The 144179-nt window shown below is 34.7% G+C and overlaps 1 long non-coding RNA gene across 1 annotated transcript; it reads right to left on the bottom strand.

Annotated features, from left to right (window-relative positions):
- Window positions 1-8453: 8453 nt before the first annotated feature.
- On the bottom strand, window positions 8454-78270 carry LOC149558621 (uncharacterized). Its single transcript, XR_016364721.1, has 4 exons — window positions 78158-78270; window positions 71608-71652; window positions 48752-48866; window positions 8454-8606 (listed from the first exon to the last, which is right to left on the bottom strand). It is a non-coding gene; the product is annotated as an uncharacterized LOC149558621 (long non-coding RNA).
- Between the last annotated feature and the right edge of the window lie 65909 nt (window positions 78271-144179).

The raw sequence follows: 144179 nt of genomic DNA on the forward strand, positions 1-144179 counted from the left end.
AACCTATTTGATGTCTTTGCTTATCATTTATTTCAAACTGACCAAATAGTATCACATTTCCTCCAAAAGGTCCCCTGGGTAGACAAATTATAAATTATAAATTTTATGTTCCATATCATATCGACATTATTCAAACTGCAACAATATGTCCAACATGATGATTATTGCACAAATTTTGTTTTGCATAAGTAAAGATGTTCTATGACTACTCTTTCATGCTTCCACTTCCTTCCAGAAACTAGGAATAACAACCTCAGTCATAAGTTCAACCCAACTTGCTCTGCTACCAAACCTCCATGTGCTCCTACATAAATTGCCTTTACTCCTTTCTAAGCTTCTTGTTGCATAGACCTTACCAGTCCAAACTGTGAACATATGCATCATAGTAGGTATGCTTTCACTTTTACATCCTCATCACACATATTCCCTAAGCTTAAAGTTACATTAACATTTGCAACTATAATTGCATAATTGGTAAATAGAAAATGAAAAAGTATTGCTTCTCTGAGAACCACTTGCATCTTCTACATCCTTTAATAACTGTGTGTATCTGCAAAATAATCATCTTAAGCATGTGTGCGTGTGTGTGTGTATATATATATATATATATATATGAATTATCTCAAACTAACCAAATACTATCCAATAATAGCAATGGTCCTAATGAAAATACCACCTGCTAGACAAGTTATAAAAGATATACCCAATGTCATGTCTGCTAACTGCATAATCAGAGCGAGTGAGTGCATTATTACATAAATTTTGTAATACTGCCCTAAGATGGTCGTTTACTACTTTTAGCATGTGTACCTGAATTGTAGCTGTCCTATTATGATCCTACATAAGATTGTTTTTATTATTACTCTATGAGCTTCTCTAGATCCAGACCTTAGTATCATATATCTCGATCTGACCAAATAGTATCAAATAATACCTAAGTTGTCGATTCAGATGCAGATTCGAAAGCTGATTTGGGAAGTGCGTGTAGGATGTGGTAAATTTTATCAAAACACAAGATATTTCAAAATTCATATCAATATGTGCTTGATCAACATTAGAGTTTAGACAATAAGTTATAACCAATTGGTCATGTTAAAGATTCAAACAAAATAAAAAGTAGTTCACGATTGAAGATTCAATCAACTAATATGCATTAGAGTCTAAACCATAAGGATTTGCAAGAAATCCACACTATCATCATTATCACCATCTCTGAGTGTAGTAAGATCATGAAATGTTACATCCAAATATGCACACTCAGGGGCTACATCCCAAAGCTCTGTTGTTCTTTCCTTCAAATGATCATTCTCACGTGACAAAAAACACAATTTGGTGTGGAAAAAGACCAAGTCCATAGCTTTCTTTGAGCCCAACCAGTTGCGCTTCATTGAATAGATAAAGGAGTATGTACTCCAATTCCTTTCAATAGTAGAAGAACTAGCAACCTAGATAGTGGTCACAAAACATACAAATGAAAAGCAAATTAATTTTAAAGAATGTGTGAAACACTAAAATTCTAGAATGCAAGTGTTAAACATAAAACAAAAAAAATTAAGAGCTTGACCAAACATGTACCACCATGTGATAGCTCCCATTCTATTTTGATCCTTTACTGCAAATGGAGAATGCTTAGATCCCAAAGCAAACAACCAGAATTCTAGCCTCACTTTTTCATGCATTTCTTCCACTGGGAAGAGTCTTGTAAGAGCTTTGTGGCACCCCTCAAAAACCTTCTTGTCTGAAAATGTGCAACTCTACCCAACATATGAAGTATCTCCTCACTATAGTATGTAGGAGATAAGGAATATGCAAGGAGGTGCAATGGTGTAGTAACTTTCTCCCAATGATGGTGGATGATTGCCTCCACTTGATTGGATAAGGCTTCGCTTTGTGTGGGGTCACTCCCATGTGCTTGTATAGAATGTTTTACCTTCTCAACCATGGTGTCCATGCCATCATACACATCCCCCAAGCAAGGTGTATCCATATCAAAAAAGTGGAGCATAGTCATGATGGGCTTGGTCAAATCCAATACACATGCCACACAAGCCCAACGATGGCAGATGACTGCTTCTACTTGATTGCATAAGGCTTCACTTTGTGTGGGGTCACTCTCATGTGCTTGTATAGAATGTTTTAGCTTCTCAACCATGGTGTCCATGCCATCATACACATCCCCTAAGCAAGGTGTATTTGTATCAAAAAGTGAGGCATAGTCATGATGGGCTTTGTGAAATTAAATACATATGCCACACGAGTCCACCAACTATCATCCAAGACCAAAGCCCTGACCATTTGGGCACCTTTTGAGTTTGAGGCCTTCCATATGCCCCATTGATTAGATATGACCATTTGGCTCAATGCATCTTGCACCTTGAGGAATCGTCTCATAACAATTTATGAGATGCAAAATAGGTCTAAGTAACCTAAGCAAGTTAACAATATGTCAATTGACAATAAAATTATAAATCTTAACTAAATTACAAATCCATGAAATTTACCTTCAACAACTCTAATTTGGAGTATTTTCTAAAAGTTGGATTGTGGGATGTTGTGGTTCGTCACAAACATTTGTATCTCCTCCCTGTTGTGCTATATTTTCTTCACCCAATCTATTTGAGTGTCAATCTTTTGCACGACCAAGTTAAGGGAGTGTATGGTGCATGGGATCCAAAAAATATGGTCATACCAACTCTCAACCAAAGCACCTACACACCTACAATTTTTGGCATTTTCTGTGACCACCTGTTGATGGTAATTCTAGAAATGAATTGGGAATCCTTCACTTCCCCCTCACAATCAACAACCTTAGAAACCATTGCTACTTTAGGGGATACTGCAATCATATTAATTAGTGGCCAATATTTTTTATCCTTCCAACCATCTGACACAGTAGTTAGACCCAAAGTTTTCCAAGAATTTTTTATTGGTTGAAGGTCTTTCTCTACATGTGTCTTCTCTTGTTGGAATAGAGTTGTATGCACCTTTTCATTCCTTGACTTTTGTAATCAGCTGGTGCTTCTTTGATTGCTGCCACCATTTCCTTCCAATGTGGTTATCTCACCAAGTTGAAAGGAAGCCCATTTGCATAGAGGGAACATGTGATAGCTTCATCAACAAGGTCTCTTGACTCGATTTTAAATGCGGTGTGCAATGAGCCTCTTTTACGGGTTAAAATTTCCACTTCTTCCTCATTCTCTCCTGGTAAAGGTACTTGCAAGAATGGATGTTGGGAGGATACAATTGGTTTAGTGAGTGCATGCATCTCCCTCTTTGACATGGGAGTTGATAGTAGCCTTTTTTGATTTTTTGACCAATGCATCAGCAACTTTTTGTTCTCGTACAAATGAAACTATTTCTGTAGTAGTCATCCCAATACCATTTTTGCCTTTGCACATTCCAAATCCTCTTCCAATAGTGCCCATAAAATGACGCATCACTTGGGAATGTGAGCAATTGAAAGATTTCCCTTTGTTACTTTCACAATAATTGCACTTCTAATAGTATGAGCTACCTCCTAAAATCTGTGATATTCTTGTTGTATTTCTCCACAAAGGAGATCCTATTTCAATTTTGAAATTATCAATCTCTTTCTCTCTTTGCCCATATTGAACTTTGATGACCACTACAGCCATTCTTGCACAATAAAATCTAGTTCTTTTGCAACCTATAATAAGAAAAAGAAAACATGAATTGGGAAAACAACTATGAACATCACACATACAAGTGCAAAAAAGTGAAAAAAAAACACTAAAATAGATACTGATGCTTCTTTATTTCTTTTTAAAAAAATTTGAAGAAAAGCTTTAAAAATTTCATCAAAAGTCTCAAGAATTGGATCAAACACTTACCTTAAATGCTTAAAACTCCTTTGAGGAAGCTATATCTCGCCCTCCGATCGATCCTCTTCAAAAAAGCTCAACTTTCCTTCACGATGCAAAATAAAGACCAAATGAGAAGTAGTTGCAAACAAAGATACAAAATGACTTGTGAATGCTTCAACATTCACCTTTAGGATCGTTTTATGGTTTCCTTACAAACAAGACCTAAAAAAATAAATTAGAGCACATGCAAATTAAAAAAGTAATGTTGTTTGACATTTTTTTTAATTTCTGGGCACTAGGCCTTGTAGGTGCCTCCAGATGCCCTATGGAGGCTTTTGGGACGCATCCTGAGGCTGCCACCCGCATTTGCTTCCATTTCCAACGCTCAGGCTGACAAATCGGTAACTTAAAACAATACCAATATTCTCTATAAAACATTTCCCTTATAGATATATTATAATGAGAGACATTCCCTTATAACATCAACTTGTTTGGAACTGCATCCTTATGTAAAGAGTGAATTATTGCACATATTTTGTAATGCTCTGATAAGATGGGAATTGACTACATTTTTGTGCATCTAGTTGACTGCAGCTGCTCGTTTCTTTTCAACCAGCTTTGCTATTAAATCATCATGTGTTCACGGTCCAAGAATATGAGTTATGCATCTTCCTAGCAACACTCACTCTCAAGCCCTACTTATCAAAGAAGAATCCCTTAGGTTAAAACAGCATTGACCTTCACAACTATATTTCCAAACTTGACAAGTGTAATGAACAAATTTAACTCTCTATACCATTGAAAATACAAGCTTGCTTCATATGCAAGTTGTTTCCCTCGATCCCTATTTTTTGTAACTAACCTAAAGCTTCATGAAAACTACCACTTATTTCCAGTAACTGTCATTTCTTTATATAAAAGTTGCACTTATCCTATTTCTCATGGATTTGTTTAATTGGCACAGAGCTTATGCCAAATAAAATATACTTGATTCACACAATTGGATTCGATAGGGTGACAGAATTAACTATTTTCCATGTGCATTTTAAGATAGTACAAGACCTATACATGGTTTCTAGGTAAATTTACTGATTAGACCAAGATTCTTTAGAAAAAAATTCCTTTGTTTTTGATTCCAGAAGGATATAATCCTGTGCTTATTTTGAAGGGAATATTATTCTTTCAAAACCAGTGATTGTTCCTATTGCCATGCAAGCAATCCATTTATAAAAATTATCTCTATTTCTACCTTTGCATGATTGAAAGACCTCTCTTTAACACGTAGTGAAGGGTTTTAGAGAACCAGAATGTCTTGCCATTTGCACCTCATCCATATTACTAATTGTTTGGTTAACTAAATATTCTTCTCCTTGAGTGGAAATTATGCAAGGAGAGCCATTACCAAAGCTTATGTGTAAGTAGTAAAATATGTGTTGTATATGTGTGTTTTAGAATTATGAATTACTGCCTTCTTCAAGTGTATGAACTGATGCTCTTCAGGTGATGTAATGATAGTTTTGCTGCTCCATGAATGTGTTCTAAAGAAAAAGTGAAGCCTTTTAAGTAAGATGTTTTCGGAACAATGGCATCTTCTTGCTTGTGTTTGGATGATAGAGCTGCACCTTCTCCTGCCTTTCTTACAATTTGATTCCCCCTATCTCATTTGATGCCTTATGTATACCTATTACTTTCATCTTGGAAATGGAAAGACGTGTCTCCTTCTGCAGTTATGTCTCTTTGAGGAGTGGTGCCTGTTCGATGCATTAGTATTTCCTCTAATTAAACAGGTTGCTGCTTGTAACTAATGCTCATTATATGTAACTGCTCCTTGGTGAACAATTGGTCCTAATAGGATTGCTGCATTATTATAAAATCATTGTCTCAATTCTGAGCACTACTGAGTTTATCCAGATCGCTCTTACTCTTATCATCGATTTTTGATTATTATTCATGTGCTGTAATAAATCGATTATTTGCAGAGTTTTCCACCTCTTTTCTTAGTCATATTAGTCCGCTGAATATTGCATATTGTACTTTCCTCTCTGATTATGTACTTTTTCTGTGAGATTCTTCTAGTATAGCATATTAGTTTCCAAAAAATCATGTGAAGTCTTACAAGACGGTTTTCTGATGAATGATAGTTATATAGATATCCCTCATGTTGGGGATATTATAATAACTGGCCAGGTGGTATGCAATTGGGATCATTCATCCCTATTCATCCATCAGTCTCTACAAAACAAAAACATTAAAGCAAACAATTAATATATAGAAAAAGAAATTTGAATCCTACAAATTTAAATATGATGTCTTTGGTTATCATTTATCTCCAACTGACCATAAATATCCAATCATATCAATATTTCCTCCAAAAGCTTCCCTAAGTAGATAAATGATAAACTGTATGTCCCATATCATATCAACATTTTTTCAACTGCATCGACATGGACAATGACCTGATTTTTTCACAAGTTTTGTAGTGCTCAAGTAGGATGATCAGTGACTACTTCTTCATGCTTGTAATTGGTCCAAAAAAACTAGGAATAACAACCTCAATCATAACTTCAGCCCAACCTCCTCTGATACCAAACTGCTACATGAATCTACATAAATTGCCAATGGTGGTACATTACTGGTACCTTTTTATTCTACTATAAGGCTTTAAGAACACTTAGTTTGCAATGTATATAAAAATAATCTCTATTCCTACCTTTGAATTATTGAAAGACTTATCTTTAATATAATAATATGTAATGAGGGGTTGTATGGAACCAACATGTCTATTTTCCATTTGCACCTTATCCATATAACTAATTGTTTGTTTAACTGTTCTTCTTCTTGTGTGGTGATTATGCAAGGACCACCATTACCAAGCTTAAGTGTAAGTATTAACATATGTGTTGTAGATGTGTGTTTTAGAATTATGAACTCCTGCCTTCTTCAAGTGTATGAATTGATGCTTTTCAGGTGATGTAATGATAGTTTCACTGCTCCATGAATGTTTTCTGCAGAAAATGTGAAGCCTTATAAATAAGATGTTTTCAGAACAGTGACATCTCCTTGCTTGTAAGCATTAACATATTTTAAAATGATAAATTCCTGCCTTCTTCAAGCATATGCACCGACACTATTCAAGTGATGTAATGACAATTTCATCACTCCATGATTGTATTCAGCAGAAAACATGAAACGTTATAATTAAGGTGTTTTCTAAGCAATGGCATCTCCTTGCTTGTGTTGGATGATAGAACTGCCTGTTTTGCTATCTTTCTTATGATTTGATTTCTCCTCTCTCATTTGATGCCTCAGGTATACCTTGAACCCTCATTTTTGAAATGGAAACACAATTCTCCTTCTACAGTTATGTCTCTTTGCAGAGTGGTGGCTGTTCATTGTATTAGTATTTCCTAAACTAAATAGGTTGTTGCTTGTAACTGATGTTTGTCATATGTAACTGTGCCTTGACAAACAATTGATCTTAATAGGATCACTGCATTCTTGTCAGATTGTTGTTTTAATTCTAAGCACTGCTGAGTTTATACATATTGTTGTCACTCTTATTTGGTTTCTAATTATTATTCATGTTTTGTAATAAATCTATTATCTCGAGAGTTTTCCGCTTTTTTCCTTAGTCATATTAGTCTATTTAATATTGTATATTATACCGACCTCTCTGATAAAGTTCTTTTGCTGTGAAATTTCTTTTGTTATAGCATATTATGTTTGAAAAAATCATGAAGTCTTTCAAGACAGTTTTCTGATGAACGATAGTTATCTAAAAATCCCTCATGTTAGGCACATGACACAAATTGGCCAGGTCGTATCCAATTATAGCAATATTTCCAATAAAAAAATTCTCGAGTAGATATATTATAAATAATATGTTCCATATTATATCAATGTCTTTGCAACTACATCATTATGGCAATTGTATAGGTTATTGCACAAATTGTTGAATGGTCATGTAAGACAATCATCGATTACTCTTTCATGTTTGTATTTCCTTATACAAACTAGGAATAGCACACTAGGTCATACATATACCTTCAACCCAACCTGCTCTACTCCCAAACCATCACATGGTCCTGCAACAATTACCCTTGCTCCTTGTTTGGATGGTTGTCAAGATCTAAACCTTGCCATTCTGAGCAATCAAGGTATGCATAACCATAGAAATTCTTTCACTCGAGTCCTAATTGCACAAAATCCCCAAGCTTAAAGCTGCATTGATCTTTCAAACTATAGTTTCAGATTCGAGAAGTATAATAAGTAAAGGTATTGCTTGTGAGAACCAATTGCATCTGTTTCATTCTTTTCAAACCTAACAAAATTCGATAACCATTTTTTCACAATTTATGTGCATGTTTTTACCTGAAAGTACTCAATATAATGGGCTATTGTTTTACAATGCACCTGTTACTAAAATTTTGCAAATGTGAAAATTTAAGTACAAAGACAAAGAAAGTACATGAATGCCATTCATTTCACATAAGAATGTCCTTGTATTATTCATCAAAAGATACATACAAATGATATTTACAATGGATAGGATGAAATGAAATACTGAAAGTAAATTTCTCTCACACAAATGGCTGTGAGAGTAACCTTCAAATCTACTGATACCTATCTCTATTCTACAAAAGGGTGTAAACATGAAAGAAAGAGCATAGCATGAGAGGGTCATTGGGCACCAATCATTGCTTGTAATGACTAGTCGTATTGCATTGCTCCAATGCTGCTTGCTTGCTGCCCTGAACTGCATTTCCTCCAAATCTCTGAGTCCTACATCCAAAGAAAAGATGTGTTAGATCCAATGGATCTAAGCAATGACGGAAACACCTTACCTCATGTGCAAACAAACTATGCTATCGTCACATCATGCACTTGCATAAAACAGAGAAAGGGAATCATGATGCATAAAACAGAGAAAGGGAATCATGATCACATCAAATTTTATTGCTAACATGTTTGTTTCCTATGCAGAATCTTATCTTTTATAGGTACACGGATATAACCATAGGCTCCCACAAGGGTTATTGAGCCTGGCGTACCTATAAAAGATAAGGTTGAAGAAGCTCATCGAAAGATTACAACAAAGAAATAATGATTGATATTGTTGAAAGTGCATACAAAGAAAAAATTTGACAACAATATGAATGAGCACCAAATAAGCAGGTAGACACAAATGAATCAGCAAGACTATATGAGGGAGAAAACTATAAACAAATAGGGTAACTGCAACAAATAAAATTTATACTAAATGAGTTGTAAAATGCACTGACAGGGGAAAACAAGGGCCAATTTCTCGCAATGTGCAAAGTAGTAATAAGAGAGAATACCATGATATGAATCCTATCAAACGAATAGCACTAACAAACATTAAATTAGCATTAGAGAGTGATACTAAAAGCAAGAAGAAAGCAGATTTCTTGACACTCAGATATTGAAGGTTTAACATAGGATATCAAAAAGTTGTGGTATTGAATCAGAACAAAGAAGGAAAAAGAAGGTAATGTTCACAACTATATTGTATGGTTGCTGGCAGAAATGATAGGTTTTCAAATCGAGGCATTTGTTGAAGTAAACAAACACTATCCATAGATGGCCATTGCTAATAATATTAAAGAAACTGTATGCCCTGTTCTAGACACAACCTTTGATGTGAATTGATAGGCAAGCATTCCAACAATACCTTATGAGCTTCCCGAGCAGAAAATTGAAGAAATGATGCATCTTTAAGGTTTCAAATATTTTATTTTCTAGCTGGGATCAAAAAAATCAAATGTGGTGTGTTGTATTTATTACAAAGTTATCAGCAAAAAGTTACCAAATATAAACCACAATGAGGAGTGATAAAAAATAATAATGTGAACGAACATTTTTCTGTTTGAATTAAGTTAAAAGGTGTATTGAAAGGATGATGTGCTGAGAATACGTAGAAATCAAGCCACATTTTGCTCCAGAAAAAGACGAAGTCATGGCAACATGGGGTTTACCAAATCAGCAAACTGGACTCAAGAAATGGCACATTGAGATAACAGTTGTAAAGACCCATGTTTTCCATCAAAGATAGTGGCCAAAGAAAGACTCAATCATAGCTAGCAGAGATTCATGGCAGAAAATGCTGCAGATTTTTACTCATGTCATCCATCAAATGTAGAATGAAAAATTAAAACACCTAGAAATCAAGAAAAATGATGTGTAGCAGACTCTCTCCTCTAACTTCCATGGTGGCCAAACAACAAGTCGTGAGCCATCCACAAGGTAAAATAACAGAAAATGTGCTCCATAACCCAACAAAACTCCAAATCCACTAATTAAAAATAAAGACATCTTTCAGAAGACCTAGCAGCGGCAAAAAAAAAATGGCTTCCTGAGTGCCAAGGAAAAGGCATTCAAAACTTATAGCAAAAGAAGAAGTAGATTCAAGTCATGTTCTTTTCCATTCAAACTCCAAGTTTCTCCAACAAAATGATGGCACGTTCAAGATTCATGAATAATCTAAGTTGCCGATTCGGGTTCGGGGACGGGTTCGGGTTCGGTTCGTGGGTTCGGGGAATTTTTTTTCCCCATTTGGGTTCGTGGGTGGGTTCGTGAGTATATATATATATAAAATAAAAACTCACATAGTTGTAAAATTAAAACTAAGTCATTCCATAGTATGAATATATCAATGTTACTTGATTATTGATCAATGCCAAATGTCAAAGATAAACATTAAATACTCACTCATTAATCTATGCTAATGTTGTAAATAAAATCATACATTGAATTACTAAAATGCAAAATGGAATTTCAAAACATAGACTACTTCATCAGATTGATAGATAATAAATTATGACTTAATAAAGTTTGAAACTGTGAAACATAGTGATAAATCATAAATGACTCAATGAGTCAATGGAAAATGTTTAAACATAGTTTATCAAAGATGCAAATGCCCTTCAAGGGTCAAATGAGTCATCAAAATATGAGGGATCAATGGCTTCATCCTCATCTATATCATTGACATTTTCCACATCATTGGAATCCAAACTGGTTCCACTAGCCTCAGATGCAGCCACATCCTCCTCCTCATCCTCCTCAACATCTAGCAAGGCAATTCTAGATATATCTTGGATAGTCATATCCAAGTTAAAAGTCTCAGGTAGTACATCCCACAACTTCTTTGGTCCCTTCTTATATCCTAGATCCTTGCGTGATAGGAGGCACTAGTTGTTGTGAATAAATACCAAGTCCTCTGCTTTCTTCAAACCCAACTGGTTACGCTTCACTAAGTGGATAAAGGAGTATGTACTCCAATTCTACTCAGTAGCAGAAGAGCTCACAACCTAGAGAGACAATCAACAAATTTTTAAAAATTAGCTAAGTAATTTTACAGTACAATAAAAATTTAAGAGTGCTAATTCGACAAGCTAAGTGGCCATAAGAAAAGGAAAAAAAACTTAAATATATACTTGTGACAAGATCTTAATGGCAAGAGGTTGGAGGTACATGTAACTTTCCCCATGTAAGTACCACCATCCAATGGCATCCAATCTACTTTGGTCATTGATTGCATCAGGCTCTGATTTTTGCTTGAGACAAAATCAACAAACTCTCTCCTAACATTTGATGCCACATTAGGATCACTAAAGAGCCTGTTAAGTTCCCTCTTATACCTAGTAGCAACTTCAGGATCTCTATATGGTGCCACTCTACTAGGAATAGCAAGTATCTCACTGCTATAATATCTAGGAGAAAGTGCATATGCCAAGAGGTGTAAATATGTAGTCATCTTGTTCCAACGATGTAGAACAATTTTCTCCACTTTAGTGTACAAGGTATCAGGATCCTGCTCTCTCCTCTGAATGACCTGGGATGTCAAATGATGTACATGTAAGTTATCTTGATGTAGTGTTAATAACTTAATTAAAATCAAAAATCAAAATCTCTCAATAAACAAGGATAAAGTATTGTATAAAAATTTGAACTTACTGATTTCATTCTTTCTAGCATGGAGTCCATGGCATCATATATGTTCCCCAAACAAGGCTCATCCATGTGGGCATACCGAAGCATAGACATGATGGGCTCGGTGAGTTCTAATGCATATTCCACCGTATTCCAAAAATTATCTCTAAAGATCAAATCCTTTACAGTTTTGGCCTTTTCTGTATCAGCTTGCTTCCATCCACCCCATTTGTTGCTAATAAACATTTGACCCAATGCCTCTTTCACCCTCACAAGTCGTCTAAGGACGATTGTGTGTGAAGCAAACCTTATTTCAGCAACCTATTACCATGTTAATTCAAATTGTAAGTTAATATGATAAGTTAATAACACAAAAATTTAAGAATATGCATTAAATTTTGTAAAGTATGACACAAAAATTAAAATGATAAATGAAGCTAAATAAAGTTTAAAATTTACCTTCAATAATTTGAAGCGGGAGAAAGTTCTGAAAATTTCTTGTGACATATGTTGGTTTGTCACAAACATTTGGATCTGCTCACCCTCCTCATACACATTTTTCATCCATTCAATTTAGCTGCTCATTGTTTTCATCACCAAGTTCAAGGTGTGGATAGTGCATGGTGTCCAAAAGATATGCTCATATCGTGCTTCTACCAAAGCACCTACAACCTTACAAACTTTAGCATTGTCCGTTATTACTTGGACAACATTGTCAACTCCCATGGACTCTATGGATTCAATGAGAAGTTGGGCAATAAAATTTGCATCCTTTACTTGCCCTTCATAATCAACTGCCTTCAAAAACATTGCCCCCTTGGGGCAAACAACAATCACATTTATTAATGGACGGTTTTTGCAATCTTTCCTTCCATCAGAGACAATGCTCACCCCCATTTGGATCCAAGAATCTCTTATTGGTTTGAGGAGGTTTTCTACATTCTTTCTCTCCTTATGCAATATGGTGGTTCTCAACTTTTCATATCGAGGGGATTGGTAACCATGAGGTGCATCATTTGTTGCTTTCACCATCTCTCTCCAATAAGGGGATCTCACTAGATTGAATGAAACACCATTTGTAATGAGGCAATGCCCAACCATTATGTTAGTAATTTCTCTCTTGTCATTTTCAAATGCCATATCTAATGGGCCTCTCTTGTGAGATGTGGGTGTTTCTATTTCATCTTCATCCATAGATGGGGTAGGTAGGAAGGGATGTGGTTTACTAATTGTTGGAGAGGGTGGTGTTCGGTGGGCCTCTCTTGCGGGATGCGGGTGTTTCTATTTCATCTTCATCCATAGATGGGGTGGGTAGGAAGGGATGTGGTTTACTAATTGTTTGAGAGGGTGGTATTTTCTTTGACTTATCTTCTTTTGCCTTTGACACTAACCTATTAGCCTCTTCTTGTTCTTTTAACATGCTTGCTATTTGAGGAGCCGACAACCCTTTTTAACCTCCCTCTGGGGGCCCCTCACACATGGAAATCCCTTGACCTAGTGGACCTATCAAATAATGTTTAACCCAGAAATAGGAGCTTCTATATTGGTTTTGGCAAAAATTGCATTTCCATATATACCCTCCCCCACCAGCACATTGCTCAATTCTTGTTGTATACTTCCACAAAGGAGAGCCTTTATCAATTTTAAATCTTTGGGATCCCACCCCATCCATTGAACCCTGACTACTCATTCTTGGATTCTTCCAATCTATAAAAAAAAATTTAAAAAAATATTTCAAAACTTATGCAAAACTTGATAAAAATTTAGAACAATAAATATAAAAAATTTAAAAAACTAAAAACAAACTATGAAAGAAGCAAAATGAAGGATCAAATGCATACCTGGAACACTCAGCACTGATTATTTGAAGGATTTGAGACTCCACAAACAATCTCTACAACCTTCTCTTCAAACTTGCAAAATGGCCACACCAAAATGAGAGAGCAAAATGACAAAGCAAATGACAGATTAGATGAATGAAATGCATCTAATAGGCCCTACTTTAGGGTTTGGCAAAAAAAAAATGAAAAAAACATAATTTTAATGCTTTTTTTGGCCACTTTTTGGCCCCACCTGCTGCGGGTCCACCCGGATTCACCTGGGTCCGTGATGGGTCCAACCCTTCTCGGACTCGTCGCGGACCCGAGCTCAAATCCGGACCTGGACTCGAGCTCCAGGGTGTGAATCCGGCAACATAGTGAATAATCGAACAGATTGAAGCTAAATTGCAAGTTTAATAACCGTGAAAAGACCAAGCAAAAAATTTAGAAAACCCTTTCCATGAGTTTTCTTCTTTCTCCTTTCCTTCCAAAAAGATAGAATATGCAAATGGAAAAGTTTAGGTCATAAAAGGGGTAGACTCCAAATTAATTGATGCCTCTTCATAATGCCGATCATGGGAGGATTTTATTTATTTATTTAAATAATGAATCATGTAAATCAACCAAAACTATATTCATTATTGAAGTTGGAGGGTCTTCATTTTACTAAAGTAAATATTGCATTATTCTAAAAAATGTAATTTAACATTATTTGAGTGATGTTGTTATAAATCACCTTAAAATGTTAAAGTCTTAAATGCAATATTGAGTCAATAGAAGAGGTGGCGAGTTTTATGCCAAATGGAGGTATCTTGGATTAAGTTTTGGTGACAAGGGGTAATGACATTTATTAAGTGTCAAAGTTGTTCAAAAAAGGAGATTAGCGGGAGATCTTTATTGCTGATTTTGAGTTTGATGACTTGTTCATAAAGTTTGAATTGGTTTGAAGGCATAAGGAGATTTTATAGGGTTTTTTGAGAAAGGCTGGTAGTAAACTCAAATTAGGAGCTTATTATTATTATTGAAGGGTTTCTATGAGCTTCCAAGGAATTTTTAGTGTATTTTAAGCCAAGTATTGAGTTCCCTATGGGTTAGAAAGAGTTTTTCAAAATAGATATCCTCATTTCATGGCTTCTAGACCCCATTTTTAGAGCTTCTTTCTAGCATTCGACCACTAGAGGTGGAGTTGCATTTGTACTTAAAGAGCTTTCTACAACTCATTTTGGGAGTTTTGAGTTATGTAGAAATGGGCTCTTGGTGATTTTTCTCTATCCTTTGGCCATTTTTCTACATTTCTTTTGTAACTCAGTTAATGATATATGTACAGATCACCTTGGACACCATTTTTTATGAGTTTTATCACCTTCTTGCTAGTTACAGAGTTGTGTATTAGTGTGATTGGATCAAGCTATTAAGTGAAATTCTTCTTTTCCTTCAGTTTTGTCTCACTGTTATGCCTATTCTATAAAAAGTGCAATGTGTGGGTTGTAGATTATGTTACATGTATGTCATAGGTTCATTATTGTGAAAGTTATCTTTTTCTTTACTGGGCAAGTATGCATTTATACTTCTTTGCAAAACATTGATGTACATGCATGCAAGCTATGTGAATCTATTACTGATCTTTTGGGTTTCAAGTGTTAGAGTTTATCTGAACATCATCAGTTCAAACTTTAGGTGCAATCACCATAGGCTTAGTTTTTCTTTTTCATACCTTTCTATCTCTTTCCCTCATAAGTTTTCAAGTTTTAAGTGATTCAACAAGAGGTCTCACTTCATTGCATGTCCCACGTAGAAGTGATTCCCATGTTATACTAGGATTACTGAACTCATTCAGTTCAGTATCAGGTGCAAATTCTGGTACTTAACAACACCATCTAGATCTTCTATCCCTACAGCTTCAATCCAAACTCAACAAAACAATTATCTTGAAAAGAATATATAAAGAAAAAGAAAATTTTCCATCCACTAACAAAAGTATTCCCGTAAAAATCTCCCTTGACTGTCTTTAGAGCTGCATCATTATGACTAGTGAATTGTTCTACAAATTACATGATGCTTTGTAATGTCCCAATTTTTAGTAGGTTCCTACTGTTGTCCAAGTCAATTCATCATAGTGACCCTCGTGAGTTGACAGGGTGTTTTGGGGGTCTCAGTTGATAACTTACAATTTTTGATAAGTTTATTTTTAGTAGTTTCTATTTTTGGCAATGCAGTGGGTGGCTTGGTAGTTGGTCATCACTTGCAGTTAATCAGGTTAATAATTGCATGAGCTCTTATTTATTTATTAATCATTGAGTTGCATTATTATAATAATGTTTATATTATTATAATAATGACTTTAAGAGATATTTCTAAAAAACTATGTTGGAAAGTTTCTAGTATTGAGTTCTTTTTGGGAAACTTTCATGATTACTGAAGTGGAGTTTTATGGAAACTTTTGGCAATGAAAGCTTATATATGAGAGCTCATTTCATTGGAAAAAGCAAGTTTGATTATATATTTGATTTTGTGCTTTTGTGGCTTTACTTGAGTTCTTAATGGTGAGCCCTTGCTGAAGTATAATGGTCTCTGGGTTTTTGAAGATTGTTTGGAGTCACTGCTGATGTATAGTGGTTTCATTGGATAAATCTCCTAACTGTGATTTTTTGTGATTGGAAGATTGGCTTCATAATTCTAAGAATTCTGAGTGTTGTGTAAGTTATTGCTGATTTATAATAATTTGCTACTTTACTCCTACTATATTGCCTGTGACTTGGAGAATGTTTTTGGTGATGGTAGTTGGGAATTCGTGCAGTGAATTATCTATGAATTAATTGCCAACCTACGAATTGTATGGAGGTCACACTTTAAGAATTGCATACTGACGTAAAGCAATCTGGAAGCAACAATTCATTTATTTAGGCGCCATTGATAATTGTTTCCAGTCAATTTAAACTTGGAGGCTGATTAGCTTATGTTATTGGTGACTATTGTATTTACTACTGGGGTCTGTGCTTGAGATTGCCAACAACTCTATGCCAAAGCTGTGAGTTTGCTAGACTTTGTAATTGGGCCGTACAGAATTGAACGTAGACCTGGCTCCCTGAATTATTTCACGACCTGCCTATGCAATCTGCATTTGGCTTTGTGACTGGATGTCACTCCTTTAATGGCCATGACTTGCAGCGAGAGCAATCTGAATTAATTTCAGATCAATTTGTTTGTTTTTGGCTGGCATTAGGAATATGCAATGGTGATGCTGTGTTTGGCCCGTTTATAGCATATATCTGAGATTCTCCTCTTAACCAACAAATGCAAGGGATTGTGCTACGGAAGAAAATCATGTTTTCATCATTGTTTAATACTTGGAATTTGATTCATGATGTTTCATCAAATTCTGTGTTTCATTAATTAAATTATAAGTAATTTTGGAGTTGAATTGTTATATTTTGTGTCTGCTATATACTCTTGATATCTACTGAAAATTAAATTAAACAAAGAAATACGGAATATTGTTCATTGCTATTGATAATTCTGTCAGAGCATACTTAGAGTCTTTACATGTTTTAATAAGATGACGATTGACTACTTTTTTGTGCTTGAACTTGAGATTTGATTGCTCATACAGACATAGAATAATACTCTTGGTCATAGATTTGTTCATCCAACCCTGCTATGATAACACATGACCATGTCATTATGAATCTTTTAATATATTTAAAGAAACAAGAGTTGCCTCTCAAGGCATTCCGACACTGATTGCACAAACCACATATAGGAGGCAAAGAGTGCCTATTTCAGTTTTGTAAAGCATTAAATACTTAATACAAATAGTTTTGATAGCCTTCACAAGTTCTTTGTTGATTGTTGTACTGGCTGAACTTTATTTAAAAGCATGTGCAACAACAAAAAGCAATAAAAGTTTTTAATATTTAATGGATGTTTTAAAACCACTCATGAGAAGAAAACTGAAAGATATGAAACATATTGCAACAATTTGTAGAGCTTATAAAAAACATTATCCTAATAAGGAACGTGGCTAAGAGCTTGCAACTTTTCATTAAAAAAGAGAATTTGAAGATAATAAGGGATCTAACTATCTACACAAGATTTTCATTTTTCTCTGGTATTAGCAATGGACCATAAGAATGGAACCACTAAACGTTGAGTGAGTTTTAACAAGCTAGCTACATTATAAGCATATGAATTCCAGGCATCCATGAATATATATAATGGCTCATTTATAATAGGATCAAAAGAAAAGGACATAGTTGGCTAACTTGTTAAGAAGGTAAACTCTGTAAATCTTTATCATAGAAATACCTTTTATGGACTAAAAAATTGTGTACGATATATGTTTGAATGGAAATGATTTTAATATTGAATATCTACTTAAAGCCCATTCCAAAAATATAAGTACCAAGGGGCTCCAGTACACATCACCTTATATGCTCTTTTCAGTTTGTGGATGTTGTTTCTTAGTTATGCACAATAATTAAGGTAGACTTATTCTAACACCATTGGAATCATAGTTCAAAATACCTGCAGTATATCAAAAAAAAATGCGAGATATCACAAGATGCCTAGGAAAAGGATAATAACAACTATTATATTGGCATTAATATTATCAAAAAAATGCAGTGTTAAAATCGAATAAAAATTGCGAGATATCACTAAAATTGACAGTTAAAATCGTGGACCATGTCAATGCAAAATGCCAAAAAAAGTTGTAGGTTTCAATGGAGGAAAAAGTCATGTTTTAGGTTTGTTTTTAATGTTTTAACGTATTGGTCTTGTCTTGCGATTTCATAGCTTTCTTCTTGCCTCAAACTGGGCGATTGTCGTGGACTAGTAGCTCCATCTTCTTGCCGTGGACGGTGATGACTGAGTGATGGCTGATCACCAGAAACCATAGATTAGGAGAGATCCGTTGCTTCCAAGTTTTCTTCTATAGTTCTAAACGATTGCACAGGCATAGTCTCGAGACTCTTGACTCTCATATCCTGTTATTCAACTTATTTGTTCCCAGTTTTTTTACGCTCACTACTGTGCATTCAAGTGTGAACAATCTGGATTCCAAATTGGACATCATTTGCATTTGAAGTTTGAAGTTTGATAACTAATTGTAATACTGTATTTATTATTATTTTATTTAAATTTAAAAATTAATAACTATAAATACTAAATACTAAATACTAAAAATAGTAATAGTGTATAATATTTTATGAAGTTCATGAAATTAAAAATTTCTATATTGTATTTATTTAATACATAAACAAATGTCAATATACTATTTCAAAAATTTATTTAATCATTAAATTCTATAATTATATATTCATATTGTTTTAAAATTGTTGCAAATTATATTTGATATAAAACTTATTTAATTTGTTCATTCTTATACTTGCAGAGTGCAACTCCAAACTTGTGTTAGTGATATACCTATAGAAACAGGATGACTGGTGGTGGTAGAGTTAAAGATCCTTTATGGAAACATGGGTTCTCGGGGGGTAATCAGTGGACACATCGAACATATCCATTGCCACATGAAAATGACTTGAGGGATAAACTAATTGAAATACCATCTTGCGAAGATTCCATGCAATGATATTACACCGTGTGAAGAATGTTTGGAAGAGGTTACAAGAGAGGCTTTGACAAGCCTACAAAAATATGCACAAGTAAGGCAGAAAAAAGAGGACATTTGAGGCCATGGCAGCCCCATTTGGGACTTTTAGTTCTACAGGATCAGAAACAGGTGGAAAGGGTTTTTCTATTGGGCCTCAAATACGAGAATCGGGAAGTATGAGTGGATCTCTAGCATACTTTTGGGTTCTACGTAACACTCTTGGTGCTCAACTCAACTTGCTAGGCACATCATGGAACAAAGAGATGCATGAGAAGACAAAGGTGACTATTACAAGACCTTGGATCCACAATGATATTCCCTTCAATGCATTATGTAGTCCGTATTGGGATCAAGTGGTAACTTCCATTTCTTTGTCTGGTAAGGGGTTCAAGCCCCCAACTCCCTGTGAGGTGAGTGGGCCATTGTTATAGGAAAAGGTATGAAATATTCATCAGCTTGTGGAAGAGCAAAGAAAAGTTTGGGAATAGAAAGGTTGCACTATTATATCCGATGGATGGACAAATGCTAGGAACAAGATGCTTATCAACTTTATAGTTGCTTCAGGGGGGCAATTGGTATTTCTAAAATTAGTTGATGCCTCTAATGAAGGAAAAAATGGAAAAAATTAGTGTAACATGTTGGATGAGGTGGTAATAGAAGTGGGAGTGGCTAATGTTATCTAGATTGTGACTGATAATGTAGCTATGTATGTGGCTACCGGTAGACTTCTCGTGGAGAGACATCCCACATTATTTTGGATTCCTTGTCCTGTCCCCATTGTCTTGACTTGCTTCTTAAGGATCTAGGGAAACTGAGCTGGGTGGAGAAGCTGGTTGAAGATGGAAGGAATATTGCTAAGTACATCTACAATCATACATGGGTCTTGAGTCTTATGAGAGAGCACACTAGTGGTAAGGATCTTGCACGGGGAGGGGTCACATGCTTTGCTACTAATTTTTTGAACTTGCAAAGCATATATGAGACATTGCTAGACCTTAGGCGAAATGGTCAGAGAGTCCTTATGTCAGGAAGCCTGAAGCAGAGAAGATTGCGAGAATTGTGTTTGATGCTAGCTTTGAAAAGTTGATGGAAGAGACCCTCAAAGTAAGTTTTCAAATATTCATTGATGATTTAGTATTAAATTGTGAAATATTTTCCTTAGCTGAATTTTGTATGTTTTATTATGTCCAGGTATCAAAAACCATTGGTGAAGGTTCTATGAATTGTGGATGGGGATAAAAATCCCATGGGGTTTCTATGAGGCCATGGATAGGGAAAAAGAGGCCATTTAGCACTTGTATAGGTCAAATGAGACCAAACATAGACCCATATGGAACATCATTGATCGTAGGTGGAACCGACAACTCCACCAACACATTCTTGCAGCTACCTACTTCTTGAACCCCAAGTACTATTTCTCCAACACTTTTAAAGTGGATACAGAGGTTCAAATTGGCTTGGATACATGTATTCAAAGATTGGTTGTTGATAAGGACCTCTGAGACCTCATACTTGATGAATTACAGAGCTACAAGAGGGAAGAGGGCCCATTGTTTTCTTCTCCTAATTGCAAACGTCAGAGATACACCTTGCAACCAGGTAAAAAAGAACACGTGTTTAGTTTTATCATACCATTTATTTCACTCGTGAAGTTTATTGAAAGTTTTACCATATCATAAATGGTTTTTTTAATCTGTGGTGGGAAGACTATGGTGCCAATATGCACAATCTTCAACAGCTTGCCATTTGAATTTTATCATAGCCTTGTAGTGCTTCTGGTTGTGAGAGAAATTGGAGTACTTTTCAAAAAATACATACAAAGAAACATAATAGGTTGACTCAAAACCGCCTGAATGACTTGGTTTATGTGAAGTACAACCTTTTCTTGCACGAGAAGAAGGTGAAAGGGAAAGCTTCATATGAAGCACTAGACTTGGATGACATTGATCCATAATTAGCTAATTGGATTGCTCCTCCTGATGGTGAGGATGTGGATGTTGGTGAACCTTTATTGATAGATAAGCAGCTAGCTGAATTTGAGAGAGAAGCAGATGAGTGGGATACAAATGTGGCAGCACGTGAGGAGGAAAATGAGCTTGATCATCCATCAGAGACTTCTGTCGAGTGTGAAGCACCTATTAGGGTACCTATTGAGGATGTTGCCACAACAAGTACTTCAACACCACCCACCCAGCAACAATGATCTCTCTTGAGTTTTACTCATAGATACAATTTATAATTTATAATTTCAGCTTTCATTCATACTAAAACTTGAACTTAATATATGTATTCAAAAGTAGTAGTTTCATAAAGTTAGACTTAAGATGTTGTACTTTTTTTTTGGTATACGATTCTAGTAGTATGTTAATCTAGTAAGCTCCTCTTGCTATGAATTATTGTTTAACTTAAATCTTTGAATGATATATGTTGGATATCTCAATTTTCAAATTATTATATATTCTACAAATTCGGTGTATGTATGCATTTTAAAGAATATTTTAAGAAATTTTATGTTTTCAAATGCTCGATAAAAGTGCCAATTTATTGCCAAATTTTTCACTGAGTTTTTGCCGATTCTAAGTTTTTAAAATTTTTTGCCCTAGCCGAGATATTTCCGATACCAAGTTTTTAAACTATGATTGGAATCATTTGACCTTGCTATTCCATCCAAGTGTCTACAAAAGAATTTTAGTAAAGAAACCAATGCATAAATAGAAAAAGAAAGGTGAAGCCTGCAAATGTAAATTTGATGTCTTTGGTTATCATTTATCTCAAACTGACCCACATAGTATCTAATCATATCAATATTTCCTGTAAACAATTTCCTAGATAGATAAATTATAAATAGTATAATCAATATCATATCAACATTTTTTGAGTTGCATCAGCATGGCTAACGTGTTGATTACTACACAAATTTTGTAGTGCTCAAGTAAGATGAGCAGTGATCAAATGCTTGTAGTTGATCCCAAAAACTAGGAATAACAACATTAGGTATAACTTAACTTCAGTCCAACCTACTCTGCTATGAAACCGCCATGTGATCCTTCATAAATTGTCTTCACTTCTTTTTGAGCTTTTGAGTACCTAGACCTTACCAATCCAAACTGTGGGCATATGCATACTAGTAACAATTCTTTCACTTTCACATCATAGACAAATACCCTAGCTTAAAGTTGCATTGATGTTTAAAACGCAATGGTATTGCTCGTCTGAGAGCACCTCCATCTTCTACATCCTTTTATACCTAAGTTGCATGGATACCTCCCCCCCCTCCACACCTAAAAAAGTTTGAATCGGTTCGAAGTTCAGGTTCAATATGAACTTGGTTTGACTAGGGTGTTGTTTTGGCACTGTGGGTTTTTAGGGTTTGAATTGGGATCGAATCAGGGTGAACCAACTTCAAAATTTCAAACCCAGCTCAAACTTGTAGCGAACTGGGCCTTGCGAGTGGCTAGCAAAGTATTTTTTGGGCAATTTTTTTTTTTTTTTTGGTGTCCACAACCCTAAAAATAGTTATGAATTGTCATTTTATATTTTCAAATAGGATATTTTGTCTTAAAGAAGAGAACATAAGTTTTGGAGCAAGCATTCAGTTGTGCAAGGAGTTTGAAGATTGATTTGCTGGTGTTCTTCAAGTGTTTGTGCATCATTTATACACATTTGCAAGCTTGCAATGGCTAGAAAAGGTAAGATTTTATTCCATTTGCTATTGTTTTTGTTCTAATTTTTTCATTTTTCCATTTCTCTTTCAATTTTCATATTTTCTTTTCCATTTTTCCAAAAATTTTCATGTTCTTGCATATAAATTATAAACATGTAAAACATGTATCTAATTTATTTTCATAGGGAAAGGAATGACATCTACCTCTTTATCAATAGGCAATACCGAACAAAGAATGGAACCCAACTCTGATTCTCCTCTATGGAAGTATGTAGACATTATAAAACCCCTTACAAGAGTTGGTGCATTAGTGTATAAAGAAATAGTTCTTATTATCGTGTGGTAGGTCATTTATGTGGTTACAATGGAAGAGGAGTCAAGAAATGCCTTGGCAAAAAAGGTGCTCCTATACCAAATGAAATTGTGTTAAGATATATTGAAGAGCATGAGGCAGTAGAAGACGGAGAAGGATGTAGGGCAACAAAACTCAGTAGCAATAAAAGTAAAAGTAAAAGAGCAAAGGAAATGTAGCCCCCCTAGATGTTATAGTACAAGACCACCTCTTCTTTGGTACCATAGTGGACACTAACACTGAATCTGTCCCCTTTGTACACAAAAGAAATGGGCCACTAGAAACTGTTTTACAAAATAAGAGCCAAAAAATTGTTGACATTAAGGTGGGAAGATGCCTGTATGAAGTTGGGTTGTCCTTTAATATTGTCCAATCTCCATTTTGGAAGGACATGTTGAGCGGTGCCAATGAAGCTCCAAGTGAGTATTATGGCCCTGGGTATAAGAAAGTGCACACCACCTTGTTGGATGAAGAGGTCCAATGGATTGAAGATCAATTGAAGCCCATAAGGGACTCATGGGTTGAGACAGGGGTGAAAATTGTTTCAGATGGGTAGAAGGATTTCAAGAACTGCTCCTTGACCAATGTCCTTGTAGTGTCCCCTAAAGGGGCAATGTTTTTGAAAGTGGTGGATTGTGAGGGCAAAGTAAAAGATGGGCCATTTATTGTTGATATCCTAATTGAGGCCATTGAACAAGTGGGTGCAAGAAATGTTGTCCAAGTCATAATAGACAATGCAAAGAATTGTAGAGCAGTTGGTTTGTTGGTTGAATCATGATATCAACATATCTTTTGGAGAACTTGTGTGGTCCATTCACTCAATCTTATGCTACAAAATATTGGGAACTAAATTGAGTGGATCAAAATAGTGTATGAAGAGGCTAAAGACATCAAAATTTTTGTCACAAACCACCACATGAGTCAATCTATTTTCAGAAACCACTCAAAATTGGAGCTATTGAAGGTAAATGAACTTGAACTCAAGTTAGTAATTTAATTTTTATAGTTGACAATTTCTAATTTTTCATATTTTACTTGTGCAATGTATATACTTTTCTAAAATATGCATCTAAAAGTTTTTTTGGCTGTAATTTATGTCAGAGGTTGCTGAGACATGTTTTGCACCACATATAATCATCTTAAAACAACTTGTGCAAGTGAAAGATGCACTTCAATGTATGGTAATCGGCCACAATTAGGGTGTATGGAAGCAAAAGAACACTGAAAGTGCAAACGAAATAAAGGATAGGCTATTGGCCAAGTCATGCTAAGAAGTTGTGGAATATCTCCTTAAGATCACTGAGTCTATTATGAACATGCTTAGGAATACTGACATGGATACGCCTTGCCTTGGAAATATCTATGATGGTATAGAATCAATGCTTTATAAGATCAAGCAAGTTATAAATGAGAAGGAGCAAGATCCACAAGAGACTTTTCTCAAACAGGTGCGAAAAACAAAATGACCACTCCATTACATTTTCTTGCCTGTGCCTTGACCTCCAAATACTATAGCTCACAATATTGTAGTCTACCAGGAAGGTTGCCAACATGATCATAGGATTAGAAGTTCCTGTACTTTGTACCATTGCATTCACCTTGATAATCATGGTCTTGCATCTTTTGATATCCTCTGACTCTCTTTGATGAATTGTTCATTGTCATTTGAAAACTTGATGTGATTCAACTTTTCTCGCTCAAGTTGTCATGAGTTCTCCTAAGTAGATCAGCACAAACGGAAGTATCTGACACTTTGAAAACCTTCTTGATGATGTCAGGATGTACACTGGGAACAACTTTCTATCAGTACCTTTAACTTTTCTTTTAAAGTAAAGTGCTTGGTGCATGGAAATGTTTGCAAATGGAGATTGTTGATTTCCAAAATGTGACTTAGGGTCTTCAAGACGTTATTGTATGAAAAATGATTACATGTAAGTGCAACATGTAACAAGGGATAGAAGAATGAGATGGAATGCAAAGGTAGATGGTGAACAAGCTTTTACATGTAAGTGCAAATGGAAGATGGGGTGGAAACCATGGAAAGATGTGGAAACAAGTAATTTCTCATGAAGTCACGAATGCACATGGAGGGATGGAAATAAAAAATGGGATTACATGCATATGTGGATGGTGAATGAGATGGAAAACATGTAATCACATTTGTTGGATGAGATGCGAAGTGTTGCGATATGGAAGATGGAAATGGAATGTGGAGTTAAGTGAAACATGCTCAAGTTCTTGGGAAATAACCTGCAATTTCTGCCAAAATGGAGAAAAAATCGAAATGCAAACAAGCAAAACACAAAAACAAGCACAAAACAAACACATGCTTTTGGCAAAAGACTCAAACATGTCAATATACAATTTCGAATTTGGAGTTTGGGAAAATTTTAAAAATGTGAAAATGAGAGTTTTCATCATTTTTAAGGAAAAATGCACTTTCCATGGCAAAGATCAACAAGTGGCAATCATCAAGCAATTACATAGATAAAATCAACAAGATAAGCATGAGTTAAAAGAAAGAAAGAAAGAGTCCACTTACATGTTCAAAAATGAAGGTTAAAGAGCCAAAATAGCAAGTTTTATTGACTTGAACACCAATTCTCCTTCAAATTTGGATTTTCAAACAATTTTTTGATTTTTTCCACACTTGCATGAAATGGACATTCAATGGTCGAATTTGACATGAGAAGGCAAAAAACATGGTCTTCAAAGACAAGAGCACATATTAGAAGTAAAAAATGGCCCCTCTTGATCAATTGTATGGGCTGAAATGCCATTTTTTGAGTTTTTCGAACAAAAACATGATTTTTTAATGCAAAAATCTAGGCCATTTTTGCAAAAACGTGGCCAAACAATGCATGTTTTTGAGTCATTTTTGACTTGTGAATGCAAAAACAACTTCCCCAAATAGATATACATGGATCCAAATGCAAAAAGTGACTCCAAAATGCAAAAAAGTGAATAAAAACCCCAATTTTCTGGGTGTTTTTAGCAAAAACGTGATTCATAAAAGGTATGAAATAAATTCATTTTTGGTTTCTAAATGCAAAAATGTGAGCCAAGATGTATTGCAAATGATTGAAGATGCAAAAACTCTTCTTTTCCTTCCAAAAACGTGATCTAAATCACTCAAACTAGATTTATTTGAAGATTTTTCCAAAAATGTGCCTTTGGAAGGAGTTTGAAAAATTGTTTTTTAGCAAGATAAATCCATTTTCAATGTTAGAAAATCCATGGCTAAGAAAAAATGACCCTATTGGAGAAGATCTCATGCAAAACCATCAAGTAAATCTCTCACAACGATCAAAATCGGGTTTTTGGTGGGCAAGAGCATGTTCTACTTCAAAAATGGACTTTTGGAAGGTCAATGCATATTTTAAAACATGTCTTTCTCCAAAATCGTACCTTTTTGGGTCACATTTTAAAATATGCATCTCTTCAAAATCGCACTTTTTGGGTGCTCTTACATATTTTAAAACATGCTCATGGGCAAAAATGGACCTTTTGGGGGAGGAAGCATATTTTAAAATGCATCTCATCATTTAAATATTTAAACATGAAAACTTCACTTTTGATGCAATAGCATAAAAAATGTCCACTTTTGATGCAATAGCATAAAAAATGTCCACTTTTGATGGGCTTTTAATGTAATGACATCAAAAAGGTTCACCAAAGTAAACTTTATATGTAGTGACATGTAAAATGTCCACTTTTGATGGATTTTACATGTTATTGCATATAAAATGTCCATTTATGAATACTTTTAAGTCATTTAATTCACTTAAAATTATAAAAATGTTAAAAATGGGTCAAAAACAATATTTATTTATCATATTTTGAAATATAACATATAAACATTATTTTAAAGTAACATTTAAATAAACATTTGATTTTTAAAATCAAAAGTTAAACTGAAATTATATAGTTATATAGTTACTTTAAGTGAAAAATTAAAAAGTAACTTAACTTAAAATTATAACATAAAGTGTACTATAGTCACTTAAGGTTAAAAATTTGAAGTTAAAGTAATTTAAAAACATAACCAAAAGTGAATATAAGTTATTTTTTCAAAAAGTGAAAGTCAAATTGAAAATATAATATCATATTTTTTATTCGTGTTGTTGCACCCAAAAGGTCCACTTTTGAAACACAAAAATGAACATATCTTTTGACTAACACCTCTGATTGACCTCTACATTAGACCAAATCGAAGGGAAAAATGAAAGTCATGACATGAGCAAAACCAAAGCACTAAAAAAAAACACAAATACAAAAACAAAGAATAGACAATGAAGGTTTCAAAAGTCAAGCAAAGGCTCGACAAAAGGAAAAATAAAAAATACTTGATAAAGACCTTCAGTAAAACAATTTGATATATGAAATGAAATTGATCAATTGACAGCATTAAACAATTGAATAAAAAATTTAAGCTTAGATAAATGCGAAACTAGCTTGAAAAAGTTTCATGTTGTTATCAACATTTTGTGGTGACAAAATGTAGGATAGTAGCTGGCTTTGTCTGAGGAATGTTACTCATTGTTTTTGGAAACAAAGAGTGATATAGAATCTAGTTCTCTAAGTGACTTTATCCACTCCATTGGGCAATAGAGTTAGGCAACAAGAGAAAACAAAAACTAAACTATGACTCAAAAACCAAAACTATGTACAAGGGGTACTTATCTGATATCACTGGAAGTAATGTTTTAGATGCTATCCACTATAGGGTAGTGGCATTGGTGTTCCATCATGATATGCAAGCCATAAATTGTTTTCACCCGCAATTTGATAAATTGTGAAAGGACCTCGCCAAAGATAATCAAATTTGCATTGCATTCCTTTTCGTTCTCGCCTCTTGTCCTAGAGTAGGACAAGATCACCAATTTGAAATTCTCAATACTTGGCCTTCTTATCAAAAAGAACCTTGACTTTTTGTTGATGAGCAGCAAGTGTGTCAACCACTTCTTTTCTTCGTTCCTCCAACTGTTGAAGAAACATAATCCTCTTATCCAATGCATCTGAATAAGTTTCATCTTCAATAGCACGTACCAATTTGAGAGCAGGAAGCTCTAAAGTTATTGGAATCTCCACAATAGGAAAGGTGACAATCCAATTTCCCATTTCGAAGTGATTCAATCTACCCACAAAGCCTTGTGCCAATTTTGTTGATTTGAATCAATCAACTTCTTCATGATGTTCACCAAATTTTCATTGCTTGATTCAGCTTGACCATTACCTTAAGGGTAATAATCAGATGCATGTGCCAAAGTAACTGAATGATTGAAACAAAATTCAATAACCTCCTTGGAAGAGAAAGCAGCTGCATTATTTGCGACAATCTTATTTGGAACACCAAAACATGAAATGATGTTCTGCTTCAGAAAGTCAGAAATAATCTTTGATGTGGATCCTTTTATCAGAATTGCTTCAACCCATTTGGTGAAGTAATCCATTGCTGCTAATATATGAGTATGACCCTTGCTTGAAGATGGATTAATAGTACCAATGAAATCAATTCCCCATTGTTGAAATGGTTCATCAATTACAACTAGCTTTAATTGAAGGGCAACAAGTTTCTACTTACCAACAAATTTCTAGCATAACTCGCATTTCTTTACCCAATGATAAGCATCCTAAAAAAGTGTGGGCCAATATTATTGTGATCTTAAAATCTTGTGAGTAGTGACTATTCAGGCTAAAATTTTGCACCCTGTTAAACTAAACAAGTTTAACAATCTTGCCTAACATGGGATTCATTTATGCATGTGGGAAATGCGTAACTAGAAAATAAAACCTCCGGATTCTAGGCCGGTTCCTATTGGATAATCACTGATAACTCCTCCTATTGGATAATCACTGATAACTCCAAAAAAAAACTAAGATGAAATTGTGGGGAAAAGGGATAAAAGTTACTTAATGAACTTAAAAACTTGAACTCTAAACTAGAGAACCAGGCGATGCACCAAAATGATATGAAAACTCAAATACTAGTAATTAGGAGGGCTTACTAGCATATCTGAATGAATACAAATCACTTCCTTTTTGTATAGGCTTGCATAAATATTTTGTAATAAAGTCTTAAAATGAACCAGCATAAGGAGGAAAACAAATTCCTCTCTTATGAGCTTCACCTTCTAAAACATGAACTACAACCTGCAAACAAACATACTTTTCTACAGCTAGGTGTTTGGGTGAGACAAAGCAACATGGAAAATGATGACTCACTAGTTGTCTTTATCAAATCACCATGAACATACTCATAATTACAGAAAGAAGGGAAGGCTCCAAAATTGATTCAGATAACATAAACTCAGCCACTGTCACTTGTATTTAATCTTTCCAAAAACGGGTTACAAATTTCTGCATAAAAATATTAAGGACAAAAAAATTGTCACATAAGCCTTCTTTGCCTAATCCCCCCCCCCCCAAAATGAATTAAAAAAACTCCCTAAATACAATCCCAACACTTGGTTCGAATTCAAGAAACTAGACTACAAAAAGGGAGTCAAAACTTATCAAGAAGCTGACTCACTTCCTAACAACTGCACTAAGTCATAATGAGACCCATGACTCATGTCAAAATTCCTCAAAATGCTCTAACTGGCCATAAAGACCTCCAAAATGCTTGGTCAAAGTCTAAATTTGACCCAAATTGAAATCCCTACAATTCCTCCTCATGGCTCGAAATATTTGAAGTACAAGTCTTCAGCGAATCTTTCTCCTCTTTCTCCTCCTTTAAACACATGTCACCATAGGTCACACTTATCCACCTATCCTCAATGCTAAAGATAGTAAACATAAGGAACAATGTTTATAAAGGTTTGCAATTTAAATAAAAATATAAAATAGCTTATAAAGTCACTATTATATATTTCTATTTTTATATGAGTTGCAAAAAAAAAGAATTAAGTGTTTAGAAACACTTCTAACCCATGGCATATACAAATAGTGAAAAGAAAATGGGGAAAAAGAAAAAACAACTTAAGTCTCCTACGAATTTCAAAATTCATTCAATGCAGGAAAGGCATTAGAGATATTAGAGGTACTAGCAACCCTAAAAGTTGCTCATTTGTGCTTCACATCGCATGGAGAAAATGAGAGAGGTAGTCGACTAAGGTTTGATGGAGAAGATTTCATTGTTTTGCCAGTACCAGCTTGCTGTAGCATTCAAATCACATTGTTCTGCCATCAACTATGACGTGACTCGGTGCTAGAAGCATGTTTTAGTTGTTCTCATCATTTTGTAGCTGGAAATCATCATTTTGGAGTCGCCATTATGTATTCTGCATTTTTCTAAAAATTTCTCCTGTTGAGCATGTTTTCTTTCATGCAGCCATCATGAGAAAACACGTTATTCGCAAGTAACATTTGGATTTGCAAGGTTTTGAGTTTCTTGAATGAAGAAACAACTTCTCTTCTATAGTCACTTTTGCTGAAGATTAAATATTTACCTTGTTTTGCCATGACTGGAAAACATTGAACATATTGATGCTTATGTTGCCATTTTTGAACTAGTGCTGGAAGCACGATTTTGAATTCACACATTAGTATTATTGTAGAAACAAAAAGGATTTGTGAGCATTTACTTCTTTCTTTGTTGCTTGGGCACATTTTTCTTGAATGAAAAACATATTTTCTTCTATTGCCATTATGATAAAGAAATCTTGGAAAATAACAGATCAGTTTATACATGGAAGTCATGTATGTCTCTTTGTATTTGATCTCTTTGATTTATGTTGTTGGAGGTAACATATATTGACCTCCTCTTGATTTCTACTTGTCTTGATTAGTAGATCTGATATAATATCTCATTTTCCAATAAACCTGACTTGGGTCTTTTCAGTAATTCTTCACTCTGTTATTTATTCATAATGGCTATTATAGCTGTTCATTATTGATGTTTATCATTACTTTGAATGATGAAAAACTTGACATTTTTTGAAACTCGTGTTGAAGGTTTTTTTGGAAGGTTCTGCTGAGAATTTACTATTCAAATCAGATGCAAATCTGTTGACTGTTGACTGCACTTATCATATTTATCGATCATCATAGTAATCTTGTAGATTCAACTATGGGAACTTTAAGAGAAACATCATGAAAATTTGAATTGTCGACTTGTATATTAAATGTCTTAATGTTGTGATATAACTGAGATCTTTTCCCTTTCCAGATCCAATCATGCTGCAACCATTTAAGAGATTCCCTTTTAGATTGTTTTGGTTCTTTTCCATCTAATGTGGCTTTGGAACATTCAGCAGTAACATAACAATATTTATGTGCATATTTTTGTGTTTACTTCTGGGCCTCATTTCCATAAACAAGCGTATTCTAGTTCTGCTGTTAGCTTTTCTTCAGATTGTCTTTGATTTAATTCTTCAAAACATTTCCATCTTTTACATTTGATTTCACTTGGTTTGCTGGTGTCGCTTACTATTGCTGTTGCATCACCTTCCATTCTAGATAGTTGCTCATACCTTTTAAATATTTCCATGTATCTGATTGATCTGTTGTACTGTTAACAACTTTCAATTTGTTCTTATCTTTGCTTGCTGTTGCATCAGGGTTCTCATTTGAGAGTATTTGAAAATTTATTGTTGAAACTGTAAAACTTGATGATGAATCAGTACAAGATTGGCTTTATTATACATAGACTCATAGTTGTTTGTTGATAGTAGCATAGATAACTTATTTGGTTTGTTATCATGAATGTTATAAAAATTGATCTTCCTTGATGCTGAATTTGGACAAAGCATCGAAGGTTTTCCCTACAAAACTTTTTCTTGGGTTCCTCTATTCAATCCTGCTTGTTCCTTGTCACAGTGCTCTGTTTTCCAGCAACTCACTCTTTTCAATTTTTTGATATTTGAAATGGTCTTTATGAGGTTCGAGCACGAGCTCGTGACACTCACAAACTACCTCTCTGTGATTTGCATCTGAACACTTAAAATGCACTTGCTATTTTTTATACGTATTCAAAAATAAGAGGAATATGATATGTGAGAGTATGTAGTTATAGATAACTAGTCTTTGCTTAGATCATAAAGATCTAACTCCATCTCTTTTTCTTGCAAAGGAATGAAGAACTAGGAGCTTACCAGATCAAAAGCTAAACCATGGGTGACAATGCAACGACAGAGAACATCTAACCAATCAAAGTGTAAAAGGCAATGACTGGTTATCTTTGACTTTCTCCCATATGTTTTATTTTTCTTGTTCTTAGTATGTATGAAAGATAGCAATTGTGTTCACGATTTGTGTGAGATACTTTGCTTTCAACATTTCATTATTGTGTAAAATATCAATTGTATATTCAAGAAATGAATGATACAAGGACACTTATATTCTTTCAAATATCAAATGAAAAGTGTTTTCAGAAAATAAAATTTGAATTCTCAGAATTGAATTTTAACATGTGTTAAAATTAAGTAACAGTGACAAGTGCCGAGAAATTTCCATCACAAACCTGATTATGAAAAGAATCCAAAAGTCGGATCTGCTGACTTTTATCAATACACCTTAAAAATGTTCCATCCAATACTCACTTATAGAGACAAATTTTCCAAAGAACAAAACTAGAAGCTTTTAACTTGAGAGTCCTTCTCTTTTTGTATGTCAAGTGTGGAGGACATTCACCATAACTTAAATAATAAGCCATGTTGGAAAACCAATTATTCGTTGTGCTAATGAACAATACAGTAGGAAGTGAAGAAGAATTCTCATCTTCTACTTGCAATGGTTGATTTTCAGCCATAAGCTGACAAAGTCCCTTACCACAAACTAACTTGGTAGGGCATTTCTCCATATCATACTCCTGAATCTTGGCAATTTGGTTCCCCCTTTTTATACCAAAATCCTGCTGAGTTGGGATAGTCTTGACTATAGTATCCGGAATAGAGCAATGATTTACTGCCTTGACAATAGCATAAGCATGTTTCTCCATTTGATTGTATTTCAATTCATGAGCCTTCAGAGGACAACTCATAAATGAAATAGGCAATTCAACACCTTCATTATTTTTTTGCATCAGAATAGCAGAAAGAGTATACTCTGAAGCATAACTATACATAATGAAGCTTTTAGTATAATCAGGACATACCAACACAGGAGCATGTGCTATAGGGTCCTTGATTTCTGCAAATGGTTTCCTTCCATCCTGGTTCCAATGAAAAGTAGTCTTGCCTTTCATCATCTCAACAATATGATGAGTTTGTTTGGCAAAATCCGGTACAAATCTTCTGAGAAAATTCACCTTTCTGAAGAAAGAATGAACTGTTGCCTTACTTGATGGCAAAGATAGGCTTTTAGGATCAATCTTAATACCTTCCTTTGACACAATGTGTCCTAGGAGTTCTCCCTCCAAACCAAAAACTAACTTCTTGGTATTCAAAGACACACCATGTTGTCTACACCTTTCTAAAACTTTTTGTAGATGAAAGAAATGATCTTGACATTTCTTGGAATACATAGTCAAGTCATCTAAGTACATGACAATACTATCATTGATCAAACCATCAAAAGCAAGATCCATCGCCCATTGAAAAGTCACTCTAGCATTGATAAAACCAAAAGCATCCGTCTATATGAAAAAGTTCCCCATGGGGTAGTAAATGTCATCTTATACTGATCATCTTCATGGACCTCAATTTGATTATATCCAAAAAAGTCGTCTAACATAGACAACATCTCAGAACCAGTAACAGCTTGCAACAGTTGATCCATGACAAACAATCGATAATTATACTTAAGAGATGCTTGATTGAGATTATGAAAATCCACATGTATGAAAATTTCCCCATTATTCTTTCTGACAAGAACAATATTGGCTATCCAAGATGAATGATGAATAGGAAAAATGATACCTGCTTCAAGCATCTTCTGAATTTTAGCCAGAATAGTACTTTTAGGATTATATTGCCTCTACTTTTGGTAGAAAGGAGTTGCATCAAACTTCAGAGAAATATCATGTTTTACTTCTTTAGGATGGAAAGATTTAAGATCTTCATAAGAATAAGCTAGGACATCTTTGTATTCACAAAGAAGAGTTACAAACTTTTCCTTCTCCTCCTCTATGCACTAGTTACCAATGTTCACTAGCTTTTGGTCTTCATCTATTCCAATCTTGTGTTTCTCGTACTATTCCATAGTCCTAGTTCTTGTCTTTTTCTATTCTTTTATATATCTATCATGTTTATCAAACAAATTTTCCAAAGAAACCAATCCTTTCGAAATCTTATTCCCTTTAAGTTGAATGACTTCATGACCAATATCTAGATCTACTTCAAAGAGAACTTCATTTGGATCATATTCACCTCCTTCAAAGTAAATTTCATTAAAACCTTCTTTTGTTTCAAGAAAGGTGATGATTTGAGTATCATCGTTGAACACTTGCCAATGTTAACAATTTTTTGGAATACTTGGTCGATAGACCAACTGTATTTCATATATGTTGTCTTCAAAATACTGATGTGGAAGTAGAAGAGTGGTTGAAATAGCAAGTGCATTAGCTCTATCATTTAATTCTCTAGGGATTACTAAAATATTAAAGCATCAACTAACTTGATGTAATCCCAAGCTAAATTACTTGACACAATACCAATTTAGCATCTCCTTTAACATGTAAGTTTTGGATTCCTCTAGCTTGTGCCATGTTCAATCCCAATATCAAGGCTTCATATTCAGCTGTGCTATTGGTGTTAGGAAACTACAACTTGTACAAAAAAGGGAAGAATTCACCATCAGGAGAAATACAAACAACACCAACACTGGATCCCATAGAAGCATAACTACCATCAAATTCCATAACCGAAACAGTAGTAGAGCTATTTGTACTTGCATTGGAATTATTCAAAATAATTTTTCCATCAAGAGAATCAGTAGAGTCACCTTCAGAATGCATCTCTTCATCCTTAAAAAAATCCATAGGATCATCTTTAAGAATAGCTTTTTCACTTGGAATGACATCTTCATCTATGGCATCGACAAATCTCTCAGTGTCTGATAATAGTGAAGAACTTTCAGAATCCTTCCAATCTTTAGAAAATTCAGACACTTCACCAACATGTAGATAATAATTTTCCATCCCTACCGATTCAAAAATAATTTGAGCATGTGGATCATTGGACTTGACTACCACATACTTTGTTTCTCTTTCAGGATACAATTTCTGCATAACACCTTTAAGAGGTATTCTAGCTTTAGTCATATCAATGTTGAGTTCTCCTCCTACATCCTTGCAAAAATTATGACTAAGTAGCATACCATAGGAGGTTGGTACATCAACAACTAAGACTGTCATCTTGATCTTTTTGTCTGGAAAAAATGCAAAGGAAAACTGAGCATCTTTGATTTGCCCTTTTAGAGGCACTTGTTTGTTCTCCATAAAATAGAAGCTACCAAAAGACTTGGTTAAGGTCAAACCTAAGGCATCTGCAACCTTGGCAGGCATGACATTATCAGAGGTGAATCTATAATGCAGCTACTTAACTTAAAAGCATTGATCAAAAGAGAAAGATAAAAAAGCTCAATCTTCCTTGGAATTGAGGATGGAATGGTTATTAAGTTATTTGGCATATTCTTGACTTCAGAAGCAACCAAATGGGTTTGGGTAGGCTGGGATTCTTTGACAAATTTCGCAAGTCTATTGACCTAATCTAGATAAGCTTGTAGGTATTCTACCTCAGACATTTGAATTTTGGTTTTCTTAGCATGATCTATGATATCAAAAGCTAAAAGGAATTTTCCAAGGAAGAATTAAAAATTTCAGCTTGAGATTTAGGCATACTGGGCTTTAAAACATTAGATGCACAAATAGTTTGATCAATACTTAATTTTTAGCCAGATCACTAGGTAGACTAGCAGTGGTGTTCCCCTCTTTGCAATGGTGACGAGCATTTGAGGAGCGTCCAATTTCCTTTTAGCTTCCTCTTATTGTTGAGCCAACTTAGTTTATGACCGTATCATCACCTCATAAGCTTGTGCAAAATCAATTTCATGATCTTCATCATTGTATTATACATATTCGATAGTAGAATCACTAGCTGCTTGAGGATCTTCATGATATAGAGAAGCATTATCCTCAGAAGGATATTCATCTTGATTATCATTTAGTGGATCAGCTTCGAAGTAAGCAGTAGTGATATTACTTGGTGGTACTTTGAGCGCAAGCCTCTCAAGAGGGGGAAGCTTATTTTGATTCTTAGCTGCATAATTGTTTGTAGCATTAGGATAAGGTTGCCTTGGAATATCTTTATATGGTGCTGCATATGAACCTTGAGATATCTACTTCTTAAGAGCAAGAAGTTCATTTGTCAGCTTCTGAACCAATGAATTAGATGTACCTAATTGAGAGTATTCCAGGAAGGAATTGTTCTTGAATCGGCTAGCATCTTTGCGAATCTTTCCTACAAGTATCAAATTATCTTCAATCTCAGTTGCCAAAGATTGTGCGAGAGCCAATGTTACAAGGGCAACCCTTCTCAATAAAAAGCTAACTTCAGGAAGTTGAGTGTTGATGAAGAATTTAAATTTGTGGCAGTGGGCTGAGAATGAGTAAGAATTCTATTAGCTAATTTATTGGACTTAGCAATAAACTCTTGCATTCCATCATTTTCCTCCTTCTTCATTTGCGTGAGCTATGCTAGGAGAGCATACTCATCTTCTATAAGCTTTTATCTTTCAAGGAATTAGGGTCTAGATTATAGAACCAATCAGCTGTTATACCTTGTAAAGTCTCAATAAGGAGCCTTACAAATATACCTTCATGTTCAACACCAAAGACTCCCACAACAATGTAGAAGGCTTCAATGTGTTCATCGGCGTGTTGCTTACCGTCTCTGTAGAATTTTAGAAAATTCTTATGAGAACCTTGAGGTAATGCATGCAATGGTGCTACAAGATTTAATGGACCAAAACCTACTCCCCACGAACCATATTGATAACTGGAGGTTAGTAGTAGCTAGGTGTAATTGTGCAATAGACACAAGGGGTTTGAGAAAAAATTGGGAATCTTCACTCGACATAGGAGATTTCTTTTTAGGAGGATAACTTGTAGTATGGGAGAGAGAGGGAATGCTAGTAAGTAAATCAAAATGAGCCCGTTGTGCCCAAAATGATCCAATAGAACTTGAAGAACTATCACCCTTCTTTCTTTGGGAATACACATGCTCAAAACTTGCCAGTGTGATAACCAAAATGCCAAACAGAATAAGGAACTAAACTTCAAATGAAGGCAAGAGGCTTTCAAATGCATACGTAATCTCCAACAAAGTTGCTAAAAAATTGTTAGGCAGATATTTTGCAACCGACAGTTTTGGGTAAAAATTCAGTCGCAAAATAGGATGACCAACCATAGTGTGTGAGATAGAGTCTCTCCTACCTTGATGGGAAGGCTCCCCCTTCTCACCGTTCCTTGGATCAACTCAAGGTAAGCAAGAAGCTGAGAGATTTTGTAAAAAGGGCATTACCAGTATCCTTTGTTCTTAACTTTCAAGAAAGGATCCACTTACTCGTGGAGTGAGTAATGAGCAGGGTGAATCTCTAACTACACTTCTATCAAGAGATGGAAATAGTGATACTGATAAACCTTCATTAACTCAAAGGCTAGCTGAAAAATGTACTAGTTTGGCTCTAAGTCCAGTCCTACTTCCATATAAAAAGCTTTACAATTAGGGCACAAAGACTCCTAAAAGTAAGAATGCTTAACTATTTTGCAAATTAAGAAAGAAGTATAAGCTACAGAAAAAGCTTCTAACTATATATTTTCACAACTGCTCCCAGTCAAAGCTTCAACTCTAATTGCTTCTTAAATCACTATGCTCTTTTATTGAACACACAATAATAACATGAATCAAGAAAATAGACACAAATTGTAGTCAAAGCTTCTAGTTTTCTCTATCACAATTGCTTCCAGTCAAAGCTTCGAATCCAATTGCTTCTTTTATTCACTTCTCTCCCATTTTTGTACAACAAAATCAAAGTTATGCTTGCACAAATGTGGCAAAGCTTTCTTGCATACAACAAAAAATGATTTTTACAATGAGGGGGTACTTCTTTATATAGGCACAAGGGTTAACAGAAAGGTGGAGCAAAAAGTGAGAGCAACTCAACCAACTTTGACCTAGTCTAACTAAGAGAGAAAATATAGGGTTACATGCAACTGCACATGCAACTCTCATTACATCCTTTACATACAAATGTAACTTGCATTACATGTAATTACATTTTTATGTAATGTATCCTCTCCAACTACAAACATAAAACAAGAAGAAGAAGAAGAAGAAAGATGACAACAAATTGAAACAATCCTAAAGATTGTCTTGAAAGACCTTGTACTTGGCGATGCATTCCTGGATGATCACAGGATCGAAAGTTCCTGTACTTTGTACCATCGCATTCACCTTGATAATCATGGTCTTGCATCTTTTAATAATCTTTGACTTTCTTTGATGAATTGTTTGTTGTCATTTGAAAACTTGATGTGATCCAACTTTTCTTGCTCAAGTTGTTGTGAATTCTCCTTCGTAGATCAGCACAAACTGGAGTCTCTAACACTTTAAAAACCTTCTTGAAGATGTTGGGATGTACACTCGAAACAACTTTCCATCTGCACCTTTAACTTTTCTTTTTTTAAAGTAAAGTTCTTGGTGCATGGGAATGTATCTAAATGGAGATAATGTTGATGTGAGTTTTGTATCACTTACATAACATATTAGCAACTGAACATTTGATACGAAGTATCAAACATACAAATCCTCTCTTGAAAAGTTATTACTCATGAAGACATTAGCAATAGCTCCAGTGTTCCTTACACTGTTGGATACTCACTCAATTTTATCGATGTGATTTGCTGATAATCATGTAGGTAGCCTTACGCTATTCATTGAAGGATGACTTGGACTTTGGTGGAATGAAGGTGATGGTGATTTGGTTTGTGAAATGTGCGGAGGCAGATAACGTTGATTGTGTGATGAGGTAGGGTGTGTCTGCCGATGATGATGTAAATGGAAAGCAGTGGTGGTGGAAGGTGAATGGATGAGTTCTATCACTTAACTTCTATAAGCTTTGAATACCCAACTACTCACTATTCTACTCCTATTCCTATGAATGGAAGGTTAGAAAATGGATGGGGATCGAACCTAATGAGAGCTGACCAGCGGCCTCACTTTCATAGGTGCAATGATTTAAAAGAATAATAAACTAGTTTACCACACAAAACTTCCCAACCAGCCGCTAGGATGCTAGTGGTCTAGTATTGATCCCTATCAAACATTTACAAATGCTACCATACAACTATCCATCTACTTTACTCTCACTTAAAAATGAAACCAACTTTAACAACTTGAAAATAAATCTAACTAAGTGGGAGTAGAAAACATGCAATAATACCCAATGTTTTTAATCAACATGCAAATCGTAGCAATGAAAAAGAGAGCAATTTTAACTTATTATCTTTGTAACAATTTTTCCAACCACTTTACAAATGAGAGCAAATGGCCTTTTATAGGGGCCAGAAATACAATGGATGGTGGAGATCAAAACAAGATCGACGATCCAGATTGGATCCTCAAAACCCTAATTAGGGTTGCCACCTCGTCGGCCAATGAGAAGATGCCACCTCATCAATGGACCAATGAAAAAGGTGCAAAAAGTGGCAACCAATGAGAAGGCACCAAAATGGTGGCCAATCAAAAATAGACACTTGTCCTATTCTAAAAGAAAGGCAAATTGCCACTTCAGCTTACATCAAATGATCTTCTAATATAAATCTTCCCTTTTCTTTCATCTTCTTAGCTAAGGCAATGAGCTTAGCTAGCCTTTCTTTAACTTCTTCCATAGGAGGACAAGGTGTGTGCTTCGCCCTGAGTTCCATTGACTTCACCATTGCACTTGCTGCTTGTAGTATCCTTTCGTAACCCTTCTCATATTCTTTCTCAAATCCAATAAAAGCATTGAGAGAGAAAAGGGTGCCCAAATGCTTTTTCTTGATAACAACCTTCCCCAACTCATCCAACCTCGATCCAAAATCTGTTTCATTGACATCCTCTTCTTTGATATCCTCAAAATCAAGTGCCACCTCAACATTGCTCATCATGGTTGAAATGGAAGTGTCGACACTTGGGTTGTGATGTGCAACTACCTTTTGCATATCCTTTTATGGTACCGCCACTGGTATTGGTTATTCGCCTCATTTTTTGAGAAGAAGGGAGTTTTAGGCATCATATCCTCTTTGTCTTTCTTAGTGTTTGCCCGCTTTGGATTCTTACTTGTACTAACATCCTCCATGCTTGTCGCCCTATTATGGGATGGTAGAGTGGTGGACCAGAAGGCGAGTAGAACCAAGGGAAGCAATCCTTAGATAAGAGCGAAAGAAGGATGTCAGCTTAAGGACCCATTGCAACTCTAAATGATTTGAATTACCTCTACCTATAGCCAAGGGGGATTGTCCTTCCTTTAGTCTGTCCTTCATCCATATCATGTCCACTGTAGCGATATTGGTGTCATTTATTCTCTTCATTTTTGAGAAGAAGGGAGTTTTGGGCATCATATCCTCTTTGTCTTTCTTAGGGTTTGCCCGCTTGGGATTCTTACTTGCACTACCATCCTCCATTGTCACCTATTATGGGATGGTACAGTGGTGGACCAGAAGGCAAGAAGAACCAAGAGGAGCAATCCTTAGACTAGAACGAAAGATGGATGTCAGCTTATGGACCCCTTGCAACTCTAGATGATGAAAATTCACCTTAACCAATAATCTTACAGCGACTTTTCGGAGCCTAGGACAAGACCTCAAGAACTCCAAATCCCCTTGCAAATCAAAAATTTATCATGCAATTCACCTCCAAATAAAATTTTTCAACCTAGGACAAAAATCGCAGCCACTTGCAAAAATCAAAATTTTATCTCCCACAAATTTTGCCTCCGACAAATTTTGGCCTCCACAAATTTCAGCTCTCACAAAATTCGGCTCCCACAAAGTTCAGATCCCACAAACTTCGCCTTCCACAAATTTCGCCAAGCAAGAAGAGTGCAGATCTGCTCTTGCAAAATCACCAACACCTTGAGAAGGAGAAGTGAGAAGTGAGGAAGAAATGGGAGAGAGGCCTCCTCTTATACCCAACTTTCTTCTTGGACCCTGGGAGAAAGAAAAATAAATAATTAATGCAAAATTATGGCCCACAATTAAATACTTAACCAAAATTAATTTTGCCATGATGAAAATTGCCTTTCTAAATTGCCAATTAGTTCTAAATTGCAAAAAGAAATTAAATAATGCCTTGAGGGTGTTAAATATTTCCATTTAATGGGGGTTTAGTAATTAATACGTCGTTAAATTTGGATTTTGGCTAACCAAAAGCCATTTTTTCAATATTAAATTACCAATTTCATTAAAGGCAAAAAGTTTTCAAGGCAACTTTAATCTATTAAAACCAATTTTTTTGCAATTTCTCTCCAAATCGATTTAGCTAAGAAATTTTAGCTTTTTAACACAAATAAAATTATTTCTCTAGAGCCTAAAATCGATTTTGCAATTTTATTTCACCATCACAAAAATTAATTTTCTTCACCAAAAAAAAAGAAAATCAAGATTTTCCAAAAGACCAAATTTAAGAAAAAAATTTATTTTTTGAAAATTATCCAATTTTATACAATTATATCCAAATTTTCAAAAGAAAATGTCTAAGTACAAAATTTACAATTTTATCCGGCCAAGTTAGCTCTTTTAAAATTTGTTCGGCCTAAGGATGAAATTGGTGGCTCTAGAAAATCAAGTTGAAACCAGGTGAAAATAAATCTAACCCTCTCCCCATTGACCCTAAAGGTGTCCAAGACGTGAAATTTTCAAAGTTGAAACCTCTGGACAGAAAATTGCTATGGCAATAAAAAAAAAAGGGGTCCCTAAAATTTTGGGGCGACGGTGTGAAAACCTCACAACAGATTGTTGATTTCCAAAATGTGACTTAGGGTCTTCAAGATGTTATTGTATGAAAAATGATTACATGTAAGTGCAACATGTAACAAGGGATGGAAGAATGAGATAGAATGCAAAGGCAGATGGTGAATGAGCTTTTATATGTAAGTGTGAAAGGAGGATGGGGTGGAAAGCATGGAAAGATGTGGAAACAAGTAATTACTCATGAAGTCGTGAATGCATATGGAGGGATGAAAATGAAAAATGGGATTACATGCAATGTGTGGATGGTGAATGAAATGGAAAACACATAATCACATTTATAAGATGAGATGTGAAGTGTTACGATATGGAAGATGGAAATGGAATGTGGAGTTAAGCGAAACATGCTAAAGTTCTTGGGAAATAACCTGCAATTTCTTCCAAAATGGAGAAAAAATTGAAATGCAAACAAGCAAAACACAAAAACAAGCACAAAACAAACACATGCTTTTGGAAAAAGACTCAAACATGTCAATATGAAAAACACTTCAACATGCAATTTTGAATTTAGAGTTTGAGGATATTCCAAAAGTGTGAAAATGAGAGTTTTCATCATTTTTAAAGGCAAAATGCACTTTCCATGGCAAAGATTTCAACAAGTGGCAATCATCAAGCAAATACATGCATAAAATCAACAAGATAAGCATGAATTAAAAGCAAGAAAGAAAGAGTCCACTTACATGTCCAAAAATGAAGGTTAAAGAGCCAAAATAGCAAGTTTTATTGACTTGAACACCAATTCTCCTTCAAATCTGGATTTTCAAACAAATTTTTGATTTTTCTGCACTTGCATGAAATGGACATTCAATGGTCGAATTTGACATGAGAAGGCGAAAAACATGGTCTTCAAAGGCAAGAGCATGCATTGGAACTCAAAAATGACCCTTCTTGATCCAATTGTATGCGCTGAAATGCCATTTTTTGAGTTTTTTGAACAAAACATGACTTTTTTATGCGACAATCTGGGCCTTTTTGCAAAAACGTGGCCAAAAAATGCATTTTTTTGAGTCATTTTTGACTTGTAAATGTAAAAATGACTTCCCCAAATGGATATACATGGATCCAAATGCAAAAAGTGACTCCGAAATGCAAAAAAGTGGATAAAACCTCCAATTTTCTAAGCGTTTTTAGCAAAAATGTGATTCATAAAAGGCATGAAATAAATTCATTTTTGGCTTCTAAGTGCAAAAATGTGAGCCAAGATGTATTGCAAATGATTGAAGATGCAAAAACGTGATTTAAATCACTCAAAATGGATTTATTTGAAGATTTTTCCAAAAACATGCCCTTGGAAGGAGTTTGGAAAATTGTTTTTTAGCAAGATAAATTCATTTTCAATGTTAAAAAATCCATGGCTAAGCAAAAATGACCCTATTGGAGAAGATCTCATACAAAACCATCAGGTAAATCTCTCATAATGATCAAAATTGGGTTTTTGGAGGGCAAGAGTATGTTCTTCTTCAAAAATGGACTTTTGGAGGGTCAATGCATATATTAAAATATGTATTTCTCCAAAATTGTACCTTTTCGGGTCACTTGCACATTTTAAAATATGCATCTTCAAAATTGCACTTTTTGGGTGCTCTTACATATTTTAAAATATGCTCATAGGCAAAAACAGACCTTTTGGGGGAGGAAGCATATTTTAAAATGCAACTCATCTTTTAGATGTTTAAGCATTAAAACTTAACTTTTGATGCAATAGCATTAAAACTTAACTTTTGATGCAATAGCATCAAAAAGGTCCAGTTATGATGGACTTTTGATGTAATGACATCAAAAAGATTCACTAACATAAACTTTATATGTAGTGACATGTAAAATGTCCACTTTTGATGGATTTTACATGTTATTGCATATAAAATGTCCACTTATGAAGACTTTAAGTTATTTAATTGACTTAAAATTATAAAAATGTTACAAAATGGGTCAAAAATAATATTTATTTATCATATTTTGAAATATAACATATAAACATTATTTTAAAGTAACATTTAAATAAACATTTGATTTTTAAAATAAAAAATTAAACTGAAACTATATAGTTATATAGTTACTTTAGGTGAAAAATGAAAAAGTAACTCAACTTAAAATTATAACATAAAGTGCACTATAGTCACTTTAAGTTATAAATTTAAAGTTAAAGTAACTTAAAAACATAACAAAAAGTGAATATAAGTTATATTTTTCAAAAAGTGAAAGTCAAATTGAAAATATAACATCATATTTTTAATTCTTATTGTTGCACCCAAAAGGTCCACTTTTCAAGCACTAAAATGGACATATCTTTTGACTGACAACTCCTATTGACCTCTAGGTTAGACAAAATCGAAGGAAAAAGTGAAAGGCATAACATGAGCAAAAACAAATGACTAAAAACAAACACAAATTCAAAAGAAAAGAACAGATGATGAAAGCTTCAAAAATCAAGCAAAGGCTCGACAAAAAGAAAAACAAAAAAGACTTGAAGAAGGCCTTCAGTAAAACAATTTGATATATGAATTGAAATTGATCGATCAATCAACATTAAACAATTGAATATCAAATTTAAGCTTCGAGACGTGGATCGTCAGGAGCTTTCTCAAATTTTGGCCTCTAGAGAGTGTTCTTCTTTGCTTGGTCCAGATGTTTTGGCTTGGGGCAGTACCTTGTCTGGTAAATATCATGTCTCTGTTGGGTATCAGGAGATAACTAGACAATTATTTGGGGATGCTGAGGTCCCTTGGTGGAAGCAAGTTTGGAATAAAGTTTCTTGGTCCAAGTGCAATTTTCTCATGTGGCTAGTGGCTCACAACCGTTGTCTTACCTAGGATAATCTTTGTAAACATGGATTTCAGGGCCCCTCTTATTGTGTTTTGTGTGGTAATGGAGAGGAGTCTGTCTCCCATCTATTCTTCCATTGCTCCTATTCTACTCAGATATGGCACCTTTGGTGGAGTGCTTGGGGTTGCTCTTGTCGGCATGCTTCCTCTTTGCCTGAGTTCTGGGCCTGCTTGGGTAGTGCTCCCTCCAAGTCTTCTTCTCTCCATGCTGCTTGGATTGCTGGCCCATCTTTTATGCTTTGGCATATCTGGTTGGAGAGGAATCATCGCATATTCCAAGATGTTCGGCTTGGTGTTTTGCATCTTTGGTGGAAAATTTCACATTCCCTTCAGGAAACTATTCTTGTGAAGTGTGAGCTTGATGGGGGTATGGATCCGGTTGATCTTGCTATCTGTAATCGCCTCAATTTTCATCTTCGGGATGGGGCTGCAGCTCATAGGTTTCCTTCTATGTCTAGGCAGCTTCACCATCAGAGGAAGGGTTGGGTTAACCTGGATGGGCACTGGACTCCTCCTCCCTGTGGAGTTCTGAAAATTAACACTGATGGTTCTACTCGTGGGAATCTTGGTCCTGCTGGTATTGGCGGAGTGGCTCATTGTAGTGCTGGGGATGTTAAATTTTTCTTCTTAATTCATAAGGGTGATTATACTAACAATCTCATGGAAGCTCAGGCTATTTTATATGCTGTGGAACAGTGTTGCTTGCGGGGATGGAGTAAGATTAAATGTGAGTCTGATTCCCAGGTGGTGGTGAACATGCTTTCTTCGCAAGAGCTTGAGGATGTTAGTTGGCAGCTGGCCACTGTTGTTAAGTAGATAATTTTCTTCTCTTCCTCTTTTCAGTTCATTAGATTCACGTATATTCCTCGTGAATGGAATAGAACTGCTGATTGTTTAGCCAAATGGGCTTCTAGTCATGATCCAGGTTGGAATATTAGGGATAGGAGGCAGCTGTCCTTTGAGATGGTGCAAGAATTTGATGATCTTGTTGCTCAGGATTGAGCTCCTTGTTGAGCTCTCCTTGTTGTATTCCTTTCTATCTTAATAAATTTTTACCCCTCTTTTTGCAAATTTAAGCTTCGAGAAATGCGAAACTAGTTTGAAAAAATTTCGTGCTATTATCAACATTGTGTGGTGACAAAATGTAGGACAACAGATTGTAGCACTGAATATTCAGAGGAATCATCCATGTATTATACTAATCTTTGAACATTTTGTCTATTATTAGCAACTAAGATCACACCATTCGCAAATACTAAAAGTGTATGAAACATGCATCAGATAAAATTTTAATACATAGAATCCATCATTAAGACTTAGTGTGCTGAATTTATTAAAATTTTAACTATTGGTTAACAAGTTTGATATAATCGAAGATCTGAAAATAAACAGAATTGTGATATAATTGAGAATCAGTCCTTGAGGACTTGGATGTGGAAGTGATATGAATAATCCAATTTGGTATGATGGAAATATTTTCGATATAGTTTGGAAGAATTGCAATTCTAGTCAATCTTCCATGTATATTATTGGCGATGTATCTGATATCTCTTCTTCCTGCTTAGGCAATGTCTTGGAATGATGTCATTTTGATAATGTGCTTATGTAATCTTGTTACTTGCCAATGGCAGATTATTGGTACCTTTCTATACTGCTATAATGCTTTAAGAGTGCTTGGTTTGCAATGTATATAAAAATGACTTCAATTAACGTCTTTGAATGATTGAAATACTTCTCATTAATATGTAATAAGTGGTTATATTGAACCTACATCTCTCTAACCATTTGCACCTTATCCATGATGTAAATGGTTTTTTAACTAATTGTTATTCTCCTTGGGTTGACATTATGCAAGGACCACCATTACCAACACCTAACAGTAAGTATTAATATATTTGTTGTATGTGTCTGTCATAGAATTATGAATTGCTGCCTTCTTCAAGAGTGTGCATTGATACTCTTCAAGTGATGTAATGATAGGTTCGTTGGTCCATGAATGTTCTTTGAAGAAAACTGGAAGCCTTATAAATAAGACATTTTGGGAGCAATGGCATATCCTCCTTAGAACTATGCTTGTGTTTTGATGATAGAATTGCTTGTTCTCCTACCTTTCTTATGATTTGATTCCCCCTCTCTCATTTGATACCTTAGGTGTTCTTATAACCCTCACCTTGGAAATGGAAATACATAGCTCCTTCTACAGTCACATCTCTTTGCAAAATGGTGCATAGTTATTCTCTGATTATTTCCTAACTAAACAGGTTGCTGCTTGTAACTAATGTTTGCTATATGTAACTACTCCTTGAAAAATGATTGCTCTTAATAGGATCACTGCATTATTATCATAATGTTATTTTAATCTTGAGCATTGCTATGTTTATACAGATTGTTGTAACACTTATCATTGATTTTTGAATATTATTCATATTTTCTGAATAAATTGATTATGTCCAGAGTTTTTCTCTTCTTTTCTTAGTCATACCTCTCTAACGAATATTGCATATTATACTCGCTTCTCTGATGATGTGCTTTTCTGTGAGGTTTCTCCTGTTCTAACATATTAGTTTCCAAAAAAAAATTGAAGTCATACAAGATGATTTTTTGATGAGTGATAGTTATCTGGAAATTCCCCAGGTCAGGAACATGACATAAATTGGCTAGGTGGTACCCAATTATAGCAACATTTCTCTTAAATAATTTCTCTAGTAGGATAATAAAAAAATGTTCCATATCATATCAACATCTTTGGAACTGCATTATTATGGAAATTGTATGGATTATTACACAAATTGTTTAATGGTCAAGTAAGATGATCATTGAATACTTTTTGATGCTTGTACTTACTCGCAAAAACTAGGAATAACACACTCATTTATACACATATCTTCAACCCAACCTACCTTGCTCCTAAACCATCATGTGATGCTGCATAAATTTCCTTCACTATTTGTTTCTAAGCTTCTTGAGATCTATACCTTACCAGTATGAGGAATTGAGATATGAATCACCGCAGAAACAATCTCTTTTGTCCTAATCACAAAGAATCCCCAAGGTTAAAGTTACATTGACCTGTCCAAATGTACTTTAAGACTTGAGAAGAAAAATAAGTAATGGTATTGCTTGTCAGTTAGAACCAATTGCATCTGTTTCATTCTTTCTAATCCTAACAAAATCTGCTGGTCTTTTCGTTCCAATTTTTTTTACAATTGATGTGCATGTATTTACCTGGAAGTGCTCAATACAATGAGTTGTAGTTGCCCATACACAATATAGCTCTTCCACCCCTACATTTTAAATGCTGACACTGCAAAACAATTAGCTTAAAAGATAAATATATAGAAAAAGACAATTGAAACCTGCAAAGTTAAATTTGATGTCTTTGGGTATCATTTCTCTTAAGATAACCAATTGACATCCACTAACAGATTTATATATCCAATAAAAGTCTTATGTAAGTGTCTTTAGAACTGCATCATTATGACCAGTGGTGAATTATTTCACAAATTTCGTAATGCTCTAATAAGACGATCATTGACTAATTTTCCGTGCCTATAGCTGAGGTGTAATTGGTCATCCAAACATAGAATAATACTCTTGGTCATTAACCTGTAATTACATCAGCAACCTCTTATATCTGGAGATGATGTTTAGGACCTCCAAGCTCACAATATGCAGACCCTTCAAGTTGTCATCGATTCCAAAAATTTGGAAATGTAAAAGAAAATAGAAGAACAGGGGGGCTCCAGTAAACATCACCTTATATGCTTCTTTCAATTTATATGGATGTGTACACCTGGTAATAGTCAACAAATGGAGCTAAAGTTGCCCATACACCATTTGGATCATCCTTCCCCCTATTCCATTCAAGTCTCTACAAAACAATTATATTAAAACAAATAATAAGTATATAGAAAAAGAAATTTGAAGCTTGCAAATTTAAATTGGATGCCTTCAGCTATCATTTATCTCAAACTGACCAAGTAATATCCAATCATGTCAATATTTCCTGTAGAAATCTCTTTAAGTAGATAAATTATAAATAGTATGTTCCATATCATATCAATGGTTTTTGAATTGCATCATTAAGGCCAGTGTATGTAATATTGCACAAATTTTGTTATGCTCAAGTAAGATGATCATTGACTACTTTTTCATGCTTGTATTTGCTCCCCAAAACTAGGAATTACACCCTCTGTAACAACCAGATTTCCAGGGTCTAATTTAATAACCAACATATCCAAGAATTATAGATATTACTTCATATTCATAGGAAGACAATTAAATCAGTTTCATTCACATGAAAGAGATTGACGGTTAAAAACAATTAAACAAAATTTCTTAACTAAGAATTGAAATACCATAAATGAATTTTCTATGGAAATTAAAATCTACATACCATGGAATTTGAACCGATAAATCATTTTAAAAATGCTTCTACAATCACCCAGATTAGTCCACAGATACCACTATAACAATATCATATAACGACTACCATTCAATAATGCTATATCAAAATCAAATGATGATTATCATTAAATACCACTATATAAAATTAGGGCATCACATACCACTTTATCAATTAGGTCATATCGATTACGATTGAATCATTTAGGGCTTCAGATACCACTACATCACTTAGGGCTTCAATTACCACCGGATCATTTAAGGCATTAGATACCACTGTATCAATTAGGGCTTCAAATACCACTGAATCAATTAGGGCTTCAGATACCACTGTATCATTTAGGGCTTCAGATACCACTGTATCATTCCTTTCTTTCCGATTTCTTAACTGTGGTTATAACATAAGATTAGAAGATATGCTCATATTTATTATTCATATAAATGAAAAATTGATACAACAATCCATCAGATAAATCTTTCTCTCGCAACTAAATGTAAAATAACTGTATAGATGATAAAAATCAATTAATCTTATCTTAGTCTTGCATATATAACCTAAAAGTAAAAATACCTATTTTCGACAAACAATTGAATATATAGCTTATCTTTGTCTGTTGTATGTCCGACAACTTGGGGAGAGGTGAAACATTGTCAAGGGCTTGACCACCCAATCTTGGACCAAAACTTATCCTCACACAATCTCCAACGAGAAAGACCCTCCCTACCTAGAAGTAGACATGGAACAACTTAACCAATAACTAAGCATTCTGGTACTAGGGAATTATTCCCACCGCTCGACTAAGCACAAGGAATTGAATATTGGATTACCATGAGCCAACTCTTGATGATTAATATCTTTTTTTTTCTTTGAGCTTGTAATTATTATTAATAATGGTTCTTTTCTTTTCATGTAGGAAATAATTCTATGGTACAATGCTTTTCATCTCACCCTTCATCTCACCGAAGATGACCCTCCTGGATGAATTCCTAGGTGCATGCTTAAGTGTTCTTTCTATTTTATAATCACAATCAAATCTTATGTCCTATCTAGACTTATCACAATATTATGAAGCAAACTATTCTTGCATCTCATTTACTTGTTGTCCTTAACTCACAGACTAACAAATAAAGGTCCTTATTCTGAGAATATTTCACAGATTGACTAAGCAAAAATATGTATCATTATGTGAATAATTTCTAAGTGGGAATCAATCAGCAAACAATCGTAATTCCTATTAAAACTAATGGATGTACTCTCCTGTGAACATCAATCAGATTTGAACCAAGGTTTACCATCAAATTTGGCAATCCGATTCACTATCACAGCTTCAAGAAATAAAGTCTTACTCACATATTCACCCAGTGGATGGTTGTCTGTACTGCCGATCTATAAAAAAGCTTCACGTTAGATGCATATTTTCTCAAAGACCACATAAAAGAAACACAAACATGATAAGCAAACCATAATCTAGATTGTGCTCCACCTGGAGTCATTTCATACAATTCATTGCCATGTTCTATCAAACCAGGATGCACAACAAGCATTACTTCCAATAACCCTAATCTACGACTTCATGAACTCAGAATGTAGGAAATGATTTGTATTAAAATAGATGTAAGAACTATGGCTAAGGTTCAGAGAAATATCGATGCAAGAAAATAAGTAATCCATGTTGCCGAGGGTTTGAGCTTTGCAAATCAAATGTGAACACAAAAAATTTGGAAACGAAGAGACCCCCTTCTCCATCCATGGAAAGAAGAAGTTATAAGCACATTAAGACAAGAAGAGGGTGACGATGGAGGAGTTACAATACCAACAAGGAGTCATCGGCATAAATAATTAAAATGACCATCTCAACTTATAAGGTCGATGGAAATAAAAATTGAACATGAAAGGTTGCTAAGCATGAAATAACATTACACCACTGCCAATGTTAAAGAAATAATATTGTCTTAATATTTAGCACCATGGTATCTATAGATACCTATATATGTATGTATGTATATATGTGTCTGCGTGTATGTCCTCGCATACTTAAAGTCAGTCTATCTATGTACACATATACATGTATGTACATGTATAAGTATGTAGGTATCATGATGTCGATACGATAAGACATAATCATACATCAGAAGGCTCCAATCAACAATACAAATACAAAGGTACAAATCGTTCTATTCATGCTTAGTAATCTCTTTACTATTAAATGATATGTGATTTAATAAGTTAGCTCATGGTCATCCAACGTATAATCTTACTTGCCTAGTCATTATCCTTAGCCCAGGTGGTTTAGGGCTTGGACCTATTTGCTCAGTGATGGCGGTGCCCCTCCATGCCCAATTCCTTTCTAACAATGTTCCTTCTCTTTGACATGATCCTACAAGGGAATTCTCCATGATTATATTATATTCCTCAATATAATAATAATTTACCATAGCAAATTATTTGATTATAAATAATCATAACGGCTAACCGCCTATTCAATTCCATGAAATCTTGATAAATAATTATAACAATTAACTATCTTACCATTTCGTAGGATTATAACAAATTTAACTGTCAACTGACTTCATGTGAACCTCAATAGCTATATTTTAAATTAGGTCAAAAATTGGGACGTAACACCCTTAGTCATACATATATCTTTAGCCCAACCTACTCTATTACCAAACCACCATGCATAAATTGCCTTTTTCTTCTTTTTGAGCTTCTAGGGACCTAGATCTTACCATTCCAAGCTGTCGATGTATGTATCATTGTAGCAATGCTTTCACTGTAAAATCCTAATCATACATTGCTCTAAAGGTTAAAGCTGCATTGGTTTTTACAACTGTAAGTTTAGACTTGAGAAGTGTAAAAAATAAAGGTAATACTTGTGTCTGAGAACCAATTGCATCTTTCACATCCTTTCTAGATCTAGCAAGAACTGAAAATCCTTTTGTTCCCATTTCTTTTTTGAATTGATGTGCATGTGTTTATGTGGAATTTCTCAATAAAATGATCTGTAGTTCCCAAAACCCATCTAGACCTTCCATCTCTTCTATTCCATTTAAGTCTCTGCAAAAAAGAGAGTTGAAACCTACAAAGTTAAATTAGAGAAAAAGAGAGAGAGAGTTGAAACCTACAAAGTTAAATTTGATGCCTTTGGGTATCATTATTGCAAACTGAACAAATACCATCTACTAATAGCAATGCTTCTGATAAAAATCTTCCCTTATTGAAAAATTATTAAAAAAAAAATTTGAAGTCACATTGTCCAGGGAACTGCATCATCATAGGGAGTGACTACATTACGACACAAATTCTGTAATGTTGTAATAGGATGATATTTACTACTTTTCACACATGTAGTGAGTTGCAGTTGCTCTCTCAAAGTAGTTATAACACCCTCAGTCATAAATATCTTTATCCCATCCTGCTCTATTGTGATCCTACATCAGATTGTATGTGTTGTTGGTTATGAGCTTTTCTGGATCCGGACCTTAGTATCCTTCATCTCAAACTGACCAAGTAGTATTAATTGGTAGCAATATTTCCTTATTTCCCTGATAGATAAATTATAAAAAAATGTGTTCCTAATCACATCAATGTGTTTGAAAGTGCACTATTATAGCAAAGATAATGCTTGTGTCTGAGAACCAAATGCAATGTTTACATACTTTCTAGACTTGGCAAGATCTAATAATCCACTTGTTTCCATTTTCTTTTTAATATTGATGTGCGTATGTTTACTTGGAAATGCTCAATAAGATTATCTATAGTTTCTCATATACCATTTAAGTTATTGCAAAATATGTGTGTGTGTGTGCGTGCCTATAAATATGTCGATATATATATATATATATATATATATATAGAGAGAGAGAGAGAGAGAGAGAGAGAGAGAGAGAGAGAGGTGTGTGTGTCTCTATATATATATATATAGAGAGAAAAGTTATATTTGATGTCTATGGGTATCAATTATCACAAATGGACCAAATACCATCCTATAATAGTGATGCTTCTAATAAAAATCTTCCCTGCTTGACAAATTGTGAAATAAATATATCCAAACTCACATCGTCTAGGGAATTACATCATCATAGAGAGTGAGTACATTACTACTCAAATTTTAATGATGCAGTAAGATGGTCATTTACTACTTTTCAAATGTGTACTAAGTTGCAGCTGTTCTCTTAAACTAGGTGTAACACCCTCAATCATAAATATCTTAATCACATCCTGCTCTATTGTAATCTTGCAGAAGATTGTCTCAAACTGACCCAGTAGTATCGATTGGTAGCAATGTTTCCTTATTTCCCTAGTAGGTAAATTATTAAAAACTATGCTCTTGACTACATCAATGTGTTTGAACCTGCATTATTATGAAAAGTATGTGAATTATTGTCCATATTTTGTTTTGCTTTGGTAAGATGCACGTTGACTACTTTTTTGTGCATGTAGCTAAACTAAAGTTGCTCCCACAAATTCGGAGTAACACATTCTCAATCATAATTTTTTTTTATCTCAAAGCGCTCTGTTACTAAACCACCATGTGATCGTACATAGATTTCCCTTGCTGCTAGCTTCAGGGCTACTGCACAGCTAGACCTTAGCAGACCAAGAAAAGGAAGTATACATCCTCCAAGAAACACTTTCAATCTCAAGTCTTCCTAATCACAAAACAATCCTTAATGTTAAAGCTGCATTTACCTTTGAAACTGTATTTGCAGACTTGAAAAATGTAAGTAGCAAAGGTAAAGCTCCTCAATACATTGAAAATTCATGCATATACACATTCTTTCTATTTGTTCCTATTTCCTGCAAACAATATAGACCTTTATGAAAACTATCACTTATTTTTAGTGACTCGTCTTTTTCTACGACAAATGCATTTATCCTCCTTTGTATGCATAGAGCTTATCTTCATACAATTGGATTCAATATGATGTTATAATTAACAAAGGATTTAGATTAAAATGATCCAATTATTTTCCATGTACATTTTGAGATAACTTGGGACCCTACACTTGATGTCAGTGCAATTTACTGATTTGGCCTAGATTATTTCCATAAATTTTCTTTGTTTTTTATTCTATAACGATATACTCCCATTCTTATTTTGTAGCGAAATTTATTCTTTCAAACCACATAATGTTTCTTTTTATGCAAGGAATCCACTTATAATTAGCAAAAGTTTCTTGCATCAGATATTAAGATGTGATTGCAGATTCAAATTTCTTTCCTAGAAAAGAAACTCCACAATCGTCTTGTTTAGTTCCACTCACCATTAGATTGCCACGTTGATATTAAATCACAGCACGGTAGATTTACAGAAATGACTTTATGCATTGTACTAGACCTTGAAAATTTTGTCTTCCTTTAGCGAATGAGATCAGACCATCTACATACACCTAAAGCATAAGAAATATGCATCTGATAGCATATACAGAACTCATCATCAAGATTTGATGTACTGAATTTAGTAAATATTTAACAATTGGCCAATAAGTCTAATATAATGGACGATTTGAAAATCCACAGAATTTTGATATAATTGAGAATCACTCCTTGAGGGTTTTCATATCGAAGTGTTATAAACAATCTGATCTATTATGATAGAGAGAGCACTGATGTTTTGGATGAATTACAATTCAAATTGGTCTGCCATGGATACTATTCTCATTGTATCCGATATGTCTACTTCTTGCTTACGTGACGTCTTGGAATGATGTCATTTTGATTATGTGCTCATTTAATCTTATCTTTGTTGACTTGGTGGTCAGCACCTCCTTGGGGACTCGTGCCATGACTTAACTGCTTCCAATGGGACAGGTTAAATATGGTATTCCTATAAGGTGTTTACAGTTTAAACTTTTGGCAAATGAAAAATAATTTCAACAATTGGTATTAGAGCCTTCGCTCACGGGTTTGAGATTGTTCACTTGGTGGTAAACAATCCTTGGGGACTTGTGACATGCTTTAACAATTAACCACCTCCCATTGGTTGGCTTAAATCTGTTGTTTGTATCAAGCATTGACAGTTTGAGCTTTTGGTGCAACAAGTGATACCATCAATTAATTGCAAGTTGCAAGTGGTAGATTACTCCTACCTTTCTTTTCTGCTACAAGGCTATAAGAGTGCTTAGTCTGCAATGTATGTAACAGTGATCTCTATTCCTACCTTCAAAGGATTGATAGACTTCTCTTTAATATGTAACCGGGGGTTGTATCGAATCAACATGTCTCTTGCCATTCACACCTCATCCATGTAACTAATTGTTTGGTTTACTAATTACTGTTCTCCTTGGGTGGTGATTATGCAGGGTAGCTCCATTAGTAATGTGTAAATATTAACATTTTGTTGTATGTGTTCATTTTAGAATGATGGATTGCTACCTTCTTCAAGATCATGAATCGATGCTCTTCACATGATGTAGTGGTAGGTTCACTGATTCATGAATGTTTTATGTTAGAAAAGGTGAAGTCTTATAAATAACACATTTTCTGAGCAATGACATCTCCTTAAAATATGTTGTGTTTGAATGATAGAACTGCCTGTTCTACCTTTCTTACAATTTGAGTCCCCCTCTCTGATTTGATGCCTTAGGTATACTTATAACCCTCACCTTGGAAATGGAAAGACACATCTCTTTCTACAATTATGTCTCTTTGGGGAATGGAGCCTGTTCATTGCATTGTTATTTCTTAACTAAACAGGTTGTTGCGTGTCTAATGTATGTTATATGTAATTGCTCCTTGAGAAGTGATAACTCTTTAAGAGGATCACTGCATTATTATCATGTTGTAGTTTTATTTGTGGCCATTGCTGAGTTTATACAGATCGCTGTTACTCTTTATCAGCAATTTCTGAATATTATGTGTATGTCCTGTAATGAGCAAAGTTAACTCCCTAATACCATTGAATCCACAAGCTTGCTTCATAAGTAGGTTCTTTTCATTGATCCCAATTTTCTGTAACTAATTCAGACCTTTATGAAAACTATCACTTATTTCTATATATGGAAAATGTATTTATTCTATTTCATACGCACTTAATGAATTAGCATAGAAATTACCCCAAATGAATAATACTTGTTTCACAGAACTGGATTCAATATGGTCACAACTAATAAAGGATCTAATCTAATCATTTTCCATGTGCATTTTGAAATATTTTAGGAGCCTATACTTGGTATCCATGTAAATTTACTAATTTAATCAGGATTCTGTAGAAAACTTTCCTTTGTTTTCAATTCTGTAAGGACATGCTTTTGTGCTTATTTTGTAGAGAAATTATTTCCTCCAGACCATCTATTGTTCCTTTTCCTATGCAACAGTGAATTTATACTTAGCTACAATTTCTTACCTCACATATTAAAAGGTAATTAGATTTTCAAATTTCTTTCCTACAAATGAGACTTCACACTCATCTTGTCTAATTCCACTCATCATTACGTTGTCTTGTTGATATTGAATTGTAGCAAAGGACTTAGAGAATTCACTCCATGTATTGAAAAAATCTAAGAAAATTTTGTCTGCTTTTAGCAACTAAGACCAGACCATCTGCACACACCAAAAGCATAGCTCGTACGCTTACTTTGTAGAGAATTCTTTTCCTCCAGACCATCTATTGTTCCTTTTCCTATGCAACAATCAATTTATAATTAGCTAAATTTTCTTGCCTCAGATATTAAAAGGTAATTACATTTTCAAATTTCTTTCCTGCAAATGGGACTTCACAGTCATCTTGTTTAGTTCCACTCACCATTGCGTTGCCCTGTTGATATTGAATTGTAGCTAAGAAGACTTACAGAATTCACTCCATGCATTGAACAAATCTAGGAACATTTTTTCTTCTTTTAGCAACTAAGATCAGACCATCTCCGTACACCAAAAGCATAGCTGCTATACTTATTTTGTAGATAATTTTTTCCTCTAACCATCTTGTTGTCACAAAAGCTTGCACCCTTGTACAAAGTTTTTACCTAAGGACAACTTGTGAAACATGGAAACAACCTCCAAGCTGTGGGACTTGAACTATGAGGTTGAGTCTCTGGAGAAGGCCGACTTCCTCTACTATTAGGATGCACTTAAACTATTCTTGGAGAAAAAAGGGAGAAGGAATACATGAAAGGAACTACATAATCTATTCTAAAGAGGTGATGCACCAAAATAGGGTGTTCAAACCAATCTCTGCCCATACATGCACAGTACAATTATCATGACAATCCAAAGATATACAGATTCAGGCTTGCTTTAATCTATTAGCTACATACAGATCAGACAACCAAATGAGTGACTCAAGGAAAAGGCTTCATTTCTTATCATTCATAAGCCAAAAGAGATACATAAAAGTAGATTATAGATATCTATAGTACATCGAAGAGACACAGACAAAGCTTGCACAGTACATCGGTGGTTGAAGGAGATAAGATAAGATTCCATGTAATTCAAAGGCAAAGAGGGAATTTACTGTAGAATGCAATACTAGAGAAACAAAGGAGATCTAACCCTAAGAAAAAGTAAAACATCTGCTTTTATAGTGTAAGCATAACTCAGATAGCTTCCACCCTAAGATAGAGTTCAACCACTACAATCAACTTTATAGAGAATAATTACTGCAAAATTGGAAAAGATCTAATCATAGGGCAAATCCAGATGTGAGAAGATCACTTATCCACCAAACAATCTCTAAGAGGACAAGAATAGCGGCCATTAACCTTTTGACTGACTAGATGGATCAACCGGTGGTGATGGAGTGTTTTTTTGCATTTATCAGGCTTGGGGAATGATGAAAGTGGTTGTAGGAGATCAAAAGGATTGAATATATCATCAAAGAGTTGTTTCCCCCTGTTATCAACCTGCCAAATTAGATGGAAAGCATAGGTCAACCATATTCAACTATCACTCTGTACCATTCCTACTACCTGATTGGTTGGGAGTTCCCCTTTGTCCAACTTGGCAGGTGAAATTCTCTATATGTTTAGGTCAACAATGAACTCACGATTCTATGAGTGTCAACTATGGTCAAAACCCTTTAAATCACCTTTTGTTCATAACCCTAAATTCTACGATCTTAAGATTGCCAATACCTTGTAGCATCGAGCCCATCCTTCATTCTCTTTATGATTCTCCGACAACAAAAAGATCATACAATCTCATGACAAAATGATGACCCTTAACACCCCTGGCATAAGGTCATGGTACCATTATTTTTTCCTTTCCGCCTTGACCTTTATGATCTTACGATCGTAGTCCATCATGATATCAACAAATGTGGCAATAACCCCTACGATCCTATGATCGTGGTTTGACTATCTTTGTTGTGACCTCAGGAGGTGTCCTCACTTGTGCTTGCAACCTTACGGCTTTAATATTATATGATCCACCTTCCCCTTCGTAGCATCGGCGACCTAGGAAGTTAACTCAGTGACCCTATGATCATTGACCCTCGTGGTGTCAGAACATATCCTCACAACACTTATAATCTTATGATTGCTTACTATTGTAACATCGGGAAAGACCTTTCTTTGGCTTACAATCTCTCGACTATCTATGATGTTATGACAACCTAACCACTTGACCAATAGGAGCCTCGTAGCATCTTATCATTGCTTGTTTTTCCTGATGATCCTATGATACATGAGCTATTGTAAGATCGGGACCATACCATCTTGTCACGGCTCTGAGATTTAAAATATAGAATTGAATCTTGTGACCATTTGGTGTTGTTCAAATATTTGAAATTAATCCTTGGTTGGAAGGCACTTTTGGCCAACACATCTATTCTTCTTTAACTATGCTACAAACAATTTATTATTAGCTAATATTTCTCACCTCAGATATTAAAAGGTAAGTACATTTTCAAATTTCTTTCTTGCAAATGGGACTCCACAATCATTTTGTTTAGTTCCACTCATCATTATGTTGCCCTTTTGATATTGAGTTGTAGCAAAGAAGATTTATCGAATTCACTCCATGCACTATACAAATCTAGGAACATTTTGTTTGCTTTTAGCAACTAAGACCAGACCATCTGTTTACACCAAAAGCATAAGAAAAATGTGTCAGATGTGTCAGATAAAACATTTGTAATTCATAATCAAGATTCAATGTAATGAGTTTTGTAAAATTTTAATAATGGTTATGTTTAACCCTTTTAAATGTTGAATTGAATTGTCAAATCTAATATTTGGGAATTGATGAAAAGGATTGGGCAAAAATAACTCATAATTTTTTTTTGCTAGTTTTGTTTTTCATATAAGAGGAGACTATTGATTGACAAAGAAAATAGTTCATTTGCAAAGATGTATTTTTGATAAAGGATGGCCCATAAAATTATCTTGGCTATTGATTTTTTCGAATGGTGACAATAGCAATGGAAATTATGCATGGGTTGGATTTGTGAATTTTGAGAAACCTTATTTAAAAGCTTAGATTCTCTTTGGTGTAAGTTTGTTGTTCTAAATCAATGGCATCACACTTACTAATAAATGTCTTCATCACAACTTGTTCTCCTACCAAACCAACATGTGATCCTGCATAGACTGTTGGTGGTTTCTAAGCTTCTATAGACCAAGACCCTAGCAATTCAAGCTTCATTCAGGTCTTCTTTGTAGATATAGGAGTATTTCCTACAACAATTTTCCCTCGTAGATAAATTATTAAGAATAAGTTCCAGTTCACACCAAGGTCTTTTTAACTGCATCATTACAGCTAGTATGTGAATATTGGCACATTTTATTATAATCGAGCAAGATGATCATTGATAATGTTTTCATGCTTGTAGCTGAGATGCACCTACTTTCATAAACTATGAATAACCTCCTCATTAATAAATATCATCCCAACCTACTCTGCTACCAAACCACCAAGTGATCTGTCATAGGTTGTAATTGGCCTAGGAGTCCAAGCTCCAGGTTTGAGAAGTGTGAATGAGCATAGATGTTGCTTGTAAATGAGAACATAATGCATTTTCACATCTTATCTGTACTTGAGAAGATCTAGCAGTCCTATTGTAGCCACCTCTTTTTCACTTTTTGTGGATGTGTTTAACTTACCTGCAATTTTTCTATAAGTTGAGTTATAGTTGCTCATATATCATCTAGATCTTCCATTCCTATGGTTCCATTCAAGTCTCTGCAAAACATTATCTTAGAACAAATATACAAAAACAAAAACTTCAAACCTGTAAAGTTACATTTGATGTTTCTGGGTATCATTCATCTCAAACTAACCAAATGGTATCTAGTAATAGCAGTATTTGCTATAAATTTCTGCCCAGATAGGTCAGTTATTAAAAATAAGTTCCATATCACATCAAGGTCTTTTTAACTATATCATTATGGCTATTGTCTGAACTATGACACACTCTTCGTTATTATCTAGTAAAATTTCCATTGACTACTTTTTCATGCTTGTACATGAATTGCGCATGCTCCCATAAACCAGGAATAACACCTTAAGTCATAAGTATTTTCATCTGAACCTGCTCTGCTACAAAGCAGTCATCTGACCCTGCATAGAGTGTCTTTGTTGCTGGTTTCTAAGCTTCTAAAGACCTAGACTCCAGCAGTTCAAGCTCCAGACTAAAGAAGTTTAAATGAGAAAATTTATTACTTGTGAATGAGAACCTGCATAGAGTGTCTTTGCTGCTGGTTTCTAAGCTTCTAAAGACCCAGACTCTAGCAGTTCAAGCTCCAGACCGAAGCAGTTTAAATGAGCAAAGTTATTACTCTTGAATGTGAACCTATTGCATTTTGATATATTATCTAGGCTTAGCAAAATCCTTCTGTTGCCACCTATTTTTCGTTTGTTTTGGATGTGTTTACTTGCAAATGCTCAATAAATTAAGCTATAGTTGCTCATATACCATCCAGATCTTCCATCCTTGCTATTTCCTTAGTCTCTACAAATCATTATCTTAAAAAAAAATATACAAAAATAAAAAAAATTCAAATCGGTAAAGTTAAATTTGATGTCTCTGGGTATCACTTATCTCAAACTGAACAAATGGTGTCACGTAATCTCTGCTATAGAACTTTTCCGTGGTAGATGAATTACTCAAAAAGATGTTTCAAATCACATCAAGGTATTCAGAATTGCAGCATTAGCAAGATCCAAAAAACCTTTTTATTGCTAGCTCTGTTCAAAAGATGTACATGTATTGACTTGGAAATGTTCAATAAATTGAGCTACAGTTGCACATATACCATCAAGATCTTCATTCCCTGCTATTTCATTCAAGTCTTCCCTGCAAAACAATTGTCTTAAAATACATAGGCAAAAAAGAATACTTGCATAGTTAAATTTGATGTCTTTGGGTATCATTCACTGTCAGTTGACTAAATTGTATCCACTAATAGGAGTGTTCCAATAAAACTTTCCCTTTTTAGATTTAGTGCTGAAAATATGTTCTAGATCACATCAGTCTTTTGAATTGCACCAGTGCGTGAATTGTTGTGCAATTTATGTTATCCTTCAGTAAAATGGTTGTTGAGTACTTTTTCACATGTGTATTGAGTTGCACCTACTCTCACAAAATATAACAAAAACCCTCGATCATAAATATCTTCATCCAATCTATATTGCTTCCAACCCACCATTTGACCCTACATATATTACCTTTTCTGCTGGTTTTTGAGCTTGTAGAAACCCGTACCTTAGTAAACCAAGCTAGGGAGGTACACATCCTACTAGCAAAATCTTCATAGACATTCTCATCACATAAAATCCCCAAGGATAAAGTTGAATTGACCTTTGCAACTGTAGCTCCTGAGTTGAGAAGTGTAAATGAGCAAAGGTAATGCTTGTGAATGAGAAACTATTTACATTTATGATTTTTTACATCCTATCTAGGCTTAGCTAGATCCAACAGTCCTATTGTTGCTAGTTCTTCTTCATTTGCAGTCAATGTGTCTACCTAGATATGTTTGATAAATTCAGCTTTGATTGTCCATGTACCATCTAGATCTTCAATCCTCTCTATTCCATTGAAGTCTGCAAAACAATTATCTTAGAAGAAATATAGACAAATAGAAATAGAAACCTACAAAGTTAACTTTGATGTCTTTGGGTATCATTTATCTCAAATTGACCACATGGTACCCAGTAATAGAAGAATTTGCTATTAAAATCCTCCCTGGTAGATAAATTATTAAAAAAATGTTCCAACTCACATCAAAGTCTTTGGAACTACATCATTTTGGCCAATGTGTGAACATTTCCCCATTAGAAGCACAAAACATTTTCCCATTGGAACTACATCCTGTCTAGGCTTAGCAAGATCCAACAGTCCTGTTGTTGTTAGTTCTGTTTCATTTGCTGTCAATGTGTCTACCTAGACATGTTCAATAAATTGAGCTCTAGTTGTCTGTGTACCATCTAGATTTTTGATCCTCGCTATTCCATTCAAGCCTACAAAACAATTATCTTAGACAAATACAGAGAAAAAGATGTTCGAAAACTTAATGCAGCATTGACATTTTCCCCTAGAGCCAAATGCCCACCTACAACCTGACGACCCAGAATAGATAGAAAACATGAATGCGGTAGGTGAGATTTTTTGAATTTGGAAATGAAAGGGAAAAATGTTTTAGGTTAGAAGACAAAAGGAATGTTTCTACATTCATTTTTATTAAGTGTAGATCAAGCATATCAGAGAGAAGTTGTAGAGCTGAGCAGAGAAGGAAGGAGGAAAGGAGTTTGTGCCTGTAGTTGCACGTGTTTCTTCTATTTACTCTGTAAGTTTGTCATTGTTAGATTCATCCTATTGAAGCAGTGATTGCTCTAGGCACCTTTGTATGTAGCCATTAGAGTTGCAGGTTTAATGTTTATTGAAGTTTGAAGTATTGTCAGTTTTGGGTTATTTTAAGGTTTTCTGGTTGAAGCCGAATGCTCCCAGATTTTGTAATAGTTTAATGCAAGATTGAATAGAAAGCAAGCAACATACTTAATCGATTGTTCTTCATCTTCTATTCATTGCATTTGACAAGTTTGGTTGAAAGCTTAAAGCTTTGGCTCTCTGGTTTTAATGGTGAATGCATTCATGATTTGAATTTTCTAAGTTATAAACTTTATTTGGAGCCGAGCTCACTCGACATCTATTGTTGCCGAGTATTTTCTGTTGGAGCCGAGCTCACTCAGCATCCATTGGTGCCAAGAAATTATTGTGTGCCGAGCTCACTCGACACCTCTTCCTTGTCACTTGGCACCGAGCAAGTGCCGAGCTATCTGGCACTCGGCACCTTCATGTGCCAAGTAAAACTGGCACTTGACACCTTCATGTGCCGAGCAATTTTTCAAAGTGCCGAGTATAATTTTTAGGTTTAGGGTTGTGAGTTTAAATTTTTTAACTTATATTTCTCACATGGTATTAGAGCTTTGTGGCCCCACATCCAAAGTGAGTTAGGGCATTTGTTTTCTTGAGATATTTATCATGGTAGGAGATGCAAGAAAGATATGGCAGTAGCCACCATCATTTAATGGACAGAATTATGATACATTTGCAAAGAAAATGAAAACCATTATGGTTGCAAATGATTTGTGGGAGTTTGTGGTCAATGGATTCAATGATGTGATTGATCCAACTCAGTATGCTGCCCTCACAAATGCACATAAGACTCATTTGAAAGAGTCAAGGAGAAAGGATGCTAAGGCATTAAGTCTTATTGAAGCAGCAATGACAGAGACAATTTTCCCAAAGATTGTAGTAGCAAATTATGCAAAGGAAGCATGGGATATCCTTGAGATGAACTTCAAGGGGACTGATAAAGTCTGTACTGTAAAGCTACAAAACATTAGGAGGGAGTTTGAGAACCTTCAAATGAAGGAGAATGAATCTGTTGCAGACTTTAGTTCAAGGACCTCAAATGTGATTAACCAATTGAAGTCAAATGGAGAAGACTATCAAGAGCAGAGGATAGTGGAAAAGATATTGAGGAGTTTACCTCATAAATATGACAATTTGGTCATGACCATAGAAGAGGCAAAAGACCTCACTGTTTTGACAATGGATGAGTTAATGGGTACACTTCAAATCCATGAGCATAGGATCAACAGATCTACTTCTTCATCTTCCCAAGAGAAAGCATTCAAGGCTCAGTCAAATCTAAGAGGAAGGGAGAGAGGAAGAAATGGCTTAGGCAGGAACTCTAGAGGCAGAGGTCGAGGAAATGGAGGACAAAGAAATGCTGTAGCAGAAAGCTAAGAAAGAGCAGATGGAGCAAGTAGCTCACAAAATACTTTAAGAGGAGGTAAGAAAAACTACAACTCAAATAAGAGTAATGTAGAATGCTACTATTGTCATAAATATGGGCATTATGCAAATGAATGCTGGAAGAAGCAGAATGATCAGTCAGGACAAGCAAATGTGGCTGATGTGAACATGGGAAGTGGACCCAATGCTGCTGCCTTCATCATGTGTAATGTTGGTGAAGAAGGAAGCCCTGAGGTTTTGTACCTCGATAGTGGATGTAGCAACCACATGAGTGGTAATGAAACTTTGTTTTCATTTATTGACAAGAGTTTCAAATCAGAAATTAAGATGGGTAACAATAAAACCCTACCAGTTGTGGGCAAAAGATCTATTATGGTCCGCACCAAGAAAGGTGAGAAAAGGGAAATACAAAATCTGTATTTTGCCCCTGGTATGAAGCACAATTTGTTGAGCATTGGTCAGCTCATTCAAAATGGATACAAAGTGCTGATGGAGAATGACATGTGTGTCATTCATGAAAAAGATGGGAGCAAGAACCTACTTGCAGTAGTTCAAATGACAAAGAACAAAATGTTTCCCTTGAAGATAGACACATGTTTCTCATCTCAAGTTTGTGCTGCACCTGACACACAATCAACTCTAAGGAGTGTGATTGAAGACCCCTCATGGCTATGACACCTCAGGTATGGGCATCTTGGCTATGCTGGTTTAAATTTGCTATCAAATAAAAGAATAGTAGAAGGTTTGCCACATGTAGGAAATTCTTGTGACAAGTGTGAGGCTTGTATTTTGGGTAAGCAACATAGGCTTCCCTTTAATTTTGAAAATTCTAGGAGGGCTAGATATCCATTAGAGTTAGTGCATACTGACCTAGTCGGTCCTATGCAATTTACTTCCATTGGGGGGAGTACATATTTTATGACATTCATTGATGATTTCAGTCGTAGGACATGGGTGTATTTCTTAAAGAACAAATCTGAAGCATTTGATAAATTTGTAGAATTTAAAGCCCAGGCTGAAAGAGAATGTGGATACTATATTAAGGTCCTAAGATCAGATAGAGGAGGGGAGTATACCTCCAATTCTTTTGTAAATTTTTGTAGGAAACATGGCATAAAGAAAGAGCTCACAACCAGCTATACACCATAGCAGAATGGAGTGGTTGAAAGAAAGAATAGGACCATTGTTGAAATGACAAGGAGCATGATGAAAGAGAAAGGTCTCCCAACTGAATTTTGGGGAGAGACTGTGGCAACAAAAGTTTACCTAATTAATAGGTGTCCTACAAAGGTAGTCCATGACAAAATTCCAATGGAAGCTTGGTCATGAATAAGATGGACAGTTGAACACTTAAGTGTGTTTGGATGTGTCGCATATGCACATGTGCCTAAAGATCAAAGGCAGAAATTTGATGACAAAGGTGTGAAATGCATTTTCGCAGGGTATAACCTAGAATCAAAGGCATATAGATTGTATGACCCATTGAACAACAAGATGATGCTTTCAAGAGATGTGGAATTTCTTGAAAATCAATCTTGGTATGGTTCAACTGATGAGTCACCGAGCACTTCTAGTAAAGTGCCAATTATGAGTGAAGAAGATGCTGATGAATAGCAAAAAGAAGGAGAAAATAGAAGAAAAGGCAAGTAGGTTCAGTCATTGTCGAGCTCCTCTAGGCATGACCGAGTGTCAGTGCTGAGTAACAGTGAAGATCGACTAAGTCGACAATGCAGTAGTAGTGAAGAGTCTAATCCCACACTCTCCTCCTTGCTACCAAGAAAGACCAAGAGTCATAGGGAGATATACCAAGATGAAAGGTATGAAGATTATGATAAGAGTGTTAATTTTGCATTATTTTCTCATAGTGATCCAGTATATTTTGAAGAAGCTATGAAGGAGAAGCAATGGTGTAATGCCATGGATGAGGAAATAGATGCCATAGAAAGGAATGAGACATGGGAGCTAACTGAATTGCCTCCAAAGATGCATGTCATTGGAGTGAAATGAGTCTATAAGACCAAATGCAATGCTGAAGGCAAGATTGATAGGCATAAGGCAAGATTGGTAGTCAAGGGCTACAAATAGCAGTATGGAAGAGATTATGATGAGACATATGCCCCTGTTGCAAGAATGGAAACTGTGCGTGTTGTCATAGCAATTGCAGCTTAGCACAAGTGGAAGGTATTTCAAATGGATGTGAAGTCTGCCTTCCTAAATGGTGTATTGAAAGAAGAAGTATATGTGGAGCAGCCACCTAGTTATGAAGTTGCAGGTGAAGAACATAAAGTATATAGATTGAAGAGAGCTCTCTATGGGCTCAAGCAACCTCCAAGGGCATGGTACAGTAGGATTGACTCATATCTGATGAGCAATGGCTTTAGCAAAAGAAATGGTGAGCCTACTCTCTACATCAAGGCATCAAATGGAAATGTTTTGATCGTTGTCTTGTATGTAGATGATTTAATTTTTACTAGTAATGACAAGGCTCTAATTGGTGAATTCAAAGAGGCCTTGAAAAGTGAATTTGAAATGATAGACCTAGGTCTCTTGAAATACTTTCTAGGCATAGAAGTAAAACAAATACATGATGGCATCTTCATCTCTCAAGAAAAGTATGCAGCGTAGATCTTGGAGAGATTTAAAATGCAAAACAGTAAGGCAGCACCTACACCAATAGAAGTAGGTCTGAAGTTGAGCAAGGACGACTCTAGCAAGAGAGTAGATCCAACATTATACAAGAGTATGGTTGGAATTTTAATGTATTTGATTGCTACTCGGCCAGACCTAATGCATGCAGTAGTTTGATTTCCAGATTTATGGAAAACCCAAAGGATTCCCATTGCCAAGCAGGAAAAAGGATCCTAAGGTATGTGAAAGGTACCAAGGGATTTGGGATTTTATATACTACAAATGATGATTTCAAGTTGGTTGGTTACACTGATAGTGATTGGGCTGGAAGTTTAGATGATAGGAAGAGCACTTCCGGATACATGTTTCATATGGGATTGGGTGTGATTTCATGGGCATCCAAAAAGCAACCTATTGTTTCTCAATCTACAGCAGAGGCTGAATACATAGCAGCAAATGCAGCAGCATGTTAAGCATATCTTCATCCAATCTATATTTCTTCCAGCCCACCCTTTGACCCTACATAGATTACCTTTTCTGCTAGTTTTTGAGCTTGTAGAAACCTTTACCTTAGCAAACCAAGCTAGGGAGGTACACATCCTACTAGCGAAATCTTCATAGACATTCTCATCACATAAAATCCCCAAGGATAAAGTTGAATTGACCTTTGCAACTGTAGCTCCTGAGTTGAGAAGTGTAAATGAGCAAAGGTAATGCTTGTGAATGAGAAACTATTTACATTTATGATTTTTTACATCCTATCTAGGCTTAGCTAGATCCAACAGCCCTATTGTTGCTAGTTCTGCTTCATTTGCAGTCAATGTGTCTACCTAGACATGTTTGATAAATTCAGCTCTGATTGTCCATGTACCATCTAGATCTTCAATCCTCTCTATTCCATTCAAGTTTGCAAAACAATTATCTTAGAAGAAATACAGACAAATAGAAATAGAAACCTACAAAGTTAACTTTGATGTCTTTGGGTATCATTTATCTCAAATTGACCACATGGTACCCAGTAATAGAAGAATTTGCTATTAAAATCCTCCCTGGTAGATAAATTATTGAAAAAATGTTCCAAATCACATCAAAGTCTTTGGAACTATATCATTTTGGCCAATGTGTGAACATTTCCCCATTAGAAGCACAAAACATTTTTCCATTAGAACTACATCCGATCTAGGCTTAGCAAGATCCAACAGTCCTGTTGTTGTTAGTTCTATTTCATTTGCTATCAACGTGTCTACCTAGACATATTCAATAAATTGAGCTCTAGTTTTTTGTGTACCATCTAGATTTACAATCCTCGCTATTCCATTCAAGTCTGCAAAACCATTATCTAGAAAAATAAAGAGAAATAGAAACTAAAACCTACAATGTTAAGTTTGATGTCTTTGGGTATCATTTATCTCAAATTGACCACATGGTACCGCAGTAATAGCAAACTTTTCTATAAAAGCCCTCCCTGGTAGTTAAATTATTAAAAAAATGTTCTAAATCGTATCAAAGTCTTTGGAACCAATATAAGTAATTATAGCTATTCATTCTCCAATGAACATAATTCTCAGTATAAGCTCATTCACCTGCAGACCTAAAAAATAATTAGCACTTCTCTATGGAGGATCAGCTAAAGAAATTAAAGGAACTCTAAATATAGTTGGGAGAATGAAAGGTCATCAAAATAGAAATCTTAGCAATATACTCTTCCTTATGAACAACATGAAATGTAAGCACAAGGATATAGAAAACCCATTGTATGTAGCAGAAGCATATCAATACAACTACACTGCACAAGCTCACTAAAAACTTAGTTCAATGAAAAGAAAATGTCCTAAAATCAACTTACCAGCACTTTAATTGGCATGAGCACAATAATGATGTGAATATAAATAATGTAACTCAAGTTTCCCAAGATCTTATAACAAGGAATTCAGAGAGCCTGCTTAAAACTGGTGAATGTGATGTTTGTGCTCCAAAATCTGGAGATTGAGAGCCTTCATATATAAATAATTTAGCAATTAGAATAAATAATTCTAGTTCTCACCCATATATTGCAAAGCTTACCTGGAATTGATAATAAATAAGGAACATGTAATATGGAGAAAAATTGTATCAAAACAGTTGTAGTCCTCCATAGATTTGAACGATATATACTGATAATAATTAATAAACTTAAGTTGCATAAAACTGTCTGCATCAAAGGGATGAGTTCATTGACAAACACATCAGAGGATTTTAAATGTTCTTATAGAGATAGTACAAGCTTTGCTTGGTATTTAAAAAAAGAACAGACAGGATTGGCAAACATAGGTTCTTCAATGCCCTGAGATAATACCAGTGAGATATTCAAGTGTAAAAGACTAATGGTAATTCCAATTTTACAGAAGGCAGTTTATCATTAAAGTGGTAGTGGAGTCATTGTCTATAATGCTATGATGAGACCACGCCAAATTCTTTGGTGGACTACATGGTAAAGAAAATTGTAATCCATCAATTCCAAGATACAAACATAATAGAAGGTAAGACTTTACCATAAAATTAGGTATACATTAGACCAAATGGTTAATAGGAGGAAAATTTGTCCAAATATTGTGATTAGTCATCATGTAGATACTAGAATGGAAATCTTAAAAACAAATTAAAACTAGAACATTGATAACACTAGAGTTCTGATTGAGAAACATTGACTTGAAAAATAAGTCATAGTATCAAAATCCCCTACAGTTCATCTTTCTCGATAAAAATTAGCTTCTTATTAGATTTTATCCATTTTTTTTAAAGGAAAAAAAGCAAGATGTTATACTACACCACAAATGATTTGGACTCAAAGAAGGTCAATGAGACCATGAAATGCATTTAGTATTTACTATTATTGCTTGCTAATTTTTTCTCATTAAAGCATCTTCTTTTTCATTAAAATTTTTATAATAGGGAAACTTGAAAAAACCATGAGGCCCCTTGCCTTAAAATGAGTTGCTGATTTTTCTCAATAACTCCTATTTACAGATTATAGAAACTTACCTCAATGTGACCATAGCCTAAACATCAAGTTCTTAAGGCCCCACTATTAGCATTGTTATTGTAACTTGTATCCATTAGAAATTTTAAATCTATTATTTTTTATTTCACACTATTTTATTATTTAGATGCCCACAATCACAGCCCTCTCTAGGCTTCCCTAATGATCTTGTTATTATGAATATATGAGTCTAGCATTGGGAAAACCATATGCAGAAATGGCAACTCATTTTATAGTTATATATTTTGAATAAGCAACCTCTCCTATCATACTTAAAAACAATAGGGAACTATTTCTTGTAAAAAGTGTCTCAAAAAATGTTAACCGAAAGGCAAGTTTCACTGAAACTTTACTGTTGGAAGAGTAAATAGATTTAATGCTCGTGAGCAATTGCCCCTAGCTAGATATGCCAATTTCCTGAAATTGACATAGTGAACCAATTAAGCAAGCATGGTGCATTTAAATATAAACCTGATTTGTATATGAGGCTATTTATCATGTTTTGCACATATAAGTCATAACGATAGACTTTACTTTTGTTACAATTTTTGTTTCCTATTGTTCATTGTTTATATGCCTGGATAAAGATTTTTCCAAAATATGGTGTAAACTAAACTTTACATATAGTATAAGAAAAACAAAACCGTTTCCGTGCTTCCCTGTTCTATTATTTCTTTGTCATTATGTATCACTCAAACGTTCATTATATGTTTACAATCATGGTGTCTTATTCTTTAGATACGTATATCGGAACAATCATCCAACCCACTCAATTCTAAAATATTGTAAAAGAAAATCTCCAAACCATTTAAGAGAAAAAAAAGAAGCATGCTTTTGAATTTTTCTACAGAGATAATACACCAGTCATGGAACAAAATATATGAAGAAAACTAGCAGGAGCAGCCCTTAATTATGAATGTCTAGCATTCCTCATTAGAAAAGTGGCTTCCCATTTATGTTCCCCTACTTCAATTACAATAAATTGGAACTTAAGATGATTGCACGGCAAATTTTCCATTAAAATCTTGCAACAGTACGTAGAAAAAATTCAAAAATCTCCAAATCAGTGATTGAATATTTGGATACCAAGCACGTAGAAAAAATATAAAAAACTCCAAATAAGTGATTGAATATTTAGATACCCAAGTACACATGTAAAGTAAACACAATTATGTCCTATTCTACTGTGTTCTTTTGTTTCCTTGTGATTATGGTTCACTCAATAATTCTTTATATGTTTCCATCCTTGTTGTTTGACTCTTTAGATACCCAAATTGAAAAGGTCATCCTACCCACTCCATCCTTCAGAAATATTATAACAGAAAGTCTCCAAATCATTGTAAGAGAAAAAAGTAGCGTACCTTTGAATTTGTCCTTGGAGATAGTGCAACGGCCTTAAACAAAATCTAACAAGAAGAAAATAGTAGAAGTGTTGGAAAACTTATTGCAGCGTTGACATTTGCCCTTTGAGCCAAATGCTCACCTACCACCCTGACGTGCAGAATAGACATAAAAGTTAATACGGTAGGTGAGATTTTCGAATTTGGAAATGAGAGGGAAAACAATTTTAGGTTAAAAAGACAAAGGGAATGAAATATTCATTTATTCAGAGTTTGCAGATCAAGTAGATCAGAGAGAAGTTGCAGAGCTGAGCAGAGAGAAGGAAGAAGGAAGGAAGTTTGTGCCTGCAGCTGCATGTGGTTCCTTGTTCACTCTATAAGTTTGTTGTTTGGATTTGTCCTGATGAAGCATTGATTGCTCCAGGCACCATTGTATGCAGCCATTAGAGTTGCAGGTTTAAAAGCTTATTGAAGTTTGAAGTATTGCCAGTTTAGGGTTATTTTAGGGTTTTCTGGTTGAAGCCGAATGCTCCCAGATTTTGTAATAGTTTAATGCAAGATTGAATAGAAAGAAAGCATCATACTTAATCCATTTTTCTTCATCTTCTATTCATTGCATTTGACAAGTTTTGGTTGAAAGCTTAAAGTTTTGGCTTTCTGGTTTTAATGGTGAAAGCATTCGCATTGAAATATTTCGTACATTATATTTCTTAAGTTTGAAACAGAACACTCGGCATCTTCTTTCTCAGTTGGAGCCAAGCTCACTCGGCATCCATTTGGTGCTGAGCATTTCCTGTGCAAGTGTCGAGCTCCTCTTTGTGTCGAGTTCACTCGACACCTATTGCCTGTCACTCATCATCTTCATGTGTCGAGCAAGTGCCGAGTAATTTCTAGCTCTTGGCACCTTCCTGTGCTGAGCACTTTTCTTCAAGTGCCGAGCAACCTGCCACTCGGCACCATCAAGTGCCGAGTAAAACTAGCACTTGGCACATATATGTGCCAAGCACATTTTAAGTGCCGAGCAAGCCTTTTAGGGTTAGGGTTGTGAGTTTGAGTTTAAATTTTTAACTTATATTTCTCACATGGTATCAGAGCTTTGAGGTCCCACATCCAAAGTGAGTTAGGGCATTTGTTTTTCTTGGGATATTTGACATGGCGGGAGATGTAGGAAAGATATGGCAGTAGCCACCATCATTTAATGGACAGAATTATGATACATTTGCAAAGAAAATGAAAACTATTATGGTTGCAAATGATTTGTGGGAGTTTGTGGTCAATGGATTCAACAATGTGACTGATCCAAATCAGTATGCTACCCTCACAAATGCGCAGAAGACTCATTTGAAAGAGTCAAGGAGGAAGGATGCTAAGGCATTAAGTTTGATTGAAGCAGCAATGACAGAGACAATTTTTCCAAAGATTGCAGCAACAAATTATGAAAAGGAAGCATGGGTTATCCTTGAGACAAACTTCAAGGGGACTGATAAAGTTCGTATAGTAAAGCTACAGAACATAAGGAGGGAGTTTGAGAACCTTCAGATGAAGGAGAATGAATCAGTTGCAGACTTTAGTTCAAGGACCTCCAATGTAATTAACCAACTGAAGTGAAATGGAGAAGACTATCAAGAGCAAAGGATAGTGGAAAAGATATTGAGGAGTTTACCTCATAAATATGACCATTTGGTCATGACCATAGAAGAGGCAAAAGACCTCACTACTTTAACAATGGATGAGTTGATGGGTTCTCTTTAAACCCATGAGTATAGTATCAATAGATCCACATCTTCTTCTACCCAAGACCAAGCATGCAAGGCTCAGTCAAATCCAAGAGGAACGGGGAGAGGTAGAAATGGCTCAGCTATAAACTCTAGAGGCAGAGGCAGAGGTAATGGAGGACAAAGGAATGCTGCAGCAAAAAGCTCAAGAAGAGCAGATGGAGCAAGTAGCTCACAAAATACTTCACGACGAGGTAAGAAAAACTACAACTCAAATAAGAGTAATGTGGAATGTTACTACTATCATAAATATGGGCATTATGCAAATGAATGTTGGAAGAAGTAGAAAGATCAGTCAGGACACACAAATGTGGCTGATGTGAATATGGGAAGTGAAAACACTGCCTTCATCATGTGTAATGTTGGTGAAGAAGGAAGCCCTGAGGATTGGTACCTCGACATTGGATGTAGAAACCACATGAGTGGTAATGAAACATTGTTTTTATTCATTGACAAGAGTTTCAAATTAGAAATTAAGATGGGTAACAATGGAACCCTACCAGTTGTGGGCAAAGGATCTATTATGGTCCGCACCAAGAAAGGTGAGAAAAGGGAAATACAAAATGTGTATTTCGCCCCTAGTATGAAGCACAATTTGATGAACATTGATCAGCTCATTTAAAATGGATACAAAGTGCTGATGGAGAATGACATGTGTGTCATTCAAGAAAAGGATGGGAGCAAGAACCTACTTGCAACAGTTCAAATGACAAAGAGCAAGATGTTTCCCTTGAGGATTGAGACATGTTTCTCATCTCAAGTTTGTGCTGCACCTCTCACACAATCAGCTCTAAGGAATGTGATTGAAGACCCCTCATGGCTATGGCACCTCAAGTATGGTCATCTTGGCTATGTTAGTTTAAATTTATTGTCAAATAAAAGAATGGTAGAAGGTTTTTCACGTGTAGGAAATTCTTGTGACAAGTGTGAGGCTTGTATTTTGGGTAAGCAACATAGGCTTCCCTTTAATTTTGGAAATTCTAGGAGGGCTAGATATCTATTAGAGTTAGTGCATACTGACCTAGTCGATCCTATGCAAGTTACTTCCATTGGGGGGAGTACTTATTTCATGACATTCATTGATGATTTCAGTCGTAGGACATGGGTGTATTTCTTAAAGAATAAATCTGAAGCATTTGATAAATTTGTAGAATTTAAAGCCTAGGCTGAAAGAGAATGTGGACACTATATCAAGGTCCTAAGATCAGATAGAGGAGGGGAGTATACCTCCAATTCTTTTGTAAATTTTTGCAGGAAACATGGCATTAAGAAAGAGCTCACAGCCAGCTATACACCACAGTAGAATGGAGTGGCTGAAAGAAAGAACAAGACCATTGTTGAAATGACAAGGAGCATGATGAAAGAGAAAAGTCTCCCAACTAAATTTTGGGGAGAGGCTGTGGGAATAGTAGTTTACCTAATTAATAGGTGTCCTACAAAGGCAGTCCGCGACAGAATTCCAATGGAAGCATGGTCACGAATAAGATGGATAGTTGAACACCTAAGGGTGTTTGGATGTGTTGAATATGCACATGTGCCTAAAGAGAAAAGGAAAAAATTTGATGACAAAAATGTGAAATGCATTTTCACAGGGTACAGACCAGAATCAAAGGCGTACAAATTGTATGACCCATTGAACAACAAGATGATGCTTTCAAGAGATGTGGAATTTTTTGAAAATCAATCTTGGCATGGACAAATTGATGAGTCACCAAGAACTTCAAGTAAAGTGCCAATTATGAGTGAAGAGGATGCTCATGAACAACAACAAGAAGGAGCAGATAGAAGAAAAGGTAAGCAGGTTCAGACATTGCCGAGCTCCTCTAGGAATGACCGAGTGTCAGTGCCGAGTACTAGTGAAGACCGAGCTAGTTGGCAAAGCAACAACAATGAAGATTCTAATCCCACACTCTCTTCCCTATTACCAAGAAAGACCAAGAGTCTTAGGGAGATATACCAAGATGAAAGGTATGAAGATTATGATGAGACTGTTAATTTCGTATTATTTTCTCATAGTGATCCAATATATTTTAATAAAGCTATTAAGGAGAATAAATGGTGTAATGCCATGGATGAGGAAATAGATGCCATAGAAAGGAATGAGACATGGGAGCTAACTAAATTGCCTCCAAAGAAGCAAGTGATTGGAGTCAAATGGATCTATAAGACCAAATGCAATGCTGAAGGCAAGATTGATAGGCATAAGGCAAGGCTGGTAGTCAAGGGCTACAAATAGTAGTATGGAAGAGACTATGATGAGACCTATGCCCCGGTTGCAAGAATGGAAACCGTGCGTGCTATCATAGCAGTTGCAGCTCAACACAAGTGGAAGGTATTTCAAATGGATGTGAAGTCTGCCTTCCTTAATGGTGTATTGAAAGAAGAAGTATACGTGGAGCAGCCACCTGGTTATGAAGTTGCAGGTGAAGAACATAAAGTATATAGGTTGAAGAGAGCTCTTTATGGCCTCAAGCAAGCTCCACGGGCATGGTACAGTAGGATTGACTCATATTTGATGAGCAATGGCTTTAGCAAAAGCAATGGTGAGCCCACTCTTTACATCAAGGCAGCAGATGGTAATGTATTGATTGTTGTCTTATATGTAGATGATTTAATTTTTTACTAGTAATGACAAGGCTCTAATTGGTGAGTTTAAAGAGGCCATGAAAAGTGAATTTGAAATGACAAACCTAGGTCTCTTGAAATACTTTCTAGGCATAGAAGTAAAACAAATGCATGATGACATTTTCATCTCTCAAGAAAAGTATGCAGGGCAGATCTTGGAGAGATTTAAAATGCAGAACAATATGGCAGCCCCCACACCAATAGTAGTAGATTTGAAGTTGAGCAAGGAAGACTCTAGCAAGAGAGTAGATCCAACATTATACAAGAGTATGGTTGGAATTTTAATGTATTTGACTGCAACTCAGCTAGACCTAATGCATGCAGTAAGTCTGATTTCCAAATTTATGGAAACACCAAAGGATTCCCATTGGCAAGCGGGAAAGAGGATCCTAAGGTATGTGAAAGGTACCAAGGGATTTGGAATTTTATATACTGGATCAAATGAATTCAAGTTGGTAGGTTATACTGATAGTGATTGGGCTGGAAGTTTAGATGATAGGAAGAGCACTTCTAGATACATGTTTCATATGGGATTGGGTGCAATTTCATGGGCATCCAAGAAGAAACCTATTGTTGCTCAATCTACAGCAGAGGCTAAATACATAGCAGCAAATGCAGCAACATGTCAAGCAATTTGGCTAAGAAGGATCTTGACAGATTTGAATAAAAAGCAAGAGGATGGAACCACAATTTATTGTGACAACATCTCATCAATTGCATTGTTCAAGAATCCAGTCTTCCATGGGAGAAGCAAGCATATTGAGATCAGATATCACTTCATCAGAGAGTTGGTGGAGAATGGGGATATCAAAATCAATTTTTGCAAGTCTGAGCAGCAACTAGCAGACATTTTCACAAAGCCATTAGGCATTGGATCTTTTGTACACCTAAGAGAGTGTCTTGGTATAATTGATTTGGATCAGTTGTGATCCTTATTTTGTTTGGCTCAGGACAAAGGGGGAGTGTTGGAAAACTTATTGCAGCGTTGACATTTGCCCTTTGAGCCAAATGCTCACCTACCACATTGACGTGCAGAACAGATAGAAAAGTTAATATGGTAGGTGAGATTTTTGAATTTCAAAATGAGAGGGAAAAACATTTTAGGTTAAAAAGACAAAGGGAATGAAATATTCATTTATTCAGAGTTTGCAGATCAAGCAAATTAGAGAGAAGTTGCAGAGCTGAGTAGAGAGAAGGAAGAAGGAAGGAAATTTGTGCTTGCAGCTGCACATGGTTCCTTGTTCACTCTATAAGTTTGTTGTTTGGATTTGTCCTGATGAAGCAGTGATTGGTCCAAGAACCATTGTATGCAGCCATTAGAGTTACAGGTTTAAAAGCTTATTGAAGTTTGAAGTATTGCCAGTTTAGGGTTATTTTAGGGTTTTCTGGTTGAAGCCGAATGCTCCCAGATTTTGTAATAGTTTAATGCAAGATTGAATAGAAAGCAAGCAGCATACTTAATCCATTTTTCTTCATTTTCTATTCATTGCATTTGAAAAGTTTTGGTTGAAAGCTTAAAGTTTTGGCTTTCTGGTTTTAATGGTGAAAGCATTCGTGTTGAAATATTTCCTACGTTATATTTCTTAAGTTTGAAACAGAACACTCAGCATCTTCTTTCTCAGTTGGAGCCGAGCTCACTCGGCATCCATTTGGTGCCGAGCATTTCCTGTGCAAGTGCTGAGCTCCTCTTTGTGCCGAGTTCACTCGACACCTTCATGTGCCGAGCGAGTGCCGAGTAATTTCTAGCACTCAGCACCTTCCTGTCCCGAGCACTTTTCTTCAAGTGCCGAGCAACCTGCCACATAGCACCATCAAGTGCCAAGTAAAACTAGCACTCGGCACATACATGTGCCGAGCAAACCTTTTAGGGTTAGGGTTGTGAGTTTGAGTTTAAATTTTTAACTTATATTTCTCACAAGAAGAAGCTCATAATTATGATTATCAATCATCCCTTATAAAAGCAATCGGGAAAGAGTGCATGAAATCGACCGAAACTTAACAAGTGATGTAAATTGTACGGCAATTGGGAAAACAGTGCATGTAAACGGATACATTGGCTTCCGAATCCCAAATCTTTGATGATTTCATCCATGTCTATCCTACCCAATGTGTACTTCCATAATTTTGTAACAGAAATTTGCAAAGCTATGAAATAGGATAAAGAAGCATACCTTTGAATTTTCGGCCACCCCTTATAAAACACTGCCTGTAAACGACGATAAAAGACTAAAATTGGCTTCCAATCTTTACGCTTTATTCTAATTATAATTACCCATAACTTCATGACACATGTAAATTGCTTGGAAAACATTTAAGATTTTACGCTATGTACCGTTGGAATATGGAGAATTTAAATTTAAATTCTATTAATTCTTTTAAAGGTTTGATATACTTTATTGAAGGGATGCCGCATTTTCCTTTAGTATGCATCTCTGTACTTCATAAAAAGTCATTTCTAGGCTATTGGAAAATAAGATTTTAATACACTAGAAAATGCTTTCCCTATCACTTCATTTTTTTTAATTCAAACACGATATTAATTTCTATTTTCCAACGGACTTCATCAATTTTTATTCCTTCTTTGCATGATTTCAAACACGCATATAAAAAATTCAGAGATTAATCAAAGTATTTATTTAATTGTTTAAGTGTAATTTTTGTTCAAATTTAAGTATATAGAATACTATTTAGCAAAATTTTAAATGTTTTTTAAAAAATTATATTTATTTAAGCAACCATCATTCAAATATTAAACCTTTTTCTAATTATTGGAGTAGTCATTTCTTAACAAATACTATTTCTGGTGCGGTCATATCAGAGACTTCACTAGTACCAAACCCCATCATACTGACCATCAAACTAAAAGAAATTAGCACCACCTATTTATTTGAGCAGATTAAAAAGATGGGGGCTAAAATTTGCCACATTAGTTTAGAATTTTCTTGTCACTTGTGAAATTTTTAGAATACTTATTAAAAAAAAAAAATTATAGACAAGAGACAAATGCTCATTTTGTTTTAAAAGATTGAAATGGTTACAAAAATCTAGTTCAAGTGTAGACATTGGTGGAAAAAGAACATGGTTAAGAAAACCCTCGGTGTAGTTTGGAACCAAAGTCATTTATGAATACAAATGCCCAGTTGAGGGTCTTGAAGGGGGCTTACCCCCTTTTACAATTTGTTGGTAAAAAGATTGTACTTTTAACTAAATTCTCAAAATGCCCAAATCTGAAAGAACAATTAGATGCCAATAGTTGGATAATCTATCATGAGATTGATAGATTTCCTCTGAATTGGAAGGTACAGCTCCCTTACGAAATGATATGCAATGAATTTTTTTTATTGCCTAAACTAACTGGGTGCGTTCTTAACCCGAGAACGAAAGAGGAAAACCAAGTCAATCCTAGGCAAGATTAACTCAGGCAAAATTTAGATCCTAAACATAGCCAACTTCGAGAACTCACACATCTTATGACTCCTCGGCATTGATGATGCAATATGAATTCAATGAATGCAAATGCAAATGAAATGTAAATGAAATTAGAACATAAGGTCATCTATTTTGCTTCCTGTAATAGAAATGGCTGCAAACACTTCTTATCCACAACACATCTGTTATCCAATTCTAAGGTGTAAGATAATGCCCAAAATCGATTAAAGCAACTCTCTGGTTGCGAATAATTAGAAAAACCCCTTTTAAACTCTCTGATTTAACAAAAGATCTCTCTTTATAATGAACATAGCAAATAATGATGCTCTGATCATTATTACTTACAACTCAGTATCAAATCTATTACAAAAATGGAATAGAAAACCCAACTCCCAATGCAAGAAACAAAAATTACAGAAATTAAATGTGCTCCTCTCCCTACTCCAGCTCTCTGACTGTATGCAGAAAAAGCAAACTCCCCTGGACAGTAAAGAATTGACACCAAGCATGATTGTCTCTGCAATCTCCCTTTATACCAACAATTTTTTGACCCTCAATACTAAGTTTCCTACAACATTTATAGAATTTCCTTACAATCCATAGAGTTAACAGGAACTCATGATCTTTCATCTTCTCAGAATACCAAAAATCAAGAGACAAGAAAATGAAAGGAATAAGGATCAAGTCGATCCTATCTTTTCACTTCCTCATAAAGGAACTGAACAGTCCTTTTACCTTTTTATTCTGAAAGAAGAATTGCATGGGTCGTAGAAATGACCCGATTGCTCCTTTGTGCTAGAATGAACCCTCTAGGCACCTCTTCTCATGACTTTTCAATTTTCATGGTGACCTTTCATATTGAGTTGATGCAATATTGGTAGAGGAAATCAACACTCCACTTTTCACCTTTACCCGAAACCTCTTCTTCAATACTCCTTTTCTCTTTAACATATCTTCCATAATCACACTCAAATGATAAGAGTGTCTCAAGTAATGACAAATTACCATTGTATATATCTACTCCCCTTCGTATAGCTCAAGGCCATAGATATCTGGAGGCAATTTATATATGTCATCCACCTGAGTGGTGTTATCAACTGCAACCACATAGCATATAATACTTGTACTCAATTCTAACCATTTGGGATTATTTTGGGTTTGATCTAGGTTTCACTCTATGTATCAATTGTGATGATGTGATTTTTGAATCAGCCAGCTCTGCTCTTTCTTTCATGCAGGTGGAAGTCAGCATAGCACCTTTGCTCTGAGCAACAATAGCAGTAGCCTTCTTTGGACCAGAAGTACTGGCAACTTTTAGACTCTAAGATTTTAGGATTCATAAATAGGCCATATGTGCAAGCCAAATTTGCTTTACTATTTTTGAGCTGGGTGGCATCTCCTGGCAATGACCTATCTCTACCGCCAATAGAGCTAGCTTTGCAGAGCTTCATATCAAGCACACCACCTTCATAATGGTCATGCAGAGGACCATCTCTGATGCTACCCATTTCCCTTGACACAGTTGCTGGTGCATGTTTATGGTGTGGTGTTCCAGGCTCTGAGTTCTAAGTCTTGTTGTTTAAGGTATCAAGAAACATTTTTTTCTCTCTTTTGGATCATACACTGAATCACTTATATCTAGATTGCCCAATCCTGTCTGAGGGCAGCTTATGTACATATCTTCTTGGTATTGTTCAGCATAATCTTCTCAGTAAATCTGTAGACAGATCCTTTTCTTAGTAGTAAACTGACTCAGCAAATCCTCTGGAGCTGTTTTCTGCCAACATTTGTCTTTTCAGGGACGCAATTGGACTTCAGCAGTCATGAGATCAGCATGACAATCAACTTGTACTGGAGAAGAATTATTATCCTGTAGCTCCTCTGGAGAAATTAAGAAATCATCGAGTTCAACATACTCTCCTCCCTCCAAAACTTGATCAAAATTGCTAAAGTCGAGATCAAAGAAATAATCCAGTTGGTGAGAATTATCTGCCCGGGATGCTTGAGAGATACAAGAATAACATTTTCTGTTTTCAAATTAGTATGAATAATAGAAAGCTCACAATGTAGATGGCAAGAGAGAGCCAACAAAATTTTCCCACCTTTGCAGTGCTGTCACCAGACATATTCTGCAAGTCCTTGTCATAATGTTGAATATGCTGGCTATAGACCTTCGGCGCACATAAAATGGGATTTTCTGCCTTGAGCATTTGGCTCATTTTTAGGCTATACTTTCTAAACATCAAATACTCTTTGGAAAATTTAAAGACAACCCATTTAATCAAAATTCAAAAAGATTTCGAAAACAAGAAGATATTCATTGGCGGGTTTTTGCAAATCAGGTGCGCAAATTGTCCCAGCGCACTCAAAATTCAATTTTCCACCTTGAACCTTTCCAGGCATTTTCACGGCATAACTTCTGAAGATTAAATCTTCTTTGCATCATTTCAAAATGACCCAAATGAATAGGTTTTTTAAAAAGAACTCGACACCACAAAATCACGAGCTGGCGGGTTTTTGCATCTGAGGTGCGAAAATGACTTCGGCGCACCCAATTTTGGATTTTCCGCCCCGACACCTTCTAGACAATTTCATGGCATTCTTTCTGAAGATGAAATGTTCTTCACACGATTCTATGGGAACCCATATGATTAGTTTTTGAAAACAAGTTGAGATTCTCAAGACTCAAGCTGACGGGTTTTGGAGAAATGAGTGTGAAAATGACAATGGCGCACCAGAATTTGAGATTTCCGCCTTGGCCCTTTAGGCACATTTTCAGACTGAACTTTCTATAGACGAAATGTTCTCAAAGGAATTCTAAGACGACCCATATGATTGATTTTTGAAATGACTCCAAATTGTGTAAGAACAATGCAAGCGGGAATTTGAATTCTGAGTGCGCAAATGGCTTGGCGTAGCAGATTTTGGGATTTCCACTTCGAGCATTCCCGATCATTTTCAAGAAAAACCATCCAAAGATGAAATATTCTTCACAAGATCCCATGAAGACCCACGTAATTAGTTTTCAAAATGAATGCAAAATATGCAGAAGATTCACCGGTGGGTTTTAGAGAAATGGGTGCACAACATCAATGGAGTAGCTAGAATTTGAAAATCGGCCTGGCAATTTCTTTTTTGTTCCTTCACCATTCCATGTGCCATTTTCTTTAATGGTTTCATAAAGGCTTAAAGAATCAATTCACATCTTTATTTTGTGAAAATGTCCAACCTTTATTGACTGTCGAATCATGTCTTATTTGGCTGTGTTACATCTTCAAATGGCCAATTCTTTACCTAAACTTATTAAAACCTCTAGACTTTGAGCCTTTGGATACTTGAAGCTCATTACATGATCATATTAAACCTTTCTAATTAGAAAATATTCTAAGAAATTACAGATTGCATTTTAAAAATGCCATAAGCCACGACTTCATAACATACATTGACTGTCCAAAGCTCTGCTCCAAAATACATGTTTAATGTTGAGATTTGTAGTATGATCTTGCCTAAGTAAACATCTTATCTTCTTGTATCTATCTATAACCAATGTTCATATCAAAAATAGGAGAAGACTCGTCAACTGGATTGCACACACTACTTCTTGAAGTGAATCTCTAAAATTTCAAGTGCCAGACTTATTGTTGCATCAATCATATGAGAAGACTTCCATCAGATCCCTTGTACATGCGTGGAGAACATTTCACAACATCAATGAGAGCACAATATCCTTGCTAGGTTGGGAACTATCACCTACCCATCATGACAAGATTTTCAAGATAACTCCCCCGGCTTAAAACAAGAAGGCAAGGAACCTTGGCAAGAATAGCCTATCTTAGAAAAGCTAGACCTAGACACCAGACTTGACAAGACCACATGACTCTGATATTGCAAAAAAAATGGGTGACTTAAAGTCAAGCAACAACTGGCTCCAACTGGGGAATATGTACTGCAAAGTGCATAGAGAATCCAACATCTCTGGTTAAGCAAGTGCCTTAAGCATTGGGTTACGGAGTCTAGAGAAAAGATCAATGAGAAAGTGTATACAGGGAGGGCGGAGGGGAACAGGGCAGACTGAAACAATGCAAGAGAAAACAACAACTAACTAAGAAAGTAGGGAAAGACTAAACTAAACACACCAAAACTGGAAAGAAAACTTATTTACAAAAGGTGAGGAAACCTCACCAGCAGGACCAACAATAAAGAAAGATTCATATGTGGCCATTCACGGAAAGAGAAAAGTATGAACCTCTTCTGAATAGAGGAAGATGCTTCATCAATTTGAAACAACATAGGTAATCTTTAGCTACTCCTTCACTATTGAACTTAAGCCCCAAAGCCTTTTGCAACATGGTGACCCACAAGATCTTTCCAAACAGCCATGCCTTATTATAGACCTCTGATTCGTCTGTGCTTCCATGTAGATCCTTCCTTGCATACTCAAACTTTTGTGATGGAAGAAAATATTCAACATATTCTGGATGCACTACTGAAATATAATTCATTTCATCTTTTTCAGCATTATTATCTTCATTTGCTTTGTTATCATCCTTAGTAGAGATATGAACTTTCAAATCAGAATTAACAAAGTCAGAACATTGCAAATCTTTTAGGAGAGAAATATCATCATACCATTTGCAAGCACTGTCAAAGACAATTTTTGATTCTGAACCAGAGCTGAAAAATGCATCCCTATTTTCCACACATTCTAACTTCTTTTGTGAAGGATAAGGACAATCATCAAGTTGTGGATATACTACTGGAAAACAATCACATACGTTTATCTCATTGCCAAAAAAAAATCAAGAATACTAGCATGAAAATGGTTACAAGCATTGTTAATTTCAGATTTGAAGCCTGGGCTAAAACTGGAAGATTCTTTATTACCCATAGACTCTACTAGAACTAAAACATCCTCTATATATCTAGCATTTGTTAATTCTGAAAAGTATTCCTCTGAATTTGAATTTACTGTAGAAGATCCACGTGTAGCTGATACCATGAATTGATCATTCTTCATTTCAAGATTATGAAAGTACTCATCTATTTCTCTATCTTCCATATGACGTTTCACCACTTCACTAGTCACTGAAATCTTTTCTTCTTCAACATCTACATTCTCAAATTTAGTAGGATAACTACTAATAAAACATAATGCAGCTAGCACATTAGTTTCAGGTTGATTTTTAGGAAGACAAGATTTTGGAACAAAATCCCCATCTACTTCTATTTTGATTTTACTCTTCATCTCTTCAATCATATTCTCTTTATGTTCCAGAGATGTATTAAATATCTAATTATTTTCAACAAAAACTTCATGCAAAAGTTTATCCTTATTCTGTTCAAATCTGGAACTTTTAAAATCAGAGGTAAATGAAGGCATGAAAGAAAATTCTTTGTTAACTGTTCTTACCAATTCTTCATCATTGAGAAGGCTATCATCATTCACTGAAAGTTGTGCTTCTGGGAAACCAGGCTTCTCTTGGTGTTCAGAACTCAAACCATTGGTTGATATGATCTCTTCATTCTACTCATTGATTCTATCCACCTTAGGAATGCTTTCTACAACTTCAATGATTTCAGCATGCTGGACCAAAATTGATTCTTTTGTTTGTAGTTCTAAGAATGGTTCTAGATTCATACTTACTGCATTAGGTTCAGCATTAGGAGAACAAGTCTCATTTCCAACCTTAAATGATGGATCTAAAGGTGTAACTAATGATTCCACAGGAAATATTGTTGAGAAGCAAGGAATAGTAATAATCTTTTCTTCTTCTTGCGATGGTTTAGGCTGGAAATGCTTTTCATGCTGATTACTTTCTTTATGCTGATAGCTCATCCATGGTAACATTGAGGATGAAGAAAATTTAGGCTCTCTTAAAGCAAAGAAGATGGGAGGAGATAAATCATCCTTTTTAGAACTCGCATAAGTGCTTTTTTGTCTGAACTCCTGGAGAACATAGAATCTTTTTTCAATCAGCTTCCACAATTCTCTAGACCGATGTTCTTGAGCTATACCCAAGTTATTTCTTGTGGCATAACTGATACTCTCTTTAAATTTACTCCAAAGTTGTTGAAGCATAGGATCATCATCAATCACAATCTCTTCAACAGATGGTGAAAGTCTCTTTTTATATTTTAAATCATTTCTCAAAGGAATCTGACCTTGATACATTTCCTAATATTATTTGCACAATAGAGTAATAGAAATCTGAATCAAATTTATGGAAAGATAATGATGTTACCTCGATCATGAACAACCAATTTTCCAACAAGTTCTTCAAAAATCTGTTCTAATAGGCATGATCTTTTTACAACGGAGTCACCAATCTCTTGCAAGATAATAAAGTTTCTGAGAATGAAAGCACTGGACTCTTCAACCAGAAAATATGAGAATAAAAATGGAGTCACCAACTTCTTGCAGAGATAACAATAATACTGAGGAAGTAAAATCTAAACACTGATCTTCTTTTCCAGTCCCCAGCGGAGTCACCAAAAATCTGTTGGTAAACAGATTGTTCTTTTAACTAAATTCTCAAAATGCCCAAATTTGAAAGAACAATTAGATGCCAACAGTTGGATAATCTATCATGAGATTGATATATTTCCTCTGAATTGGAAGGTACAGCTCCCTTACGAAATGATATGCAATGAATTTGTTTTATTGCCTAAATTAACTGGGTGCGTTCTTAACCCGAGAATGAAAGAGGAAAACCAAGTCAATCCTAGGCAAGATTAACTCAGGCAAAATTTAGATCCTAAACCTAGCCAACTTCGAGAACTCACACATCTTATGACTCCTCGGCATTGATGATGCAATATGAATTCAATGAATGCAAATGCAAATGAAATGTAAATGAAATTAGAACATAAGGTCATCTATTTTGCTTCCTGTAATAGAAATGGCTGCAAACACTTCTTATCCACAACACATCTGTTATCCAATTCTAAGGTGTAAGATAATGCCCAAAATCGATTAAAGCAACTCTCTGGTTGCGAATAATTAGAAAAACCCCTTTTAAACTCTCTGATTTAACAAAAGATCTCTCTTTAGAATGAACATAGCAAATAATGATGCTCTGATCATTATTACTTACAACTTAGTATCAAATCTATTACAAAAATGGAATAGCAAACCCCACTCCCAATGCAAGAAACGAAAATTACAGAAATTAAATGTTCTCCTCTCCCTACTCCAACTCTCTGACTATATGCAGAAAAAGCAGACTCCCCTGGACAGTAAAGAATTGACACCAAGCATGATTGTCTCTGCAATCTCCCTTCATACCAACAATTTTCCGACCCTCAATACTAAGTTTCCTACAGCATTTATAGAATTTCCTTACAATCCATAGAGTTCACAGGAACTCATGATCTTTCATCTTCTCAGAATACCAAAAATCAAGAGACAAGAAAATGCAAGGAATAAGGATCAAGTGGATCCTGTCTTTTCACTTCCTCATAAAGGAACTGAACAGTCCTTTTACCTTTTTATTCTGAAAGAAGAATTGCATGGGTCGTAGAAATGACCCGATTGCTCCTTTGTGCTAGAATGAACCCTCTAGGCACCTCTTCTCGTGACTTTTCAATTTTCATGGTGACCTTTAATATTGAGTTGATGCAATATTGGTAGAGGAAATGAATACTGCACTTTTCACCTCTACCCGAAACCTCTTCTTCAATACTCCTTTTCTCTTTAACATATCTTCCATAATCACACTCAAATGATAAGAGTGTCTCCAGTAATGACAAATTACCATTGTATATATCTACTCCCCTTCGTATAGCTCAAGGCCATAGATATCTGGAGGCGATTTATATGTCATCCACCTGAGTGGTGTTATCAACTACAACCACATAGCATATAATAATTGTACTCAATTCTAACCATTTGGGATTATTTTGGGTTTGATCTAGGTTTCACTCTATGTATCAATTGTGATGATGTGATTTTTGAATCAGCCAGCTCTGCTCTTTCTTTCATGCAGGTGGAAGTCAGCATAGCACCTTTGCTCTGAGCAACAACAGTAGTAGCCTTCTTTGGACCAGAAGTATTGGCAACTTTCAGACTCTAAGATTTTAGGATTCATAAATAGGCCATATCTGCAAACCAAATCTGCTTTACTATTTTCAAGCTGGGTGGCATCTCCTGGCAATGACCTGTCTCTACCCCCAATAGAGCTAGCTTTGCAGAGCTTCATATCAAGCACACCACCTTCATAATGGTCATGCAGAGGACCATCTCTGATGCTACCCATTTCCCTTGACACAGTTGCTGGTGCATGTTTATGGTGTGGTGTTCCAGGCTCTGAGTTCTAAGTCTTGCTGTTTAAGGTATCAAGAAACATTTTTTTTTCTCTTTTGGATCATACACTGAATCACTTATATCCAGATTGCCCAATCCTGTCTGAGGGCAGCTTATGTACATATCTTCTTGGTATTGTTCAGCATAATCTTCTCAGTAAATCTGTAGACGGATCCTTTTCTTAGCAGTAAACTGACTCAGCAAATCCTCTGGAGCTGTTTCCTGCCAACATTTCTCTTTTCAGGGACGCAATTGGACTTCAGCAGTCATGAGATCAGCATGACAATCAACCTGCACTGGAGAAGAATTATTATCCTGTAGCTCCTCTGGAGAAATTAAGAAATCATCGAGTTCAACGTACTCTCCTCCCTCCAAAACTTGATCAAAATCGCTAAAGTCGAGATCAAAGAAATAATCCAGTTGGTGAGAATTATCTGCCTGGGATGCTTGAGAGATACAAGAATAACATTTTCTGGTTTCAAATTAGTATGAATAATAGAAAGCTCACAATGCAGATGGCAAGAGAGAGCCAACAAAATGTTCCCACCTTTGCAGTGCTGTCACCAGACATATTCTGCAAGTCCTTGTCATAATGTTGAATATGCTGGCTATAGACCTTCGGCGCACATAAAATGGGATTTTCTGCCTTGAGCATTTGGCTCATTTTTAGGCTATACTTTCTAAACATCAAATACTCTTTGGACAATTTAAAGACAACTCATTTGATCAAAATTCAAAAGGATTTCGAAAACAAGAAGATATTCATTGGCGGGTTTTTGCAAATCAGGTGCGCAAATGGTCCCAGCACACTCAAAATTCAATTTTCCACCTAACCTTTCCAGGCATTTTCACGGCATACCTTCTGAAGATTAAATCTTCTTTGCATCATTTTAAAATGATCCAAATGAATAGTTTTTAAAAAAAGAACTCGACACCATGAAATCACGAGCTGGCGGGTTTTTGCATCTGAGGTGCGAAAATGACTTCGGCGCACCCAATTTTGGATTTTCTGCCCCGACACCTTCCAGACATTTTCATGGCATGCTTTCTGAAGATGAAATGTTCTTCACACGATTCTATGGGAACCCATATGATTAGTTTTTGAAAACAAGTTGAGATTCTCAAGACTCAAGCTGACGGGTTTTGGAGAAATGAGTGTGAAAATGACAATGGCGCACCAGAATTTGAGATTTCCGCCTTGGCCCTTTAGGCACATTTTTAGACCGAACTTTCTACAGACGAAATGTTCTCCAAGGAATTCTAAGACGACCCATATGATTGATTTTTGAAATGACTCCAAATTATGTAAGAAAAATGCAGGCGGGAATTTGAATTCTGAGTGCGCAAATGGCTTGGCGTAGCAGATTTTGGGATTTCCACTTCGAGCATTCCCGATCATTTTCAAGAAAAACCGTCCAAAGATGAAATATTCTTCACAAGATCCCATGAAAACCCACGTAATTAGTTTTCAAAATGAATGCAAAATATACAGAAGATTCACTGGTGGGTTTTAGAGAAACGGGTGCACAACATCAATGGAGTAGCTAGAATTTGAAAATCCGCCTGGCAATTTCTTTTTTGTTCCTTCACCATTCCATGTGCCATTTTCTTCAATGGTTTCATAAAGGCTTAAAGAATCGATTCACATCTTTATTTTGTGAAAATGTCCAACCTTTATTGACTGTCGAATCATGTCTTATTTGGCTGTGTTACATCTTCAAATGGCCAATTCTTTACCTAAACTTATTAAAACCTCTAGACTTTGAGCCTTTGGATACTAGAAGCTCATTACATGATCATATTAAACCTTTCTAATCAGAAAATATTCTGAGAAATTACTGATTGCATTTTAAAAATGCCATAAGCCACGACTTCATAACATACATTGACTGCCCAAAGCTCTGCTCCAAAATACATGTTTAATGTTGAGATTTGTAGTATGATCTTGCTTGAGTAAACATCTTATCTTCTTGTATCTATCTATAACCAATGTTCATATCAAAAATAGGAGAAGACTCGTCAACTGGATTGCACACACTACTTCATGAAGTGAATCTCTGAAATTTCAAGTGCCAGACTTATTTTTGCATCAATCATATGAGAAGACTTCCATCAGATCCCTTGTACATGCGTGGAGAACATTTCACAACATCAATGAGAGCATAATATCCTTGCTAGGTTGGGAACTATCACCTACCCATCATGACAAGAGTTTCAAGATAACTCCCCCGGCTTAAAACAAGAAGGGAAGGAACCCTAGCAAGAATAGCCTATCTTAGAAAAGCTAGACCTAGACACCAGACTTGACAAGACCACATGACTCCGATATTGCAAAAAAAATGGGTGACTTAAAGTCAGGCAACACAATTTATCAAGAGATACAACATTTTTCCAATTAGTTAAGGTACATTCTAAATCAATATTACATGGATCTCAAAGAGGAGAGATTACAAAATTTTCATATTAACCAAAGATATTATCCCTCATCAGCAATCAAACCAAGAAAACCACAACACTCTTTATCCACACTTGAAGGATAGTTAGAACTATAGTATTTTTGAATTGAGAGAAACTTACTTAAAAACGAACCACATATATTTACTCACCCCAGTTGAAGCCATAACTAGGGTTCTAAGTGCGATATATTTATCTAATTTACCTTGTAATAAATCTAATACAAACCTAATCAGACAGTTTATCAAGCTATTGAAATTAAACCATAATTATTGTTACAGTTAATCATTTAGAAACAAGAGCTCTATTGGAGTTGGAGTCCCTACCTTGAGGAGTGCTAGTAGGGTTGAAAAGAGAAGAAACTTTTTGCATAGTTAGTGTTGGAAAGTATGTTTAGTTTTTATAGTTGGAAAGCTAGTTTAGTTTGCATAGCTCTTCACAATTATTGCCTTAACTTCTTAACTACGAACATTTGACAAATGAAATTGTCTATCCAAAATTAATTTGATTTAAGATTATCATTTTGAAAGCTCATTTTTTTCTAGTATAAAGTCAACATTCATAAATTATTGATAATGCATCCATCTATTAGACCTACCTATTCTTAGCCCTCTTTGAGAGAGAATAACATATAATCTTATCCAAAAGCATGAATATAAGTTTGAATCATTTCAAATTTAGAGTTCATCTATTACCATGAAATTATTTATAATAAATATTTCAAATTTTTAGTTAAATACAGATATTTTGATATTATATATTAGTATTCATAAATTTTCATGAAGTTTTGTATATATAAGGTTTCTGTAGATATTGTTTAATAAAATTTCAAGTTATAACTAATATCTTAAATCAAAATAAATGATTCAAAATAAATGATACAAACATTCAGAACAAAGAGAATAATAGATTAAACTTAATTAAATATATTTTTTAATCTATATTTTGTCAAATTAAAAAAAATACAATATCTTAATTTTCCTTTTAACAGACATGTACATATGTATTTAATTACTAAAAGTAAAACTCTACAACCATTGTCGCCAAGAACTTTGGTCTGCATTATAATAAAAATAAAAAGATCAAATATTAAAAAACATAAAATAGAAAATCATTGGTATAAATCTCCATTGTAAAAAGGTGTAGATGTGGATTTATCACGTTCTTTTTTGACCAAATGGATTTTGGTTTCTCAGACAATGTGATTTAACAAAGAAATCACTTGATGATGAGAAAATGACAGGATTTTAATTCCAAACAAAGAGTATAGTACCGATATTTATCCTTTTACTGCTCTTTAATAAATGCATATTAAAATAGTGGAAAGAAGTTTCAGACATTTTTTTTCCCATTTTTTGGTGTTAAAAAATTAGTTTTACCCTTGGCATAAATACCATCAGCCAATTAAAAACAAAGAATTTTTGATCAAAAATTAATTAAAAAATCATTAGCTTTTAAACTTTAAAAATTCATTATCTATGATTGAAAAAAATTAATAGAATTGAGCCACCAAAAACATTAGTACCCTGCCTTATGCAAGGCAGGGACTAATAAATATGAATACCAGCGGAAAGCATTCCTAGGTTGCTCCTTTGTTACCAAGCTGCTTAAATTAAATGAGGAAGAAATATATTGAGTAATGATGTAGGAGCATTTAGTGTTGTAAGGGCAATCCTATATCACCCAAAAATATGCTTAGTGTTATTTTATGTTTAATGTGTTTTCATTTCTAGATACCCATTTGGGTCAAATAAAGATTCCAACTCTCATAGTTCCACTATTGGTTTTTTGAGTTAGATTTCTTGAGCACCTTGGGATACATGTCAATGCAAAAAATGGGTTATTTTGTAACTGAGCCATAATTATGAAGAGGGTGTAAGTTGGAGGGATGATTATATTTGTAATCTAAAACACTCTGGAAAAAGAATTAGGTCAAAAGGCTTTATGGTTTGAAAGTTATTGCAGTTTTAAGTTGCTTAGAGAACTCTTAAGAGTGCTTCCGAGTCAGATTTGAGGCATTAAATGACCTCCTATGGGCTCAAAAAATGGGGGACTAGAAAAGCTGTCCATAGGGCTATAGAGCACTTTGAGAGCTTTCCAAAAATGTAAGTGGTTCGTCAATCGAAGTCCCGGATCAAAAGTTATGCCTCCTGAAAGTTGGACTTCCATTTCTAGATTCTTCTAATTTTACACCGGCTTCTAACGTGATTTCTAGAACCTTCCGTTTTGGTAGTGGATGCCAAATGGCATATTCTAGAATGTATTCCTAACCCTAAATCTAATTGGGGTTTATTTAAGAACATTTCTAGCATTGTAAAGACAGTTCTTGGTAGAGTTTGAGAGAAGGTATTGTGAGGAGGATTTTTCTCCAGGATCTAACCATTGTAAGCCCATAGGGCATGTCTTTGGGTCTATTTACATGTTCTGAATGTAGTAGCATATTTTACTGATAATAATATTCCCCTTTTTCCCTATTGCATTCATTATGTTTGTGGTTTGTGTCTTCATCAAATATTCCATAAAAATTTTCCTTTAATTTGATAATCCTTTGTTCCTCTACTGAGAGTACCCTTTCAAAAGAGCTAGGACAACCTAGGATAATAATCACTTGAATCAAAAGGACCCAATTTAGATATTAGAAAAGAAGAAAATCTATTTTGGGTTTGCTATTAAACATTCATATAAAACAAGATAATTAAAATCACCCACAGATTTTTAGAGAATTGATACTTTAAAGCTTAGCTATTTAATCAAAATTTTATCAACATAGTTCTCTTAGTCATAAAACTTGTAATATCCCCTTCCTAGAAATTAAATATTAAATAACTAATAATCATATAATGAATAATATTACTAATTATTAATAATAAATCTATTGATCTATAAAGATAATATCAATTAATATTTACTATTAATTAGATATCACTAAAATGATATTCTTCAATTAAATAACCATCATATTATTAAGTATTGAATTACATAATTATAAATGTACTAGTAACTATCTATATACAAAGGGATTAATCAAGTGACACTAATCTCCAAACAAAATAAATTGACATGACCTAAGCAAACATATTTGAATATATAAATAAACATATTGTTGGAAATCTAATACAGAAAGTAAGATGTTCAGAAAGGGGTGGGGTGGGGTGAATCAGGATCTATACAAATTTTACCACTTCAAACATGAATCACATTTACACTTGATTCATCACATATCTCAACCTTAAACCTTAACATGCAACATCATATATCAACATGTAATATTAAATCACATATAAGAAATAGATTAACACATGACAACATATATGGTAACACTAAAACCCTCCAAGATGGAGGTCAAACTACAGTGAAAATGACACTCACAAAATCTTCACTACTACAGCAATAAAGTGTACCTGTTAGGGTTACAAAGTTTGATCACTTTTGATGATCTACCCCGTGAGGGGTATGCCCTATTAAGAGCTTACAAGATTGTTAAGTCTACCCTGATTAGAGGATTTTTATATCACAACAAAATAAGTAATCTGTTAAGAGATTTACAATAGACATGTTAGGACCACTCTATTAAGAGATTCACCTAATACAGTGGTTAGAATGTAATATGTTACATAATCCTTTAGTTTGCACTTGATTACTGATGACATGTCTTCTCTTTCCAATATTCAATTACCTCAATATGATAGATATACTTTATCGCCTCTCTGCATTGCTCAGTTTGTAATGCCTCTCCCATTTGACTTCTGTAAGTGATTTTGATGGATGCAACCTTGTTGATCTTTTGTTGTGATGGATCATGATTGTGACCATGAGTGGTCTACACTATTGAGGTGTTTGGATTTATGTTTTTGTATCAGTTGCTTTGATTATGCTTTTTTCTGATCTATGAGATTGTGATTGATGGTTCACTAAGGTTTTTGCCAATGGTTACTAGGATTAATGTGGTATCATGAGGTTGTTCTGTGATTACCCTGAGATGTGTGCAGAGATTGTACTATGTACTATTACCATGCTACACTAGACTAGGTTCCTGTAGCAGTGGTTAGTCATGTTTATGACCGTGTTTGCTTAATTTTTTTAAGTGCCTTTTCTTGTTGTGTTAACAATGATTATTAAATGCTTAAGTAATTAGAAATGGATTGTTCATGTTGGATTATTTGGTTATGTGCTGCGGTCATTTACCTTGTTATATTTTGATCTGAGAGATATCTGTTACTTATGTGATGTTTTATATTTGAGAGGACTTGAAGGTCAAATGTTATACTTTGATCTCAGTATCATAGATTTTAGACTACTATGCTATTCAGTTGATCATATTGCATGACGATGCCATTTTGAGATGACAGTGTGTTTTTTTGATGATATCTGGTTATTTGGTATTTGGACATATCTCTGATTATGTTATGTGATGGATTTAATGCTATGGTTATTTACTTCATTCTTGTGTTGTTATGCTTTATGCGAATGTAAGTGATGTAAATTAATTAGTTTAATATAATTAAATAAATGGTTAAATTAGGTGATTTAATGCATTTATTGCTTCGGCTATGTTATCATATGTAATTACACTTGATCACGTTGTTTAGTGTGCAAGATTTATATCCTTGGTAGTGGCACATGGAGTTAGTGATTCAACCATTCATATTTTACCAATGTTGTCCTTATATGGTCGACGTATCCTTATTTTAATTATTTTATTAAACCTTTCGGTGATTATTAAATTTGAACTCATTTGCATTATGTGATTAGACTAGTAAGCGTGTCTGTGCATTTAGAAGTTCGCATTGTCGCAACAGTTATTAAGGAGATTTATGCATTTTTGGGTTTTCGAGCTTTTAAATTGATTTATTTTAATTTTTGACAGCTTTGCCATAGATGAATTCCTATTTATAGGAATAGCGTGTTTTCGTTTGGGTTGATTCGGGGTTTAACTAGGTTGGCTGGTTATATTACCCTAATTGATTATTCACTCAAAAAGTGAATAAATATCTAAAAAGGAATTTTATTCCTCACTTCTCACTTTTGAATTAGAAAGTTGGAGAGTAAAACCCAAAATCCTCTTCATGAGGATTTACTTTTTTGTTCATTATGGGAGCTACAGGCGTGGGATCCTCGCAAGGTTGAGCTTGTTGGATCCAGCTTGGGGAAACCTTGGATTGCTGTGATTTTTAGTTACTTCTACGAGATATTTATTTTATGGTTCAGATTCTCGTTTTGCCCTTTTGGCTGTGAGGTAGGGCTTTCTTGTTTTATTGTTTCTGCTTCTGTTTCTGGTAGCTATTTGTTTGGAGGCTAATAACTAGTGTTCTCCTCTGTTTCTGTATGTTAGTTCTACTCGGTTGGGTGGGTACAAATATTTTCCTTATTTTCAGGATGAGGGTTTGGAGTTTTATGCCGTTATGCTAGCCGTTTTTGCATACGATGTCCAAACTTGTTTATTTTTGGACTTTTGGGGTTTTTGTGCCCCAAGGCCAAATGGGTTTTAATTTTGAAGTTTTTCAAATTTTGGGGTTTTTACCTCATTTTGCGTGTCGCCCTATTTTCTTGAGTTTTCTTGGCACAATGTGGGTCGTGGACCTGGATGATCTATTTGGATATTAGTTAGACTACTATTGCACTTTTTTGTTGCATTGGGATGTGTGTCGCATCTATACTCCTAACTTTGTGTTCGGTTGAGTGATTTTCATACGTGGTGTTATTGTTTCTTGTAGACCTTTGCTTTTGTTTCGTGGATGCTAGGATTCGTGTAGAATCCATACTTTTGGATTGAGGCTGGTCGAGTGAGTCCATGATGTTTGGTCTTGCTACATCATTGGCACTAGTAAATTTAGGCCTAAATTTCAACGTGAAAAGGTCAAAATTTCAACAAGAGTAGGTCGATAAGGTGACCAAGCTTGCTATTGATCTTTTTTGGTCAATTTTTTGCCACATACATTTTGCGTCAAAATTTTGACTTCATAAAGGTGGACTTACCGACGCGAATTTTGTCAATTTCCCTAGTCTAAGCTGAACTGTTATTTCCTCATTTGTGGGCGTCGCTGGTCAAAATTTTGACGTAAACCTACACCAATTTGGCATCGAAATTGTGACGAAAACACCTTACTTTTCTACGTCGGTGCCATACAAGCGATGTCAAAGGTGACCAATTTGGTGTTGATATTGAGACCAAAATACCAATTCTTATTTGCATTTGTGTCAAAATTGAGACCAAGATATGTAGAAATTTTGACAAGCTATCCCAGTTATTGTAAAAGCTTTTCTCTCATAGGAGCCTTTTAAACTGCACAAAACTTGATACTAAAGCATAATTGCTCGGTGCATGAGAGTCATGGTATTGTGCACATTTCTACCTCCACACTATTGTTTCATTCATCACATGATTTATTTCATACAAAACAATGGGAAGGAGGAAGAAATGTGCACGATATCTTGAGTCTCCATCGAGCAATTATGCTTTACAACTCAAATTTTGTGTAGTTTAAAAGGTTCCTATGAGAGAAAAGCCTTTGCAATAATTGGCACAGCGCGTCTAAATTTTAGTTCCTGCAGGGAAGAATAAAATTAGGAAAGAATTATTTATCAGGAATGAAAGCCAATAATTTCATCTATTTTTCAAACAGATAAACGTGACAAAAAAACTTACAGTCCCAATCACATCATCATAAGAGTGCATATATAACTATAACTATAACTATGTCTAAAACCAACATAATTTACAAATATCGACAATTCAAATATTATCCCTTGATGTTTTCTTTAATGCAAAGTTTTAAGTTAGCTATGTTATTGCCCTGGATGTAATACCAAACTATCATTAGGCTAAAGACTGCAGCAAGATTTACAATTTACAAATGTAAGGAGAACTACCCAACCAAAGTAGAAAATGACATGAAAAGTTAACAATCTATCAATTAACAATCTAGATGAAATATTTCTAGCAATTGAACTGTACATTATAGAAACAAAAAATTGACTTAAAATTGACACCTCACTAGTTGTTCATTTGCATCCATAATGGCTTCACAAAAGTTGAAAGCTTATGATTTGTCAAGAACCAAAAGGCACTCATAGTTCAGATGCATCAATAAAACTAAAGTAGTTTAGTTGCACGGTGAGGGCAAGAGACTGTCAATATTGATTGTAGAGGTGCAGATAGGTAAGTGATAAACATAAAAAGGTAGTACAAGATTTTAATAGCAATTGTGACCTTCACAATTTTTCTCAGTAGTTTTGGGTCATTAAATTGGATAGAAAATTGATAGTAAAATGTGAAAGAGAACACACATAATGTCACATCAAAATAAGTTTGCATCCTACATATGAGTATGCATCAAAACTAACTTTTTACCTCCTCAATCTATTTGTATCAATAAAGAAATAAGACATTTTTGTAATACAAAATTCTTGAACCCTATTCCACTATAATCTTTCAAACCTACAAAATAAAACAAAAGCCATAAGAACTAAAATAAAAGGATTTATTTCTAACAAACTATCACATATGCTTTGTATATACCTTAGGACATGATACAAGCTATTTCACAAGCAACACTTAAAATTTCAGTTTTTTTCTCGTTTACTAGAGTGATGATAAACTATATGCAAAGTAGAAATAGTTTAGCATAATAGATGATTAGTATCTACAATTTTTAATACTGAAAATTATAAAGAATGTAATACTCACAAGTGTCGTTGCCTAAGAGAATGCAACCCAAGTTTATCATGATCTCTGTAGCATTTATTGCATTGGGAATATCCTACTTATTTGCAAACACCAGTAACACTGCATCTCGTAGTTCATCTTGGATGAACAAGAAACTTAAATGATAAAAAAAATTCTACGGATAACATGAAAATAATTGTTAAAAGAATGAGGCTAATTTTACACATAATAACCAAAGTTACCATGAGAAAGACATGAAATCTTCTTGATCCATTTTCCAATTGTGTTTATACAATCCTAAAAATTCACTTTGATAGTTCTGACTAATTATTGTTGGAAGGATTTTATTTGCTTCATCAAATGAGTGTATATTGTAGTCTTGGCTTCTTTTATTTTTCAGGATAGTATCATTACTCATCTAGTATTGTTCAATCTGAAAGGATGATATTGATTTGTTGTTTTTCTATAACAGCCAAAACAAGGGGTTGTTAACCTTTACACAAACAAGGGATGAAAGCACAAACATAGGGCATCAACAACACAACAAAAAAAACCTCTTCCTATGCACTTGCACAAAAGTCTAAGCAATGCTATTGTTAGGATTGCAACAAAGGAAACCCCACTACAACCTATCAACAAGGCCCAAGAGTGATTATTTAAGAGTCAACATTATTAGTAGAATTTTGTTCAAAATAGAAATGGGAGTAGTAAATTCAACAACATAGGCCACAAGGCTAGCGGGCATCGCACTTGAAATACGGTCTAACATCCAAAATTGTGACAAGAATGGAAGCGATATAAGTCTAGCTCAGACCAACAGCATGAGAAGCATCAATATAATCAAAAAAAGTTTCTTCTTCATTAGAAAACAAGTCCTCAAAAGGAAAATCTAAAACAGAATTAGAAGCTCTAATTGTCAAATGGTCATATTTCACGGCCCTCCATCAAGTGACAACACCTATCCAACACAAAATGGCAATCATTAGGCATGTATCCTATAGAGATGCAATCTCTACAACAAAATGGAAAAGCCTCATATTCAATGCTTCACCCATGGCCTCTCATCAACCATGATTGAAGTGGAGAGATCTCTATTTCAACTAGAATACAAACATAGAATACCCCAAAATTGTACTAGATCCATCCAATTTTAGGAACTAGCAAAGGGAATTTCCAATGGCCTTGGGTAAAACAACTCACAAAAGTGAAATGAAGAGGAAGGAAAATCCAAACATAACTCACATAGGTATAGCTCAATGTCACCAAAACATTAGGGACTTCAAAGAATTAGTCACCCAATGGTGTAAATCTTAGAGGCACTAGAGATTCTAAGAATTTATAGACCATACTTCTGCACTAATAAAAGTCCATGTTATCACCACAAAATAGGACAAACTTTGCGTAAGACTTGATAGCCCAAGCATAGCTCCTTCAACCAAAATTTGATAGACAATTATCTAGAGCATTTAGTGGGTCTAGAACCACCAACAAGAGAAAATATCCTAGCACCTAGAAGCCTAGCTTAGCGCTACACCAGGAGAGTCAAACCACAACAAAAACCATCCAATGGATCTCTTCTGATGGGGTGTGTTATGAGTATATTAAGTTCCCCTCTTTCTCCAGAGTGGAAACCATCATGAATTTTGAGTTTAGATCTACGTTATGTAATACTACTTTACTCATGTTTAGAGATCCTTATAGTATATTCAGAGATACTTATTATATCTACTCTATAATAAATGGCAGTGTAATAGCATACTAGCATCAGAGTTCATAACCCACATCAAAAGTGGTTAGTTACACAAGAAGAAGCATCCAACATGGGACATGAGAAAAAAATTTAGATTGATTTCTCCTCTATTATCAGAGGATCATAGTAAGGCACAACACAAATTCTCAAATATAAATAATAGTCAACTATCATTTTACTTAGATCCCTATGAAAATGTAGCACTGAAATACAATATACATTGGAGTTAGGAATTTGCCAAAATCAATTGAATTGAAATAAGAAACTTCACCAAAGAATCAACTAAATATGTAATCTTAAGCATATTTTTCTACTCAAAATGTTACAACTTCTTCCTTCTTGACCTTAAACTCATGACATTTTCTAGTTTTACGGGGGGAAACACGATCTCTACAACTGTTAGTTCTAAATGGCTTCCACCTTAGGCACATAGAGTCTTTGAACTAGATAGATAAAATACACAACCATGCTAAAGACCATGGAAATAGAGGATACCATGGAAAATACCAAACAACAAGTTGGATGATGATGAAGACTACAATGAAGGTAGAAGATCCTAGACATCATCAATTAATACCAAACTACCAAATGGAGTATACAAACTTGAAAAGATAAGACACACCTTACAACTAAATGAAACTCTAGAAGCTACCATTAAATGGCATGACATTGAATCATTACCAATAAATGAATACAACATAGAGAAGCTACTAGATATGGTATTTCTATTCATTTTTCAAATGAAAGAGTGCAGTAGGTATGCAACCACGACTAAGGAAAGTGCAATTTCACACTATTTTCCATGTTGATGTTGAGATACAAACCTGTGCAATCCAATCTCCCAAGGAATATACAACACCACGTATCACCATCTTTGCCAAAACAGGATCTATCATAAAGCGATGTTAGAATAGTTACTAAAAAGTTCATAAATTATGTTATAGTAAAAGAATACTTTAACTTAAGAAAAAAAACTATACAATATTAAAACATTATATCGTGCTTTAAAAACTAAAAAGGTACCTATAAGGAAGAACTTCATTTCGACTTGCTAATTGGTTGTCACTATTAACTATAAGCTTATCTTTAAAGTTTGAGCTTCACTTGGTGTCAAGAATAGTTAAGTATTCTCTATTTAACAGGGCCAACCACGTGAAGGTGGAAGCTCATTTGGCCCTTCCACACCCCCCCCCCCCCCCCCCCCCCCCCCCCAAAACATCACTCTAAATTCCCCATTAACATTTAATAACATTCAATTCATCCATTTTTGAAATATAACATTCAATCATTATAATCACATGATAAAATTCATTAACACATAAAATTCATAAACACACAACATTCATGAATAATTCAAGAGTAAGTCATTCATGAATAATTCATTAACACAATATTCATTAACACCCAACATTAATGAATAATATTCATTAACACAATATTCATTAACAATATTCAAGAGTAAGTCATTCATGAATAATCATATCTTTTTTTCTTTCTTGCCGTTTCTTTTTTCCATAAAATTTCTAAGAGGAATATCAATGTCCTCATCATCCCCCTCCTCTATTGGTTCTAACACATGTCTCCTCCTCATCTGTTTAGGAACATCATGAGGCCGTTACACCAAAGGGGGGTCCGCTGCAATAACAAGTACTTCATGAGTTAAATTCGCACCATTTTATATTAGAGAATTATGAGTTTTTATTTAAGTAAAACAACTATAAATCAAAAAATTAATTTAAAAGAACAAAACATAGATTTTCTTTACTTGAATGTGTAACATGATCTACCTGATGATCAGTTTGAACATTCTCTAGCACTCATTCAACACGACATGATTCTATATCCTCAACACAAAAAGGTTACACCAAGTTCAATTAAAGATGTTAAATTATATTAATAATTATATAATTAGTTTGGAATAAAAAATGAGCACCTCCATCGATAGTACAATGCACATTAGGGGCTTCATGATGCTGCATATGATCTATGTCATGATTAACAGGCTACATTGCAATGCCATGCACATTATTATCAAATAAATTGTTGCTCAAATATTCAATTTCTAATATATATTTTGGCATATTTACCTGTGCACATGATGCAGGAGACTGTTCGCTTGGGGAAATGGAAGTTTACCGTAGGCATTCAGCCACCGCTACATAGCCTTGCTTGAAGGCAATTTTTTTGTGTTCTTCTATGGCCTCCAGATTAAAATCAGTGCCTTGAAATTTTTTATTAATTAACAAAATTATTTTCATTTTATAAATAATTTTTCTTTGTAATTCATTTATTGCTTCTTACAATGCGTGCTTTGATTTTTGAATATCCCCCAAAGCTAAGTCTGTGCTACCCAACCTTTTCCAGCCTCACCTTTGTTGCCTTTGATGTGTTCTTCAACCTATGAAAAGTTTGAAATATGTTAGATGATATAGATATAAAGATCAGTACTAAATAGTGGATTATTATATATTGGTATGAAGGCTTTAGCATAAAGTAGCATGTTCCACCAAAAATATGAAAAAAGGAAAGAAATTATAGCATCATACCTTTAATTGACATGTGTAATCATGCTATTTATCCATGGAGTTCATGCTAAGTATTTATCCATATCCTAACATGCCTCTTCATAAAATTACACATCAATTTTGACAGTCTATATTATCCATTGTCACACAAAGTAAACGATAAGCTAAACATTCAAACAACTAGTAGATTTTATAGATTAAATTTTTTTTTCCATCAAAGATAAGTCAATTTAGTTGAATGGTATGTGAACATATTTGGTAAATTGAGGGGGAGGGGGGCTTCATGGAGGAAGCACTAGTTCAAACTACAGTTTAGAGTCTATACACTTAGTGGAAAGGCATGAGTCTAGTAGCATTACCTTGGTATCATTACTTGCTGGTTCTTGATGTCCTACAGAGTATCCATAGGTTCCACACTCAAACTGTTTTTATCCCCAAGGCTGCAACAAGTATAAACTTGAGGGCGAATGTCAGATTTTAGATTGTTTTAGTAGCATTCCTTTTTACCCGTAGCTGAAAAGTAAGTATTTTTTTGTTTTCAATTTAAAAGACATCACCTTTGTGCATCAAGTGCTTCTTTAGCCTCCACACTGCATGGAACTAATTTTATAAATGGTGGTTGTAACTGAAAAAAAATCCCCACTGATTTGCTAAGATAACTAGCAACTAACATGAACTACCTAGCATTGTTCCAACATAAGACTCATGACTTAACACTTGTCTTAATCTATATTTATTTTGATTGCTTCTAGCAGTGGAGCACCATTCATAATGTTTGAGAAGATCAAAAATGTTACATCATAGTTTGGAGGATGTTTCAATAGTCTACATCCACAACAAACAATTTCAAAGCTGACAGTTGGATAGAAAACTGTTTAGATAAGCTTCAACTATTCTTAAAAGTCACATAGTAAAAGAAGAATTAATGATAGAAAAAAATAAAAAGTCAACTTTAACACTTTTACTGTAGAAATTAAGAAAATTAGTATGTGATCATGTTTAAACCATTCACTTTAATAATGCTACATAATTTTGATCCTATAAATAAGGTATAAGAGTTTAAGAAATAGTAAATTTCATAGAGTGGAAAGAAATAGCAGAAATTATCAACATTATTTATAAGAATGAAATTTGGGTTAGAGGTTTCAAAAAAAAATTCATAATGTTAAATGCTTGCAAACAAATGCTTTCATACATATTAAAATAACATAAATGCTTACACTTGTAGGGGACATGGCCAATAATGGAGAATGCATGCACAACTCCTCCAAATAAGGAAAGCATTGTAGAACTTTGACATTAGAAAAATCTTCATCATCAAAACAGGTGATTTTCCTGATCGATTTCACTTTTGTAAAATGTTCCAGAAGTTGAGTGTCAATTTCCAAATAGAGACATTTAGGTAAACAAAAGCTCACGATTATCTTACTGGGCAAATTGCAATCAATAATTCTAATGCTTTCTAAGAGCAAACAATTCACATCTAGTGTCATATATATATCATTGACATGTTAGAGGGGTTATACAATCAAAAGATCAAAACTATGTGCTAATCAGAGCACTATCAATATCTCAAGTCTCAAAATGATACATCAAATATACAATAAATCTCATGATCAATATAAAGATACAAAAAGGAAAAAAAGATAGCATAGACCTAACTACAGCCTTCCCCCTCATCACCAGGAGGAGGAGGAGGAGTAACATTTGCATGTGCAGGAGGCACTACACCATCAGAAGCTCAAGCATAATCAAAGAGCCTTGAGACATGTTGAGCTAGAGGTACTGCATTTTCATATACTACATAATAATGAGCAGCCCAAGAGGTATGATGACAGGTCTCATCTCACTCTAACTCTATCTATCTCTTTAGCTCTATGATCTCAGACCATAGATCTACTATCTCACAGTTCCCCTCTTCTAGCTATTCATGTATCTCTAACTATAACTTGCACCTGTAACTTGCCCACCTACCTCTGAGAAGTCCTCAATCTCTCCCTCACATGTCATAGAGAATCTTGAGTGTGTGCTAATACATCTCCTATGGGTGAAACCTATGGAGGATAATTTGGCATGTCATCATCCCCTCCTCCACCCACATCCTATTGTGGTGGCTCCTCTACCCTATGTCTCCTGGCATAACCTCCTACTACACCCATGGTTCTCATCTCTCTGTGAGTTCTCACATGAGTAGGCCTATGTGCCTATTCATTGTTGCTCAATCTAAGATCCAATCTAATAGTATGAGAAGGAATTGTAACAAGAACTACCAGTGGCCATTATAATGGTCTCTCCTCCCTCAAAGGATGTTCTTGTGGTTGCTGAACATCAGGGTGTGGTGCCTGACTAACTACCCCTATAGGATCAGTTATATGAGGAAATGAATGTGTGGCCAAGTGCTCTATGTACTAGGGAGTGACACTATCATTCACTACATCTATAAAGTAGTCCCACCTATAAATGGTAAGGCCACTAACATCTTCCATACATCTAATTGGGTCCAATCTAGGAGAACAATCTTTCTTTACCTCCTTGGTGAAGCAGGTGTAACTACAGTACTCCTGTGATAAACTGTATTGATAGTCAAACTCTCTCTAGACACGGGTTAGCAAAAATCTCTCTATCTTCAATGAAGAATGGCCATTCAGTTGTGAAGATACCAACATGAATCCTAGCTAGGAGAAGACATCATCTTATGGCTCTATGCCTAGCCATGGTCTATAGGTAACATACATTATGTCATCAAATGAAGTCTCAAATAGTTTGTCTTACCTAGTGTAGGCTGGATCATCTCTCCACAATACAAATAAATATAAATCTACAAGGGTTATTGTCAATCCTCAAAGATAGGAATGTGATTGTTGTCATTAACTTGCGTTTTTGGCATTGAATGTGATGCTTATTACTTTTAGGAGACTGACCATTAGTAAAATTCTTGTAAAGTTTTTCAAAAAAATTGTACTTGCCATCACAATTACTGAATATCATTTATCACCTATATTGCTAACACATACAACTATGGTACATGTAGTTGAACATTACTATGTTTTCAAGACATAATATAGCTATATGTGAAGTTATAAGCACACTATTTATATCCTATGTAGGATTTATGACCTGATTGAGATATATACAGTTGTGTTAGCATTGAGATTGAGATTTATAAGCAATTGTGTCAGTATATGAATTTAGGATTTATAAGCAGTTGTGTCAGTTATATCTTATGTAGGATTTATGCCCAGATTGAGATTGAGATTTATAAGAAATTGTGTTAACATATGAATTACATACCTTTCATCAATAGATAGATTAAATTGAGCTAGTTGAAATTGTTGATATTGAAGTTAAACCCTAAATTTGCTCATTAATGTACTAGTAGTTAATACTATTGCATACCTTTTCAAATTTGCTGGCGTACTTTCTTTTGGACATTCCCCTTTCTCCTTTGCATCCAAAATGAACTCATTCCAATCCCTCACTGAAACAAAGGGAGGACGCTTGTACTTCGGGTTTAGGACGAGGCTCTTTCTATATGTGTCCCTTACAACCTTAAGATGTCTGGAAGCTTTTTGTAACAATTTCTTATGATAAAAAATATTACTACCAAACTCATGCTCTATATCTTTGATGAGCTCATCTTTTAATTTTTGATCTTGGTAGTTCCACCTTTTAAGAAAAAACACAAAATTGTTAGATATAGCTAGTATAAGAAAAGACCCGAATGAAAGGAAAAATGTTGCACCAATTAATGATATGAAAAAAAAGTGGGATAAAATTAGTTCAGTTATGATGTTCAACCTTTTACGTATGGTGGGCCCGAATCTTCACAACGTAAGGTCATAAAGCATCCTATAAAATGTATCGTTTCCTACAAAAAATATCATCGGATAATTAATAGTAAGAACCATTAAAATGAATCATGCAAAGAATACTTTTCATAGTGAATAACAAATACATAAAATGAAATACATTTCATCTTTTTAGTGATCTATTTCAGGGTTGGAGGATCAACTTGACCAAAATTGACCAAAAAAGAAGTTTGGAAATTTTTTTAAAATGTCTAAAACCAATCAAACTCTACCAGGTTTCCATTGCTGATGTTCTAAAACTAAAAAATGTACTGTGATTATATTAATCAATATACCTTGAAAAAAATTATAGTGCATAATACATATAACTTGCCATGATCTTCATTTTTTGTCATTCTTAATTGATGTTGTCACTAATCATACCTAGGATATTATGGAAAAAAAATATTGCTAAAATAGATAGTGAAGCTGAAAGTGAGCACTATAAAACTCTAATAGGCAATAGCAATGATGTGAGAAATTATTGAAAAATGAACATTGAATATGAAAGAAGACTCCCACTTTTGGTTCTCTATAGAAAAATTGGTTAGTATCTTCTACTGAAAGCATGAAATTGCAATGTACTGAATTACTAAACTAGAGAATTAGTGGTATGGACAAAAGGTCATTGATAATTTAGATGATCCTACCAAACCCCTAATAAAAACGAATTCTAGAATAATTAAACAACTTGCACAATACGACATACTAAAGAAGGTCATGAGGCATCACTCCACATCAAAAGCCCTTGCATTCACCACTTCCTATCATGTTTACATCTTGCAAGAAAATCCTTATTACAATATAAAAAATAATTATTTAAAGTACCTGGAATCTTAGGACATTTCAAAGGCATTGATTCATTATTGTCAATCAATAACGATGTCTGCATAGCTCCCATGCTAGAAATATGGGTAGCTCCAAGAAATGACGGTGAATTATCACCAATACATGCACTATGATCCACATTTGGCAGCATACCAGACGGTGCATCTCCTACCACAAAAAAAACAATACATTATGTGATGCACCCAAGATTAAAGTACATATTATCAACTCATAATTAATAAAAAACCAAATATAGAAAAACAAAGATTTACCAGCTAGATGTCCCCTTGTTGCCGACATTGCAGTCGGCAATCTCGTACGAGCGTCTGTCAATCTCGTAGGAGTCTCCTGCATTGGATGAGTTGAACAATACATTGTTAGCAAAGACATTCTGAAATAATAAAAGTAAGAGTTAAGAAGTTTTGAATGTTTGAAATAAAAAAATCCTTCTAACTTGTCAACTAAAAGATTATTTTACCAGTGGAAGTTGGAGCTTTGCTACTACTGGCCTCACTGTGTTGTCCTTGACCAAGTTGTGAATCAGTTGCCAAAAATTCCTGTATAACAAGAATTTAGTAGTTAAAGTTTCTTACAACTCTTTAAAAAATTTGCATCAATAAAGTATTTTTGCACATATTACATATTTTACTTCACAACATAAAAGATTATAAAATATAAATCTTTATTGAACTTTTGTTATAACTAAATATTCATTGGAGCTTACTTCATAACGATGAGCTTGCGCTCTCAAATCTGATAGCCTCTTCATCATCTCCTCGGGTTCCATATTTGCCTCATCCAAAATTTTCATTGCTTCTAAATTAATTTTTTAAAATTTTTTCTTCAACATTTTTATGAAATTGGGAGTTTCAGCAACATCCTCATTAGAAGGCATAGCTAGTGGCTCGGTACTTACTGATGCTACTTTACCCTTATTCTGAACATCAAATTGTGAGAGGAAATCAGTAAAACTATCATAAAAACTAAAAAACCGTAAATAAAATAACGTAATAATATAACATTTTTCAACTATCTAATTTGTACAATTTCAAAAAGGTTTACCCTCGCTAAAGAAGGGGTGGGTGTAGCATCCTGGTGACCTCTATCATCTGTCAGATCCATATCATCCTATCACAAAGATTAAACATAAAAAATTCAGCTAACTGAAAGCAATAGACAACAAAAAAAAAACTTATTAACAAAATGGTAAATAGTACTTACACCGTAAATAAAATAACGTAACAATATAACATTTTTCAACTATCTAATTTGTACAATTTCAAAAAGGTTTACCCTTGCTAAAGAAGGGGTGGGAGTAGCATACTGGTGACCTCTACCATCTATCGGATCCATATCGTCCTGTCACAAAGATTAAACATAAAAAATTTAGCTAACTGAAAGCAATAGACAACGAAAAAAAACTTATTAACAAAATGGTAAATAGTACTTACAGCCCTCATGATAGTAACGTTTTTTGTATCTATGCAATTTAAATGGTAATCAATTAGTAGTTCTTCCCCTACACTTATTGATTTTATTGCACAAATAAAAACTTCATTCCCCTCACACACCTCAAATATGCAATTCGGTTGCTTACTAGTTGAAGAAGGTTGCGTACTATTTATAAAACCTACAATATTACCTATTTATTTTGGTCTCCCATCAATGTACATAGCAAATCTTTTACTTTGATCATTTTCTTTCCATTGTATATAATTAGCTGATACCCCATACCTACGCATACTTTTTTTATATCGAACAATCCACATCCAATCATTGTAATTGTAACATGGACCGACATACTTGAACAATTCGACAACTTTGTTGTAACATACCTTTATCCCATCCATGGAAAATAGGCCCAAACCATGTAATAAGGATGGAGCAATGCGATATATCCTCTCATTAACACAAAAATTTGTGTTAATTGGAGGTAGCTCATTGGGTACCCATTCTTTCTCAATGTATGAGTACTGAAAGGGCACCTTGATGTCGCCTTTGGTCTCATCATCATAGCAACATGACCCCCCATTAGCAAGGAAAAATTGCATGCGTTTATCAAAATTTTTTCTATTCTTTTGACCTCTAGTTGATCTCCCTATTTTAGCCGTACTACATGTAGAGCTTTCATCTACTAGTTCCTCATTTCCCTCATTCGATGTAGATAGATCTGACAAGTACCTATTTAGTGGGTCCTACAATCCATCAAATGGAAAGTGAAAGTGACAAATATAAAATGTAGTAAGTTGAAAGTGATTATACAATTATATTTCTATATGGACCTTCTTTGTCTATATATACATTATATGATTATATAATATGTCTATTTACAAGATACGTGCTCAATGATAAACAAGAAGAATATAAGAAAATTATGTCTATTTATTGACTTATACCTGTTGATCCATGTCACTATGCACAATCCATCCCAAACGGGTCAAATTTCTTGTAGTCAATTGACTGTTTGCAAAAAGGGTGACAATCAAACACAATATAAACATTGGTAATTATAAATAACATATGTTGTAATAATTAGAAATGAACACAATAAATATGTAATCAAATTTCTTGAATATGTTAATCATATACCTTAAGTTAGCTAAAAATTACATGATACACGTTTGCTACAAATAACTTAGAAGACAACATGAACAATAGGAAACATCACAAACATGAACAAATTTCCCTTATATATGGAATTCAAGATCATCAATAGAAGGGGTGATGATGTACCTATAGTCAATTGACTGTTTGCAAAAAGGGTCATAATCAAGCACAACATAAACATTGGTAACTATAAATAACATATGTTGTAATCATTAGAAATGAACACAATAAATATGTAATCAAATTTTCTTGTATATGTTAATCATTTATCTTAAGTTAGCTAAAAATTACATGATACGTGTATGCTACAAATAACTTAGAAGAAAATATGAACAATATGCAACATTGTAAACATGAAAAAATTTACCTTATATATAGAATGCAAGATCATCAACAGAAGGAGTGATGACGTTTGTAGTCATTGATTATCTTCTTCTTCTTCTTCTTCTTCATCATCATCATCGCCATCATCATCATCATCATCATCATCATCATCATCGCCATCATCATCGCCATCATCGCCATTATCATCGCCATCAACACCATCATCATTGCCATCATCACCATCACCATCATCATCATCATCATCATCATCACCATCATCATCATCATCATCACCATCACCATCATCATCATCACCATCATCTTGATCTTCATCATCTACTTCTTCATCATCTTCAATATCTTCAATATCTTCTTCTTCCATAACATTATACTTTATTGGTCTTCCTCTTGGATCATGTCTAACAAAAAATGACCAACCCTATTTATGTGGAACCTCTGAGTAAAACACTTGCTCACATTGGCTTGGAAGAACATAGGGCTCATCTCCAACTGGCTCAAATGACCTTGTATTGATCATTGTAAATCCATTATCATGTTGAATAACTATTCTATTTGGATAATTTTGATTTAGTTGTAACCTATACCATTTGACGATGAATATAACTACTTTGAAAGTGTTAAATTCACACTCAATTATATCATCCAAGATGCCATAGTATTGATTTTCAGATTGTTGAGGATGTATGTCATTTCTAGATGATATATTGGTGACTTTGAAAATTGCAGTTATCCTAGAATCAAAAGTTTTCTTTGTGTCATCCAACCGTTTTATGCAAAATTTGTGGCCATGATAGTACATATCTTTGTGGTGCTTGACCTATAATTTTTGAAGTGTGTGTAAATTATTTGCATCATGAGTTGATACGAAACATATGTTGAGTTATGATCATTAATAATTTTCTATGTACCTCTCCACCTCTTAAACCCTTTACTAGATCAACTACCATTGGCATAACATTGGAATCCCCATTACAATGAGCTTCTATAACCAATGAAGCAACACCTTTCGATGTTAATGATCAACCATTTTTTTGACATCGTTCAATCCATTCTGTCATCTAATCAAGATTGTTTGCAATATACAAATGTATTGCATCCCACTCTCGACCACCTGTTTCAAAAAAATACACCAATTAAAAATAACTTATATTGAAGATTTATAAGAATTAATTAACTACAATTACATCTTAAATTTACCTCTCACTTTCCTCAATCTACCTTTTCCCATCAAGTACTCCCCTTCAAATTTGTTAATTGAGTTGGGATCCCAAATACGATCTACATGGATCTTTGCTGCAAACATAGGAAGATATTCACTAATGTACACCATGGTCTAGTATACCATATATCCCTCCACCATAGAACCCTCAGGATGTGCTCTCTGTCGAACCAAGCCTTTCAAAAATGTCAAGTGCCTCTCAACCATCCACATTGATCTAGTTGGTATAGGTCCACACAATTCAATCTCCTCAACTTGATGTATGAGGTAGTGTTCTTGTGCATTGAAAAAATTTGGAGGTAGACACTTTTGCATTTCACACATCAGAAAAGAAAATTTTCTCTTCCAATATTTTATATCTTCTTTATTGATTTCTTTAGATGACAACCACCTCATGTATTTTTCAAGATCATATATAACCTGTTTGACATTGTTGGTGAAGTGGCGTGGGAGAGATAGAGGTAGAATGTACTGCAATATTTGTAAAATGATCTTGTCAATATTTTATAAAATAATGCAATTGAAACTACATGCAGTATATAAATATATAGTGAATACAAAATAACATGAATGACCTTAATAAATATATGCTAATCATGTGTTTTCAACCTTGACCCAAATTCACTTTTATTTGATATGACATTGTTTATGTTTGTAGCAAATCCTGTGGGAAATCATATTTTTTTTATGACTTCTTTTATAGCATTTCTCTGCTGCTCTGACAATAACCAACTAAGGGCACTTGTATCAATCTAGTCTCCATTGTTATTTGATCGAATGCCATTTTTCATTGCATGGTTGGATTCTTCAATGTCACTACAAGTTTTGACATTTTGATCTTTTTCATGCCTTCCATCCAAGATTTTCCATAATGTCTCTGCTACATTCTTTCCAATATGCATAGGATCAAACAAATGCACAATTGGGAGTTGCTCGTAGTACGACAACCTAGTAAATTGTGTAGGATAAATTTTTAGTCCTTTTGGAAGTTGGTCATTGATGTCTTGACGACCTTCACAAGCATCAATCACATCATCAGTAAACAAAACACAATATTAAAATATAAATTTGAAACAAAAACCATCAAATGGAATGACATTACCTCAACAATTTATTTTATTGTATGCCAACTTCCATAGGTGAGGTGTCATTCTCTATGGCTTTGACATAGTCTCTTTTAGACCATTGAAAAGATTTTTTTTGGTAATTTGGTACTTATGATTTCTATGGAGAAAGTGTCTATTCTCATCAAACTCCTACTTTCTTAAACTTTTTGAATGACGAGATTTCATCTTTGGACCACAAACTGGACATACAAATTTACCCTTTGTTTGAAGACGTACAAGATCGTGTATAATTGGATTAAATGTGTTAACTTTGACATACCAAAAAAGAGGTGTCAAGAAGAGAACATACCACAAAAATGTGTTAGCCCAGGGGCATCATGTATTGTCCATACAAGCATTGCATGAAATTGAAATTGTCTTTGTCCTATTGGTCTACAAATGTCATACATAGTAACCCCATTCCATAACACCACCAACTTGTCGATAAGTGGTTCAATATATATGTTGATATCTTTAACTTGGTACTCACCTAGTTGAATGAGCAAAAACATTACATAATTATTTTGACCATTTGATGGATTAGTAATAATAAATTAATTTAGATGACCACTAAATCAAAAAATACCTGGAACAATCAATGTCAAAATTATGTGCTCTCTCTTTATGGACAACCAAGGAGGTATGTTATTGTTGATAACAAAAATAGGCCACACCGAGTAAGTAGATCTCATCTCTCCATAAGGATTGACACTATCTGCTGGCAATGAAAGCTTGAGATTACAAGGTTCTTCTTTAAAGTGTGGCCATTTTCCCTCTATTTTTTTAAATGCTGAACCATCTGTAGGCATTCTCATAATGTCATCTTGACTTCTATTGCGTGCATGGTAATCCATAAATTGTGCCAAGCTATCACACTTGAATAATCGTTGCAGACGTGGAATAATGGGAATATGTCAAAGAACCTTCCAAGGTACCTTTTTTGCTAATCGATCTGATTGATATCTACTAATATGATAAGTAGGGCATTGTGTTGCAAATTCATGCTGTTTATGATATATAATATGATCATTCAGACATGCATGTATTGTTTGATACTCCATTCCAATATCTTTCATAATGGCAAATAATTCTTGGTAAGAGCGAGGTAGAATGTTTGATGGTGGTAACAAACACTCACCTATCAACCTACAACCAAAAATATAATTTCTTAATTTAAAGAAGATTAATTGCTACAGGAACCCAATGTTAATTGTAAGGGAACTACGAGTAAAATAATGAAAGAAGATGGCATACCTTAACATACATTTCATTGCTACATTGGATAAACCATTCATAACCTTCAAGTTCACCAATAGCAATACAGTGGCAAGAAGAGTTGTTTTGGAGCCTTGATATAGGGACTAGTGTGCCTTCTCAAGTAAAGGTACATCAAGCTCATCATCATCATCATAATCATCTTGATCATCATGATCATTTTGATCATCCCGGTCTTCTTCCATGGTATCATTACCTTCTACTTCAATATTCACAACTCCGTGTTCCCTCGTTTGGAAATCTGCATTCTCCGAATTGTCATGGTCCATAACATGAAACTCAGGGATGTTGACCTATATGAAAATGATGACCTTATATTAACCATGACCATGATGTCATCATTAAATCATGTCTTATATAATTTATAAACTATTAAAATACATACCAATGGGCGATACTCGTTTCCCCCTTCAATGTGACCATGGTGCCTACAATGTTGCTTAGCTATTGTAATTAGATATCTTTGAGTCTTTAAGCCCTTACACATTTTTCAAGTACAATAACTTTTTGTTGGCATTATGATACATTTTTGTCATTAGTTACAACACTTATTGGATTCTGAATGCTTACCGAGCTCACACCGAAAACCAAGCTTTACCTAGTTCTCAGTGTTTACCGAGTAATCAAGGTGAACAAAGAAGTCAGTGTTTACCGAGTAATCAAGGTGAACAAAGAAGTCAGTGTTTACCGAGTGATCAAGGTGAAAAAAGCAATCAGTGTTTACCGAGTGATCAAGGTGAACAAAGCAATCAGTGTTTACCGAGTGTTCAAGATAAAGAAAGGAATCAGTTTTGACCGAGTAAAGATGTACTAAGATGTAACCGAGAACTTCATGATAACCGAGCTCCTGAGGTTATCAAGGAAATTAATTTTTACCGAGCTCAGACGGATATCAAGGAAACTAACTATCACCGAGTCACAAGGTTCTATCAAGTATTTCCTTTGATCACCGAGCAACAGTTCAGATAGAAGTATTCACCGAGTGACATCTCTTCTACCGAGTCTCTAGTGGTTACCGAGTTCAGAACTATTCGAAGTGTTTAGTATGAACCGTGCCTTCACTTCTACCGAGTGCATGACGATGCCGAGTAATGCAGTGGACGCCGAGTATCAGAAGGACACCGAGTCAGTTCAGTGAACCCGAGTTTTTACCTTGGGCCGACTTTGTATAGAGATTTGCACTTGTTGTTTTAGCCGACCTTGCATGTATTGTTTAGCCGACCTTGCATGTATTATTTATATGGATAGTATATATATGCAATGTATTGTATCATTCAAATAAAAAGTAATGGCAATGGTAATGAGTGGAAATGTGAAAGTGTGAATGTGTGAAAGTGCGAAAGAAATACATGCGTGCAAAAGTATGTGGGCTAAATTGTGAAGATATTCAGCAGGTCTAGTTTTGAAGCAGAAAAGTTTTATCTATTACATCAAGGTGAATCAGAGCATAGCGGATCTTAACAACAATCAGTTGTAATCAGATCCACTATTTCATTCTAACAGGTGAATCAGTTTTTGCAAATCCTTTAACAAGGTAGACTTAACAGTCTTTTGTAAATCTCCTAACAGAGTGCATACTTTATTGTATGTTTGGAAATCCTCTAACAAGGTGGATCTAGCAATCCTTTGTGCTCCTAACAGGGCAGATCACCAGAAGTGGTCATTATAAGCCTTAACCGGCCAACTTCATACTGCAGTAACGAAGCTTGTGGGTTTCATCCCCACCCCAGTTTTACTTTCTATTTGGAAGGTTTTTGGGTCACCAAATCTGTGTGTTCAAGTGTTGCAAATGATTTTGTTTCATGCTTACAATAGGTTACTTGGATGAATGATGAATATATCAGTATACAGTTTTATTGTTTGAAATTTTAGAAGTTACTGATTCACCCCTCCCCTCTCAGTAACTTGTCATATCTTGAATATTTCCAACAATTGGTATCAGAGCTATAAGGTTCTCAAGATAAAAGCTTCACAACTTGAGCAAAGATCAAGGACAATGGAGATATTCAAACTTGACAAAACTATTGAGAATGAAAAGCTAGATCTGAAAATGGCCATGGCTCAACTCAATGAAGCAAAAGAGCATCTTTTACAATCCTTGAAAAGAAGAAAAGAACTTGCAAAGCAAATGAATGACCATCAGTATGTTGAAGAAAAGATTGAAGATCTCTCACCATCAAATAGTTCAGATGAAGCTGACAAAGCAATCAAAGAACTCTTAGAAAAGAATGGATCTCTGTAGGAAGAAGTAAGAAAGCTCAAAAGGGAACAAGGAATCCAGTCCATCAGGCTATGCGAAATCTTGGAGCAAAGGAACAAGGCAGCTAAAGACTTAGAGGTAAGGAATAATCAATCCTCTCAGCTTGAAAATCTTGTAACTCAGTTATCTAATGCAAATGAAGAAATTATGAATCTAAGATCTGAGAATGAGATTTTGAGAAATGACTTAATTACTGAAAGACAAATCAATGCAAGCTTACAAAGTGATCTAATCTCTGAAAAACAAGTCAATGAGAGAATGGTAAAATCTCAAAAAGACATGGATCAATTGAATCTGCAAAATGAAGAAAACTTTCATAAACAAAATGGTAAAGCAGGCCTTGGATACAAGGAAGAAGGTGAATCCTCCAAATAGGGTACTCAAAAGAATCAAAAACCTACTTGCAGCAACTGTGGTAAGTTAGGTCATACATCTAACAGATGTTGGAGCAATGGAAAAGGAAAATTTAATGGAAAATGCTACAATTGCAATCAGCATGGACACAAAGCCAATGAATGCAAAAGGAAATCGAAATTTGAAGGTAAATGTCACAAATGCCAAAAGCAAGGTCATAAGGCATCACAATGCAAATTCAAATCTTTTAATCCAGCTGAACAATTTGTCAAAGCAATATTTGGTTGGGACTACAACACTTGGTGCAGATGTCATTATTGTGGAGAATATGGTCATACTGGCATAAACTGTGCAAGGCATCACCTAAGAAAAAGGTATACCACTGTAAGATGTTATACATGTACAGAACTTGGTCATATATCTAAAAATTGCATGAACATAAAGAAAGTCGAGGATGAGAAGAAAATCAAAGTAGACAATATTCGGAAACAAATGAAGCAGCAATGGATTCCAAAGTCTATCGAGCCAGATAATTCAAGTAATGGAATGATCACTCAAGAGGTGAGTGACTCTCCCATTTCCAATTAAGACTCATCAGGATAAGACCAGGACTGTATCCACAAGCAATATCCTAAGCAGTCCTAGAATGAAAATATGATCAAATTAGTATTTCAGATACATCAGGATCATGGTCGGTACATGACCTTACTGAGCTCAGTCGGGTGCAATAAGGCTTCTTTCACCAAGTTGCACTTACCGAGCATGGTTGGTTCTTCTCTTACCGAGTTAAGGGAGGATTAACCTATTTTCTTTTGGTCACCGAGTTGCGAAGTTTAAGCCGAGCTAGTGGATGACAGCCTGTCAATCGTAGCTACCTCCGTGCTGAACATTAATGACAAATTTTTTTATCAAAAGGGCAGATTTCAACCTCATTTTTTTTCACCGCGAATTCGAGATTTACAAAAGAGGGCTTTCAAGAGAATTCAAGTGAGTTGAAGAAATTTTCCAGCAAAATATTCTTACGAAATCTTCTTACTCATCGAGCAGCAATGGCTTCCGCAAGCACTAGCAGCAGCAAGGCGAAGAAAGGATCCGAAATGCTTGTGAAGGGAATGGAATGGAAGGCACCGACGTTCAAGCTTGTTCCTGCCATCGCTGAATCACTCGACCCGCATGGAGCTCAATCACAGATTCCTCCAAAGGTACTTCTAATCAATGATATTCGTACTCATTTCAAGTGTACTGTGCAAGAAATAGGGACACTAGTTATGGATAGCACCCTAGCCGAGTTATGCATGGATGGAACCCTAAAACCTAAGTTCAAACATTTGGAAACCAAAGGCTTAACCCATATCCCGCATCTGCCAAGAAGTTTCCAAGTGAAATGGGTGAGGTATATCTTGAGCCGAGTACATAATGGTCAGTTGTGGTTGGAACAACCATTTTTGATAACCAAGAAGATGATTCACAAAATCACGGGTCTCCCAATGCTCAGCAAAGCCAAAACCACCAAAATCCTAGGACGGGATGAGTTACAGAAGAAAACCCAAGCCAAATGGGATGGCAGAGGTTTAAAACTCAACAATGTTTCAGATATAGAACTAAAATTTGGTATTTATGTTATTGCATACAAACTGTATAGTTCCAACAGGCTGAATAGTGTACCTTGCGAGGCTGTAGATTTGGCATATAAAATTGTAAAGAAAAATATGGAGTTTGACCTAGCTGATGTATTATTAAAACAATTCAATAAAAACATGGAAAGCATAAGGACTGCAAAGACAAACCCTTGTAAATTTGGTTCTTTGCTACTTTGTTTATTCTTCTATGTACAGAAATTCTTTCCATCCAAAGGTACAGTTGTATGGAGGAAAGATACTCCAATTTTGTATCAAATAAATGAATTCATAGTAGATATGGGTATGAATTTTGACAAAGTAATGGACAATTATTTTGAAGATTTCAAGGAAAGGATGAACAACAGATTCAGAATACCTCCAAAACTTGTTGAAGAGTATAAGGATGATGTCTGTTTCATGGTTGACTGTGACAAGGTATACATACAGGTAGTTAGACCCCGAGTTGCATGGGTGAAACCTCTTCCATATGAGGTAAATATTGATGAAACCAAGGATATCATTGAAGCACTAGTAAATGAGCCAGTAGACCCAAGGCAACAAATTTTTGGTACTTATGATGAAGCAAAGGCCAGAATTGAACTAGAAATCAAAATTCCACAGGCCATCAGCAAAGGTAAAAGGAAAATGGCCAAACTAAAAACTGAAATGAGTTCTCTTATGGTCACCGAGGGAAAAGGTGAAGATAAAGAAAGTGAAGAAGAAAAAGAAGGAGAAAAAGAATCAGAAAAAGAGCAACTAGCAAAGAAGAAAGGCAAGGTAATCATTACCAAGCCCAAGAAGTAGCCTACTGTAGTATTCACTCGAAGAACGAGAAAAGGTATTCAGGAACCTGTATTGGTCAAACCTGCACCTACATTCGAGCAAAGGCTCAAAACATTGGAAGAAGGAGCTGGCATTGCAAATTTCAAGGCATTGAGATTTGAGACAAGGACTGATGCAGAGAAAATGCAAATTGAGGAACTGGTACTTAACAAAATGGAAAATGGAAATACTCCCTGGACCAGATTGCTCCTCATATCTCTAAAGAACTACTGGAGAGAGTACAGCCAAGATGGGAGTTAGCCACCAAGACGGTAAAAGATATATATGAGCAATCCCTGAAGAATCTTCGGCCTAGTCTCACTGGAGCAGAGGTAAAATCTGAATTGAAAACCTATGAAGGTAAAATGATGATCAGATTCCACACTTGTTTAGTTTTGATCAAAGATATAGAGCATGTTGTAAATGATGCTACAAACATGTGGAAAAACATCTATCATCTACATAAGCCCAGTGTAGACCCAGTAGAAATAAAGGATGATGACAGCAGCAACAGCAGTGATGAGTCAGATAGCACTCCATCCATCACAGTTACACCAGGAGAGTTGCATGCAATGATGGAAGAAAAGGAGGAAGAAGACAAAGAGGAAGAAGCTGAAGAGGAAGATAAGGAGGATGATACGATAAAAATTGCAGCAGCAGTTATTGCATCCCTTCCTCACTCCCCAGACAAACCTATGACATCATCAAGGTTGGAGTCAGCTTCAGCAGGTTCATCTACACCAGTTTTACCATCTACACTTGCCATATCTCAGCTCCAGGTATCATCAGTGGAAGTGACTACCACTTCATCTACCAAGCTGCATCCCTCTTCGTCTACCGAGCTGCACCCCTTTTCATCTACCGAGTTAGCCTCCTCGACTCCATCATCATCAGTTGGCATTGCTGTAAGTTCTCAAATTTTGACAACTCAAATTTGTTCTACAATTTTGTTGCCATCTACTTCAGGCACAGTGAGCTCAGATACTATATTACCGAGTGTATCACCATTTTTGGCCAGCACTCAAATTTTTGACCCTATACATACTTCTATTGGCACTCAAACCTCAAACATCCCAGTTTTTACTGCTAGTCCTTCTATCTCTACTGTTGTGTCTATTCCAAAGGTCAAACCAGTCATCCCAGAAGTCAAACAAAAGCAACCATTAAGACTTATGATCACTGGAAAGGAAATTCCTGAAGATATTGACTTGGACATAGAGATAGTAATTCCAAAGATTGACTTTGATAATGCTACCATTGAAGAAATGAGGTATGCTAGTCAACTTATTGAGAAAAAGGCTACTCAGATGCAGTTAAGATCAGAAAGGGATAAGGAATATAGGATAATTGAGGAAGCCCGAAACATAATTACTGAGGCTATAGGTGTTGATGTTGATACTTCTCAACACATTTTGATTCAACTAGAAGAGGCAGTTAATAAATTCAATGAAGATGCCTCCGGACAAGAAAAGCTAATTGAGCGTGCAAAAAAGAAATTTGATAATAAGGTATTAGGGCACATTGCCTAGAACATTGCAATAAATCAGGTTGCATTAACCTCAGTTTTGGCAGATATGGAAAATTCTTTTAATAATGTAACATCTCTTTTTGCTAAACTTTGTGATGTTACCGAATACACTAAAGGAATAAGAGAAAAAATAAATAAAATTGATGAAGATCTGAAGGTAAGCGCACAAAACTTGAAGCTTGACCCCAGTTCAAGCTCATCTCATCACCTCAAAATCAAATTTTTGTCAGAGAAGCAGGCAGAGCTGTTGAGGGAAGAGGCAAGGATCCGATCTACATTGATAGATATCCAAAACATGATCCTTCCCATCATGGATTCAATGCAGAAGCATATTGCACATTCAAAGACATTAATCCATGATAATAACTTCTCCATTGCAGATCATGTGATTGAACTTTCGGCTGAAATTCAAATAGCTCTTTCTACCTGCAAAATTTTGCAAGAGAATTGGGATAAGACTCTCCAGCTTATTCTCCAGGTACATTCAGAGTTCATCTCTCATTTTGGTGTTTCTATATAAGTATATATATTCTTTATTCTTTGGCATTATTGTCAAAAAGGGGGAGATTATTGTTGGATATGTATACTATGGGTGAATAAGTGTTTTCAAAATTTTTACAAAGAAAGAGATATACAGCTCATGTAAATAATGTATGTACATTCTATGGGGGAGTTGTATATAAAAGCTATTCTATGGGGGAGTTGTATATAACGAAGCTATGTATATTCAGAATCAGTCATCAGCATGTCAGATAAATTTTGTCTCATAAGTGTTTTTGTCACTAATGCCAAAGGGGGAGATTGTTGGCATTATGATACATTTTTGTCATTAGTTACAACACTTATTGGATTCTGAATGCTTACCGAGCTCACACCGGAAACCAAGCTTTACCTAGTTCTCAGTGTTTACCGAGTAATCAAGGTGAACAAAGAAGTCAGTGTTTACCGAGTGATCAAGGTGAACAAAGCAATCAGTGTTTACCGAGTGATCAAGGTGAACAAAGCAATCAGTGTTTACCGAGTGTTCAAGATAAAGAAAGGAATCAGTTTTGACCGAGTAAAGATGTACTAAGATGTAACCGAGAACTTCATGATAACCGAGCTCCTGTGGTTATCAAGGAAATTAATTTTTACCGAGCTCAGACGGATATCAAGGAAACTAACTATCACCGAGTCACAAGGTTCTATCAAGTATTTCCTTTGATCACCGAGCAACAGTTCAGATAGAAGTATTCACCGAGTGACATCTCTTCTACCGAGTCTCTAGTGGTTACCAAGTTCAGAACTATTCGAAGTGTTTAGTATGAACCGTGCCTTCACTTCTACCGAGTGCATGACGATGCCGAGTAATGCAGTGGACGCCGAGTATCAGAAGGACACCGAGTCAGTTCAGTGAACCCGAGTTTTTACCTTGGGCCGACTTTGTATAGAGATTTGCACTTGTTGTTTTAGCCGACCTTGCATGTATTGTTTAGCCGACCTTGCATGTATTATTTATATGGATAGTATATATATGCAATGTATTGTATCATTCAAATAAAAAGTAATGGAAATGGTAATGAGTGGAAATGTGAAAGTGTGAATGTGTGAAAGTGCGAAAGAAATACATGCGTGCGAAAGTATGTGGGCTGAATTGTGAAGATATTCAGCAGGTCTAGTTTTGAAGCAGAAAAGTTTTATCTATCACATCAAGGTGAATCAGAGCATAGCGGATCTTATCAGCAATCAGTTGTAATCAGATCCACTGTTTCATTCTAACAGGTGAATCAGTTTTTGCAAATCCTTTAACAAGGTAGACTTAACAGTCTTTTGTAAATCTCCTAACAGAGTGCATACTTTATTGTATGTTTGGAAATCCTCTAACAAGGTGGATCTAGCAATCCTTTGTGCTCCTAACAGGGCAGATCACCAGAAGTGGTCATTGTAAGCCTTAATCGGCCAACTTCATACTGCAGTAACGAAGCTTGTGGGTTTCATCCCCACCCCAGTTTTACTTTCTATTTGGAAGGTTTCTGGGTCACCAAATCTGTGTGTTCAAGTGTTGCAAATGATTTTGTTTCATGCTTACAATAGGTTACTTGGATGAATGATGAATATATCAGTATACAGTTTTTATTGTTTGAAATTTTAGAAGTTACTGATTCACCCCTCCCCTCTCAGTAACTTGTCATATCTTGAATATTTCCAACACTTTTTCCATCACCTTTTCTTTTTAAGTTAGACCATAGTCTAGCAATTGTCTCCCTATTTTTTTGTGCATTGATATCATCAGACATGGTCTTTCTTGAATGGAATGACTCATTGGTGGAAGAAGGATGATTTGTTTGCAACCTACAGATGGAGTAGTAAGAGGAAGACACATATAAAAAGGAGTTAGGACATGCTGGAGTGGGGTCAGCCCAAGATATTTTAGAATCTTTAAGAACCTAGTAAAGGGTATTTGGAAAGATGAAAATAAACAAGTATTTTTATAGCTACAAAGGAGGAATCGAGAGCATTATAAATAATGAAGAAGAAACTTAAATACAACTTCACCTCTATTTACAATTTGACCTTTCTGCAAGTGAAATATGACAATATACAAAATTTCCAATTAGATTTTCACTTTAAAAAGAACACCAAATATACCTTTGCTACAATATCTTCTTCAAATTCTTCACTATCAGATTCTTCAGAACTGCAAGCTCCTGTACAGGAAAAAGATGAGATGTACTAAGTAATTTTTTATGGGTAATATTTAAACAAATCAACTATCAAAAAAACAATTTATGAAATTCAGTTGCTTTATTATGTACTGAAGACTTGGCAAGATGTTCCCAAGTCTATCTATAGAATGCCTATCTGCATGGTTGTTTGCAAATAGTCTAGTATGGTGCCGCTTTTGAACAACAACAAATGTCACTGGGGCTGGTAATTTGGCTCAAGAGATGCACAAGCCTGTTGACACCACCGAACTTTTTGTTCATATAGCATTCAGCTATCTTCTTTAACAAAATCTAAAGAGAATACAAACAAACTAATGAGCCGTGTCTATCTCAATTGAGTAGCAAGTACTATAGTGAGTATTAGGAAAATGACCTTGCAAATAGCATCCAGTTCATAAAGTATTACAAAAGTGACTTTGTAGATTAGTTTAACATAGATTGGTGAATAGAAAATTCATAATAAAAATTTGATTTTTTCCACTTGTTCAAGCCATATAATGAAATGACAAAAAATGAATTGTATACGAGTCACTCCAAATCCTTAGCTTTTAATATGCTTCATAGATGAGATTGCATTATATGTTTTGAACAAGATGTGGAAAAAAATCAAATGACATAGAGATAAGCATTCTCACACCATGAGTGAAGCAACAATTGCATAAAGCTTTATTGCAAAACAATTGTCAATATTATTTACATTGCACATACTTGTTTATATAATGCTTCAATTCCTAAACTAAGAAACTATAGCTAGTGTTCTAACCATGCATGAAAATAAAATTACAGTGCATATGTATGAAATTATATGCATAACTACTCCTATACTATTTTATAATACTAGATTATAATATAAAAAATCCTCATCTAAGATTTAGAATACTACTTTGATGATAAGCCCGAGGCTTTTGTGACCTAGACCAACACACAAGTTGATGGAATAAGATGGTCACATAATAAGGAGAAGAAAGAGGATCAAAAGTTTAGAGTTACTAACTCGAAAAAATTAAAAATGATCCCCTTGAGGTCTTGTATGAGGGACTCTCATGCACATTAAAAACTACACATGCACCCATATAGGTAAAACTTCAAAAGATGAAAATAAAAAGCTTGCATTCAGTTTGGAAAACACTTTATGTGGGAACTATAAGTTAAATGGCACAATTCCCATCAAAACATGAAAAATTACCTACTAATTATTAAGAAGAAACACTTTGAAAAAAAAACTCAAGGGGCATATGGGAAAGTGATGAGAGGATTTCCATTACTAAGGGAAGCTGACTTTTTTTTCTCATCCATATTGGATCTAGCGGATGAGATCCAACTTTAGGATATGTCCTAAGGATTTCTACTTCTCATCCACTGAAGAAAAGTATGTCTGATAGTAACAACATATGTCATTTGGTAAGCCAATAGAATTGCTAGAAGTCTTCACAATCTACTCCTTCCATGCTACAAGGCTTTTGAATGATCTCTTTCAATGCCTTATCAATGGCTTCTCTTGCCTATTTTCCCTTGGATAGTCAAAAGCCTGATGGTGAGTGGAAGATACAAAACTCTACTATTGCTACTCTAATAACAAGGTGAAGCAATGATGCCCACAACCATTTGTTGTCTGTTTCATAATTCTACATATAATTAAAATTGGTTCATACAAACTTCCATTGTATTTACCTATTTTCAATGCTCCAATTTTGAAAAAGCTACTCTTGGTTCGATTGAGAAGTTCAAGAGGGCATAAAGTTTTTAGAGCACTTTCTAACTCTCCAGCACACATCACAACCTGTCAGGCACTATTTGACACCCTACTATACTGATGCCCACCAAGATCTTGCTTGCAATACTTTATGTTGCATCATGTCTATATATATTCCATCTACACATTGAAATATAAAAACAAAAACAATGACAATGAAAATAATTGGATGACACATAGCAAAAAAAGGCCTGATTTGGGAAAGACTCTCTGACGGTAGACAACTGAATACAATAGGGCTTTATTAGCTCCTACATGGCCAAGGAAGAATGCCTTATAAACAGTCTATACAAAAGCATAAGCAGAGAGTTAAAGAAGATTTTCTAGGCAAACAAAACAACATCCTTTCATTTTAAGATGATATATAAAGGCATTCTTCGAGAGAGGGGCCAACTCAGTTCATTTTGAGTTTTTTGGGTTTAACCCATAGGCATTACTACACCGAACTAGATCTCAAATAACCTTTATATTAGACCTAGATCCAGGGACTATGAGTGCCAAACTGATAACTTAGCTTTTTGTACAATCAAATCAACATATTAAAGACATAAAGCCATTTGTACAAGGGTGATATTTCCTCAAGTTTTCTTTGTTGCTAGATTCCTTTAGATAAAGATAGCTACTATAAAGAAGTGGATAGATTCACCCAAGAATCTCTCCTATAAATGGAATCCTTTCTCAATTTTGGAAGGATAGTTTCACAAATATTGTAATGTAAACTTCTAAAATTAGTTCATCCAGACACAAAACCAACAAATGTCTGCCAAATCTTATGAGAGAGAACAAAAAATAAAGATCAGGAAATTGAAGTGGGTTATAGGATCAGACATTTCACATACATTTCCATGTAATTATTGGTCTAAAAGGTTGACCCCTATCTTCCTTATGAGATTAGTTTTGGTTTGGATAATAGTTTATAAAGAAAAAAAGCTATGTTGTGGACTGAATCCTTTGCTAGATACATATCCAAATTGGAGAAGATTATAGTGTCAGGTTTTATTATAAATGTTTTTTTTTGTGATTTGACTTCCATATCCTTGAATCTTGATCTTAATGTTTTTTTTTTAATTTGTATTTTGATTATGTAGGTATAATGGTAGAGAATTGGGGTATGTATAAGTTCTTTTGTTCCTTGTAAAATTGAGCTTCAAATGAGGTTCAGGGGTGGACCCAATATCCATTTGCATTGGATTTTTTGTAAGGTTTACAATTTTGGCAGGTTCAAATTGCATTTTGAATGGGTGTCATGGGTGGTGGCGGCATTGCTCTATTCCAGCATTGCTTCAAAAATCTAGAGGTGAGTCATTTTATCCAATTAGATTGGATTTGCTGAAAGTTTTTAACATTCTAGTTGATTGGGAAATTATTTTATTCTTTTAGTTGTCATATTTTCTTAGTTTTCAATCTTATCCTTATTAGACATGGTTTCTTATTCTTGTTAATTGAGACTTTCACTCCTTTATTAATATTGAATCTCTAGGTAATCATTTTGTGTGTCATTACATTTTGCAATACCCCTGTCCCTGAGATGTTTTGGATATCCAGGCATTATATCAATCCTGGCCATGCATCCACATGGAATTTCATTTTAAGCCACTAAAATCTATATATTCAATGATATACTTCTCTCTAATTAGTTTTTGAGAAAATAGATACTAACAATATAATTACGCCGTGGGATTTATCCTTCGATGAAATACATAAATTTTGAAATCTTTGAACTTAGGAAAATTTGACATATCTATCTATGAAGTCTTCAAAGATAACTGAAAATATCATGACTTTATCTTTGATGCCTTCAAAGATCACACAAAGTGAATTTTTTTTTAAGCCCTTGAAGATTACTGAAAATATTGTAAATTTTGATCTATGAAGCCTCTAAACATGACAGGGATCTCAACGTCGAAGAACAATGTGGCTGCATCACAAATCATCTGCTATAAAAAAAACATGTTAACAAAGTTATAGTAGTATATTAGTTCATATCAAGGGTTCCAATATCTATCTTCATAAGTCACACAATATGATCATATCCCCCTTATTTAATTCATTTTCTATATCCATTAGGAATGATTTTTGAATTTTTATGTGCATTTATGAATTTTTGTGTGCATTGACTCTTTTCTAACAAAATGAATATGTTGAGAAATATTTTCTAACAGTGCCTTATCAACCATGAACATGGTTGTGAGGTAATATGTTTGGTATCCAACCTCAACAAAAATTGGTTCTGTAGAATAAGAGCATAGCATAATTTCATAAGCTATGTTAGCTTCTTCCCCTGCATGCTCCAAGAGGCTTGAAAATTATATTTGGAAAATAAATGTTGATGACAGTCCTCATTAATTATAATCCACCTTTTCCTATTATATGTAGAATAATATTTACTCTATTAGATCTAATTTGTTAGTATATCAAATAAGATTTGGGGACATTACATTGTGACAGAGGAGTGAATCTAAGTAAGCAAAAAACTAAAACTACACTAGCAACCAAAGTAGGTCATTGAGTTACAAGCTCAATCACAATCACAATCACAAGAAATAGCTCATGGATAGATGAATGAAAGGGGGTATATTTTTTGGATGATAATAGCTCATAGAGACAGCAAATCAAACTTCACAGTCCATCAAGCTTGAGTTCCCTTCTAACATCTCAATGTATCATACCTTGAATACATTGGATTAGTAGTAGATAGATCAGCAAAATGGAGCAATTCCAATTGATGGATGAATAATTTTAAGTTCATTTTCATCATCTTGGTGTATTAGACCCTTGATGTACAACAATATCAACTCATTGATCACACAACTCCAAGACTCCATAAATGTCTAAAATGATATAGGAGATATTTTTGTTCTTCTCAACCATACATGAGCCTCAACATATTAGCAATTTGGAGTCCAATAAACCTTTTGAAAGACTAACATAGTATTTTGAAACTATTTGAATGCTTATGAAATTGCAGTGTCTACTCTAGTAAATATGATTTTTTGTTTGTGTTGAAACCCTAGAGTTGAGTTATGCATGATGGCCTTTTGTAAATACTATGTGGGGGTGGTTTAGTGTGATAGGTGATGTTATAGAGTCTGGAAGAGTTAGAAAAGTTTATGCAGTAGGTTGATTAAGTGAATTGGGTGCTCATACATAGGAAAGCATCAATTGGCAATGAAGCATGATATACATGTGGCAGAAATTGCTAAAGAGATTGCAGAGAAAAACTTTGTTCAAAATGACCTAATGGGTGCCATGGCTAAGATTGAGCAAAAAATGGCAGAAAAATGTGATAAGTACCTTGATTCCTTGCCTCTTCCTTGATTTCTACCTCTTCTCCTTAATTTCTTGTGCAACTCCCCCATGCATGCTCCATAGAATCTTTGAAACTAGGGGAGATGAGAAAGATAGGAGCAAATGTAGTGCCTACCCTCGTTCACATCTTTTCTGGACATATTGTTGTTGTTATTATCAGACTATGATAGACTAGTTTTATGTTGATAGATTAGTGGTATTGTTTTGAGACTATCATATATTATGTTATGGATTCAATGGTTATATGATGAGATTATTTAGACTTTACATTTCATGTACACATGATGATCATTGTATTGTTTTCAGTTATTGTTGATGATTAGTTACATGGTTTAATATCTCATGTGTTTTATTAAGGATACTTATCCCATACTTGCATGTGTATGATGTGCATGTTTTCTTATTGTATGGAATTTCTGATGTGGTTAAGGGAGTCATAGTCACCTGCCTAATCGGGATCTACACGATGCACCACTTCCTGCCATTGTCTGTTTAGCTTAGGCATTATATATTGTATGTACATGCATGGTTTTTCTGCAGGTTGCAGGTACCGGGTATCAACTTCCCTGAATTGCCAGGATGAGCGTACCCTATTATACTATCTCAATGATAAGAGAAGGGAGATAAATTCTCAAGTCCAAATCCCAAACCCTTAAGCCAATTGTACTAGTGAGGTAGGACAAGTATCTAGATATTTTACCCACCGAATGTGTCGGATGACATAATTCATGATTTTTAACCCTTTAGACTAATTTTGTGTGATTTGCTCTATGATGGGTTTTCATATTTTATCTTGGAGGTCTATTGTGAATTTTCTCTTAATTAAGTCTTAATAAATAGATTTAATTATTAAATTAATTATTTGAGAAAATTAATATAAAATATCATGTTATTTGATATTTTGATTATAATTAATTAAATGAGAATTAATTGAGGAAAAAGAATTAAATAAAAGAAAATTAGAAATTAAAATTAATAATAATAAAATAATAATAAAGTAATAAATAAATAATAATAAAAGTTATAAATATTTAAATAGAAAATTATATAAAGAGTGAATTGGAGTTATAAGCTTGCATGGGAATTAACATACTCTTCTATTTCTCATGTGTCAACAACACGGAGGTTAGTGCATCAATTAAGCACATGGTGTCTACAACTCTATGACTCATCTAGAAGGTTGGAAAAGACCCATGCTTAGTTGGTGACACCTTCTAGCTATTTCAAGAGGCATTCTAGATGTTTCCTGAGAGCTCTTTATATTCAGGCATTCTTAGAAGCTTAGACATAGCGTTTGGAGTGCAATTTGGAGCATTGTAGGATTCAAGAATTTGAAGAAGGGAGCTTGCTCTGCGAGTTTTCTGAGGAAGAGTGAATTAGCATTAGAATCCAGGTAGATTCTTGTGATGTTTCTTATGCTATTTTCGCATCATGCTTTCCCTGTCTTCTTCATGTCTTCCATATGTCTTCTGAGAAATTTCATATTTTTATGCATTCTCCATATGGGTAGTCTAATTTTATTTGAGAATTTTATATGCATAATTCTGAAAAGAACACGGGGCTAGGGTTTAAATTTGTAGCCAAAACCATTAGATGATTTAATGGATAAATTTTGAGACCAAATAGTTTATAGGAAAATTCTGGAAATTGAGATCTTTAAATAAATTGTGTACATGTTCATTGTAAAATATACATGTTTATAATTTTCGCATCTGCATAAATATATATATATATATTTGCATATATATGTATGTATGTATGTATGTATGTATGTACGTATGTATGTATGTATATGTATATATGTATGTGTATTTAAATATACCTGCAGAATCAAATATCGTAGCATATATATATATATGCTGCGATATTTGATTTTGCAGGTATATTTAAATACACATACATATATACATATACATACATACATACGTACATACATACATACATACATACATACATACATACATACATACATACATACATACATATATATATATATATATGCATATATATATATATATATATATATATATGCATATATATATACATTGGATAATCGTACTTAATAATCGTAGTGAGAAATATATATATAAAAATTGCATTTTGATTTGTATGGGATCGATGTTTGAAAAAAACGTTATTGAAAATACATTTGTGGGCGAATGGATTTATTTCCCCCACTGCTGCCAACTTTATTACCATTGCGGTATCGTAGGGTACGGCGAGATCGTAGTGTACTTGTGGTTGACAGAGTACCTGCGACCCGCAGCATACTTGCGATCCGCAGGTCATACATGCGCTGGCGGTGTTAATAATTCTGTGTGGTTTGGTTTTTTAAAATGGACATTGTTAAACAATATTCCATATGTTATGAATTTCGGCTTTTCAATGTTGCATTGTTATTAAAACATTAAATGTTATATATATATATATATATATATATATATATAGATATATATATATATATAGATATATATATATATATATATATATATATATATATATATATATATATATATATATATATATATTTATGTATGTATATATATAAATAAATAAATAAATAAATAAATAAATAAATAAATATATATGTATATAAGTATATATATATATATGTATATGCATCATCAATAATAAATAATTAATATATTATTATTTGATGTTTGGAATTTAAAGAGAAATTCTTTAATAACAAGATATTTTATAATGATGAGCAATATAGATTCAATATAATCTTTAATTTAGAAAGATGAACATGGAAGGATTTTCAAATATTATTTAAAAAAATGATGGGGGTCTAAATGGAAATATAGGAGACATTTAGAACATTTAGAAAATTGAGTTTAATGGTAGAAACTTTTACAAAAACTTGGGCTAGGTTAAACGTGAAGTTTTTCCACTTGACAATCAAATTGGGAAACGTAAATGAGACTTTTGCATTTAAATTTAAGTTGTAAACTTGGCAAAACCAAAAAATGTGTTTGCATTGTGTATTCTTATGCTATTGTTTTGGATTTTGGGTTGACTAGTGTTGACCAGTTATAGGATGTCTACCAGAGGCTTGGGAGTTATGTAATTGTGATGTCATGATGATGTTTTAATCCCGATCTTTATAAACCCAACCATGGTTATGTGATGGAATGCTCTATGTATTGGATGTGATTACTGATTTTTATAGTTGAGATTATGTACGAGACACTTGACTTAACCATTATTTTTTGTCATCGATCAGATACCCTTGATTATTTTCTAGTCACCATGATGGGACTGAAATGTGGATTTATTCTTGATGATGTCATGTTTGACTCAACCATTTTTGGAGTCTTCGATCAGTATGATTGAGATATATTTTGGTTATTGAGAACCATTGGATGCTTGATTATCAGTGATACTTCAGTTGCCAATAGAGAGCTATTGTGTTCATGATTTTCTATGGATGTTTGCTCATGGAGATTTGATGCTTTTATGCATATTTGATGATTTTATTATGGATTATCTTTTGTGATTTTGAGATTTATGATTCCATGAGCATTAGGGTAGGATACCTGCATGTAGTGACGGGAAGTGGCTTGCAATGGGGGCCGAGGCCCTAAGAGGCTACTAGGGTAACTCATTGTAAGTTGGATTAATAAGTGATAACATTCACACCTAATACTAACTAAATGAACCTAAAAAGATAAGTGTTTTGTCCTCGCCTAAGCCTCGAGTGCTTGTACAAGCTAGGATTGGAGTAGTGAGAATGCATGGTTGCAACCTTGCATTCTGTAGTATGCCTCGTCAGTATGAGAGGATACTAGTGGCCACATGAGATCAGTATGGACCTGTGGAGTTTAGGTAACTGCCAGGGTAACTTGTACATGATAATTGCGATGACACTTTCCCACTTGCATAGTAGGTTCCTACATGTCATTGTGTGCCTCTGGGGATTAGATGTTAGATTTTGTGTTTGGAACCTTTGAGTTAGTATACTTTTAGGATTCCCGGACTTATGGAGATTTGTGCTATGTGTTATGGATAGCCTATTTGGGACTTGAGATTATCTCCTCAACACGGTGGGAGTGGACCACTTAGGTACCACGCGGTCGGGTGGTAGTGTATTTTCCACTCTTATCATTTGAGATTCATTGAGACATCGTGGCTGATGCCTCCTTCATGATGGTGAATATGTATCCTTTCATTGATGATTAGCATATGTTAGATGATGTTATCTTATGCTTATATTTTCATTTTAGATTACTTTCTACATATGATGTTGTTAGGAGTGACATTCCTACTATGTTAATACCGATGATCTGTTCGATGATTTGGGATGTTACGCACGGAGGGATGGCTAGGATCCACAATGGTCTAATGATGCTATTAACAGTTGGGAGGAACCATGCACTTAGTTTATTATGTCTAATCTTTATGATGGATGTATATATCTTCTAAGATGATGTATATCATGAGATTATCTTTACTTGATGTGTCATGGATTAGAATAGGATGATGTACCTTATTCTACATATGTATTTTCTTTGAGCTTGTCATACCCTATGGCATGTACAATGGATGATTGAGTATTTGAAATGTAATGTATAAACATTGGACTTATCATTATTATTTCATGTGGATGTTGTACTAGATAGATTCATGTATGTAATTCAACGTTAAGTGATCTTTAAAGAATGTAATCTATTATGTATGTTATGTTTACTTTCAGATGGACATTGATATTGCTTCCGTTAATGTGCATGAGTTATATGTGGTATTTACTTTCATGAAGAAGAAAAAATGCTACCAAACTTAGTGAAATTTTAGGTTAATTCTTTGGATCCCTTGGCGAGGCATTACAGCAAAGGCTTAGTGAACAGAGGCAAAGGCAATAGTAGAGGTGGTGAAGGTGGATACAGTTTCAAGACTGGATATAGATTTTGTTGACCTTATTGCCCAAGCATATTCAGATCCAAATCAAGATGCACATGTCCTACGAGCCATATACCTCCCACCCTCTGCATGCACCAACAAGTGCTAATCTACCGCCTCTTAATTTAACAAAATAATGAAATGGGCGGCTAAAACCCTTTTTCATTTTAACATGTTCAACTAAGTGTTGGTCAAAATTTCGACCAACACGAGCATGGATTTAAAAAAAGAGAGATTTTTCCTTCCATATTCTGACCAATCTAAAACATTTTAATAGATGGTCAAAAATTTTGGTCGAAAAATGACCTCAAATGTAGTAGTGTGGGATTCATGTAGAATCTATACTGTCGGATTGAGGCCAGTAGAGTGATTTCATGATGTACGGTTTTATTGTCTTTGGGATTCATGTAGAATCCATCCTTCCTATGTTGCTTTCAGTTGGGTGTTTTCTTTGCATTGTGTTCTCATTCTTGTCCTTGTGTTTTGATCTTCATGATGGTGGTGCGCCACACACTAGTACATGCACGTACATTTTTTGGGTGACTTGCGAGGTCCGATCTTCTGTGGTACTTCTGGAAGTTATGATCATTGGGGTTGGGATGGGAGTATGCATGCCTACAGGAACTTGTCATAGGATGAGCATGGGTAGGTAGGGTAGCATATGGAGGGGGCTTCTATCTTGCAACCCTATGATTATGACACCATGGGTATGGCTGAGAAGAGCTTTGATTAAGTGATAACTAAAGAAAATGTGTGAATGGTAATAAAACTTAAGATAATAAAATGTTGTGTCGAGCCATTCTCTGTTGAGGGGTACTATATCCGCATGATCCGAGCTTGGGCTTGTCGATGCCAAGTGACTCTCCATGATGTCATCACCTAATTAGTAGCCTATTAAGTGTCTCACTTGGACCTGTACTCCTTGCATTATCTTAGGTTCTTGGTTTAGCCATCATATTGTTTGGCGTGAGTGTTAGCCTTGGATGTTGTGCTTTATGTGTGTTTGTGGTTGGATCATTATCTCCATTAGCATGGCGGGTGTGGACCTATGGGTTCCATGTGGTTGGGAGGCGTAGCTACCTATACCATTGCTAGGGACCGGTGTATAGAGATGGTCTTTTATCCTAGTGTGACCGTTGCTGGATGTTTTCACTTGGTACTTTGGGTTCTGGAGTATGCTTTCTTGTGATTTATGCTTTCATTGGAATGCTCAGATATCATGTTTAGATGATGTTAGTTTATTTGACACATTCCCATATTATGATGTTTAGCATATGATTAGATGATGTGAATTGTTTTAGTAGCATATCTATTGCTTATTGATGTTTAGCATGTGATAGGTGATGTTATCTACTGTAGGATTATCTTATGTTTTACTACTAGCATGTTAGATTTCCTTATGCTTATATTGTTGCATGTTTTAGTAGTGACATCCCTATTATGACAGTATTGATGATTTGGTCGGTGGCTTGGGATGTTATGCGCGGGGGGATGGCTAGGACACACAATGGTCTTATGATGTTATTGATGGTTGGGAGGAACCACGTACTCATTTTGGTTGTTTTGTCTAGTTGTCCTGGTATTTTTGTACATTGCGATGTTGCTTTTGTTCACTGCGATGTTTGTTTCAGTATGTTCTTTATTGTTTTGGTTTAGATGGTTAGATGTTCACTTTCTTGTTGTTTATGCTCTCGAGTGTTCATTCCTTGATTTACGTGGATCTGGTACTCCTCGGTGTGTAGGTTTCCATGTTTTTATGCTTTTTATTTTGCATTTGTTGTCATACTAATTTTTTTTCTCATGTCAAAATGCATGTCCTCGCGCAAGAATGCAAGTCCTCTTGCGAGAATACAAGTCCTCACACGAAAATGCAAGTCCTCGCATAGTGCGCAATGAGTCTTTGCGTGAGAATACAAGTCCTCAAGAGAAGCCATGCACTTTCTCATACACAATGGTGCAAGATCTCGCGTGAAACTTGAGACTAGTGTACTTTCTTGCATGAGAAACATGGGCTATCTACGCTTGTTGGATGAAAGTTCAGAAGTTGGTTTTGGACACCCTTTTGGGTTTTACACCTTCCTAGTTCAAAATAGATTTCCTAAGGGGTTTAAAATAGTATCATTTAAGTATAAGTTGACATATATTTATGTCAACTTATACTTAAGATATATTCTAATATATGCGACGAATCTTTTGAGATAGGTTTTAGACCTCTCAGAGATGAGATAAAGATTCTAGGAAATTTTAGGGCTTCAAAAATCTAGACTTAGCCAATTTTTAGGGCTTCAATATTTTAGGCTTGGCCAAATTTTAGGTTCCTGCATTCTACCCCAACTTGGTGTTTTGTTGATGAGTGGTCATTTCTTGAGGCCTCATCATGTGTGTGATCGTTGTTGGCTTTTTTTTGCATGTGTCAGTTTGGTAGCGGTGTTCAGAGATTCGTTGGTTGCCAGGATTGTGGTGAAGTCTTCCATTGTGATCTTTGTGATCCTTGTATGATTTTGTCATGTGCATTCATACTTGTAAAAAAAAATAATTCTAGCTTGTACTACATCCTTGTTTCCAAGGATCTCTAGGCGGGGTATTACACAGTTGCCCTAGTCCTTCAACCTCCAATTTACCTCCAACTGCACAATTTTCTCTCTAACAACTTCAACAACATGAAATTATGTCTTAAAACCTTCGTAAATAGTCATCTAATGAAGCTTCTAGATCTTAATCAACAATTAGGATTCATTCTTTTTCCACTTAACCTTTCCATTTTTCTAATTAGCTAATCACATAATACATGATTAATGATTTACAATTACAGGCGTAATTACCTCTATGATTGACTTCTTGATTATATAAACATGCTTCCAACTTGACAAAATGATTTACCTATGAGTTTGTGTTATTCCAAAATCAAATCAAATTGTGTTACTTGGCTCATATAGCTTCTGGCACTCGGCTGTGCTTGTTCTAACATGCTGTCCCTCAGTGTAAACTTGACTCAGTTATAACTAATTTTTCCTTCTAGATTGCTTGATGCATGTTATCTCCTAAGTCACTTGAAAACTATTAAAATTCTTAGTGATGCTTATGTGTGCTCCACAACTACAACTTCCTCAAAACATATTTACTATCTTCACTTTGCTACTTAATAGCTCAATCTATATGATGACTCAGTTGTAGTGATGACTAACTAAAATTGCCTAATAAATGACTAAAATATTGCCTAGTAAATGACTAAGTATTTTTCACTAAGTGGCAATACTATGATTTCCTTTAGGGTCAACCCCCCCCCCCCCCCCCCCTTTGACATTAGTGGAAAAAACAAGTTATCATTATAAAAAATGCTCATAACAAAACTTCAAAACTAAAATTCCCCCTTGGGTATCCTCCATACCTTAGCTCAGTAACTATATACAGTGTTATGCTCCTTGGTATACAAAAATTTCCCTTCTTGAGTAAGATGGGGATTAGGAAGTAAACCATACTTAGAAAAAATGGTTTATTCCATTACAAAATTAGATCCATTGTAGTATCCCAATTTGTCCTGAGTGTCTCAAGAATATGATGTTCAATTTCCATTTTGGTAGTTAGGTCTACCTTATTGTTTGCAATGGATAAATTATGATTACTCTGAATCATATCCTTGACCTACCTCCAAATGAGGTTCCATCAAAGCTTGAACTAATGTGGTCTTTGCCTTTATTTTCTTGGATTACTTGCCTTGGAAGAATCTCAACTTTGAAAAATGTACTAAGCTTGTACTTGCATCCAAGGTCAGTGTGTCCCCACTCTATTAAAAATCAACATCAATCTTGTCTATTGTCTATTTTGTCTCTTATTTCTTTTGTAAATGAGGGGATATAACATAGCTTCATAAATAATGTATTTACATTTTGGACTAGCTTTTTGGAATCATTTATAGGGGTAGAAAGTTCAACATGTTTCACTACGAATTCTGTGGCAAATTTCTCCATTACCTTATTCACAAACTTTCTCTCTGACCTCTGCATAAGCTTTTCTCATGTCTATATCATGGTTATTCAAATTTTCCACGATTTTAACTAACTATTCAATAATTGGGGCATGTTGATTCAAGTTCTCAACGTCAATGGTTTCAACAAATATATCCTTGATATGATATAATACTTGATTCTATTGATATTCTCTTCTCATTTCCTCTTGTTTGGTCTTCCTTGCCAATAGTTCACTCAATGTCTTCATCTAATCATAGGTTAAATTATTCGTGTCCCAATTAGGAATCACAATCACTTCATCTAAGGTAATGTGCTTACCTTGAATTCTCATTGGAGACTTGATTTTCTTTTTCTTTAGTCTCTTCCCCTTTGATTCTGGGGTGTTGGAGCTCAACATAGTCATTTGTAGACCTTCAATCTATACACTGATGCTCAGTCTATGTATATAATCAGTTTGAGTATGCTCCACAAATTTTTTTGTCAATAGTCATCACCTGCTATTTAGGTGCATTCTCCTTTTCATTTTCAACATTAGTAGTAAGTTCACCTATGGAACTCAGTTGTATAGCCTCCTTTGCTCCCTCAATCTGAGTTCTTGAGGAAATTTGTCCCTCACTTGTAATGGACTGATCCACTTGATCATTCTAACTCTTTTCATTCTTCTCCTCTTCAACATTCACATTTACATTGCCTTCATTGGTAGTATTTTGTTGATCTGGTACTTTTGTATTTTTCTCCTCATTGGCCAACACATTCTATTGCTCCACATGACTCTCACTTCTATCTTCCTATCCTTGATCTTGACTAATTGTGACAATTAGAATAGTAGGAGTAACATGTGTGGATTGTACATGTTGTGTGGACTCTTGTGCATCAATCGTGGGATAGTCCTTTACTTGCCTGATCATAGGATTGGGGTCCATCAATTTATCATGAGATAATAAGTGTACTGATTTGTTCTATATAGGATTTTCACTTAGCTTCTCAAGCTCAAATATGATGTTCTTTTCACTCAACACATTTCTTTTAGGGCTCTTTTTTGGTTCATCATCAATGATCACTATGTTTTTCTGCCCTTTACTTAGTTGCACCAAATGTGAAATGTATCAACAAGGTTACTTGTTCCATCATAAATAACTTATGTATTATCTAATTCCACATGTTCACATTCATCTTTTTCTTCCTCATCCCTTTGTTCATCATCAAAAATTAAGCCATATATCTTCTTCTATATCAATTTTCTCTCCTAAACAACATTTTTTTTTGTGTTCTTCAAAATTAGGAAAGCTCCACTCTTAGGTACAATTTTTTTATTGAACTCTTTTAGGGATTTGGATATTTGTTTTTTGTTCAACTTAGGCATGACATGGGCAAGTGTACTCTCTCTAATTTGTCTTTTTTTTGTCAATGCATACTTCCACTTTGCATCTATTCTACCATAGAGCTCATTAGGTATCATATTCCTTAATTCTAATGGTGTAAACTTTAAATTAGCCATCATGTATAGCATTGCTTCTTCTAATTTTTTCTTGTCCTCATTACTTAGTTAATCAAAGTTAATAAAATGAAATCCTAATAATCTTGCACTTCCCTTAATAATTTCACATACCTCTTCTATTATTTTGAGCTTCTTGTATAAATAAACTCTGAACTAGCTTGTATCCTCATATTTTGTTCTATCCTTATCATCATCTTCTTTTGCAACTATAAGCCTTCTCCTCAACATCTTCACTATTTTGGTCACCTTGGCTTTGTTCGGAGATCCTTTTCTCTTTGTTGCGCTCTTTCCTTGAGCAGTGCTTATTACTTTTACTACTCCTTTATTTTGTGGCTTGACAGCTACAATAGAAGCTACCTTAGTTCTATGCCTAGTCACTCTTTGCATTTTAGGGGTAGGCTTTGAATCTTTCCTCTTACCTTTTCTAGTTTTTGGCTTGGAAACAACTATCTCTTTACCTTTACCCTCAACCTCTTCTTCTTCTTGACCTTCTTGTTCATCATTTATTTCATCTCCTTGTCGTCCTCCTCCTCCTTCCTCAACACTTGATAAATGTTCACCTTTTTATTTATTAATTTGGAAGGTTGCCTCCTACTCAAAACCTTTACCTAAAACTCTTTCCAAATTCTATATCGTCCCTTTTCTCTTCATATTTAGGCTAGGAAACTTAGTTTCCATCATGATTTTGACCTTAGCTATTTCATTAGTGTTGAATGACTTGACATCCTTGTGAATAGGTTCAACAAGAAATGTTGTGATTGTTGCCACTACTTCATCAATGATAATCTCATAACCTAGTGGCTTTAGCCATGTGATTCTAGGTATGATAGCCTAGATGTAGGCCATGTATGTATCTACTAGAAAATAAAATTTCTCATAGTACTTGTCAACTAATGACTTAGGTATCCTAGAAATTTCCTTCATTTTATGCTTTAATTCATCAAAAAATCCATCCAAAACTAATTCAAAAATTTCTCCCAACTAATTGATAAAATCATTCATTTTTTGGGTGACCAACTTCATCTTACTCTATGCAATGTTATCTTTAGTATGAAAAAAAAAATCACATAAAAGAATATGCAAACTAACAGAGAACTTAACTTACACATTGTGTTTTTTGTCTTAATGATACTTTTAAGGTTCTCTTCCAGCTCTTGTAGTTGTAGGTCGGCTAGATCATAGGAATGACCTTTCTTCACAATCTTTCGTGCAATGTCAACTGCAATACATGGAACACTATCTAGCTGGCATGATTGGTAAAAGTTGCGAGAAATGTTCCTCTCAATAAAAATTGTCTTGAAATCCTTAATGGTAGAGATTTTCATACAATATTTGTTACAAACTATGATTATGTTGGCTTCAATCAAATCTTTACTCTGACATCAAATGTTCTTCACTTTATCCATCAAAAGGCAACCGGTCACTTAGTGAATGATTTGTTTGGTGATCTTCATTGGTCCACCCTCAAGCCACAACTTCATTAAATACATATAGCTTAGAACAATCTTGATCCATCCAACCTTGATTTTTTTTTGAAAATTAGGGCATGGGTGAGTCTAACCTTGACAATGTGCTTGTGCTCTTCTTTAAGCTTTCTATCAATGTAGAATCTCTCATATTTCACCATTTTTTCACATATAACATGCTAACATCATGAATTAGTATAACCCTAGGCGAGATTGATGATAGGGCACCAAATGCATCACTCTTCATCTCAATTTTAGGATAAGCCTTAAACTTTCAAGGTTTTACATATTCATTACAAATAATTTGCACATCACTAACCTTTGATACTTCACCCTTCTCAATAGTCAAACTTAATTCCATTTTTGTGTTTAGGGTTTGAAGAATTTAAACTCTCTTCACTCAGTGATAACACAACCTTTAAATCACTCCAATTGTAGATGACACATTGCAAAATATTCACACAAATTGCTTAGCTTCATTCTAGAATTTATCCAACTCTTCTTCTCTAAAATATTGAATGCAAGGTATTCAAAATGATTGAGAAAAGTCAATATATAGCTGAAAATTTCAATTTTATGGCCTCATATATGTCTCGTACACATAGTGGGTACACAACAGTTGTCTCTATATTTACTAAAAAACTTGACAAACATACTTGACACTCCCTTCATCTCATCTAGTACCACAACTCACTCAATACTAGTGACGTTACTCAGTCTCTTAACTCTTTCATCCTTCAATACTGATAGTCAGTAGTTGTAAAATTTTCAACTCAACTTTCATACATTACTTGGTTCAAACTTCAAAATTGTGCATATTCATCTAATAATATTTAATTAAGACTTTTGCACTTTCAATATTAGGAATATATGTATGGTTTAGAAAAATTAAAATATAGTTCCATACATACTTTACTTATTTTGAGGTGGGGGAATCACTTAATCCATTGGATTGGTTGATCACAACTTCACCATTTGCACTACTATCCTTCAATTTTTTTTTTCTAGGATTGATTCATTTAGGTTCTTGCTTCTTCAACATTGACCTCTATCTTTCCATTGTTCTCTTCATTATTTTATATTAGTGCTCCGTTCATTTATTTTCTACTTAGGTGATTGATCTTTTGGCAATTAAAACATACTAGACCAAAATTCCTCTAGTTTCATGATCGTCCTTTGAGATGTATCCTTGTACAATTGGCTAAAATATGTCGTCTTTGATCTAAATTCATGAGTTTGATGTCCATGCTTGTTATAATTGAAATGATTACCATTGAATTCAGGCTTAGGATTTGACTTACCAATTTTTCTTCAACAAACATTTGTTGTATGACTTGGTTTTCCATAGTGATAGCATATATGATTCTTTTTCTTAGCATTCCTTTTGCTCTTCTTTCTTTGATGACTCTCCTTACTCGGTAGATGACATGAACTCAGTATAGCCTAGCTTAGTAGTCTCATGAGGTCTTCTTTGTGCTCTTATCTATTCATCAAGTTGTCTCATAGCCTCTCTAGATCTACTCATTCTCTCCATGATTTCTTTTTCAGTTCTCAACTCAACTTCTAGTTGATTGTTTTGAGATCTAAAATTTACAATCTCTTCCATCTTCCTAGAATTCTCATGATTTGCACTTAATAACTAATTGACCATGTCAAATTTATTATGAGTCAACCTTTGTACTTTATTTATCCTTTCATCTAGACTTGTAACCATTTTCCTTTTGTCTTCATCAACCATTACCTTGTCTTCTTCAACCTTGTTATTTTAATCAATCTCTTCACATAGCTTCACTAATTGTATTTCATGATCACTTATTTCTTCATTTAAGATATTATTGTTCTACAATAGATCTGCTATTGCTACATTAGTTTCATTGGATCTACCTTCATCACATAAGTCCTCAATGCTTTCTTATTTGCATTGTGTGTCATTTTGTTGAATTGCCATCTCATTCATTCTTTTTAGCGATTTCTTTAGTTCCTCCTTTGAAACCTTGCCTTGCTCAAATGCATGCTACAATTTGATCTTTTGATTCTCAATAACCTTTCCCAACTAGTAGGCTTCCATCTCCAAGATCTTTGACTCTCAAGTGGTTAGATTTATTGCTTAGAAAATTCAACTCTGATATTAATTACTGGAAATCTAATAGGGACAAATATTTTATATCTCCTCTTTGCACTACTCATCCGCCTTAGTTCTTCGACTTCCAATTCACCTTCAATTGCACAATCCTCTATCTAACAACTTCAAAAATGTGAAATTAGGTCTTAAACCATTATTAATTAAGCATCTGATGAACCTTCTAGTTCTTGATCAACAATTAGAATTCATTCATTTTTTTCTTAATCTTTTCCATTTTTCTGATTGGCTAATCGCACAACATAGGGATTACTGATTTGAAATTACATGCATAATTATCTCTATGATTTACTCCTCGATCCTAAATAGCACACTTCCAACTCTGCAAAATGGTTTACCTATGAGTTTGTGTCATTTCAAAATCAGATACATCAAATTGTGTTAGTTAGTTCATATAGCTTCCCACACTCAACTCTTCTTGTTGTTACGTGCTATCCCTTGGCGTAAACTTGAATCGACTATAACTAATTTTTTCCTTCTGGATTGGTTGGCACATGTTGCCTCTTGAATCACTCAGAAACTATTGAAATTCTTATGACTCTTATGTGCACTTGACAATTATAACTGCCTCAACATATAATAACTTTGTTTAGTTCATTGCTTAATACCTTGACCTGTATAATGAAAGTCACATTGATGACCAACCAAATTGCCTAGTAAATGACTGAAAATACTATGATTGCCTTTAGGGTCAACACATATCATACAAAGAGAAGGAGGCACCAAAAAGGATAGCATAAATTCACATGGAAAAGAAGTACTAAAAAAAAAAATATGCAAATTTTTTTTCAAGCATGCCAATACCATTGGTGGGGTGTCCAATACTTTGCAAGATTATCATATAAAGAAATATGTGTAAGACCATTAATTATTGCACAAAATGAAAACACTTAATAAGGGAGACCCCCTATGCGTGGAAGAAATAGGAGTAAGTAAATAAAGCCTAAATAATAAGACGAGACTTTCCACATAAATAAGGAAAGTTTAATAAACAAATAAAATAGCAACAAAAAGTGATAAGGCTGTCATTTTAAAAGGTATGCCCAATACATGCGAATAGTCAATTAATTTAAAATGTGAATAACTAATCAAAGTCTAACTTCTACATATATAATGTTAGAATCAAGAAGGATATTGAAATATAAATTATGTCATAATAAAGGAAACGTTATAATATTAGTAAGTAATAATTTATAATAAATATTTTACATGGTTAATAAATAATTAGTAAATAAGTATAATTAAGTATGAAATTAATTGTATATATGAGTTAATAAAATTTATGTATGTATATTTTCGAATTATAAAATATAATTTGTAAGTTTCAATTTAAAAAAATTGTATTTCCTACTCCGCACTGAGGTATTTTAAGAGAGGGAATTTGTGGAAGGTAAAGGTGGAGTAATTTTGGGCACATGGTTGATTATCCCAATACTAGGGTTAGGCCTTGAGGGTTGATGTATGTAGTCTATTTCACACTAACTTTGCATAGTAAATCTACCATCGAAGAACGGCCTTAGTAATTAGACAAAGTCATGACATTTTCACATAAGACAACTAAATTATTCAAAATTAGATATTTAATCATTACATTACATTAATAGCCTTAATTGACAATTATTATGATAATGTGTTAGGTGTATAAAAATGGATCATTACAATTGGTATCAAAGCATGATCTTGCTATCTTGTAGGGTGAATACGATTGTAATCATTTCAATCAATTTAAAAGATCAAACTATTGAATATAGGTGATAATTTATCTTGGAGACATGATTTAAAAAATGATGAATATAAGTTCATGAATACAAGTAATTTACTTTCAAGATGGGAGAGGTAGAGTAAATCCTCAAGTGATAGGTAGATTCCAAGATAGGTAATGACATGGGATCCAATGCCTTGAGTGGACATTCCAAGATGGTAAGGACATGGTTTAAAATTCCTTGAGAAAAGAGTCCAAGATGGGTAAAAACACGATTCCAAAGCCTTGAGGAAAGATTTCAAGATGGGTATGAACATGCAGTCCCCATACCTTGAGGGATACCTACTCATAGATGAGTGTCTGGCACCCTGTGACATTAAATTTTTCATCCTCTTAAAGAGGTCAAGTAAGCATAAAAAATAACTTGAATTCAATCTACCTATAAATTTAAATTTGTATATCATCAAACATTCAACCAATCCAATTGGAGTTAAAATGCCTCATATCATTTAATCAATATCATCATCAAATTCAACATATATATTGAACAAAATGGAAATCATAATTGGTTTAGGACAAGTAATTTAGAGATGGTAGAATTGTAATATCCCCTTCTAGAAATAAAATATTGAATAATTATTAACCATTTAATGAATACTATTACTAATTATTAATAAAAATCTATTGATCTATAAAGATAATGTCAATATGATATTATCAATTAATATAAGCTATTAATAAGATATCTATATAATGATATTCTTCAATTAAATATTGAATAATTACATAATTATAAATGAACTAGTAACTATC

This window comes from Cupressus sempervirens, chromosome 5 (assembly GCF_028749045.1).
Source record: "Cupressus sempervirens isolate cs-2001-9-10 chromosome 5, ASM2874904v1, whole genome shotgun sequence".
In the NCBI taxonomy this organism is placed as follows: domain Eukaryota; kingdom Viridiplantae; phylum Streptophyta; class Pinopsida; order Cupressales; family Cupressaceae; genus Cupressus; species Cupressus sempervirens.